This window comes from Oryza sativa, chromosome 2, assembly GCF_034140825.1.
Source record: "Oryza sativa Japonica Group chromosome 2, ASM3414082v1".
Lineage (NCBI taxonomy): Eukaryota > Viridiplantae > Streptophyta > Magnoliopsida > Poales > Poaceae > Oryza > Oryza sativa.
Window position 1 is genome coordinate 6,787,018 of NC_089036.1, and position 142,040 is coordinate 6,929,057.

At 43.6% G+C, this 142,040-nt stretch overlaps 8 protein-coding genes and 6 long non-coding RNA genes across 26 annotated transcripts; 9 read left to right on the plus strand and 5 right to left on the minus strand.

The window, feature by feature from the left end:
• Positions 1-7,763: 7,763 nt before the first annotated feature.
• Positions 7,764-16,112, minus strand: LOC9268998 (uncharacterized). The gene is made up of 2 exons (XR_001542751.3): positions 15,728-16,112; positions 7,764-8,299 (listed from the first exon to the last, which is right to left on the minus strand). It is a non-coding gene; the product is annotated as an uncharacterized lncRNA (long non-coding RNA).
• On the plus strand, positions 8,865-15,164 carry LOC4328756 (uncharacterized). 2 transcript variants are annotated; one of them, XM_015767062.3, is made up of 7 exons: positions 8,865-11,825; positions 11,969-12,079; positions 12,450-12,752; positions 12,984-13,038; positions 13,163-13,239; positions 13,724-14,145; positions 14,277-15,164. In XM_015767062.3, exons 1-7 carry the CDS (start codon positions 10,775-10,777, stop codon positions 14,904-14,906), a joined length of 2,649 nt encoding a protein of 882 aa, XP_015622548.2. In that variant the 5' UTR covers positions 8,865-10,774; the 3' UTR covers positions 14,907-15,164. The 2 variants fall into 2 exon arrangements, with proteins under 2 accessions (XP_015622548.2, XP_015622546.1); XM_015767060.3 differs by having other exon boundaries at positions 11,972-12,079.
• Positions 16,113-21,029: 4,917 nt separating the features above from the next.
• LOC4328758 (uncharacterized) lies at positions 21,030-25,064 on the minus strand. The gene is made up of 7 exons (XM_015771092.2): positions 24,908-25,064; positions 24,565-24,820; positions 24,413-24,453; positions 22,923-23,086; positions 22,694-22,796; positions 22,447-22,616; positions 21,030-21,971 (listed from the first exon to the last, which is right to left on the minus strand). Exons 2-7 carry the CDS (start codon positions 24,759-24,761, stop codon positions 21,453-21,455), a joined length of 1,194 nt encoding a protein of 397 aa, XP_015626578.1. The 5' UTR covers positions 24,762-24,820; positions 24,908-25,064; the 3' UTR covers positions 21,030-21,452.
• A 2,700-nt stretch (positions 25,065-27,764) lies between these two features.
• Positions 27,765-31,783, plus strand: LOC4328759 (uncharacterized). Of its 3 annotated transcripts, none has more exons than XM_066307837.1 (10): positions 27,765-27,998; positions 28,125-28,224; positions 29,426-29,510; positions 29,895-30,016; positions 30,123-30,147; positions 30,222-30,305; positions 30,427-30,456; positions 30,550-30,655; positions 30,755-30,819; positions 31,448-31,783. In XM_066307837.1, exons 3-9 carry the CDS (start codon positions 29,435-29,437, stop codon positions 30,816-30,818), a joined length of 507 nt encoding a protein of 168 aa, XP_066163934.1. In that variant the 5' UTR covers positions 27,765-27,998; positions 28,125-28,224; positions 29,426-29,434; the 3' UTR covers position 30,819; positions 31,448-31,783. The 3 variants fall into 3 exon arrangements, with proteins under 3 accessions (XP_066163934.1, XP_015622972.1, XP_015622971.1); XM_015767486.3 differs by having other exon boundaries at positions 28,125-28,220; XM_015767485.3 differs by having other exon boundaries at positions 27,765-28,220.
• Positions 31,784-33,158: 1,375 nt separating this feature from the next.
• On the plus strand, positions 33,159-34,489 carry LOC136355117 (uncharacterized). Its single transcript, XR_010739199.1, has 2 exons — positions 33,159-33,430; positions 34,096-34,489. It is a non-coding gene; the product is annotated as an uncharacterized lncRNA (long non-coding RNA).
• Positions 34,490-35,437: 948 nt separating this feature from the next.
• Positions 35,438-39,203, plus strand: LOC4328760 (uncharacterized). 2 transcript variants are annotated; one of them, XM_015770595.3, is made up of 8 exons: positions 35,438-36,065; positions 37,044-37,146; positions 37,231-37,296; positions 37,938-38,102; positions 38,193-38,289; positions 38,547-38,673; positions 38,765-38,876; positions 38,972-39,203. In XM_015770595.3, the coding sequence occupies exons 1-6, from the start codon at positions 35,462-35,464 to the stop codon at positions 38,661-38,663; spliced, it is 1,152 nt and encodes a 383-aa protein (XP_015626081.1). In that variant the 5' UTR covers positions 35,438-35,461; the 3' UTR covers positions 38,664-38,673; positions 38,765-38,876; positions 38,972-39,203. The 2 variants fall into 2 exon arrangements, with proteins under 2 accessions (XP_015626081.1, XP_015626080.1); XM_015770594.3 differs by having other exon boundaries at positions 38,768-38,876.
• A 209-nt stretch (positions 39,204-39,412) lies between these two features.
• LOC4328761 (cytochrome P450 711A1) lies at positions 39,413-47,620 on the minus strand. 4 transcript variants are annotated; one of them, XM_015770592.3, is made up of 7 exons: positions 47,378-47,620; positions 46,530-46,706; positions 43,533-43,602; positions 41,731-42,207; positions 41,471-41,620; positions 40,388-41,282; positions 39,413-39,984 (listed from the first exon to the last, which is right to left on the minus strand). In XM_015770592.3, the coding sequence occupies exons 4-7, from the start codon at positions 41,994-41,996 to the stop codon at positions 39,649-39,651; spliced, it is 1,647 nt and encodes a 548-aa protein (XP_015626078.1). In that variant the 5' UTR covers positions 41,997-42,207; positions 43,533-43,602; positions 46,530-46,706; positions 47,378-47,620; the 3' UTR covers positions 39,413-39,648. The 4 variants fall into 4 exon arrangements, with proteins under 4 accessions (XP_015626078.1, XP_015626075.1, XP_015626077.1 ...); XM_015770589.3 differs by having other exon boundaries at positions 43,533-43,682; XM_015770591.3 differs by having other exon boundaries at positions 43,533-43,907.
• Positions 47,621-47,653: 33 nt separating this feature from the next.
• On the plus strand, positions 47,654-50,839 carry LOC9266140 (cysteine synthase-like). 6 transcript variants are annotated; one of them, XM_066307325.1, is made up of 8 exons: positions 47,654-47,855; positions 48,459-48,545; positions 48,637-48,764; positions 49,194-49,396; positions 49,461-49,589; positions 49,980-50,138; positions 50,242-50,435; positions 50,540-50,839. In XM_066307325.1, the coding sequence occupies exons 2-8, from the start codon at positions 48,471-48,473 to the stop codon at positions 50,672-50,674; spliced, it is 1,023 nt and encodes a 340-aa protein (XP_066163422.1). In that variant the 5' UTR covers positions 47,654-47,855; positions 48,459-48,470; the 3' UTR covers positions 50,675-50,839. The 6 variants fall into 6 exon arrangements, with proteins under 6 accessions (XP_066163422.1, XP_015626083.1, XP_015626084.1 ...); XM_015770597.3 differs by having other exon boundaries at positions 47,683-47,848; positions 48,464-48,545; XM_015770598.3 differs by having other exon boundaries at positions 47,704-47,855; positions 48,464-48,545.
• Positions 50,840-52,022: 1,183 nt separating this feature from the next.
• On the plus strand, positions 52,023-55,305 carry LOC107280158 (receptor-like protein kinase HSL1). The gene is made up of 2 exons (XM_015770989.3): positions 52,023-54,639; positions 54,718-55,305. Exons 1-2 carry the CDS (start codon positions 52,023-52,025, stop codon positions 55,092-55,094), a joined length of 2,994 nt encoding a protein of 997 aa, XP_015626475.1. The 3' UTR covers positions 55,095-55,305.
• Positions 55,306-59,207: 3,902 nt separating this feature from the next.
• Positions 59,208-61,870, plus strand: LOC107280160 (uncharacterized). The gene is made up of 4 exons (XR_003240529.2): positions 59,208-59,506; positions 59,613-59,703; positions 59,800-60,033; positions 61,570-61,870. It is a non-coding gene; the product is annotated as an uncharacterized lncRNA (long non-coding RNA).
• Positions 61,871-62,383: 513 nt separating this feature from the next.
• Positions 62,384-64,109, plus strand: LOC136355045 (uncharacterized). The gene is made up of 2 exons (XR_010739096.1): positions 62,384-63,535; positions 63,682-64,109. It is a non-coding gene; the product is annotated as an uncharacterized lncRNA (long non-coding RNA).
• A 3,714-nt stretch (positions 64,110-67,823) lies between these two features.
• Positions 67,824-69,519, minus strand: LOC136355119 (uncharacterized). Its single transcript, XR_010739200.1, has 2 exons — positions 69,384-69,519; positions 67,824-69,252 (listed from the first exon to the last, which is right to left on the minus strand). It is a non-coding gene; the product is annotated as an uncharacterized lncRNA (long non-coding RNA).
• Positions 68,434-71,845, plus strand: LOC136355118 (receptor-like protein kinase 5). Its single transcript, XM_066307326.1, has 2 exons — positions 68,434-71,044; positions 71,123-71,845. Exons 1-2 carry the CDS (start codon positions 68,434-68,436, stop codon positions 71,491-71,493), a joined length of 2,982 nt encoding a protein of 993 aa, XP_066163423.1. The 3' UTR covers positions 71,494-71,845.
• On the minus strand, positions 71,051-72,418 carry LOC112937949 (uncharacterized). The gene is made up of 2 exons (XR_003240898.2): positions 72,223-72,418; positions 71,051-71,462 (listed from the first exon to the last, which is right to left on the minus strand). It is a non-coding gene; the product is annotated as an uncharacterized lncRNA (long non-coding RNA).
• Positions 72,419-142,040: the final 69,622 nt, after the last annotated feature.

The following is a 142,040-nucleotide window of genomic DNA, read 5'->3' on the forward strand; positions in this document are numbered from 1 at the left end:
CCGGCAGATAATATGACACCAAGAATCTATCAGGCCAAAAAAAAATAAATAAATGGAGCTCATCACAACAAGCAACACATGACAAATTAAGTGTACTTTTCACTAATTTTACTAATCGATTACTGAATCCAACATACTAGTAAAAAATCACATAGCTCAGCTAGGAATTGTGAGGATAGTGCATACATACAAATTTGAAATGACACCAAAGATGGAACATATAATGGTCTATAAGAAAAGGGGATGCTAAAATAACTATATTATCTGGACTTGGCCAGATTTATAGATTGTATACATCTTGTTGCTGGCAAATATCCTGAAAAGCATCGAATTGGAAGGTACAAGCTCACTTCATCCATATCAAAAGTTCACATGTATATTTTGATATATTGATGCACCTGTAATGCAAAAGTGTATTGCTCAGATATAAGGTATAACCAAGATAAGAAATCCAATAAGAAAATTTTGTCCGGAATCCTTTATTATAAAGGATTAATACCTTTGAAATTGGGGCAATCCGTGAGACTTTTGGAGGAAAAATAATCATAGGGTTGTACCGCATGTTTCTTTCTTCCTATGTCTCATAGTTGTTCCTATGTTTTCTTATGTGTTATTCAAATGATTTTAAAACTTTGCCTATAATTTTATATTTTTCTTTCATGTAATGTGCATGGCATCCTATCCATGTGTTTTCACAATTTTGCATTCTGAAGGGGCTTTAGATTTTTGTATCCACATTGATACTAAGCTCCTCTTAAGTATCTTACATTTTCTTCTAAATTTTATCTCTCAATATCTTCTTTTACCTCAATCCCAGAATATAATGATTTGTAGGGTTGAACATAAGTATTAAGTAAGTAGGTGGAATTAAATGTGGAAAGATTTTGATTGGTAGAGAGGAGAAAGTAGGTGAGGAAGTTGTTATATTTGGAACAAATTTTAAATACTATGTTATTATATTTTGAGATAGAGGAAGTAACTCACAGTGAAAAATATAAAAATACATGAGAAAGAAGATATTTATAAATGTACGTAAAATAATATATCATAAGTTAAAATTTACTATGTGGCGCTCTAACTTTGTGGCATTGGACATATGGGACACTAAAAAAATTATGTCACTACCATTGGACACTTCTATTTATCGAAGCACACTATTTTCACTATATAAATATATTTGGCTCAAATAAAGACTCTTTTACAAATAACGCTTTGTGCCCCTTAGCCAAATCATTGCACCAATTGAATTGCCGATTCGAGACCTCAAATCCCTTGCCACTCCCCTCCCCAAATTGAATAGCCACGGCTTCACCCTGATCCGTCAACAATGTTACGTGCCTCCAAATGGATCCAACTGTCAAACACAATGCTATGCACCTCTGCCACAGAATAAGCATATGAAACCATACAATTTTTTTCAGCAAGGCACAATATAAAATTGTTTTTCACAAAATTAACATTTTCAATACAAATAATACTTTGTGCATTTGTGACCAAAGTGCAAAAGAGTAGCACTATACATACGACTCCTCCATCCGACTGGTGTCCGACTGAAACGGCTGAGCACCACACTAAGTGAAGGCGTGAGGCTTCGTATGATGTTCTGCATGTTACTGACGCCGTGTACTTCACAGTCGTCCGAAAGTCGGATCTAGTGTGTTTTTTTTAACTCCTCCCAATTCCCCACTGCACTTCATAGGTTCAATCTGCTAGTTCTCATCTCTGCGCTGCCGTGTCCTCAGACAAAATGCGTTTTCTTGTGTTGTTGGCACGGTGCTGAACGGGCGGCGAACGGCTGTAAGGGTGGTGCGGCTAGGTGCTGTTGTTGTCAAGCAAAGTAAAGGTCTGCTCCTGTTTTCTTCTCATGAATCCTTTGCTCCTGTAGATATGTAAAAGTATATTAGAATCAAAGCGAAAAATCATCTGGATATATATGAATAAGAAATGAAGGTTGATTTATGGGGGCCATCTAGTCTCTGATGTTCTTCTGTTCCAGATTGATTTTGTTCGGTTGGTTGGAATGTGGAGAAACAAACATCACCTTTATCAGTAAAACTTGAATTATATATGTATGACCTTATGTGGACCATAAGACCATCTGGTCTGAGGTTTCTCTGCCCATGTCCTTGTTTATTTGGCTGAAGTGGGTTTGGGGTTGGAGTTAGGATGGTTGTGATTGCTACAGCATAAACCATGCTCACATGACAATTTTAGCCTCCCCGACGTTGGGATCGAACAGCAAAGGGATGGTCTGGTTGTCAATCGCCGTCAAGCTCTCCATTAGTCCGGCAAGGAAAGCTCTGCTCCTTTTTTTCTACTCATGAATCCTTTGCTCCTGTAGATATGTAGCAGCAGATTAGAAGCAAAGCAAAAAATCATCTGCATATGAATCTGAAATGGAGGCTGGTTTTGGGGGCCATCTGGTCTCTGATGCTTTCCTGATTGATTTTGTTTGGTTGGTTGGAGAGTGGAGAGAAGAAAGCATCATTTGTACCAACAGAACTTGAATTTTGTTTATGCATGACCTTCTTGGGGGACTATGAGACCCATCTGGTCTGATGTTTCTCTGCCCATGTCCTTGTTTATTTGACTGGAGGAAGTGGAGTGGGGTTGGGGTTAGGATGGTGGTGATTGCTGCAGCCAATACAATCCAATATGGACCATGGCCGATAAATTTAGTCTTCTGATCGTTGGGATCATCTTGTGCGGATTGAACAGATTGGACGATCAGGATTATGATTTAAGTCCTCATGTGATGATGATCTCCCAAAAAAGATTTGTGGGGTTTCATTTATGGTTTTTAATAGATTTTGTGAGGTTTAGTTAAGGCTGGTTACCCTCCCAACTGCTGGCATTGAACGATGCAGATTGGCCTGACTGGACTTTTAGTGATGAAGTCCTCATAGTCTCTGCAGATATATCCGTTGAATTTTGTTTAAGGTTTTTCAATAGATTTGTAAGGTGTTATTTAAGATTTTTCTGTACCTTCTTGGCTTGGTATGTCTTCACTATTTTGTTTGATGTTGCCAATTTTTGCTTAAGCTGTCCATCATCAATGATGGATGTTTGCTACCTACTGTATTATTACTGACTCTGTGACATTTCTAGATGTATTCATAATATCATTGAGTTCTGGTTTGGGAATATCACAAAAATTGTGCACTTCAATTATTGAATACCTCATGTCTAACATGGTACTAGCCATTCCACCTTCATATAATTTCACCTAGTTTCTATGACAGACCATAAAGTACTCTAAAATGTTTTTCTTGCATTGCAAAGGAAAAGTGGGGTGCATATCCATTTAAATTGCACATAATAGCACTTTATATCGATTTCTTTTGTCAAGATTTCACAAAATCATGCAATGCTGTTGTTCTGTAATTGTGTCATTTTCATATATATATATATATATATATATATATATATATATATATATATATATATATATATATATATATATATATATATATATATATATATATATATATATATATATATATATATATATATATATATATAGTAAATTTGTTTGGTGCTCCATGGTGCCCGGGCACCATTGTTGAAATTGAGTATATACCTAATTCAAATGAGTATGAAACTTTTTCAATTACTTAGATATTAACATTAGCTACTTTACTAACTAGTTCAAAGCAAGTTTGAACTGAATTTGAACTTGTTTTTGTTAGATTTTGATTCTAGGTATATAGCATCCATACATATAATTAGTTAGGTATGTAATCATGGATTGTGAAATAAAGTTAAATTTGAGTTGTTTTGTTGATAGGTATAGGTATGAATCGAGTTATTATAACTAGGTATATACTCACAATTTGAAAATTTTGAAAAATTTGAGTGATTTTGTGTATTTGATACCATGGTGCCCGGGCACCATGGTGCCCCATATGAGTGTCCTATATATATATATATATATATATATATATATATATATATATATATATATATATATATATATATATATATATATATATATATATATATATATATATATATATATATATATATATATATATATATATATATATATATATATATATATATATATATATATATATATATATATATATATATATATATATATATATATATATATATATATATATATATATATATATATATATATATTATAATTTACCATGAACAAAATGCATTTAAAAGCTTGGGCTTGCTTGCATTCATGGGCGCACCTTTTACTCGTAAGCCATGAATGGTGGATGCCAGTGTTAGACATAGACATGTGTTGGAATCTGACTCGGATTGAGTTGTCCGATTTGGCTCCCAAAAAATGTGAAGTACATAAATGCACACACATTGAGCAATATCACCCTTTTAGGATAGTGCAAATACTAAAATAGTTGTGTGCACTAGTTTTTCTTCTTTGAAGGATGTGGTATTAATTTCCCCCTTTCTTCTATCATCAGGTGCTTACAAAGTTTCAGAAAGTGTACATGGCACAACAAGGGCACAACATGGTTTCAGAATGTGTTGAGAAAGAACAGGTTTCGGCACAAGCCATAGGAAGTAAGAGTAGCAAAAATAAGGTTTATCCAACAAAGGAAAGTGCTTTGCATGTAAGGAAACATCACACACTCTGGATCAATGCAGCATAAAAGAAAGGCTGGTTTACCAGAATAGAAACATCTATAAATGATAAGGAGGTGAACTTCACTGTAGCAAGGTGGAAGGAAGACAATGAAGATAACATTGAATTGATTATAGAATGGTTTTTAGTTTATGGGGTCCCAAGGATATACAGAAACTGGAAAGAGCTATACCAAATTGTGTCAGCAATCGGTGTATTGATTGATGTGGATGAGGAAAGTTTGCTAGGCGACCGTAAGGAGCCTTTTTCATGTCACTTTATGTTTGGGTGGTATTCAAGATGTGTTACATTTATGATAGAAGACGAAGCACAAACCACGAAGTGTAAAAGGAAGGTATTAGAAGATTGCAATGGCCAAGATCATCTTGATGAATTTGGCAAGGAATATAGAGTCAAGTCAGACAAAGCTATTGAAATACCTCCAGAAATACTGAATAAAGAGATGATTTCAGAGAGCAGTAGTAATGACACTAGTATTGTTGTTTCAACACACAACCATACATTGGATGTCAAAGGCTGGTCAGACAAGGAATTTGAGAAGAGAATCATATGTTTTAGCGGAAGAGGCTAGCTTTATTGAGGATAACAGATCCTTCTAAACACAGCCAAATTAGCGAGTATACGTTGTTGGTCTATGAGTTATGTGGGCTTTTATCTATCTCACAATCTGTTTAGAAATAAGTTCATTTTAGGTCTCTCATATTAACGTTCAGTTCAAATTACATCCTCAAATCATAACACCAAATATAATGTGTCCTACAACTTGTCAACTTGCAATACCAGGGTATACCGTATATCGATGTCCCATGGAAGTATTGTACCCGGTTTCGGCTGATGTAGTGAGTTGACTGTGGTTAACCAGGCTAAGTCAGCATGAGGCCCACGTGGTCCCCACATGTCAACGGGCTAGTGTTCTTCCTCCTCCCTCCCTCTCTTCCCCATCTTCTCCAGGGCGGTATGCAACGAGAAGGGTGTTGGCCAGCGATGGAGAGGAGCGACAGCGATGGTGGTGGAGGAGTATAGTAGAGCAGTGTGATTCGGTCACGTTGAACACGACAACAAGCGCGAGACGGTGCTCGGGGCCTTTCGCTCCACTCGCAGCGGTGGTAGAGGGGAGGAGACATGGAAGGTGCACAGATGACACGGATGAAAGACGATGTGGCCAGGGATGACGGTGGTGAGAGCGAGAGGCTCCACGAGGACGGCGGTGCTCCCCCTCCCACCTTTCGCCCTTTGCTCAACGACGGTTGCACAGGAGCAGCGATAGTGCTTCCTCTTTCTTTTACACAGAGGGTATACTTTCTTTTACAAATGACAATGTGTCATTTAACCAAATCACAAAGATTTGACTGAGAACCTTTCTATCTGATGACCCAAAATCCCTTCGCACCCCTTCCCCCCAAATTGAGCAGCCACAGCTTCACCTCCTGTCAACAGCAGCTATGTCCTCTGGTGACAGAACCTAGTTTCAACAAAAAGAACATATTTGTTTGGCCAATCTTGATGGGTGTACCATCGGTTGCATCGCCTAATCCCATATGATTCTATCGTTAAATCTTCTATAATTGATTAGAATCCCTCTTTCCTTTAATTCCAAACCCTAGCATGCATGTGAATTGCAGGGTAAGCCAAATCTATTTATAGCCAACTATAGCCAAGTTGTCTAGTGCATTTATGTTGCACCTTTTTCTCCAAACATGGTATCTAATCATGAACTGACACATGTCTTTAACGTTCTTGTGCCATTACACATGTCTATAATAACCTATAAAACCTATTGCGCGGGAAACGAAAACCCTAGTAGGAACATAAAGTTGGACTTGTGCCATTACAAATCCTAGGACACATCTCATTAGTAAGTCATAATGATGCGGAAAATTGAGAAACTATAATTGCGCGGGAAAATAAAGTTGACTTATGACAGCACGAACCCCAAGACATCACTCATCAATAGTAACCTATAATTACACGGGAAATTAAGAAACTATCGTTGCACTGAAAATAAAGTTGGAGTCCTTAAAATACAGATCTCATTAGAGCAAGTTTAATAGTATAGCCAAGCGTTAGCTCAAAATCATCTATAGCTAATCTAATAGCTCATTCGTACAATAGTTACCTATAAAAATATACTACACCATTAATACCCGGTCCCACCTCTCATACACACACAACATCTTGGAGTCTGTGTTACAGCTGGCTATAAATCTGTAGCCCGCTTTTTTCTCTCTTTTTCCTTTTCTTCTCGATATATAGTTATAGCTGGTTTATAGCCTGCTATTGTACTTGCTCTTAGCGAGTGCTCAAGAGTCTCGCATGTTCCAACTTACTCCCTCCATTCATTTTTATCATCAAATTTGGTTTGTACAATAATACCAAGATAATATAGCATAATAATTAATCAAAATCAATCAGCACTATTAGCCTTTCATCTCCTTGTATGCCGCATGGACTCCCCAATTAGTTGTGATTGCATTAAATACTTGACCAAGATTTCTGCCAATGAAGCCACAAGGCATGCATGCAACGCAGCATACAATGTTGTGTTCGTTTGCTTGTGTTGTAACAAATTCCCTTCACACGGAAGAGATACCTATTAGCATATGATTAATTAAGTATTAACTTTAAAAAACTTAAAAATGGATCAATAAAATTTTTAAAATAACTTTTCTACATAAACTTTTTTAAAAAAACACATCATTTAATTATAGCGTGTATCTGGAAAACGAGTGAGTGAATGAAGTTGGAAAATTTGTCAAAAGAACACAAAAACGGAGTGAAATTGGGAAAATTGTCAAAAGAACACATGGCGTTTAACAGCTTGCCCGAGATTTCTGCCACAACCCCACCAAATACGACAATCAAACGGAAACTTTCGTGTTTTTTTTAAATACGATGATCAAAAGAGAACAGAGAGAATATGATAAATTAAATAGCTTACCATTATCTAAAAAAAACAGCTTATAAAACCCAATAAGTACTCAAGACTCAAGAGGCAGTCTCAGCCTATTTTTCCTTTCCTTTCATTCAAGGATGCATTCGTAGGTACTCTCGGTTTTTCAGTTTACTAGTTGCCATCCAAATGCATTGTACTATTGTAGTACTAAAATTCGTAACGAAAATATAGAGGAACCTGTTCACATGTCAAAACTGGTAGCAATTAAATGCTACGTGCCTAAACAGGAAGCAAACGTCACCTCCAAAATGGATCCAACTTTCCAACAAACTGCTATACAACTGTTGCCACCGAATAAGCATATGAACACATACATAATTCTTTGCAGCAACGCACAGTACAAAATTGCTTATTTCACAAAACTAAATTTCCATTACAAATAATACTTTGTGCATTTGTGACCAAAGTGCAAAAAAACACACCCGGATCTAGGTTTTATAATCCCTCCCAATTCCCAAATCCCCACTGCACTTCACAGGTTTCACCAACTCGTTCTCATCTCTTTGCGCTGTCCTCCGGCAAAAAAGGCATTTCTTCCTCCTGTTGTCGGCGCAGCGCCGCCACACGGGTGCTGTGACGGGACGCCGGCGGCGAGGGGCTTGCGGGGTGGTGCGGCGGCCGGCAGCGGCGAGGTGCTCTGGTTGTCAAGCGCCGGGAAGATCCATCAGTCAGGCAAAGGAAAGGTATATGCTCCTGTTTTCATCTCATGAATCCTTTTGCTCCTGTAGATATGTAGAAATAGATTAGAAGTAAAGCAAAATGGAAAAAATCATATGCATATGAATCTGGAATGGAGGTTGATTTTGGGGGGGCATCTGGTCTTTGATGTTTCCTGATTGATTTTGTTTGTTTGTTAGGAGAGTGGAGACAAACATCAGTTGTATCTTAGAACTTGAATTATATATATATGACCTTATGGGGGCCATCTGGTCTCCGATGTTTCCCTGGTCCTGAATCCTGATTGATTGGGGAGTGCATAGACAAGCATCACACTGATAGAACAAGAATTATATATGTATGACCTTGTGGGGTACCATAAGATCCATCTGGTATTCTGGTCTGAGATTTTTCTGCCCATGTCCTTGTTTATCTGGCTGGGGGAAGTGGAGTAGGGGTTGGGGTTAGGATGGTGATGATTGCTACATCCAATATAGTCCCTATGGACCATGCCCACATGACAAGTTAAGCCTCTTGACCGTTGGGATCGAGTGGCGCGGATTGACCTGATTGGACAACTAGGGTTAAGTCCTCACTTAACAATGGTTTCTGCAAATAGATTTGTGGGGTTTCATTTATGGTTTTTGATAGATTTTGTGAGGTTTAGTTAGAGCTGTTTACCCTCCCAACTTCTGGAATTGAATAGCCAGAGATTGATCCAACTGGACTACTAGGGGTGAGGTCCTCAGTCTCCACAGATAGATCTGTCGGATTTTGTTTTAGGTTTTTCAATATATTTGTAATGTTTTATTTATGGTTTTTCTAGGCTATGGTACAAAAGATGTTGTGCTTTGGTTGGCTTGGTATGTCTTCACTGTTTTGTTTGATGTTGCCAATTTTTGCTGAAGCTATCTATCATCAATGATGGATGTTTACTACGTACTGTATTATTACCGACACTGTAACATACTGACATTTGTAGATGTATTCATCATTAGCTTATTCATTGAGTTCTGGTTTAGGAATATCACAAAAAACTGTGCATTTTATTATCTCCTGTCTAACATGGTGCTTGCCATTCAACTTTAATATAATTGCACTTAGTTGTTTTGACAGCTTAGAAAAACTAGTCTAAAATGTTTTCTTGAATTGCAAAGGAAAAATGGGGTGCATATCCATTTTAAAAGAGCATAATGACCACTTTATATTGATGTCTTTGTCAAGATTTCACAAAATCAGATAATCCTATTGTTCTGTAGTTGTGCCAATATTTTAAAACATATATTGAAATTTACAAACAGAAACAATGCATTCTAAAGCTTTGGCTTGCTTGCATGCGGGGCACAGCTTTTACTTGTTTACCATTAACGGTGGATGCTAGTGTTACGGTGTTACCTAGACATGGACATGTATCCGAATCCGACTCGGGTTTAGTTGTCCGACTTGGCTGGAGCAAGTGGAGTGGGGGTGGGGTTAGGATACTGGTGATTGCTACAGTCCTAATATACTCCCTATGGACCATGCTAACATGACAAATATAACCTCTCGACTGTTGGGATCAAATGGCGTGAATTGACCAAATTGGATGATTGGGTTTAAGTCCTCATGTGAGGGTGGTCTCCACAAATAGATTTGTGGGGTTTTGTTTATGGTCTTTTAATAAATTTTGGGAGGACTTGTTTAAGGCTATTTGCCCACCCTTTCAAATTGAACAGCGCAGATTAACCCGACTGGGCTATTATTAGTGAGAATGTGAGATCCTCACATCACGACAGTCTCCGCAGATAGATCTGTGAGATTTTGTAGATATTTTTATTATAGATTTGTATGGTTTTATTTAAGCTTTTTCGGGCTATGGTACCAAAGATGTACCTTGGATGGTTTGGCATGTTAACTGTTTTGTTTGAGGTTGCCAATTTTTGTTGAAGCTAGCCTATCATCAATGAGGGATACTACCTACTGTATTACTGAGGCTGTGATATTTCTAGATATTCATCATTGAGTTATTCAGTGACAACTTAGAGAAACTACTATAAAATTTATTTCTTGTATAAATTTTAAATGGTCGCTTTTTATTGATTTCTTTTGTAAAGATTTTGCAGAATCAGTTAGTCCTATTTTTCTGTAATTGATCCAATAGAGTGAAATTTGCAATCAACACAATGTTTGCCACATAAATTCAGTACTACGGTTGCAAGCTATATCATTGCATCTAATATGCATTTAAAAGCTTGGGCTCTGTTGCATGCAGGAGCGCAGCTTTTACTCATATACCATTAATGGTGGATGCTAGTGCTACCTAGACATGGACATGTACGGTATCCGACTTGGATTTAGTTGTCCGATTTGCACCCCCAAAAAATGTGAAATACATTTTGAATTAGACACAATTGACAGAATCAAACACAGATGCACACTTAGAGAAAAATTACCCTTTACGGTAGTACATTTGTTTTCTTCTTTTTAAGTGTGTGGTATTGATTTCCCCCTTTCTTTTGTCATCAGGTGCTTACATAGGTGATATAAACAGAAAAGTGTACATGGCACAACAAGAGCACAACATGGTCACAAAAGGCACTGAAAGACTGGTTGCTGGCGCACAACTATTTGGCCATTCTACAAGGCAACCATTCTACATGATTCAACCTTCGGAAGAAGTTGTTCAGAAGGAGAAATTCTATTATCACTGCCTACTGATCACATCTGATGTCAGTAACCTGGACCTGAGAAAAGTGAAAGTTGAAGTAAGCAAGTTTTGGAAGCTGACTGACTGGGAGATAAGGACAGAAGGCAGACATAATTTCCTAGTGTCCTTGAACTCAGAGGATGACCTAGTAAGCTGTTTAAAGATTCCAAGAATAGAAACATCAATAGATGATAAGGAGGTGAACTTTACTGTAGCAAGATGGAAGGAAGATGATGATGAAAACATTGAATTGATTAGAGAATGGATTTTAGTTTATGGGGTCCCAAGGATATACAGAAACTGGAAGGAGCTATATCAAATTGCATCAGCAGTCGGGGTATTGATTGATGTGGATGAGGAAAGTTTGGAAGGTGACCATAAGGAGCCTATTAAGTTAAAGGTTGCATTGAGAGGTGTCGATGCTTCTCCTTTCTCATGTCACTTTGTGTTCGGGTGGTATTCAAGATGTGTTACATTCACAATAGAAGACAAAGCACAAACCACAGAATGTGAAAGGGAGGTCTTGGAAGATTGCAATGGTGAAGATCATCCTGATGAATTTGGCAAGGAATACAACAACAAGACAGACAAACTTATTGAAATGCCTCCAGAAATACTGAATAAAGGGATGAATTTGGAGAGCAGTAGTCATGACACTAGTATTGTTGTTTCAACTCACAACCATACATTGGATGTCAAAGGCTGCTCAGACAAGGAATTAGAGGCAATAGAATCAGCTGTATTAGTGGAAGAGCCAAGCTCCATTGAGGATAACAACATAAGTGCTCCAGTACCCACTACAACCATCATCTCTGAAAAGACAGCAGAAGACAGTCCCCGGGCTGGAAGGGAGCAGTCCATAAGTGGAAGTTCAACTAGCATGATTGGAGACACGCTCTTCAAAGGTGAGTCAAAGTTTACACAAATCATGCATGGTATATTAAATATGTTTGAGATAATAGGATAATCCATTTCTAGTTTCTCCAAGAAAACATTAATAGGCCTCATTTTTTTTATAGTTGACATCATCTTCTTTATGCTTCACCAGCAGCCACTGTGATCCACTCCAAGAAAACAACTGAAGACATACCAAAAGCTGAAGGGGGGCAATCCACAAGTGGAAATTCAACAAGCATAATTGGAGAAGAACCCTTCAGAGGTCAGTGAGAATTCTGTATTCAAAAAGTTTGTATTTTTTTTCTCAAATACAGAGAAATTTGAGCATCATTATATTAGGAAGAAGAAAGAGGGGGTAGAACCCTGAGTACAAAACCAAACATGCACACACTGAGATCTGCATAAAGTTTCTTTTGTTATAAGGATTTGCTTTATAAGGATAATACTTCTAAGTAAAAAGGAAAAACTAACTAATTCTCGATTTTTTGAAAAATGTAGTTTTAGCATGTATGTAGGTGAATGTGTCGGCTACACTAATTTTAGCATATATGTAGGTGAATGTGTCAGGTACACTAGGATAAATAGTTACCCTTTTGTTGATTGGCATTATGTTCATAACAATTCCCTTGAAGGTATACAAAAACCACCTGTCAAGATTGTGTATGCAAGAAGAAATAAAAGATCCATGGAGAAGCAGGATTACAAAAGCTTCCTAGAAAAACAACATCAGAAGGAAATGGAAGCAGCTATAGTGGGCCAAAGGCAGAAGTCGGATGATGAGTCTGGAGGAGATGGAAACAATAAAGACAGCAATTCGATTGCTCCATCTGCCATTGCAATCAACTCTAAGAAGAAGCAAACAACAAAAGACATTGTGACAACTCAAGGAGCACAATTTATCAGTGAGAGTTTAATTGGAGAAACTCAGACAAAAGGTGAGCGAGTATCCTGTTTATGCAAAGTTTATTGTCGCGTATTCCTTATACCTGTTCTAAACAAATTGTTCTATTAGAACTTAAAAGGAAAATGCAGAAACAACATTTTATTAGAAATTTCTGATAGAACAGGGTAAACCATATCGAATTATAAAGTGTAGGATTAGAAGTATCTTGTTATTACTTAGTTGTGTTGAACTGTCCCTGATTGTGTTGGCATGGCTGGAACAGGAACCGGAGGAGCTCAGTTTAATGCAAATCAACACATTTCTAAAATGAGCAAACAGTATGTGATCTACATTTTCCTTTTTATATTATTGGATTTTGTATTTATATTTTTTCATCATATATGAATATTCAATTATGTCCAACATGGGAATGGCATGATACGGACTAACTCGAAATTCCAGGGAACACAATGAAATCTTTAAGAGTTTCAATGAGATGGGTCTCCAAGAAAGCCTACTGAAGGGAATATATGCATACGGTAATTCTTATTTATCTTCTTTGTGTGTGTGTGTGTGTGAATTGCTGAGACAGTGTACCCCTTGCCTCTAATCTTTTTCTTTCAATGACTTGGCCTGACGCCGAGTGTTGACAAAAATGATGCTCCGTGTGATTTCCATGGTATCGAAAAGACCACACAATTTGTCCAGCTTACAGTCTTCCTTCTCAACGTGTGATTTCCATGTGTGTGTGTGTGTCTCAGCAGTTCTATGTTAACGTTGAGAAGGAAGACTGTAAGCTGGACAAATTGTGTGGTCTTTTCGACACCATGGAAATCACACGGAGCATCATTTTTGCCAACACTCGGTGTCAGGCCAAGTCATTGACAGAAAAGATTAGAGGCAAGGGGTACACTGTCTCAGCAATTCATGGAGGCACACACACATTCTAGGCAGCAATTTTTATTTGGCAGAGCTTTTACAAGAAACCCCCATTGTTCTTATCCCTTGATGTTATGTTTACAGATCTGGATAAGCCTTCTGCAGTCCATCAAAGAGGAATTGTCCCACTATGCAATGGTCTGGACATTATCCAGCAGTCACTGTTTGGAACAACTGTGACCTTGTGCTGTGGTATTCTGCAACGACTAGATTATGCATCTACAGAATGCCAGGCTTTGGTTCTTGTACCAACACATGACTTAGCACATGAGACTCAAAATGTTATTGGAGTACTTGGTCAATTCCTAAGTGCTAAAGCTCATGCTTTTTGTGGAGGGACTAGTGCCCATGAGGACCAGCAAATTCTGTCTACTGGAGTTCAGGTTGCTGTTGGCACCCCTTGTCACGTTCTTGGCATGCTGCAAGGTAGAGCACTCTGTCCAGATCACATTAGAATGTTTGTCTTGGATGAAGCGGATGAAGTACTGAGAGGTTTCAAGGACCAGGTTAGTTCTACACTCATTTGTAGCAATAACAAAGAATTACTGCACTGGGCAACCTAGTTACAAAGCATGCACTATTTGGGACTCCATTTCCACATGTAATTCTTACTAATGGTCATCTATCATCTTTGCAGATCCATGGTATTATCCAGTTTCTTCCAACCAAAACCCAGTTTGGGTTCTTCTCTGCTAGTATGTCCCATGAAGCTCTTGAGATGTGCCGCAAGTACATGAATAAGCCTGTGGAAATCATTGTGCCAAGAGATGAAGAACTTGAGGGTATCAATGTCAAGCAGTTCTATGTTAACGTTGAGAAGGAAGACTGTAAGCTGGACAAATTGTGTGGTCTTTTCGACACAATGGAAATCACACGGAGCATCATTTTTGTCAACACTCGGCATCATGCCAAGTCATTGACAGAAAAGATTAGAGGCAAGGGGTACACTGTCTCAGCAATTCATGGAGGCATACACCAAAGAGCCAGAGACAAAGCTGTTCAGGAGTTCCAGTCTGGATCATCCCGTATCCTCATCACCACTGATCTCCGTGGCATCGATGTTCTGCGTGCCCCTGCTGCCATCTTCTACGATCTGCCGACGCAACCAGTCTGCTACCTCCGTCATGTTCAAAGTGGGCAGCATGGACGGAAGGGTGTGGCCATCAGCTTCATAACTAGCACCGATGAGCGTGTGTTCTCTACCATCCAGAAGTTCTGCAACACCCAAATAGAGGAGCTACCCTCCAACGTTGCAGATCTCCTTTGAGAAGCGTTTACCCAATAGTCTTATCTCTATTGTCTGCATATGTTCCTAGTTGTGTTGATCAATTAGATTTGCAATTTTGCCTTAGGGACACTTTTCATGAATAGAAATCTTGGTTGGAATTGTATGGAATTTGAACTTCGATTTACCAGCTGTTTATCATCGCTCTATTATATATTGGCTGGACGTGCGGATTCAGTTGTTGCTCGAAATGTTTATATGTATTTATTCATTATTCTTAATGTTTTGATTTCTTCACTATGACCATACTATGTATGATGGCAGAACATGTGGTACAGACACAAATGTGCAAATGTGTTTGCTGATCAGCAAAATGTGGTGCGCACACATATTGGCATGTCAAACTATTTTGGTCTTCTTTTTAAGACTAAATATTTGTGGGCTTGGCTAGATCTTTACAAGATCAGCCGAAGGAAATGGCCGATTAAATTTCATTAAGATTGAGGATATATATACAAATGGCTTGGCTAAATTCAAAACAAGGCTGATGGGAATACCAAATTAGCATGTCATTGCAACACAAGAGAGGGACGCATTAATTAACCACACTGCTCCAACTCAAGACAAAAACACTTTCCATCCAAATCTTAGGGCGCCATCTAGAGTTGTAGGCACAGCACGAACGTGTACCACATCCACATCCATGATTAAATTCGAAACTAAATTATTACGAAGAGATCAATGATTTCGTTCTTTTTTTGGCAAAATTTTTTTAATAGAAGTTAAAAATCGCAGCAGAGCACACGCGATGCACAAGCAATTTAACCATCTATACAGAGTAAGATAGACAGATCTGAACTCACCTGATCGAGGAGCATGGTCGCTGCACCTGCACCAGATCCCAGCACGCGGCGACGACGGGCCAGCTTACTCCTCGGGCTGCTCCTCACGCGCGTGCAGAATAAGAAGGATCGCCGGCGCCGCCGACGGCGACCGCAGCTCAGCGACCATGCCGCCGGCGGCGACCCATCCGCGAGCGCCTGGCAGGTTGCCGAAGCAAAGCAAACCCTAGCGCGTGTGCTCGGACGAAACCCTAGTGGAGCAAGGGATCCATCCACCCACCATGGATCCGATCCGAGGCTGCTGCTTTTGCTCCCGCGATTCTCTCGACCCCGAGCTGAGCTCGCATCGCAGTCGCAGCGCACGCTGAGCTGAGCTGGGCTTTGTGGTCCTAAAAATTTGGAAACTATACTTCTCATGTATTTCTATGCTTTTTATTGGGAACTTTGGAATATAAGTGGGCCAAACGATTTGGAGTATTTGTGAACAAAATTTCAATTAAAACTTATTAAATATATGTCAGGGTTATAGATATCATATACCTAATAGTAGTTGACTAAATCTCGACAGGACCCACCACATACCATGTCCTATACGGAAACAACCTACGGATATATGAGGAGTTCCGGATAAGGAAAGGCAACCAAAGTTTTACATGGAAATGCCAAGGACTACTCGGATTGTATCCATATTGGTTTCCCTAGTTCTACTTGGACAAGGGGACACCTATGGGTATAAATACAAGACCCCTAAGAGGAGAGGGGACACACCCGCAAATCAACACCCACCACAATATACAGAACAACAGAAGCCACAACATACAAGCCAACATACGCCAAGACAAGACGTCAGATATCGACTTCAGGGATAAGCACGACTAGTCCCCTACGGTGTCACCGGATCCTGTCAGGAGAGACGAAAGCGTTATCTCTGATCTCGCCGGGCACGAACTCGAGGAGGAAGACTACCCTGTTGTCGACTACGAGTCAATACTACAGACCGCCAAGTCGACAACAGTTAGATAGGTTACCCCAAATATTGTACTAGTGTGATTATGATAAATAAGAGCAATGACCGGCTTCGGCCAACAGGATGTAGGGTTATTACCTAACAATTCAGGGGCCCGAACCTGTATAAAAATCCTCGTCTCTGTCTCTTTTACCTCAGTCTCGCGTATATCCTAGTACCGATGATCCCTATACCATGCAAATACCGGAATCGCGACATCAAACGTCGACAATATAAATACAATATAATTGTAGTATAATTTTATTGTAACTCGTATGTAACTTTTATATAGTTTTGAATCATTAGAGGTCCTCATTGGATGGCCAAATGCTTTGACTAATCAGCCATTTAAGCAAAATAAGCTAACCAATATGCATTGAATTTTGGCTGAATTGGAGGCAGCGGCTGATCAGTCAAAGCTTCTGGCCATCCGATGAGGCCGAGATTTAATTCAAATTCATGTATAGCGTGCGTACTCTGTCTCGAGACATGTGCTTCGCAGAAATAATATGTTACCACGGGATTTTTAAAAATTACATTTATACTATTTTTATATATGTTAAAGTTTTAGAAGAAAATTTGCTGATAAATGTTTAGATAGCCCTATGACCACATATTTACCCCCCTTCTGTTTTAAATAACTGTCGGTTTTACCACATAATTTGCTGGTTTGGTTGGTACAAAAATTTGAACTAAAAATCTCGGATGTTTTGCCACTCTATTAAATTGGTTTTTATTATTTGCAGTGGTGGGCATGGGATTTTGACGATGGGGGGCATAAAGTTAATCAAGCATTGTCCTGTGGGGAAAAAAATCTGAAGCTTCGTGACAGCGAAATTGAAGTGCAGGCTTTTGTTACTTGTGCAAATAAAAATTATTTGTATAGGAAATATATAATAGCTAAGAAAAATTTCAATACTCTTGGAAAGGCTGATTTGAGGTTGAAGAATGGTTATTTTGGCACAACAAATGGTATATTCCAACGTATAATAATAATAATAATAATAATAATAATAATAATAATAATAATAATAATAATAATAATAATAATAATAATAATAATAATAATAATAATAAATAAATAAATAAATAATAATCTAGTGTACACACCATGCACAATAACTAAAAAAATATCATAATTCTAGAAAATTTATATATATATACTTTTAGTAGTATTATATCTATGTGTAATGGGACCATTTTTAAGTTCATTATATATAGGAGCAAAAGAAAAAAACAAATCTAATAGGTTTATACTTTTAAAACTTTTAGATTTTTTATTTTTTTCAGAAAATATAATTAATGAGGTTAAGATTAAAGTGTAATACTATTGGAACTACATGTACAATTTTTTCTATAATTGTTGTAAAATTTATTAGTACGTGTACAGTGTGTATACGAGTTCGTGTACACATATATTCCCATTTATACATATTATATCTATTCAATTTCATGTTCTTTGGCAAAAATATTTAGAGTACAAATGGGGCTATACCATAAGCCCGCCACCAATTATTTGACACTAGCTCACATGGCATTGCCACATTGTGACAACATAATCAATGTAGCAAACGGATAGAGTAATAAAATCATTAATATTTTTCGGTCTATGTATGAAGCCTTACAAACGAGGTTTAATTTTGCTAGTTTAAATGCAACATTTCATTTTTTGCGCGGTTGAAAGGATTGCCTACTCATGAATCATGATCGCCACGATAAGGTCCATGTAACCAGATGGTTAAATGTCCACGATAAGTTTCACATAGTTTAAATGTGTATCTTACATTCTTCTTATTTAATCTAAATATGTGTCTTACATTTTAGAAAATTGAGTAGTTTTGCCTTTTATTCATTGCGTTGTCATCACCATTGTTGGTGTACTCGAGGTGAGTTTTGGGCATCCAACCTCCTCTCAGCACTCTACCTACTTACTTTCACCAACAATGATGTCCAGATAGCCAAATGGTAAGTGTAGTTTTATATCTAGTATCCCGCCATCTAAATATATACCTTCCTCCCTCTGTCCCTTTAAACTTGATGTTCTAACTTCTGGTTAGAGTACGAAGATAGTGCAAAAATAACATGTACTGCCCCTATACTTCTATCATTACTAGTACTAGACCTTAATGTCTGCTGGTTTGAGGTGAGAGAGCGGTGAGTGGTGTGGCAGAACGTCAGACTAATTGAGTTGTGGCAGAGTAGGTCTGAACTACGAAGACAGGCTCCCAGCGACACTCTTTGTGGGACATTGCTTCAGCGCTAAAACGACCTCCTTTTCGGGACGGAGGGAGTACTTTTTTATAGAAAAATGTGTATGTTACATTCTTAATAAAAATGATGGTTTTGCCTTTTTATCATTGTGCTACGATTTTGGTTTATTAATTTACATGGGCAGAATTTTGGTCATCCAACCTCCACTATTTCTTATGATCACCAGCGGTGAGATACAAATCAATAGATGGATTTGCTCACCATGGGCAAGGAGAATGGCTACTATCAAAATATTAATCCATATGTTAGAGATTGTAAGATGTCTTGTGTTTGAAAATTCAAACTAAGCGAGCTGTTGAATTTCCCTTTCCACCCCTCCTCCATCCAAACTAAGGACTCCTTTGTTATTGGACAACTAGTGTTGTCGCTCACCATCTGGAATCTTCGATGCCACCTCCAGTTGTTGACGGCTCGATGCAACTCATATGTGGTCCTATCTTTCTTGCTTCTACCGACCCTTGGTGGCACATCTCGCTGCTCACGGTGTTCTGACTTGACATTCACCCCTGACCCTGGCAGCGCAATGCTACTTGTTGCTATCCGCCACCTTCATTCTCACCATCACTCATGCAGCTAGGCAGCACGCAAGCAGGTTTAGAGCAGGCAACTAGAGTACCATACTTTGTTAACACTGTGCCACACACTGTCAGCACTACACCCCGGGAGACTGTCAGCACTACACCCCGGGAGACAGTTCGCGCTCACCACCCGCTCATGTATGCCCTTCGGTCTTGCCTCAACGAGCTTCGGGCGAGATTCTTGAGGAGAAGGTTAGTTTAGGAATATGTAGCTAGGGAATAGGATATTCTACAATCTAGTAGTAGTGTAGGATGGTCATAACGTCTTGCAATCTGTAATAGAGAGAGTACCTCAACTTGGATGTCTTCCATGTAGGGGTCGTAATGGGTCTAGGCTCATGGATCCTTTCATAACCTACCTAAGCATCGTATATTTTCATGTTAAAAATGACTAAAGTTCTAGCCCAACCTAATATAGATCCAACCCATCCCTACTTCTGTATTTACAACCAGACTTTTTTCGCAGAGATATGTATAGGAGAGCGCTACAAATCGGGCGTTTGTTATTTGCAAAACATTGCACGGTGTTGCAATATAGTGTTGCAAAATGTTTCATATATTGCACTACTCGATGAGAAATATTTTAGATGTTCCATCGATCGAGGGAAAATGTTTCATTGCTTGAACGTAAGTGCTTCAACCAAAACACAACATTCGAAACATATTGATTGCAACGTATGCAACATTGACTCAAAACAAAATGAAACGTCTTAATACAATACAATATAGTGTAAAAAAGTAAAACTCCAACAAAATAGACCCACCTTCATCTTCTTCCACTCCAGCCACTACAACCGCCAATGCATCCGGGGAGAGGGAGGATGATCACCACCGTCGTCCTATCTCACCCTACCCCGTCGTCGGCAATGACGAGGTCCTTCACCACCATGTAACCACCGAGACCCTACCCCATCGTCGGCAATGACGAGGTCCTTCAACACCACGTAGCCACTGAGAGAATGGCTTCGCATTGTTAGTCTTTCGGAGAGAGGGCGGGGGGTTGATTGTCACATCATCCTGTCTGTCGTCGGCAATGACAAGGTCCTTCACCACCATAGCCACCGAGACAATGGCTTTGCAGTGTTAGTCTTTAAGGAAAATAAGAAATGAAGGAAACGTGTGGTGGATTACGTAGTTGCGGTAGTGAGAAGGACGATTACATCCAATATTTTGGAGTCATCAAGACGTCCGTCCCTAAGCGTTTTCAAGATGCCTCTTAAGCGTATCTAGACACAATTGAGGTGGAAGAAACGGCCATCCAGCCATCCCGGCAGTCTATCTCAAGGGCAAACAATCAGCACTCAATCACACTCTCCCATGATCCCATCAACTCATCACATTTTCACATCAGCCTCGTACACAGGTTACTGACAACTGAGTATAATCAGACGGACATATGTATTGCAGTGGACCATGCATTCTTCACTGCCGTAAGAAATACAGAGCGCAGAACAATGATATACAGAGATTATAGCAGCAAGGTCAATAAAAACAGTCAAATTAGAAGATTTAAGCAAATCCGTTAACGGTTCCCTTACATATAAGGGCAGATGGCAACAGTTAGCTGCTTGCGAAGGCAATGTCACTACCGCACAAAATATAATAGGTCAATCATACCAATACTGTTCCTAACACAAAAGGCTTTGTTTGAGGGTTCTAATTCTCTCAGCATATGAAAACTAACGGAATACAACATAGCTTTCATGTGTAGCTTCTACAGCAGACTACGGATGGGTTCAGCGACTAAAATTACACAGTTGGTCCAGTTACGAGATAATTTGATGAAACTAAATAAATGTTCTGGTGCCGCTGATTGAGTAACCCAAGATAAAACGCTGATTTTCCAGGAGGTGCACTTATTGTATCCTAGAAAAAACTCTCATGAGTTCACTCATTTCCCATATGGATGGTACCTGCTGGAACCCCGCCCACCAGCACCTCCTGCTCCAGCTCCACCATAACTGCCATATCCTCCAGCACCACCATAGGCACCCGGAGCGCCACCATAGGCACCACCACCATAAGCACCTCCGCCATAGGCACCCCCTCCATAGGCACCACCACCATATGCCCCATAAGCACCATAGGCACCTCCATACAAGGAGCCACCATAACCACCACCATATCCTGATCCAAATCCAGCATTACCTCCATAGCCATACCCTCCTCTGCCATAACCATATGCAGTACTATCATAATAACCTCCTCCAGCTGATCGGTAACCAGCACCATACCCATAGCCACCACTGCTGCCACTGCCGCCACCACCACCTCCGCCTCCACCACCAGAAGCAGCAGCTCCACCACTACGGTATGAACTGCGGTAACCACCCCCGCTCCCATGACTAGATCTCCCATTACTACTGTGATCACCACCATGTTTCTTTGGCTCAGCCTTCTTTATTTCAACCTGAAAATTAGAAGAGTACAAAATAGAGAAGATTATCAAGCTACCGTTCAAGGGTACAACAAAAGTCATGTTGACCAACGCTACCACTTATGAGATTAATTTCCAGATCATTTGACCCAGCAAACAATTGAGTAGCAAAGCACATGTTACAGACAATGGAACATAAATTGATTAGTATCGAGAAAAGATGAAAAGGAAATCCACAGAAACACCAACTGCTGCTAGATGCTCAGGCACTCCATTCATAATTGAAAGCAACCTTGACAACTTAGATTTACAATGTGACCTGTCTATTTCTTTCAGCATATGAGCGTCTCTAAGTTTATTACCATTTTCCCTTTGTTTCCATGTTTCCTACTAAATGTTCATACAGAACCAGAAGGCGTGCACATGATGATTGTAAACGTGTTTAACACAAGTCGCCAAGTTGGTAACTACCCAAGAAAGTCTGCAAACAATTAAAGAAGTTTCTAACCTGCTTTCCACCAAGGTCACGCATTCTTCCCTCTGATATAACCCTTTCCACAGAATCCTCACTTTCAAAAGTGACAAAACCAAATCCTCTAGAACGCCCAGTGCTATGATCAAGCATTATTTGATGTTCAACAATCTTACCATATGGGGAGAAGTGCTCCCTCAACTCATCTAAAATTTAATATCTTGTCAGTTTTCATTGTAACTACAAATCGTTGAAGATTTTTATCTGTAAGTCTAATAAGTACCTTCAGTTAGTGATGAAGGTAATCCACCAACAAAGATTTTCCTTGTCTTTGGACCATCTTTTGATGACATTTCTTCCCTTGGGACTGTCCTTTTAACTTCAACCTGAACAAATAAAAGTTAAGCAAGATAAAGAGAAGCCAAGATAAACCCAAAGTGCGACTTTGCAAAAGAGTGTCAACTGTAGACTGAAGTCCCACGTAACGGCTGATCTAAATCAAGATGTCCTACCGTTCTTCCATCTATAACGTGCTCATCCTCCAAAACCTTGTCTATAACAGATGGATCGGAAAATGTAACAAATCCAAATCCACGAGGCATCTTAGTATGCTTGTCCTTCATAATTACAGAATCAGTTATAGCCCCATACTTCTCAAAATGCTTGGAGAATGATTCTACATACAAACAAATAAACCATACAGCTTTGTCAAATGGGAAAAAGGAATTATCAGCAAAAGAAAGAAAATTGGGTAGGCAAACAACAGAGTATTGAAGAAATAGCATGGTGAGTCGGGATTAGGTCATGATAGAAAAGCAAATCACAAGGGCAGAAAGCATAGAGATCTCCATTCAGAAATCATGGATAATATTAGATGCACTAATGCAAGTCTACATGCCCCGAAAGCTCGCACTATCACTTGTTACAAATCATTTTAATCTGGTCACAGAAAGCAAATGCAGTGTAAATATGCTAGCAATCACAGGATTAAATGATCATGTGCTAGTTATTAGTACCATTTTCTACCTTGTTAATTTGATATAAATAAGCGAATATTGGCACAATATCTCATAGTACAATTAGTCCCATATCGATCAACAAAAAAAGGAGTGCAATTTGAGAACCCACAGCACAATTTAACAACAAAAATCCATATACACAAGAACTAGAAGACATGAGAGATTAAACAAGTTCCTTCTTGTTAGTATACCTTTCATACAAATATATGGACTTAAGTGAGTGAACAGAATACAGATGGTGCAATAGAATGCAGAAAACAAATCAACACAGGATGCAGAACAACACAGCTATACAGGTAAACTGATAAGCATATACATCCATATAATGGTCCCCAAGGCCCAAACTCTTGTGGTTCAGTATGGGTCTAATAGTATTTTGACTAAATATCAAAAATTAAAAACTACATTCAAGAGTTATGCAAAGAGAAGTCTGGTTTTGGCAGCGATAAACACATAAGTTATTTGGAAGACACAGCAACCGTATTGTGCACACAAATTTGTATGACCCTTGTGTCACACAGATCATACTGTCCCTGCTAAAACGTACAAAATGCAGAAACGTATGAAACCTAACAGGCTCACAAACATCACAGCACCAACACAAAGAAACCATAAAAACAAATTGATTAACCTAAGCCCAAATCACAAAACAACACAACATAAAAGGGCAGTTTTGGATCCACTAAATTTATATCCAATTTTGGGCAGAGTAACACAAGTCATATCTTACAACAGCACAGTAACAAAGAACGATAAATTTCAGTAAGAATGCCAGATAATATCATCCTTATCTTGAGCCTACTATTACTGCGTGTTTTTCTACCAATGTTACTTTCACAATTTTCCACAAAGATGCTGTAGAACTTCCTCCACACCACAGCTTGAAGCTGGAACTAACGTAAACAGCGTCCTAGAAAAAAAGTTAATCCTATGGTGCGCTACGAGTACTAAATTATAATAAAGCAAAGCCATCGACCGTTCACCTTCGGTTGTCTCCCAAGCAACGCCTCCGACGAAAATCTTCCTGCAAAAAAAGAACAAAACAGTTACATCAGCTCTCAAACCCCCTCTCCCAAATCCGAAAAATCCGAAACAAACCCCCAAAATCCCTAGCCCAAGCCACGAAGCCACCCACCCCGACGAGTCCCCGCCGGGCGCCCTCCCGTCGTCCCCGCTGGCGTCGCCATACGCGCCGCCATCGCCCCCATCCCGACCGCCGCCGCCCCGTCTACCGGGTCGACCCTCCTCGTCGAACCCCTCCACCTCCTCCACCTCCTCCTCCTCCTCGTACCCGTTCATCCCGTGCTGGTTCTCCTCCGGGTACCCCGCCATCCCACACAACAACAACAGCAAGCTCGCCTCCGCCGCCGCCGCCGCCGACGCCGATGCCCCTGCAACCGGGCACAGAAGAAATCTGAGCAAAAGTGACGAAACCCTAGCTCGCGGAGGAGGAGGAGGAGAGGGGCGCGGCGGATTACCTCGGAGGCGGATCGATCGGAGGAAGGGAGGGTGGTGGGGGGGTTTGGAGGTGGAGGAAACCCTAGGCTTCGCGTGCGGGTTTAGAGGGGGGTGGGAGATTGGATGGATGGAGGAGGCGGCGGCGAGGTGAGAGGGGGGGAGTCCAACGCGTAAACCGCTCGAGGGCTCGGGGTTCGGGGCTTATAAAGCCAGCCGTGCACGCCTCCTCGGCTCCTCGCCCGCCCAAGCCCAGCGAAGTGGAAAAACAAGGCCTGAAGGAGGCACGAATGCACAGGATAGGATACAGTCGAATGAGGATCCCCTGCAAACTGCACCACGCGAGGGGATCTGTTTCCGATACAGTCATTCGCCGTATTAACTTCTAAAGTTTTTTTCCGAACTTCTAACTTTTTTATCACATAAAAACTTTTTTACACATATAAACTTTTAACTTTTCCGTCATATCGTTCCAATTTCAACCAAACTTTTAATTTTGTTGTGAACTTAACACAGCCTACCTATTGTGATTAAAATTTCTCGTGGCAGATTTTATTGGGCACATTTGACTATTCAAACCGGAGTTGTTTTGGCTGAGCAAAGTAGTATACACTCGTAATATGCATATATTCATATCTATGAACACATGTACGCATACTTTGCCTTTTTTTTATACGACTGACGTATTTTTTATTAAGATTGTGAAAATTTTACATCACGCGTTACAAGCAGAGAGGAAAAACGGCAAGAAAGAAAGAAAGAGTGCTAGATGGTTATCGCTCGTAACTAAAAGAAAAGAACGACCGGCAGAAGGGGGTAGCTAGGACAGAAGCCCAGTCACTCGCTATAAGGTTGCCTCTTCCGTAGCGGTTGCAGCCACCTTGCTCTAGGTCTGAGCTTCGCTATTAAGCACTCTATTGTTGTGCTCCTTTCACATTGACTAGGTTGCAAGAGTGACCACTTTGCCAAATGCCCTCTCCTGAGGTTGTTTACAATCTTCGGACGACTCTCATCCCTCCAGCTCATGAATGAGGTATGCGCCACGGGGAAGCAGTTCGGGCGGGCCAATGGTAGTAAGCACCTTTCACTAGAATTGTAGGGATTCTGAGCACGCAATGAGGATATGATCAATTATCTCCTCCTATTGATCATAGAAGACACAATAATAAAAATTGGTGGGGCCCATTTGGCTCCACATGTCATCCCTATTCTCTCTATCCTCTCTCTCGCCTGGGTGGAGCAAGGTGGGTGGTGGCCGGAGCAGGTCAGCTAAGCAGAGCAGCGTGGCCGGAGCAAGCCGGCACAGGCGAGGGGCAAGGCGGTGGAGGACGACGACAACAACGCCAGCGCCATGGACGATGTCGAGTTGGGGTTCGTTGACCCAGACATAGTGGAAAGGTGATCCCACCACCGCCGTTGCTGCCATCGAGGCCGTGCCGAATGAGGACGTCACCCGTTGTACTCCTCCTGTGTGCCGCCGCCCTGGGAGATGTTCGTGGCCATGTGGCCCTTCTCACCGCACTTGGAGCACGCACAACCGCTTCCTCCGCTATTGTTCTTGCTGATGCCTCCATAGCCGTGGTCGCCCTCGCCGTAACCTCCGTCCCCGCCGCCGCTGGGATGTGATCTGCCGGTGAGCGTGCCGCCACCTGGCGTGGTGACGTCCACGACCTTGGTGTGGCCGTCATTGCCGGATCCGATGGATAACTCATTGCTGTAGTTGAGCTCTAGTAGCCGTTGAACTTGAGGGGGGGCTTGTGGGTGAACAGGTCCTCCGCCGCCCTACTCACCCTTCCCACTCCCATTCACCTAGGGCGACCTCGACTCCTACATCTCCTCGAGGCGGCCCGCCCAGTGCTTTGCAGGTCTTGTCACGGCCGCCACAAGCGACGTCGGGAAGGGCTGGCCGCCGCCCCCTGCCCTTCGCCCCGCTGGTCGCCGCCCTTCTCCCTCTCTGTGTGCGCTTATCGGCTGACAAGGAATGTCGAGGAGGGAGCAAGGATGGCCGGAGGGAGAGAGGAGGAGGCGCTCGCCGTGTAGGTAGAGAGTGTGTGGGACTCAATGACATGTGGGTCCCATTGTTTTTTGTCTGACTGGTATGTGGGCCCCACATTTTGTTTTAATATTTAACTTTTATATTTTGCTTTCAGTGCCACATCACTGTCACGTAGGATGAGCACTAAGTCAAACCAGCCACGTAGACGTCATGTCAGCCAAAACTACTGTCTAAACCACCGAGAGATCTCGTCTGCACCGATTTTAATAATGGAGGGACTTGTTGTATATGGTATCGAGGTTCAGGGACGAAAATCGAACTCGTTACAAAGGAAAGGGACCTCAAATGAACTTATTCCAAGGTAAAAAGTCCTCTTCCTCCCTCCACAGCTAACCATGCCTCTCGATTGGAGGAGAGAGGGTGGGCCTACTGGGCGACAGCCCGCGGCCCAGTTATCCCCCTCTCCACACCTAATCCAACCTTTCTCTCTCTCTACCTAATCTGATTATCACGCTGTTTCTGTCCACCTACCCATCCGTCAACCGTGTGCGCGAGCGACGACTCCCTCCGGCGACTCGCTCCAGTTTCCTCTGGCTTCAGCGACAGGGGAGCGGGGACGACGGCCTCTCTCCGGCGACCTCCCTCCGCCGCCAAATCCACATCCAGGCCAGCTTCCATTCTTCTCCCTGCATTGTGCAGTCCACTCTGAGAACGAACGAGTCAAACTCGACTACTCGTGTTGTTTGGAGTAGTTTATTGCTAGTACTGGTTAGTACTGTCCATCTACTGCGATTATAATGGATAGATGATGAATTATTGCGTGGGCCCCCACAACTAATGGACGTGGCCATAAAACGCGCTCGATTTCTGTGCCCGCACGTTTCGTCCTCCTCCAATTTTCACAACCAGTTCGAACGGTTTCAATTTCCTCGTGTTTTCCTGCCTCCTCCTCCTCCTCCTCGTCCTCTTCTCCCCCCATTTCCCTTGAGGGCGCAGCAGATCTGCGGCGAGGAACGACGAGGATGGTGAAGGTGAACTGGGAGCTGCAGGGATGCTGCGACCGCGACCAGAAGATCTTCATAGCCGCCGTCGGCGTCTCCACCGTCGTCATCCTCCTCGTGAGCACACCCTCCCTAGCTCCGTCCTTCTCCCTGCTTTGCTTGGTTTGGTTGTGTTGTGTTGCTTCTGAATCGGGTTCGTTGTGTGTGGGGGGTTTGGGTTTTTGCTCTGCCTTTGGATTGCAGCTGTGGAGGACGTTCCTGCTCACGCCCTTCAAACTCATCACCGTCTTCCTCCACGAGACCAGCCACGCCCTCGCCTGCAAGCTCACCTGCGGAGATGTAAGTAAGCACACGCCCTTCCCCACTTACTACTTGTTACTGCGCTTTTATTGCGGCCGATGATGGATCGTGCTGTTTTTCTTTTTCTTTTTTGGGTTTTGGGATGGTATGGTGCGGATTGTGCTGTGATATGGTGATATTGTCGTGCCATTGCAATTCATCGAATTGATGGTAGTAATTCAAGGTCTGATTGGACTTGATCGTGTAAGGGTGGGAAGCGAGGGGGGTTTTGCCCATCATTTTGTGTTGGTATTTGGTAGGTGATTAGGTACCTTTCAGCAAAAGTAGGTATAGTGATGGTTGATTCCATATCGCATAATGTGGAGGGCCTTCTTACTTTTATTTATTTTTAGATGGGGAATGTTTGTTTAGAGTATATACTATGCATCTTTGCATTCGTCTAGAAAGAAGGATTTCAATTATAATCTGGACATTAGGAAGTAGCCTTTTTTCCCCCTCCTCCTTTTGTCCACAATTATCGTTTGCCACAACTGCACATTTCATCATCATTCAATTGTGGAGTTCTGTTGAAAGATTGTGAATTTTCTATAGCATAGTCATGTTTGGCCACTTAGGAATTTTCCTATGCTCCAGAGGTTTGTCGCTAGGTGACTTCAAATTGAATCTTGCCTTACATTGTTTGTTGCATGATGTGAACAATGCATGCATCCACAATCCCTCGGTTTGCAACTAGGGAGATAACTGCAGGAGATTAGGTGTAAATTAGGCTATGGACATGTCTGTTATAGCCAATCATGATGAACACTCATTCTAGTTCAATCGTCACTGTGTTAATGAACTGGAGTTTTAGAATTTATATGGTTATTATGTGTACTGTAGCACATACCTAGGCTTTGCTTTTGTTTCTCCCTTATTTTCCATGTAAACTTCCTTGGATTTATTGCAATTTATTGTTGAAGAGCGCCAATTTTATCTGTGAACCCTGTTATAAATACTTAGTTCCTTGAACTAGTAGGATATTATTACTTCGGACATTTAGTATCTTCTTTTGTTTGTTTAGGGCTGTCCATTTGTTTTCCAAAACTTAGGTCCCCGTTTATGGAAATTCCTAGTGCTTTGCTGGTTTGAAAAGGTCTTTTTGTTCACTAGTCACCCACAATATTTGCTAGCTTCATGTGTTTTACTGTATCTGGACTTTGACAGTCCCTGATAAAATTTGCTTCAAATGTGATTGCCTTTTTCAGGTTGAGGGCATGCAGGTCCATCCTAATGAGGGCGGTGTTACTCAAACTCGGGGCGGCATATATTGGATAATCTTGCCTGCTGGATGTATATCACTTATGTATTCCTTTCAGTGTACTTCATTTGGTTGTGTTCATCTTTTGTAAAAAAAAAAGGTTTTGCTATTTTCCAAATTGATTAGTACACAATATTTAAGAGATTGGTTCTGGATAAACACCAATCAAGATGATAATGTCTGAACGATCTCTCACTATATTGTCTAGGCTGTCCTAGGTTCCTGTGGACACCTCAATAACTTTATTAATACCTTTCAACCAAAAAGTGAAATTATTACTTTGAAATTTTTATATAAATACACAATCCTATTATCCTGTTTACCCCCTTGTTGATTTTATGCTGTACATGTTTCCTTTAGGTGATACTTCTTTGGTGTTTCATTGTTGTGAAGTCATTGTTTTGTTCCATGTGCAGATCTGGGTTCATCATTTTGGGGAATGGTCTTCATACTGGCTTCCACAAATCTCCTCACTACTAGAATTGCAGCGGGTTGCTTCATTCTTGCATTAATCGTTGTTCTTTTTGTTGCTAAAAATGTATGTCCACTACTTTGTTGTTTCAACTTTGATTTCTTTAAGTGTCTTTTGCTGCTTGTTTTCACACAATAATCATGTGTTGTTATCTCTTGCTCGGATCATGCAGTGGTTTCTTCGCTGGCTCTGCATTGGTACGTACAAAGATGACCTCATCTTCGTTTAGAAGTTTGCTACGACACATACTATTTACATTGAAACTTTTCAGGTTTCATCGTATTCCTTGCTGTTGTTTGGGTCATTCAAGAATTCACAAAATTCCATAGTCTCAAGTATGTAATTTTATTCATAGGTGAGACTGAAGACGCCCCCCCCTCCCCCCATAGGCCAATATCTTTTTGGGGGTTCGGTTATCATTGCAAACACTAATTGTATGTTAGAAAGTAGTTCTTATGTTTGTTTTCATCTTACAGGTGTGATGAATAGCTTGTTTTCAGTCTACGGTAAGAACAAAAATCATACTGATGTTATTTGATGATAGAATAAGTAATGGATTAACAACTGCACTTGTTAGTAATCTTGTTGTGTTTATCTAGATATCTATGATGACTTGATATCACGAAGAGTTCATTCAAGTGATGCTGAGAAATTTGCTGAAATCTGCCCATGTCCTTGCAATGGTTGTGCATGGGGTGTCATATGGTGTGCTCTTTATTCAGTCATGTCCTTGTATTTCGTGATATTGTATGATGATTATCCTGGCACTAAAAACTTAATTGGAATTGCTATTCTCTGTTTCAGGGGCTTCATCTCGTTTATCTTTCTTTGCGCATCAATATACCTTGGACTGGTTATATTGTCTTGAGGTAATTATGTCATTATATTATTACAATCTGCTATGCTATTGTTGTATTAACATGCTTGTTGTCAGAGCAAAAGCAGTGTGGCACCCAATTACAGGAGGCTTAGCTTTATCGTAGGATTAAACTATTACAATATGCGGTGTTACAATATTTTTATAACAAAATAGGCATGCGGTCTGCTGTGTGAATCATGACATAACATGAAATTACCTTCACCTGACAATTTAAAGAAAATGTTTTGGTAAAAGAAGATTGTATTGATAGCTAAAATTGGCAATGAGTTCCATTCCCTTTCAGGCACTAGCTAGATAAATTGAATTTCCTTGTTCATATGCCTTCCAATTCATCAAAGAATTTAAGCTGTTGAGAACTGTAATATATAGCTCAGCCTTGACTCTTGAAGGATAATCCCTGTTTTTCTCTTTGGCCTTCAAGGCTTCAATATGAAGGCTGACGTTTCAGCCTTGTATGTTTTGAAACAATATGTTGGTAGTTTAACTCTTTAGCCTTCTTTTTTTTTTTTAGAGAAAGGCAGTACTGCCCAGCTTTTTATATAAATATAATATGTCTCAGGTACTGCTCTTTAGTCTTCTTTGCCATGTGCTAACTTGGTGTACTTTTTTTTGTTCAGGATTCCAATCTTCCATATACCATTTTGATATGAGAACCAAGTCAAGCTGTGCTCTCCTGTATTTGCATTGCTCTGGATGTTGGCTCCAGCTTGTATTGATCTCATGTGTCATGAGTTGTAGAAAGTTCATACAAACGGCAATCGATTTATGCCAATTGGAGTTGATGGGATAGGGATTAGTCATTCGATTCTTCCATTTAGTGCTTCTGTAGATAGCATTCTGCTTATAGTTCATCTTCATAGCTGATTAGCTGTCATTTTAGTACTATCTCATCTCTTGAATTGTTACTATTCATCAACATATAGAAATTTACTCGACAGTACAATTCCTTTTGAGTTTGGACCAATTGTAGTAACTTTTTATCTTGTCGGATCTAAGCTCCAGGTGGCCTGCTTTGCTATTTGGAGTTTGCTCACTGTTGCAGAAAATGCTAAAATGTCTCGTTGCACAGTGAAGCAAGTGGCTTGCATAGTTGCATTGCCTCGAGGGAATGGTGTCTGCCCCCACTTGTGCGCCCTCGAGGCCCCCAGTCTAGCTTCGATGGATGATACTACAGTATGCAGTTATGATTTGTGAAGTGTTCACCTGTCGGGGTCCACTAGCCCAGGGTCCCAGGCTGAACTAGTGTCAGTGCATATGGTAAAAGCAGAATTTGCAGCACCTGCTGGACACCATTTTTGCCGGCAGTGTTGCTGTCCTAGAAGTTGGCTAATCACCGATTTCCTTCTGTTGCTATGATTAAGGTACGTCACATTGAATGTTTGGACACATGAATAAAGTATTAAATATAGATAAAAAACAACTAATTAAATAGATTGCGTGTAAATTGCGAGACGAATCTTTTAAGCCCAATTACACCATGTTTTGATGATGTGGTGCTACAGTAAATATTTACTAATGATGGATTAATTAGGCTTAATATATTCGTCTCGCGGTTTACAGGCGGATTCTGTAATTTGTTTTTTTATTAGACTACGTTTAATACTTCAAATGTGTATCCGTATATCCGATGTGACACGCCAAAACTTTACACCCCTGGATCTAAACACAGCCTAAGAGCAAATCCAGCGATCCGATTGTTGCAATCCCACTGGTGAAGCTGAGTGAAATGGATGTTACTCCTGTTTGGGGAGCTTTTAGCTACTGTAGCTTCTATCAGAATTAGAAGCTTCCTCAAACAGTCCAGCTTTTGGTCCAGATTCTGAGAAGCTGCAGCTGTAGAATGCAAAAAATAAACTAGAAGCCAGAAACTAGGAAACCCAACTTTTCTATATTCTCAGAAGCTGGCTACCAACCAGCTGTTTTTCATAATCTTAAGCTCCTCAAACATGCCTTAATAAATGGTACTTGTTACTCCCTCCGTCCCATAATATAGCAACCTAGTACCGGATTTGACATTTCATAGTACACCGAATCTGGACATGCGTCCCATAATATAGCAACCTAGTACCGGTGTACTATGAAATGTCCAATCCGATACTAGGTTGCTATATTATGGGACGGAAGGAGTACCAGGTAGTCTGGCTGGCTATGGCTGTAGTCCAGACGTCCACTACTCCCGGGGGTAGCTGATCAAGGCATGTGCTGATGCGTATGTTACCAACGGTCTTGCACCTATAATACTCATTTATCAAATCCAACTATATATATTCATCTGCATTGAATCGAATGACCCATATCTCCTCCACTCCGTGTACAGATCACTCCACCCCCTTCCCCCTCCCCTCATCCCCACGTTCATTCCCCTCTTGCACATGCCATAGGCCTAATCCCCTCTTGGGCACTCTTCCCTCTGATATGACGCCCCCGATGCTAGGTCGCTGTCGTGATCGCCTTCGCGAGCCACTGATCCTCCGCTGCCAGGTCACCGTCGCACCTTCCTCAGGTTGTTTTTGGTGTGGATCACCCACCGTTGTTGTTCCTGCTGCCTGGATCTTTGCTCAGTTGCCCTCCACTTCACTACGACTCGGACCCTGGCGGCGGTGAGGCGATCTTGAATGTGTTCTTCTATCGATTTCCTGTTTGATCTGGCAATTTGTTTTTGAGGTCATCATAATTATATATTTTTGTTTGCCTAGGGGACGAGGGTATTACTCGTAGAAAATCATATTCAAGAAAGTCAATTTTTCAGCAAATGCTTGTTCATAAGAAACTTAAATTGCTCGAAAGAAAGTTTTAGTAATAAATAAAGAAGATCGCTTCATGATTGTTTTTTTTACAAAAGCTAGGGGGACTAAGGCCCCCATCGGTTGGCTTTTTTTTTCTAATAAGGCAAAACGGTTTATCAGGGAATAAAAAAAATTATAGGTAAAACTTATATATATATATATATATATATATATATATATATATATATACATACATACATATATATATATATACATACATACATATATATATATATACATACATACATATATATATATATATACATACATACATATATATATATATACATACATACATATATATATATATATACATACATACATATATATATATATATACATACATACATATATATACATATATATATGTGTGTGTGTGTTTTAACTTAAAAGCCAATGCTGAAAAAAATACGTTGAAAATATATCAAAATTAATCTCAAAATTAAGTTTGAAAATTCAAAATTTGGCTTATTCTTTAGCTTATTGGGCCATCTGATGGGAGCCTAAGGTGTTGCCGTGTTGGGACCGATGGAAGGGGAGCCAACACAAGCGGTTGGTTGATTGTGGAAGCTGTCGGATGTCTTCATAGGGGGAGGAATATATTTATTTGCCAATTTGCGAAACAAATAATAGTGTTGCTACTCCCAACAGTTATCGGGTCATGTGAATGGGATAAATTTGAAGGAAAATTATGTTTGATGGCTGGTGTATAGGAATAGCTACTTTTTTATGGTTTGTAAGAGAAAATGGTAAAGTTCTACAGATATTGAGTTCTACTGTAAACGAGATATAGGTCAAACATTAGATGGTGATGGCGATGTATGGTTTGGATTTTGTCTACTTTCTGATTTGTGATACATGTGGAGTTGTATAGTTCAGAAAGACTCACGTAAGTTATATAATTAAAAGTATTATAACTCACTCAATTATTATCTTTTCAATATTAAACATATCTTATTTTTTCTTGATTGCCAAGACATATAGACTCTCTTGATTATTTGATTTGCATTACTGACTACTATCGTTAGCACGGATAGATAAATTACTCCATCCGTCCTGATATGTTACAACCTATGATAGGATTAGACCCATTCCATACGTCCACATTCGTAGTTGTAGTATAGGTCTAATCTCATCTTAAGTTGTCATCCTATGTTGCCAGTACATATTGAGACCGAGAGAGTACTAGTGTCAATAATCAGACTTGCTAAAAAAATGTGGCTGATCTCAATCGGCTTTACTGTGCGTCTGATTACTGTGCGCGAGACTACGTTTCAGTTGTGCTTGTTCGGACCTTTCGATTTCTTTTCAAAATCATCTCCTATAAAGTAAGGATTGCACATGCTTTTGCTTTTTAACTTTTCCAATGTAAGATTTAAATTTACACCCACTTATACTCCACTTACATTCCACTTAGGCACTTACACACCACTTACAAATATAATTACTATGTAATTTTAGAATTTATATTATAAATACACTAAATTTATATATGTAATTTAGAAAATTACAAAGTAAATACACGCTGACTAATTTTTTAAAAAATATGACACTATAGTTATTTCTGTCAATAATTTTCTTATGGTCAAACTATACTGGTGCCTGGGTGCCTTCCTGCTCGGTGGCATCGCCGACCAAAAACCTAGCGATTGACATCTCGGCCCCACCAAACTATGGGCCCACATGTCATTCCCTCCAATAACATCCGAGTGGACTAGCGCTCCCAACTCCCAAGTCCCAACTGCCAGCTCTGCCCACTTCTCGAAGCAAAAGCCCCACACAAAACTAAACAAAAAAAAAAAAAACGAAAGAAAAAAAAAAGAGAGAGGAGCAGCCGAGTCGGCCATGGCGCGGTCGCCGGCGGCGAGGAAGCCCTCGGCGGCGCAGACCGTCGCGGTGACGCTGGCGCTGGCGCTCGCCTCCGCGGGGCTCCTCTTCCTCCTGTTCCACCTCTCCCCGTCCAGCCCCACCCCGCACCCGCACCCGCACCGCCGCCTCCGCCTCCGCGGCGCGCGCGCCTCCCCCTCCCCGCGCGGCCAGATCCCGTTCGACCCCGTCATCGCGGGCCTCGAGCGCCGCCGCGACGACCGCGAGTGGGAGCGCCTCGCCGCCGCGGGGCTGCACGCGCCGGGGTTCGAGGCGGCGCCCGTCCCCGAGGACTACATCGACGGCGGCGGCGGCTTCGGCGCCGACCCCGACGAGGACTACATCAACGACGCCGCGCGGTTCAACCTGACGCGGCGGGTGGAGGCGCTGTTCCCCAAGATCGACGTCGACCCCGCCGACGGCGCCGTGACGCCCGCCGAGCTGACCGCCTGGAACCTCGCTTCCGCGCGCCGCGAGGTGATGCACCGCACCGCCAGGGAGCTCGACCTGCACGACCGCGACCACGACGGTCGCATCGCCTTCTCCGAGTACGAGCGCCCCAGCTGGGCATGGCGGTTCGATGGTACGTATGCGTATTCACATCTCTCGAGCTGACACCAGCCATCCAATTTTTGGTTCATTGAAGCGCAGCATTTGCCTCCTTAGAGACGCTAGTTGACTAGCTGCCTATCTTGGGTGAGCTCTCGCGATCTTGGTGTGTTGAATTTGGTGATCCATCAGTAGATTTTTGGTTCACTAGGTTTTTGGACTACCATTAACACGTTGTGATTTCAATTCATTTACAGAAAGAGGATGACTTCACACCTCAATGTAGGCATCATCGATTCAACCATAGCGCAGAAATAGAACTTTCAAAATTTCCCCAATTTTATTTGACTAGAAATGCTGTTTTACAAAGACATTCTGTCATCTTCTTTCATGAATTTCCTGCGGGGAGCTGATTTGGAGTGCTGTTTAATGAACTCTTAGGTCTTAACTTTTAATAAAATAGACCTAGACTATTTTCGGCTGTTCTTAGAAAATCTAATTAATTTACATACATTCTCCATGCCTGAACTTTACACATATCTGGTCTTCGGAGTTAGGTGCTCATGGGGAACTTTTTATTTTTCCTGCGATGGAATATAGTCTCCAATCGACATAATTTCAATCCTTATGTTGGAATTAAACTCTTATTGGTATTGTCCTACATTGGCCTTCTCAGCCCCATATATTCTAATGCTTGTGATTGGTACCAAACAATTGTTCATAAGCATATTTAAAAGTGCATTTTTGACATGTTTCATCCCTTGGTCGACTAGTAAACTTAGAATTAGAATTTTCATGTTATGTACATATTTAACAACAATTGGCATGTACAATCATCCTGGATAGTTCTGTGGATTGACCAAGTTCTATATATTACATGAAAAAGCTGTGTCTAACTACTCAAAATACACACAATAGGAATCATTAAATAAACTATGATCAGTTTCATCCAAATCCAAATGTTCTCATTTATGCGTTATCAATGTGAGCACTAAGTGTCATCTTTGTGCAGATCATAACTCATCCAATGATGGGGTGGGATGGTGGAAGGAGGAGCACTTTAATGCTTCGGATATGGACGGTGATGGCTTCCTAAATCTGATAGAGTTTAACGAGTATAACCTTTCCTCTGACTATCTATTAATCTTCTGGAGTTCCTTTCTTGTTTTACAGTATTTTCTTTGGTTTACTTTGTGCAGCTTCTTACATCCAGCCGATACTACGAACCCAAAGCTAATAAATTGGTTGTGCAAAGAAGAAGTCAGGTGCATCTTTCCCTCCAAACATTATTTCCTTACACATCTGCAAGTTCATATTCCATTTGTATCCTCCTCTTATTATAATTCAGTTCCGCACAAACAAAATGGAGATGAAAGATATTTTTTTTCTTGCTGAACTTAGAGAGTTAGAAACTACAAAAAAGAACAATTATGAAACTCTAGAACATATTCTTAGGTTATTACTTGCTGAAACAATGCCCTTGATGGAGTGATGCTACATTCTGGCTTGTGCATCACTATGTTGTGCAATGGTTATAATTGGAGCATTTCTTACTTTTCTTACTTCAGGTTGGTGATAGTACTGGGTATTCTTTAGAGTCTAGGTACTCTGTTAGTTGACTGTGTGAAACGGCTGCATGCATAAATGCTATTCATTGCTTGTAAGTTTTCAATAGTCAAAACAAGCAGGTTTAGGAATTGAATCTTGGGCTTCAATGAAATGTATGCTTTGAAGTTTGAGCAAAAAACCTTAAAAGGTGGTGGATTTTAAAATAAAAATCCTCGACAATATTCATTCCTTGGTTGAGGCCCTGCAACAATCACATCCCTTTTAGCTTACTTTATGGGGTCAGCTGGAAATTTCAACAATTTCAATATTTTAAGACCAATTTTTGTTCACTATTCAGGGAAAGAGATAAAGATAATGATGGAAAACTCAATTTTCAAGAGTTCTATAATGGATTATTTTACTCAATTCGGCATTTTGATGAGGAGGCTTCAACAGATGACTCCAATGCTTCTGATGCACCCGCAAGAAAATCATTTACACATCTTGATCTGGATAATGATGGGTATATTACAGCTCTAATGTTCTCTTGTTATCCTATATAAAGAATTCATAATTTCTGAGGATTGAGTTAGGAGGCTTACCCATTTTGCAGGCTTTTGTCAGCAGATGAGCTAAAACCTATTATTGGAAATCTCCACCCACCAGAACACTTCTATGCCAAGCAACAAGCTGACTATGTGATAACACAGGTAATACTGGCAGACTGTATCTCATTTTACTTTCAGGGTATCTTGGACTACCTTTCAGTCTAAAGCAGTCAGATTTTTTTATCTAGATTCTGGAGTCATAAAGTGTCACCAGTGTTTGTACAGCAACTTGCACTTTTTTATCGAAACATACAACTTCAATCAAGTCGAATGAGTGACTTAACAACATGTTTCACTTTGCTGGAAGGGTCTGATGATGTGCTAATCTAATAACCCATCTGCTGGTTTCTCCAATGTAGGCTGACACAAACAAAGATGGGCAACTGAGTTTGCAAGAGATGATTGAGAACCCATATGTATTCTACAGTGCTTTATTCACAGAAGATGATTATGGGTTTCATGATGAGCTTCGGTAGTTCCTGGATGGTATGTAAGAGACACAATAATGCACATTGTTTGCTTTATTAAAATCACTTAAATTTCACTAGCCCATGAATTTGCTATGTTTGCTTATCAGCAGGAGGTACTCAGGAATCACCCACCTATGGAACACTTCATTAGACATCGATGTGAATAGATAACTCCCATCATCTGTAGGTTTCACCTATGGGCTGCAAGAACATTCGAGGGTATATAATTTGAGCTGTTCTATCTGTTATTCATTTTTTCCTTTGCACTTTAGTCTAGAACACATTTGTCTCACCAATCTCGCTTTTTCTGGCAGGTGATTCCATGTATAACACGAGCGTGTTTCATGTACACAGTTCTATAAGTAGGGCGTTCTTTTGTAACCTTAACCTTTCTTGATTTATTTTCTTCATATGTATGATGAGGTAGCATTGGTTCTTTTATTTTTTTTTATTATTGCAAAGTAGAACTATATTTTTGGATCACACACTTGTAAAACTACACAACAAGAGAAGTGCAACCATAGGCTGCATATCAGCTTTCTTGAACTCATGATTGCGGAAACCTCGATCTTTTGGAAGTGTTCTTTTTTCCTCTCTTCTGCATGTGTGACAAATGCTGTCTATTTTCCAAGAAAAAAAAGACGCTGTTTTTTTTCTTTTTGCATTTGATGGCAGGTGCAATCAAATGATATGCAGGATGTTCCTTTTCTCTTTTTTTTTTGAAAGACTATTCAGTTCATTTCAAGGGACACATGTTTAACACTTTTCACACACTCAATTAGTTAACTCTCCAAACTTCTACTGTACATAATATAACTTGCTTTATACTTGAGAAATATCTGCAAGATTTCTAAATTACAAATTTAACTTGAAAATACAAACTAGCCAGATTTGCAATTTGCTCTCTTAGCAAACACACCACTAGCAGATTAGCAACACACATATACTGTACACATACTTCACACAGTGCTAGGCTCAGGCTGAGGTGAGCTCAGGTGTTGGTCCTCTTGATGGCCCTGAGCTTGACGCCATGGCGGAAGGCGAGGACGAGGTCGAAGTCGAACTGGAGGGGCGACTCCATCGCCGGCGAGTGGCGGAACACGTAGCGGCGGTAGAGGCCGACGGCGGCGAGCTTCACCTGCTGCAGCGCGAACCTGTGCCCCACGCACGCCCGTGGCCCGATCCCGAACGGGATGTGCGCGTACGGGTGCCTCGCCCTCTCCTCCGCCGCCCCCGCCGCGAACCTCTCCGGCCTGAACTCCTCCGGCTCCGGGAACTGCGCCGCGTCCCTCGCCAACACCCCCGGCGCCAGCCACACGTACGTCCCCTGCACCCACAACAACATCACAATCAAGAAACCACGAGCTAGAGTACGGTTCTTCTCTCTCACCCTATCCCTCAATCCCAAAGACATGGATAGAGTATGGTTCTGTGTCGATTGTAAGAGTTAGGTTTTGAACAATCCCGGCTGTACGTCCTTTGTTGGCTAGCGGTGGCCGGTCACATTTAGCGGCGGCCTGTCCGATGCTAGCCTTCTCCAAGATTTGTATGTTGGTGCTGTCGGTGCGCGGGTGGTGGTATAATTTTTTTTTCTTGGTTATGATCTCCTAGGGCTTGTAATTTTTTCATGCTCTATCAAGATGAATTTCGCGTTGTCTGGTGCGAGTTGTTAAAAAAAAAAAAGAAGCCACGAGCTCGCCGCCGGCGAGGTGGTGGTGACGTGGGTGTACCTTTGGGAGGAGGTGGCCGGCGATCTCGACGGGCTCGGAGGTCTCCCGGGCGATGAGCGGCGAGACGAGGTGGAAGCGCATGGCCTCCTTGATGACCTGGTTGAGGTAGGGGAGGCCGGCGTGGAGCTCGTCGGCGCCGGGGACGCGGCCGCGCGGCGCGAACCCGTCGATCTCCCGGAGGAGCCTCTCCTCCACGCGCGGGTGGCACGACACCAGGTACACCACCGACGACACCGTGAACGCCGTCGTCTTCGTCCCGGCGATCAGGTGCTCGTACGCCAGCGCCCGGACGTGCCGGTCCTCCAGCGCGAAGCCGCCGTGCCCGCCGCCGCCGCTCTCTCTCGCGTCAAGCAGCGCCGCGATGAAGTCCAGCGCCGCCCCGTCGCCGGCGTCGCGGTCACGCCGCCGGCCGGCGATGATGGCGTCGATGCGGCGGCACAGGCGGCGCTCGTTCTGGTCCATCTTGTAGTCCGCCGTGCCGGGGACACGGCGGAGCAGCCGCTTGCACGGCGTCTGGACGCACGGCAGGAAGAGGCCCAGGATGGTGGACAGCGAGCTGGACAGGTCCATCTTGATGAACTCCATGGACTTCTTGTACTCCCTCAAGAACTCCTTCACGTCGTCGTCGTCGTCGCCGTCTCCGTCGTCGCCGGCGGCGGTGTCGGCCGCCTTCCTGGACAGGCCGAACTCGATGCCGAACGCCGTCTTGCCGATGATGTCGATGGCCATGCACAGCGAGAGCTGGCAGAAGGGGATGCAGTCCTGGTCCGGGCACCCGGCGATGTTGTCCACCAGAGCGTCCACGTACGACTGCATCGTCGGGATGAGTCCGGCGAGCCTCGCCGGCTGGTACAGCGGGATCACCATGTTCCTCATCGACGACCACGTCGAGTCCCTGACACCACCAAAAATACCAGCATTGCAATACACACACATCAACACATTTGTTTTTCAGATTTCCGACAAAGAAACCAGCCTTTGCCTTCTCAGATTCTACTGGCATCTTGGGCACAGATAAGCATAGTTTTTTTTTTCTTTTTTCTTTTTTTTGAAACGATTAGCACCAAACAGTGCGAAGTTTACCTGGTGAGGAAGAGGGCATCCTGGTGAAGCGTGCCGACGTTGGGAGGCGGGGTGCTGCGGTTGCGGATGTCCTTGAACTTCTTGATGCCGACCTCCTTGCAGAGCTCAGCATTGGCCACAATCACCAGTGGCTGCCTCCCCATGTGAAACCTGCAAGCACAGTACAGCCTCCTCCATGAGCAACCAACTCTCAAGATTGGCATTCAGACATAACATGAAATTCTGTTCTGCTCCCATTATTAGCAGTTTAGCATCATTACCTGAAGATCGGACCGTACTCCTTCGTGATGGCGCGAAAGACGTCCGGCCCGTTCTTGGCGAGAAGATGAAGGTGGCCTATGGGGAACCTGGTTGGAGGCCCTGGAACTGTCCTCAAGCTCCAGAAAGGTGCATAGAAGTATACCAGAAACACAGCAAGCAGAGCCAGTGAAGATCCAAGCAGCAGGACAGGTAAACCTGGGGTTGCAACATGGCTGATTTCAAGTGCAATGGAGCAATTGCTTGCCTCCATGGAAGATGCTTGCATGCTCACAAGTTTGCAATGGAGAGTTTGCTAGCTCGCTGGCTGCTTCTGGTGCCTGGATTGGTGCTGCTCATGCCAATTTAAACGTGAGGCACGAGTGATTGTCCTCTTCATGCTGCTATTCCCAGGACTTGCTGTAGCAGCGGGGAGCCGTTCCAGAGAGGGGCGATAGAGAACGTGTGGTGACACGCGTCACACACCAGCAGTTCTTGACCTGTGTAAGACCAGTGAAAAATCGAGTAATTTCATTGTAAGCAAAGCGTTTTTGAATTCTAAAAAAGTGCTGAACTTTCATTTACAACCAATCGTTAGCAATAGCATTTCAACAGACTGTCTACAGCCAAAAGTTTACATACAATAGCAGATTTCTTATCCCTGATTTACCACCTTATCTTTGACTATACCAATATTTGCTTGATCAATTGGCCTAACTACTATATACACACACAAACGCACACACACTACTTGCATTACCTACAAGTTTTTTAATTGCAACTATAGTTTTGTTAACAGGAGAAAATCAATTTCATCACCAGCTGTTATTTTATACCTTTTATAACCGAAAAACAGGGAGAAATTGTGCGGACAAATAGCAATAATATAAAACGAGTGCAGTAGTCAAATTGTGATTTTTTTCTACAAAGTGCCCACTCATCTATCTGAACCCGCATATTGAATTCCACTTAAACCTGCAGCCATCATAAATACGACAGCACAAACTGAAGGAAGCAGAAACGTAGGGATCGTTCTTCGCATATCCTTTTCGGATGGAATTGGGTTCTATGGTTCAGCCATTGGTTTCTTTCTCATAATTAAAGCACATGTGCAGTGACAACAAGGATATCTCTGATGGCAACCATGAAGGCATTGGAATGGGGAATCAAATGGATACCAGTACACCCATTTTAGCACTGTAATTTGGTCAAAAAATTTTACACTGGCTAGTATCACTGCTTTGCAATCTTGGCCAGTGTGACAGTCAAAATGGCTGTCAATATTGCCGTGTGAAAAGAATAAACTTTGAAAGTATCTCTCAAGATTCCCAGTGGGATGGAATTGACACCAGGATTCTGACAAGGATGGTATTAGCACCACGATACTTGGGGGGCTAGGATCTTCCACACTTTTTGTGGTGCTATGCTTTATGCATTATAAGCTCAACAATGTGCATGTGTCACTCGTAGGTCAGATCATTTTCTTTTCTGCTAGTTTGCATGTTAACTCACTAATCCACCATGCCACATGTTGTACACAAGTAAGTGGAAAATTATTCGTGAATCATGAAAGTTTTGAATATCCAACCTTAACCGTACCTCGTGGGATTCGATTAGACATACTGACGTCAGTTGAAAATTATGCCAAAAACAGCAATTTTTTCAATAAGAGTCGTCGAAAGCACCAGGTCACATATTTTATCGTCAAGTTCTCATTTGTTGCGAAATATATCACGCGTTTTAAAATATCACTTCAAAATTGATAATAATTGGTCGAACAAATTGCAAATCAGTTCAATTCTATGGGATCACATAAAGTCCATACCTTTATAAGAAAACCAGGTATTGGCAGTTACCATCTGGTTACTAGCATTCCTCCCTTCCCCAGTTGATTCCTGATGATGTAGTACAGCAGCAGCATCAGTATTAGTAGGTGTTTGGGAGATTCCACGATCCCAGTTCCCTTCAGCATGGCCTACAAAATGAAAAACAATGGTCCACATTCTCTGGATATTGGTTGCAGGGTTAACACTGATTCTCCTGTTGCCATCTCCCAGAGGAAATATTCTCTCCTCGATGTACTCTTTTCTTCAAGGCTGACAGAGCCCTGTTCTTTTCCAGCCATCATGGGGCCCAGCTCTGTTCTTTTCCAAACTAAGACGTTGTGCTTGTAGTATACAAACATGTTCCATTTCCAGCTCTGTTCCATTTTAGATTTATAAGGTTATTACAACAGTGTAATGTTTTCTTCTCATCTATTCAGTCCACTTAGCAAGTTGTTGATAAATGCTATCTAACTAAAACTTTGGTTTAAGTTTCTCTCTCGATATTTTCTGTTTCCATCTATTAAAAAGATGAAGGCTCCTCTTTAGTTCTACAAAAATACATGTAGTGGTACGGTAATATACATGTTTAATTACTATGAGCTAATTTGCGCTGCAACTCCTCCACTTGATTCATGGTAATGCCCCAGAATTTTGACATTACAGGGCTAAGCACATTTCGGACCACGCAGAAATATCTAGTCCAGAAGTGTAAAAGAAGACATATGACAAAGCACAGAGAGATAAATATATTTCAGAGTTCACTTGCTCTGGTCTCCTTTACCAAAGGTAAAAGTCATTAAATACCTGAATCATGAGAACTCATAAGGTACCCATGCATGGATCAAATGGGAGAATGCTTAACCTATTCAGATTCTAATCTTATTTTGAATTGATTTTACCTATCACAACTAGCACTCATCAAATAGCCCTCTAATCAACAAGAAATCAGGGAAAAAAAAGAGAGGAAAAGATGACTGAAGATATTTCGTAGGCTGATAGGCTCTATCAAGAACCTAAGATATTCGTGGACACCCACCAAAAAGGAAGAAAAATACTCCAGCTGCACAATAGTTTCCATTAAAAATGAGTGAATGATACACGGGCCAACAAAGGTGACCGACAACCTGTCACTTTTTGACCCTACGTGCAAATGCACGAGACTGAGAACAACCATAGTTAAACCATAGATCCAATGCATAGTGTACCATGAACAATCTCTCGGTTGTGTATCAGTTGTCATGACAAGAAACTGGGTCCCAAAACTGAATCGAATGAGTAATTTATGGATTAAAGTGACTCCACGGAGCTATATTACCATGCCATTGAAGTAAAAAGTAAGTCAAGTGAAGTGACTAGATGTACTGCAGCAAGCCCTATGGCATGAAGCTTTACTATTTTTAACATAATTTGGCATCGATGCTGTGGCATTCAATCTCCAGTATCAGTTTTTGCATTGCATGAAGCAATTGAAAGAGGATAAAGGCACACAACTTTTGTTCACCAGTTTAGAGCCCTTCAGTACAATATTAGGGTTGATGGTAACAGGAAAAGGTCAATAGTAAAAGAACCCAACTTGGACAATTATTGTACCAAGTCACCAGGGAGATGGGGGAATCTCCAGCTGTTGACGTTTTGCACAGCTTGTAATATGTGCGCAAATTTTTAATTTGTGCCCCTGAATTTCACAACTCTCTTTTTCTGACAATGATGTGCATAAACCCCTCATTCCTGGACATGCAACCTGATGGCTCAGTGTTTGGCGATGAATGTTGGGGAGGCTCTTCCTCTGTAGGCTAAGGTAGTGGGCCAGCGGCCGTATCTCAGTAGGCAGATAGCTAGGTAAGTATGTATGACTTGATGTGGAATTTTGGATACCAAGGATTGAGGTGATAATAGCTGAAAGTGAAATGTTCTCACCATATCATGTGATGACAATCATCTACTTCAATTCCTTTTTCACAATCAATTACTCCAGCCTATGCATTTGGAAGGCAAAGGAGAAGGGCAGAAGGCCAAAAATCATGCATCATGGTGCGATTGAAGGTTTCAAAACTGTTTAGGGTATGCTTCAAACATAGCTGCCGCATAGGAACTTTCCAGAAAGCAGTATACATCTATAAATAATCCAAAATCGCCATAAATACTTCATTCATGAGGCCAGAGGATATCATATCAGAAGTTAGGCAACTCAGGTGGAGATGAGGAACTGTGGTATACAGTTACATATCAATGATTTGTTGTCTACTTCATCTTTGCTGGTGACTTCTAATCGAACCTAGGCCTCGTGGGTGAATAGTACTTCTTTGGAGCGTAAAGTATAAAGAAAAGGAGAGAGGTCACGAATCCAATCTAGATACTGAAGAATATACGAGCACTGAATAGGCAACAGGTTCATAACCAATGACAGCAACCGAAAGCTGTGCCACCATTGGTGTATGTAGAAGAGTATTCTCTTGGATAGTTGGAAGTTGTCCCACCATTGGCTATTCCATACCTTTACATGGAAGGTGAACATAAAGTCTCATATGCCATGATAAAGTTCTTCTGTAGTCTTTGAATTTGCCTTGGCCTAATTATTCCTTGCTCCTTGTGTGTGACAGGCACTAATAGACAAGGGTCACAGGGTACTTCTCTAAGGTCAAAATGCTATCGAGCTAGTCCAGCAAAAAGTTATGTTATGCTAGTTTGATACTCCTATGTGGATTCAAATAATTGATTTGGCTACAGTGCTGATATAATTTTTCCAGATTTGGTTTGTGAAATGAATTGAAAAAAATATGTGTGGTACGTAAGTTCAAGCATCAACCTCTTTGTAGAAGGAAGATTAGATTAAATAAAGACAGTCAACTCTCCAGTCTCAACGATGTTTTCTTAAGAAATCTAATACAACTGGGAGGTGACAAGGAAGCATATTGTCGTAATACATAAGCAATATGATACTAAAGCAGCTGCAGTCTGATCAGAAAAAATAAAGATGATTGCTACGTAGCACATACCTCAGTTCTCCTTTTAGCGAGTAGGGAAGCTAGCCAAATCACAAATCTTTTGACAACTCTGCTTTGGAATCTACCATCTCTTATTGATGAATAGACAACTTGCTACCAAAGTACCAAGTCATTTTTCCAACCAGGTTCTGGCATTAATAGTGCTCGCCATTCCTTCTTCCCAATTGGCTAAACTAAAATAAAATACATCAGTCGCTGAATCGTGTTTCATAGCATTATTGGAGTAACTGATAGCGTGATGATCAACAATTCAACATGGATAATTCTCATTTTCTTCTGGCAGCACATAATGAGTCGTAATATTTCGATTTTCAGTAGAGAAAAAGCTACGTTCGGAAAGAATCATTTTTCTCGGAGACTATGTGCGATTACAGATATCGTTGTCTGCATATACTGTAGGTGATTTGTACTATTACCAACTGATTTGATTTAAGGACACACGAATGATATGCATATTGGCCTATGTAATAACACCGTTTCTTGGGGGCCACTGTCTGCTACACTAGCTCTCCTCTAGGAATGCTCATATTATGCATATTCATGTCTCCGATATAGGCTAGTCCAAGCAAAATAATTGGCGAAGCTTCCATAAATTAAGGGATTCTCAATGTAATTGTGCATTTTTCTTGCTTACATATCTCATAAATCAATTACTTCTCACGATAATTTTGGCATTTCGCAGACAACAAATCTCACAAGTTTTATTACCACTAATAACAAAACCGCACAGATTTTTAGTCTGAATGGAGCCTCCAATCTCACACATGATGCGCAAGAACATCTATAATCAGATCCTGCGAAACCCAAAGAAAACCATGCGATAATTAGAAGTAAACCACCTGATGATTTCGCGTGGAAGTGGAAGGATCGGAGGCGGGCGCGCGAGCGAGCGAGGCAGAGGGGACGGCGAGCCGCAGCTACCGCACGGGCCTCGAGGGATCGATCCGCGCCACCGCCGCGGCCGCCTCTGGCGAATGCGCCCGCGCGAATGCCGCCGCCGTCGCCGGAGGTGGCGGCGGCGGGCGGCGGCGGAGGGGGAGAGAGAGAGAAGAAAGGGGGAGGGGTAAAACCGTAAAAACCGTAGGAAAGCGAGGGTGAAAGTGAAAAGCGAGAGGAAGGTGGGGGTGGGGCACTGACAAGTGGGCCCCGTTTGCAGTGACACGCCATCTCCTTCCGGTAGAGGGAGCCCGTCTCGCCTCCGCTCCGATTCCGGCGGCGGCGACTCCACCGGCGGCGAATCGCCGCCGCCGGCCACCGCCACGCGCCGCTCTTGGATCATTCAATCACCCCCAAGACACCATTCCAATCCAGTTCAGTGTTAGTTCGGAATAGACATGAACAGTTCTTGGCTTCTTGATGATTTGCTCTTAGCTGCTGTTCTATGCAATTGTTCAATATTTTTTTGTGTGTATGTGTTTTTTTTAATTTTTAATTTGCTGAGGCACAGAATTTGGAATTGCTCCATAAATGATTGGAGGATTTGTTGTGACTTTTCCACAATGTTTCTTCTCATCTTGATTGGTTGCCGTGCACCCCAAGCAGCAAATTCCAACCCTTGCTTAGAATTGATGTGGTCAATCCAGGCTTCCAGCCGATTGGTGGATTATGGTGTTCTTTATATATCATGTTTTGGATACACTCCACGTTGATCTAGTCTCATATGTCAGTGAACTAACATTTTTTTTGCAAGTTGGTCTGAAGGGAAAGTTCATGGCTACTGCTCTTTTGCTGTATGGTTTACATCCACATATTTGATGGACTCTCTTCCACACTCAAATTTAATTTACTAATTTAGTGATGTATATATAGGCAGTAGGCACATAGCATACTTGAGCATGTTCTACTTCTTCTAGCCATTGATTTGTTCCAGAGATTTGGAGATTGTTCAGTTTTTGTTTGGTTTCTTGTAAATTTAAGTAGCACAGAGTGGAGATGCAGGAAGGAAGGAAAGGGGTGCCATCTCTGCTCTCATCTCAGGGAGAATGCATTGCATCCAACATCACACAGGTTATATATATGCTTAAGTTTCTCAGTTGCAAATTTTGCTCTTTTTGCAATTAGATTTGGTTTAAGTAAATTCTGTATTCCTGTCTAGCAGCTGATTGGTTGGACACCACTGATAGAATTGAAGAATATTGCTAAGAAAGATGGCATAGCTGCTCGGCTGGTTGGGAAGATTGAGCCATACCAACCCCTTTCCTCTGTGAAGGATCGGAGTGCTCTCAGGTGATTGGTCTAACCTCTCTAGATCATCTTGATGTACCAAGTTTATTCAAGATTATTCAAGGATAATGTGAGGTTAGAATTTAAATAGCACCAGGCCAACATGTTGAGTTATGCAGTTTTTAGTGCAAACATATTATTCAAGGAATGGTTATGCAGTTTTTAGTGCATAACATATTATTCAAGGATTGGTTATGCAGTTTTTCCCCCAAAAAAAGAGTTTTGCAGTTTTTAGTTCAAACAAGAGTCATTTCAATAGAAATTACTTACTACGAAGAATTTATCATAGAAACGATAGATTGGCAAATGTTTCTTGTTACTACCACATGGTAGGGATAAAGTTATTCCCCTCAAATTTACCAACTTTTGACAGCAATATGAATGAAAATCCATCAAATTGCTATCATGACAAGTATGAATGCTGACTTGCAGATTGATCGAAGATGCAGAGGAGAGAGGCTTAATCTCACCTGGCATCACAACACTAGCAGGGGTCACAAGCGGCAATCTTGGTATCGGAGTGGCGTTTGTTGCTGCTCAGAAAGGTTACAAATTCATTGCTGTCATGCCTGCTAAACTCTCGATAGATAAACAAATCCTGTTGAGATACCTGGGAGTTGAAGTGATTTTGGTTGGTAAGAAGCTTAGCTCCATGGCCCTCGTATTACAGGTCAGATGTAACATGCTAGTCTCCTGCAGACCCTGCACTGAATGGATTCAAGGGGCTACTTGATAGAGTTGAACAGCTGAAGAAGGATATGGAGAATGTGTTTGTTATAGATCAATTCACCAATCCTGCTAATCCTGATGCGCACTTCAGATGGACAGGTAACATAGATTTATTATTTCTTTCAAAGTAAAATTGATGTAGCAGCGCTAGAAATCTTAGTAGTACTATAGTAGCAGTGTTGAGTAGCATTATAATATTCTTGTAACTAGACAATTAGACTTACTCCCATTATCTAAAAAAAAGACAATTAGACATACTGTAATCCTGCAAATTATGAATTACAATATGGAAACCACGCATGAAGCTTAGATTGTTGAAGTTAGTTAAACAGTGTCACTCATACAGTAAATGCTTTGATATGATTAAATTTTGTTGCCTTTTGTACGGTCATGCTTCCATGCAATCAGCCAACTCTTTGAGTCTTGACTACTACTTGCAGGTAACATATTTGACCTGAAATATTTACTGAACTAAAATTTTGTTCTCAGGACCTGAAATATGGAAAGATACAGCAGGCAAAGTGGATATATTTGTAGCTGCATCTGGTTCAGGAGGCACAGTGACAGGCGTAGGGAGGTATCTCAAGATGAAGAATCCATCCATAAAGCTGATATGTGTTGAACCAGCTGAAAGTGCAGTAATTTCAGGTAACATAAATGACCACTATATTGATATTTGCTCTCCTCTCAGCAATGCCACACAAACTGAATGTAAAACTGAGCAAGTGAGCTTGTGTATTATCACTTGTAGGAGGTGAACCAGCATTCCATAACATCCAAGGCATAGGTCCAGGATTTATCCCAGAAATATTGGACAGATCACAAATAGATGAGATAGTAACAGTGACCACTCAAGAAGCTATGGACATGGCAAGAAGGTTGGCAAGGGAAGAAGGATTGCTCGTTGGAATATCTTCAGGAGCCAACGCAGCTGCCATCTTGAAGGCAAGCTCTTTCATTTTTTTTCAGCAAACACTACAGTAATGATTTATTATAGAAACATGATTGTCAATTACATTGCTCCTCTCAATTTGTGTACTGATTGATAGGTTGCAGCAAGGGAGGAGAACAAGGGAAAGATGATCGTGACGATGTTCTCCAGTGGTGGGGAGAGATACCTGAATTCGGAGCTATTTGCGCAGGTGAAGGAGGAATGCATCAACATCAACAAGGCATTCTGCTGACATGTGTAGGGGTGATCATGCAGTGTAATCTTCAAGGCTTCATTCTTGGTGGTTGTTCTACTCTAATATTGTAAGAAGCTTCTGTACATTGGTGTTATTACTCTTAGATTAGAATCAATTGTATGGATGTTCAGATATGCAAAATGTTACCTGTTCCTTGCTGAATGCTGAGCCTGTCCGTGGCCTGGTCTGGCTATAAGCGAAATGTATAATTCACAATCGTTAGTCACGCTCGTTTGGAAGGTAAGGGAAGATAAAATCAATAGTAACTTCTTCCTCTATGAAATGCCAGAATTCTCACCGAACTTCTGTGCATACATATAGAAATATTCTATACAGGGACAACAAAACTCACATTTGTTCTTTCCATCTTCCAATATGCTGTTACCCATCATTTTGGGCAGCTGCTACACTGGTTCTTGTAGCCTCGTTCTTTTCTGATTAAAGATACTACCTCCGTTTTTTAATAGATGACGCCGTTGACTTTTTCTCACATGTTTAACTATTCGTCTTATTCAAAAATTTTATGCAAATGTATAAGATATAAATCACACTTAAAGTACTATGAGTGATAAAACAACTCATAACAAAATAAATTATAATTACATAATTTTTTTTAAGACGAATGGTCAAACATATGAGAAAAAGTCAACGTTGTCATCTATTATAAAACGGAGGTAGTAGATTTTATCTTGGTTTCCATTAGTACGTGTTTCAAACTTCTAAATGACGCATTTCGTATGGAAACTTGATATATAGAAGTTGCCTTAAAATATCAAATAAATACACTCTTTTAAGTTTGTAATAATTAAAACTCAATTAATTATGCACTAATAGCTTTCTTATTTTTCCGTGCCCTAACTTCATTTTCATCTTTAGTAGAAACGAACATCACGTGCAACTTGACGTACAGTAAAGATTCAGTTATCATTTAGTAAACTGTCTCACTACAGAGTTAAATTCTGACCAAAGACACACGTTCCAGTCATATAAAATTTTCCGAAGTAGTTGGCACAGAGATAGAACTATAACTTTATAAGCAGAAATAAGAAGGTTCCAAGTCAGTGAGAAAGGCATCACCGAAAGTGCAGGGCAGCCCTATTCATACATGGCCTCCTATGAATACAGAATTCCCGGGACCAACTGCAGAAAAACAACTATTTGTGCAAAAAAATAAGAACTGGACTCTTCAGCTGGAAGGCTCACCTGTCAATTAACTATGACAAAAGGAATTCTCAGTTCTCACTGCCTAACAACACTATAGAGTATAGCTAAACACCCTGTATTCAATCATGCATTCCTCATCTCTTGGCAAGAGATTTCCAGCAAATAAAAGGATTCATCGAAGATGGCCAACAAACGGTACGCAAGCTTCTTCCTGTTCTTTATGATGCCATTTTCTCTCCTGCACAAATCGTACCCGCAGTTGGTGAATCAATCTAGTGATGAACACCAAATCCTCCTTGAGATCAAGAGACACTGGGGGAGCTCACCTGTTTTAGGTAGATGGAGCTCCAATTCTGCTGCTCACTGCAATTGGGGAGGAATCACATGCACAGATGGTGTGGTGACTGGCATCTCTCTACCAAATCAAACCTTCATCAAACCAATTCCTCCCTCCATTTGCCTCCTCAAGAACCTCACCCACTTGGATGTCTCCTACAACAACATATCCTCTCCATTCCCTACAATGCTCTACAATTGCTCCAATCTCAAGTACCTTGACCTTTCGAACAACGCCTTTGCTGGGAAGCTCCCAAATGATATAAATAGTCTACCAGCGCTGCTCGAGCATCTCAACCTTTCATCTAATCACTTCACTGGCAGAATTCCACCATCAATTGGACTGTTCCCAAGGCTGAAGTCGCTGCTCCTTGACACCAATCAGTTTGATGGGAGGTACCCAGCTGAGGATATCAGCAATCTTGCTGACCTTGAGAGGCTGACACTAGCAGTCAATCCATTTGTCCCGGCTCCCTTTCCAATGGAGTTTGGTAGGTTGACACGTCTGACTTACTTGTGGCTGTCAAATATGAATATTACCGGTGAAATCCCTGAAAGCCTATCCAGCCTCAGAGAGCTCAACGTCTTGGACTTATCATCGAACAAGATCCAAGGAAAAATTCCAAGGTGGATCTGGCAACATAAGAAACTTCAGATTCTGTACCTGTATGCAAACAGATTCACCGGTGAGATTGAATCCAACATCACAGCCTTGAACTTGGTGGAGATTGATGTTTCTGCAAATGAGTTAACAGGAACAATACCAGATGGATTTGGTAAGATGACCAACCTTACCTTATTGTTTCTCTACTTTAACAAGCTGAGTGGATCAATACCACCAAGCGTTGGGCTGCTGCCAAAGCTTACTGACATTCGGTTATTCAATAACATGCTCTCTGGATCGCTCCCATCAGAGCTTGGTAAGCACTCACCACTGGCCAATCTTGAGGTCTCCAATAATAACCTCTCTGGGGAGCTACCAGAAGGCCTCTGCTTCAACAGGAAGCTATATAGCATTGTTGTGTTCAATAACAGCTTTTCTGGAAAACTTCCATCTTCATTGGATGGTTGCTATCCGTTGCAAAATTTGATGTTGTACAATAATAATTTTTCTGGAGAGTTCCCCAGGAGCCTTTGGTCAGTGGTGACAGATCAGCTAAGTGTAGTTATGATACAGAACAACAATTTCTCTGGCACATTCCCCAAACAGCTCCCATGGAACTTCACACGTCTTGACATCAGCAACAACAGATTCTCAGGTCCCATTCCAACATTGGCAGGCAAAATGAAAGTATTCAGAGCAGCAAACAACTTGCTCTCTGGTGAAATTCCCTGGGATCTGACAGGCATTTCACAAGTCAGATTGGTTGATCTTTCTGGGAATCAAATTAGTGGCTCACTACCCACGACAATTGGAGTGCTGATGAGGCTAAACACACTTTACCTAAGTGGAAATCAGATATCTGGTAATATCCCAGCAGGGTTTGGGTTTATTACAGGGCTGAACGACCTAGACCTCTCATCGAATAAGCTATCTGGTGAGATCCCGAAGGATTCTAATAAGCTGCTGCTCAGTTTTCTGAATCTCTCTATGAACCAACTCACTGGGGAAATTCCGACATCATTGCAAAACAAAGCATATGAGCAGAGCTTCCTATTCAACCTAGGCCTCTGTGTCTCATCGAGCAATTCACTCCAAAATTTCCCTATCTGCAGGGCAAGAGCAAACATCAACAAGGATCTGTTCGGAAAGCATATAGCCCTCATTTCTGCTGTTGCCAGCATTATACTCTTGGTTTCGGCAGTGGCTGGTTTCATGCTCTTAAGAAGGAAAAAGCATCTACAAGATCACTTGTCATGGAAGTTAACACCCTTCCACGTATTGCATTTCACCGCAAATGACATTCTTTCTGGGCTCTGCGAGCAGAATTGGATTGGAAGTGGCAGGTCTGGCAAGGTGTACCGGGTTTATGCTGGAGATAGAACAAGTGGTGGCAGGATGATGGCTGTCAAAAAGATATGGAACATGCAAAATATTGATAACAAGCTGGAGAAGGACTTCCTTGCAGAGGTTCAGATATTGGGAGAGATCAGGCACACAAACATTGTCAAGCTTCTATGCTGCATCTCAAGTTCAGAGGCAAAGCTTCTGATCTACGAGTACATGGAAAACGGCAGCCTACATCAATGGCTTCACCAGAGGGAAAGAATTGGTGTGCCAGGACCTCTGGATTGGCCAACAAGATTGCAAATTGCCATCGACTCAGCGAGAGGCCTTTGCTACATGCATCACCATTGCTCGCCTCCCATAGTGCATCGAGATGTCAAGTGTGCCAACATCCTTCTGGATCACAACTTCAGAGCAAAGATGGCAGATTTTGGGCTTGCAAAGATTCTTCTCAAAGCTGGAGACGACGAGTCATTTTCTGCTATAGCTGGAACTTTTGGCTACATGGCACCAGGTGATAGCTGAAAAGAACAACTTTGATGAGTATATACTTGCATATTACCTGAAACACTAAATTGTTTACACTTTGCAGAATATGGACATCGGCTCAAGGTAAACGAGAAGATCGATGTCTACAGCTTTGGTGTGGTCCTTCTGGAAATCATAACTGGTCGAGTGGCAAATGATGGTGGAGAGTACTATTGCTTGGCACAATGGGCATGGAGGCAGTACCAAGAATATGGTTTGTCAGTTGATCTTCTCGATGAGGGAATCAGAGACCCAACCCATGTTGAGGACGCATTGGAGGTGTTTACACTTGCTGTGATTTGTACTGGGGAGCATCCTTCAATGCGGCCATCAATGAAAGACGTACTGAATATTCTTATCCAATTTGACCGTAAATCTACAAGGATTCAGGGTAGCTTGAAACATGCTGTCTCTGATGAAACAACACTTCTTGAATCCTAGCTAAGCAGCACTTAATGAGAATATATGGTTCCTGGTGTAGGTGATTATTCTTTTCATTTGCAACAACTAGATGATGCTTATTACAGGCCAGTGATTACTACTGTTTAACTTTTATGTTGACATGATAAAGAATATGAAGTGTGCAATCACTAAATTTTGTTTAACTTGCGAACTAAATGCCATTACATAAAGTTATCTTCAGATTATTACAAACACTCCATTTTCCAAAGCAGAGGTGCACAGATCGCTAAAAAAGGACGGTGCACTGCGACTGGGAGATAGTAATATGGAACTGTATATGAATGTTTGCGCATGTTTGACGACGAAATTTCTTGAATTCATTTGGTCAGCATGCACACGATGTTAATTATATATGACAATTTGGATTAACAAAAAAAGGTAATGCAGAAACTCCCTTATTATGTGGAGACAAATTGGACCTTATCATCTCTAGAAAAAAAACGAAAATGTAATGGCCATAGGTTACTCCAAGCAAGTTACAATTATTGAGAACTTCTTGTTTTTCTTAGAGGAGACGAAACTAACAGTTTTTATAGGAAAAAAAAGGGTATCTGAATTGATTCCAACAATTTACATGCATGAAGGGAGTAAAGCATTTGCTCTTGGTACCTTCAAAAGGCAGATTTTATTTTTAACCCAGGAAAAGGGTGTATTATTCAGGCTAATCGAAATCAAAAACCCCAAACAATTTGGCATACCTACTAACGGATTTGATCCAACATGGAAACACAAACGCGCGGAGATTACATGTATAAGGGCCAGCGGCGGCGGGCTTACTCGGTGGTTCCGCACGGAGGCGCGAAGACGGCGGCTGCGCCGCCGCCACCGCCGCCGCCGACGCCGGCGGCCGCCGCGATGGGGGCGGCTCGCGGTGGATGCAGGAAGGTTTGCGGTTGGCATGAGCGGATGACATGTGGACCCACCTGTCAGCAGCTCGTCTTTCTGCTCCTCGTCCATGAGGCGCTCGTTTCATCACGGTAAAAAAGAGAGAAGAAATTATGGGTTGGATGTAAAAAAAATAAATCGCATCGATGATAAAAAAAACTTACTAGTTGTGTGATCTAGTACACGGACTTAAGAATAGAACGTTTGAGTGTAATTAAATAGCTTGACGAGCGGGTATATCTTTATCTATTATAAAAGTTTTAGATGTTTTTACCGAAATTTTCCTACGTCACTCCTAATTGTTTCGGTTTAGTATATCATACGTACTCACGCGAGCAAACATCCATCCATCGTTGTGCGGTTCAGATCGATCACGCCGGCGCGAAGAAGTCCAGAAATTGTTTTGGAGTACGATGGCGGGTGAGGCAGCCACCGTGCTTCTCGGAGAGATTGTGTCCAATTCAGAACACAAATCCAACAAATATGGAATAATATATCTTCTCTGCTATTATAAAAATTGATGGTGTTTTTTTCGGTACTTTGGTACGTTATCCGTGTATGAGTCGGATTTTGAGTTCATTCGCTTTTGGAAATACATATCCGTATTTGATTCGGTTTTTAAGTTTCTTCGCTTTTGGAAATACGGAGAAGGAGTCGTATAAGAAATCTCTTTAAGAAGCTCGCATGCTAACTTGAGACGAACAGACTCCTAACTATAACTCATGATTTTTTATATATCCAAGTAAATTTCCACTATGAATTTCACCTTAACTAAACCATATCTCTATCTCTACTACTTAAAAAGAAGTGTTTCCATCGTCCGTCCGCGAAAAAAAATCGAGTGAAAAAAAAAATCAAATCCGATTATATGTGCCGCGGTAAAAAAAACAAATCGAATCCGATTCCGTCCGTGAAAAAGGGTGAAAAGTCGGGCGAAAAAAAAAGTCTGATTCAATTTGCTTCCGTCGTCCATTAAAATTTTCGACCGTAACATCAATTTTTTATCCGTAAATCCGATTGAAATCCAATAGGACAATCCAAAGAAAGAGAAAAGGAACGGGAAAAATAATAAAAAAACACAAATTTTATCTCAACCCGCGGGAAGCTGCCGCCGTCGCTCGCCGCTGCTTGCAGCTGCCAACGCCATCAGATCCTCCCGGGAAAACCGATGCCGTCACTGGCAGTTTATGTCTAGAACTATCTCATATAACTCTCATGAAACTATAAAATAACTATAATCATTATCATTAGTTTTTTTCCCGTTGCAACGCACATGCATCTTTCTAAAAGCTTGATAATTTAGTATTTTGGTGCAACAAATTTGTTAAGTGTTGTTTTTTTTTATTAATGAGTGTTAGGTGAGCTTTTTTTTTCACGATATCAATATTGCATCATATAGCACCACCGGTTAATCTTAATCTTTAAGAATTACGTTACATCCAATTTGCACCGCCGGTTAGGATTTTGTTTTCTTCACCATCTCAAATCTCAACCAAAATATAATATATTTTTTGACATAGTAAAGTTAATTGACGTTAAGTAGATACTTTAAATATGCTTACATAGATTTGCACCAGTATATTGACAAAATGAGTACTTAAAAATTGAATAAAATGCTTGAAATAATTAAGTTGTCACATCACTTTTTTTAAGTTATTGTACTAAAACTGTACCCACAAGTTTTTACACTCATTCGTTCATTTCTCAAGTTTTTTAAAGCATGTCACGAATAATTTGTGTATAATGATCAACAATAATCTAAAAATAACGGGCCTTAAATATCTTCCGAAGAATATAAATTTAACATATTCCATTATGGATTTGATATAAACTAGTGTTGCACTAGTTAGTACAGTTGTTATGTTTCCTTCCTGCAAAAGAAATAGCATTTGGTAAAAATATCATGACTAGACAAAAGAAATAGCATTTGGTAAAAACATCATAACTAGACACAGCATGACTAAAGGCAAAAACTTAATGAGCGGGAAACCCTGATGTTTGTATAAGGTTGTTTCAATATAAATACTGAAAGATTGAGGCAAGTCTTATCATTGGAATAGTTCACATTTTCACATTAGGGCTATATACATATTTTGTTTGTTTTCAAATGGTTATCCATGACTAGCCCGAATCATGAGATCTTGGAGGAAAACAGTAATATTGGGTCAAGAAGCTGAAGAGCCTCTATCATTCTGTCCTTTTAAGTCAACAATATTTACGATAATAGTAGATTTTATAGGAGTCCTGAGAATAGTGTGACGCTTGCATTCAACCTGATGTTCGCGGTAGTGAACGGACGTCGCGCTCGGGGTGGTATGCAAGTGTTCTCTTCTTCGGTTGTGGTTTGGAAACGAGAGGTTGTGTGGGCGTTGTTATGATCCGGAGGGTGTGATTACCATGGCTTGCCCGCCTACCGCCGCCAAGGGAACGGCAATTCAGTCCACGCGTGAAAGCAACGCAACGAGCTGTTTAAATAACTCGGTGGCCTCCACTCGAATAACTCGATCGCTTCCTGGTCCACTGTATAAGCGCAGACCTCTTATTGAGGGAGGAGGGAGTGACGTCACGTGGTGCACGTAGACGTCGACTCAGATAATGGACATCCGGAAAATTACAACAAACTGATGGTTGGGATTGAAATGATGTATCGTAAAGGAATACAACAAGAAATTGATGGTTTCGTATGTGGTTTAGATTAAAACCTGCTAGCCACCAAAGCTTCTTCTCCTCCTCGTGATATGGTTATTCTCTTGCACTATAACTCTGCTCCTAAAAAATTTTAAAATATGAAAAGGCACAATCTCAATCTCCTTAAAACTCATCTCAGTGAAACTCAAACTCAACGAGAATGTTACTCGCAGCTACTCGAAACTAGTGACTACTAATCCTAAAGCCCTTAAATGAGTGATTAATGAACTAATGATCATTTGCCAGCGGCATAGTGAACTAATTATCATTCGACATAATAAGACTTTGTTTCTTTATTGAAGGAGATGAAACTGAAAAATAATAAAAAAAAAGTACATATCTTAATTGATTCCAACAGTTTACAATATATAGGAGGGAACTTAAAAAGTCCTGGATATACATCTACCCTATAATTCACCAACTCGTTTTACTCATCTTTCATCCTTACACTCTTACATTCATCACTTAATGGTTCAGATCATCCCTGGAATATCTTGCTCAGATCCAACGTTTGAGGTCGCTCCCACCTCCCACCTCGCATTGCACCGGCAGGCAATCCCGTCTCCCGTCTTCCGCGCGATCCTCTTCTCCCTTCCTTCCGAAACCTCTCCCGTCTCCCGCACCCCTCTCCAATCCGTCCTACCTCCCCCTCACATTTCCTCCCCGCCCAGGTCGCCGACGCGCCGCCCTCAGAAGCCGCCTCCAGATCGCCGTCCAGCCTCCTCGCCCTCGTGCCGCAAGCATCAACCGTCTCGCCACAAACAGCCTCCTCCAGGATAAGCACGACGACTACCATATACCCCCCATATAATGCTAAGGTCTGCCAAAAAAAATGCATCTTTTTGCCCCCCATCAGTTGGATCCTTGTCACCGCTGATTATAACCCCGCCTTGTCTGCTCCCATTGCGATGCATGTTTCTCAAGGCAAGGAAGTATGATCATGATAAAGCAATGCAAATGGGGCATAGATGCTGAGATGGAAAGGAAAGAGTTTGGAGCTGACACTGTCTTGGAGGTGATTAGAGATTCAGAGAGCATTTTAGTTGTTAAGTTACAGCGTCTAATTAATTTTTGGTTTTTCCTGGATTCACTATTGGGTTCTTGTGGTCAGGAGTTTGAGTTCGATGGTGATGACTGGGAAGGCTGGACGGTGTACATCGAGAAGGCTGGCAAGGTCGATCCGAACAAGCTGATGCATATCACCTCAGTATAGCGGTGCATCAAGTACCATGTGCAGAGTTTGAAAGAAATTTCAGGGACAAGGTCCCTGCTTGCACATTGGCAGCCAAGAGGCATATTGATTTCAGTATTTCACAACATACTGAAATTCTCAGATACTGCAAAGGTGATCACCATATATACATATGTGAAAAGAAACTTTTGAAAAAAGAAAAAATAAATCCTTTATTAATATATTATGATGCACATTTTGATCAATTTATACTTCTAACTTTGTTATATTTAGGATATTTTTAAAAAATATTTAAGTTAGACCACCCAAATTGAAATCCTAAATACACCACTTGCTGTGTATAGTGTTGTATGGTGACTGCAAGTGCCATGATTTGTCATCGAAGAAGATTAGCTCTGCTCGGATAAGCTGATAGCCACTACAACGATAATACTCAGCAATATATGCTTGGGATTGTTGTAGCTGCAGCCGTAGCCATCATAGTCGAGCAGGGCAGCCAATCACATCTTAATTCTGAGTTCAAATTAGAACTAATTAAAACAGTTAATTTGTTTAGGTTCTTGATTGCCAGAGTACACTTCTTGAAGTAATTAACAAAATGTTAGCATCAACTAGCTGTGCCTATCAACCTTTGTCAAACTATTAGCTGTCTGTATTTATACAGCTATATCTGTTCAGCTTACCAATTTTTAGAAATGTTCTTACCTTCATAGCACCTATTGAGTCCAGATGAAGGCCATGTATAGGTACTTTTAGTATCCTGATTTCAATTTGTAGTCCCTTTGAAATAGTTCAATTCAGATCTTCTGAAATAGGACATTGTGTCCAACCTAACTTAAAGCTGATTGTTGCTTAGTTTCCTTAGATAGTTCTAAATGTCCATTATGAAGGTTCAAAAGCAACACACCTAGCTACTTTAATTTTGTGACTATTTTTAGAGTTTGGTGATTTTCAGAACTGAAGGGCACCATAGAATATGCTCAATAAATAAATGTTTAAGAGGCAATGGCTATCGCCTAAGGGAGTGTTTGAGGAGAAGGGGATTGAGGAGATTGGGAAGATACGCAAAACGAGGTGAGCCATTAGCTCATAATTAATTGAGTATTAACTATTTTAAATTCCAAAAATGGATTAGTATGATTTTTTAAAGCAACTTTCCTATTGAATTTTTTTGCAAAAAACGCACCGTTTAGTAGTTTGAAAAGCGTGCGCGCGGAAAACGAGAGCCAATCTCCCCTATCACCCCTAAACGAACGATGCCTAACACAAGTTCTTCTTTCACATATTTATATAACATACTCCCTCCGTCCCAAAATAAGTGCAGTTTTGCACTATTCACATTCAACGTTTGACCGTCCGTCTTATTTAAAAATTTTTTATGATTAGTATTTTTATTGCTATTAGATGATAAAACATGAATAGTACTTTATGTGTGACTAAATGTTTTTAATTTTTTCACAAATTTTTCAAATAAGACGGACGGTCAAACGTTGAACGTGAATAGTGCAAAACTGCACTTATTTTGGGATGGAGGTAGTATTCTATAATGCCCTTGTTTGGGGCAACCTGGAGCTAAGTCCCTTTTTTTAAAAAAAGGAACCTGGAGCTTTGGTTGATGAATAATGAGTTTTGCAGGTTCTGTTCTGTGCAGCACAATAGCAGATAACGATTTAATTTCAACCTTTTCAGTTGTAGCTGCCCGAATGAAAAATGCCTGAACATGCCTGAAGATGAGTAGATCTTTTGCAAGTCTTGATTTGTGCACCTCATCAGATGGCTGCCAGAGCATGAAAAATTCCTGAGTATGATTAGGCTGTTTGCAAATCTTGGATTTGTGCCCCTCATACTGTATGTGCACATCTTTAGACTTTAGACCTGAAGACATTATCCTCTTGTTGTAAACTTTGTTATATATACCAACATGTAGTAAACATCCATTAATTGATTTTATAAGATTAAGACTAACAAAATGAAACACATTTTTGAAAAATGCCCGACCATGAATAAGAACTTTAAAAATACAAACTTTCAATTAAAATGGAGTGTGTTAACATTTAAAATATTTTTTTAGGAGCTACATGTCCTAAGGCATGACGTAAATTATGTTGGATCATGGCAATTTTCAAGAGTTGCATGTCTTTTCAGACCGGAATAATAAACTTGAACATATTCTGGAGCCTACATCTATTATATGCGTAATTGTTGAAACACATGTTTTTCAGTCTGATTTGTATTACCAAAAAGGAGTAACATTAAATATAGTCGTAGCGTAGCACGTGCATATTACTAGTAATACACAGTTAGTTAGTTAGGTTAATTATCTAATTAAGTAAATGATTATGTGTGAAAAATACTACCTCCGTTTTTTAATAGATGACGCCGTTGACTTTTTCTCACATATTTGACCACTCGTCTTATTCAAAAATTTTATGCAAATATATAAGATATAAATCACACTTAAAGTACTATAAATGATAAAACAACTCATAACAAAATAAATTATAATTACGTAAATTTTTTGAATAAGACGAATGGTCAAACATGTGAGAAAAAGTCAACGGCGTCATCTATTAAAAAACGGAGGTAGTAATTGTTACCCGTGTTGGCGGTTTGGTTTGGTTTGGTCCTGCGGGTTGAACGGGTTTGAACCAAACCGTGAACACCCTGAGACCGTACCACCCGGACCGCCGGCAGCGGCGCTCGCCCCCGCCCTCTCCACCGGGATGGACGCCATCCGCCGCCAGACGCTGAGCCCTATCCGATGATGCTTGCCCCCTGTCTGCTCTGCTCTCTCTCTCTCTCTCTGCTCACGTGTGGATAGAACATGAAAGACTACTGGACTGTGTTTCGCTGGATGGTGCTGGTGGTTCGACTGAGGGACGATGGGTTATTGTGTGCTGCTGCTATGTATCTTTTTTTCTTTTCTTGATTAGAGATCGGGTTTGCATCGCCCACCGATTTGTCAACATCTGCATTTCTCCCGATATCGGCATCGCATCCAGCTTCCTCTTTGTCGTTCTGCCCCTTGCATTTTTGGCCTGATCACCCGTTCAAGCTCTCGGCTACAACGACTTTTTCGACCGATGATCTTCAAGCACGTCTACTACGCCATCGAGCTTTGGGCTGCTACTACGTCGCACCCTACTACTATTGTAGTGCCGCTGCCTGTAGTCCACATCTACTGGTTGTTGTAGCGCTGAGAGGGGCGCCCTCCTCAGCATGGCCTCATTACCGGTGGACTTCTGGCCGTTGCATCGATATGAGGCTGCAGCTATGTCGTCTCTTCGGACCATAGCCTCGTTGCTTTCATCATCTTCATCGCCGCTCGCACATCGACACCCTTGTCATCCGCACTGATCATCTTCAGCCATCGGGTAATTCTTCGTCTACTTCAAGCATCGCCACCGCGTCTCCAAGTTGCCATCATCGCTGCTCTAGGCCGGTGGTCCAATTACCCCTACATGGCTATCGGCGTCGTCGTCCAGGCCGTTGGTTCAGCTACTTCGTCTTCGTCTTCGTGCAACATGCCTCATCGCCAACGTCGCCGTATCTTCCTCGACTACACTTCGTTCTTCTCTGGCAAATGCATGCTGCTCCGGCAATTCTATCCCTCTACGCTCTTCTCGTGCCGGAGGCTTTCTCTGCTAGTCTCCAGGTACATAATCATCAAGTATTAATCGTAGTTTAATTTATGCATCAATTTTACTGTGTCTTGCGCTACAACTTCAGCACCCTCCGGGTCTTTTGTTGTCTTGGATTTCTAATTAATGATTTGGAGTGTACGTTTCTTGATCCATGCAGTGAACTCATGAGCATTGCACAGGATGGCCGACCAGAACTTCCTCTATTGGAAGAAGCCTCTGTTGCCGAAATTGCATATTGTAAACAAAAATGTGTTTTCATTGCACAGATCGCTGCACTGTTTGGTTTTTTACTACTCACAGTGCTCTTCTGCTGCTGTAATAGCAAGAGATTGTGGAATAGCACCTACTAGCCACCAGATCAGAAGTCCCAAATCTTTTGAGTACATATAATCTTTTGAGTCCCAAACCCAAATCAGGAGGAGGTTTGGCTTGAACAGAGTACGTATTTGAACATTCGGTTGGAAAAATAATAGGTTTATGTGGATCTACAGTTTAACTAATTGTTTATCAGCTCTTGTAATCTTTGAGACTGTACATTCAAAAGTAGAATGTATATTGATAAAGTGTGTCACTTAATTATTATCATATATATAATGGTAATTGATGGTAATGCTCTTTTTCAAAATTCTGTTGTAACATATGGGCAATATGTTTGTTTTTTTTCTGAAAAAAAACATATTCTTCCCGCATAAATTCTAATTGAAATTTCAAAAATATTCTTGGACAAATATTGTAGTGTATAAATGCTTATATTCCTGGATAAAATTTAAAATTTTCAAATCCTTATATTATTAGATGGAGGAAGTAATGTTGGTAGTCGGCTCAGTTTGAACCTACTGAAGATTAAGATTAAGTACAAACACGTGAAACAAGGAAGCCATTAACATATGATTAATTGAGTTTTAATTATTTTAAACATAAAAATAGATTTATTATATATTTTAAAGTAAATTTTGTATAGAAAATTATCACACGAAACGTACCGTTTAGCGGGTTGAAAACATGCTAATGAAAATCAAGATAAAATATATACGTTAATCAGGTCCAAACAGGGATCAGTGCTGAACTGATGAAGAAGTACATATTAATGCTCTGCTTCCTTCCTGCTACCAAGGTTGGCAGAGGAGGGGATCATGTCCTAGATGTGAAAATCCAGTATATATGCATGACTACATAAAAAACTGGATGAGCCACATAATCGATTGAATGTTAAAGTCCAGTATATATGTATGACTACATCACAAAAACTGGATGAGTCACATTATCGATCGAATGTTAAGACAAATCAATAATGTTTCGATATAAATATCAAAGCTAGTGCTATGGGAGAAACTTCATACGATTCTTTTGAAATTTCTAATGTATTTTTTAAGGTGAATCAATTATGAGATGTTGGAGCAAAACAAGATAGAACTGTAGCATATAAAAGGTGAATCAATTATGAGATGTTGGAGCAAGACAAGATAAAACTGTAGCATATAGAAAAGAGGGTTAGAAACGAAGATAGAGACCAGGGATTATATGGTATGTTAATAAATAAGTAGAAAATATATGAGGAAATTTATAATATGATAGAGAAAATGACCATGCGTTGCAACGGTTAAAAATGGTTTTGGTGGAAAGGTCATTCCTTACTTCCTTTTTCGCCCCAACCTAGTCCGATATTTCCCTATGCTCGGAGTGTCTCTTCTTGGCTCAACGTACCATTGAAGCTGCAGACTCTGCTCAACCTATCGAAAACATTCCCGTGGCCAAGTCAGAGCCGATCCTCCCCATCCATTCCATCTATACTCGGAGTGTCTCTTCTTGGCTCAACGTACCAGTGAAGCTGCAGACTCGGCTCAACCTATCGAAAACATTCCCGTGGCCAAGTCGGAGCCGATCCTCCCCATCCATTCCAGTTCAATATTTGTTGATCTCCCAAAATTGGTTGAGGGATTGTGATTACTCCATATTCCTCTTTATGTTTTTTATCAAAATCATATCGAATATGCAAAACTCATGATAAAAACAAATACTATTAAATGGAAATTAAATCCGATGAATTAAAGTTGAATTGAAACTGGCAACAGATGGGATGATTGCACAAGAGCTTAATCTGGCCCTGGATGGCGGCTAGCATTCTTCTTTCGTAATCATTTTATTTGATGTGATCTAACGGGAATGATCCCAGCCGTGCTCCCAAAAGACTGTTACCTTAGTAATACACAAAAAATACTATGGATACTTTTTTATTGTAAAAAGAAAATTGAGATTTGCAACAGATTTGCAACAGGATAGTGTGTACGATCGTGCGAAATTTCATCTCAAAACACGTAATGATAACCAAAAAAAAATCTATCTAAAAATACACCTACATATTTTTAGGTGAAAATATATTAAATGTCATTATAGTATAAATTTGGTGTAATTACATAGAGTGAAGTACATGGGCGGCCTCTAAATTTGTGCGGGTGTATCGTCTAGATTCCTAAACTCCCAAAATACATTTTTGGGTCCCTGAACTTGTCATGAGTGTCATATAGGTCTAAATAGGTTCTAACCCGCTCCATGCGCTGACGTGGCATTGCCACGGTGACGTCTGCGTGTGAGTGGAATCCACATGTCAAGCATATATAAAAAAAATAAAAAACTACATTTTCTCCTCTTAGGTAGTCATGAAAAAAATGATAAAAATTCTAAGGTAGAGAGGAGAAAATATGTTATTTTTAATTTTATTTTTTCTATGTGACTGAAACATGGATCCGGCTAACACGTAGGTACTACCATGGCATGCTACATCAGCGCATGAAGCAGGTTGGAGCTCATTTGCACCTATATGACACGCAAGACAAGTTCAGGACCCGAAAATGTATTTCGAAAGTTTAGAGACCTAAGTGATACACCCGCGCGAGTTAAGGAATCGCTCGTGCACTTCACTTATGTGTAAGTTGGATGTTAGTTAATAATAAAAATAGGTACTCCTTCCATCTATTTTTGATAGTCATATTTCATCTTGGCACACAGATCAAGGATATTTAAACATGCTACTAGTTATTCTTCGTAAACAAGCGATACATTAATATTTACATTTCTCGATGCCTATGTAGCCAATCTTGTGTGGAGGAATGAAGAGTCACGCATTAAATCCGAGAAAGTCATTAAAATGATATGTTGTTGAATTGAAATATGCCTATCAAAAATAAAATTTTCAGATTTGGAAATATGCATATAAGTATATGAGGGAATAGTTGCTTAGTTGGTATGTGCGAATTGCGATGGCTTGTACGGCATAGTTCACGGGTTCGATTCCCCTGTCTCCCCGCTGCTACTTGTGTTTTTTTTTTCCTCGTATAGCACGGATCTTGAGGCTAATTGATGTTCCAAAAATCATCATATTTTTTTTCCAAACAATCTATCACCAATTATTTAGCAACTCCGGAAAAGAAACAAAAATCATGCATGAACAATGTTGAAAAGAACTACTCCCTCCAACCCATCCAACAATATAAGCATTTCAATTTTGTCGAAGAATATAAAGCATTCCTACACTACTATTTGTCGCATCAATCACCTCTCATTTAAAATCCTGTCATCTTATCCCCGATTAGCTCCCCACCCCCATTGATCCCTAATTAAATAAGGGGCCCTAAAGTTTTTTTTTTACCTTAGCCTTAATTCTTGCTAAACAACATAACAATGTTTATATTGTTGAATGGACGCAGTAAAGTACCAATGCAAACAAAATTCTGCCTCTTCTTTTTTTTTTTTATCTTTTTTACAATGTATATTTAAGTTAACACATCTCTCTCTCTCTCTCTCCCCCCTAAACAGAAAGCAATCATTTGATAACACTGTTGTGCATTGGAGCACGATAGCACTAGAATTGTTCTCATAATATAATAAAAACAAGCAGGTTATATAATTTATCAACAATGCAAAATGGGGTCTTAGCAAACACCCCATAAAATTTAGAAGAAAGAAAAAGTAAATGGACTTGATTCCCTGAATGATGCCTCGAATGGTGTTACAGGAATGACCTGATTTAATAAAGGAACCATGTTTTCCTTTTACTTCAGCCTTGTAATTCTCTTTATTTTCTTAATAAATTTAGCCTTGACCGGTCCGGTGGAAAAAAAAAAGAGGAATAGATTGCTAACTGAGGTTGACAGATAGATGCAAACACGACTAATCCACAAGCGACAATATAGCAAGGTCACCTTTGGTAATATATCTCCATGGTAGAAGTTAGCAGACAAATAAGTTTTAATAATTCAAGATGCAAAAAGTAGCAACAGCCAATTGAACATTATCTCAGCAGGATGCCAAAGCGGTTACCATATGAACTTCATATAAGTGGACTGACAGTTAGGACATAGGTTACTCCAAGCAACTAATGTCGGTTCAATTTTACCCCACCCCACAATCTTTAATCAAACAGAGAAGATTTACACCACGACCCATAATATTCAACAAGACAGTAACTTGAACTAGGTAGCACTTTGTTTTGTATGAAGCAGTATAAATTACCTGAAATTTTCTCAAAGACGTGTAGTTTACACAGGCAAGTGTAAAAATCCCTGTTCATGTCTAAACTGTTCCAAAGCAGAAGTGGTAAATTCTCCCTCGCCCAAAGGTCATAATGGTTCCATTGTTCCAAGTCATCCATGTCATCAGACACTAACGATGCGTTGGAGCTGGGAGGACCACATAAACAAAGGCATTAACAGCAAGGCTTCCATGTTAGCTCAAAATCAAATAGTCGAATGGATGACTTGCCAGTATATGCCCAATTCTAAAAGGAATTCACAGTGACTGGTGACAATACAATAGCATCCACTTGCATTGGAGATTATAGCTAAACACCCAAAACACCCATGCATTCCTCCTCTCCTGGCAAGAGATTTCCAGCCAAAAGGATTCAGCAGAGATGGCCAACAAACGGTATGTGAACTTCTTCCTGTTCTTTGTGATATCATTTTCTCTGCTGCACAAATCCTACCCAAAGTCCACAAATCAATCTAATGAAGAACACCAAATCCTCCTTGAGCTCAAGAACCATTGGGGGAGCTCACCTGCGCTAGGTAGATGGAACTCCACTACTACTGCTCACTGCAACTGGGAAGGAATTACATGCACAAATGGTGCGGTGATTGGCATCTCTCTACCAAATCAAACCTTCATCAAACCAATTCCTCCCTCCATTTGTCTCCTAAAGAACCTCACCCGCTTGGACCTTTCCTACAACAATTTCTCCACTTCATTCCCTACCATGCTCTACAATTGCTCCAATCTCAAGTTCCTAGATCTTTCCAACAACGCATTTGATGGACAACTCCCAAGTGACTTAAATCATCTATCAGCACTGCTCGAGCATCTCAACCTATCATCTAATCACTTCACAGGCAGAATTCCACCATCAATTGGACTGTTCCCAAGGCTGAAGTCACTGCTCCTTGACACCAATCAGTTTGATGGGAGGTACCCAGCTGAGGATATCAGCAATCTTGCTGACCTTGAGAGGCTGACACTAGCAGTCAATCCATTTGTACCGGCTCCCTTTCCAGTGGAGTTTGGTAGGTTGACACGTCTGACTTACTTGTGGCTGTCAAATATGAATATTACCGGTGAAATCCCTGAAAACTTGTCCAGCCTCAGAGAGCTCAACCTCTTGGATTTTTCATCAAACAAGCTGCAAGGAAAAATTCCAACGTGGATCTGGCAACATAAGAAACTTCAGAATTTGTACCTGTATGCAAACGGATTCACCGGTGAGATTGAACCCAATGTCAGTGCCTTGAACTTGGTGGAGATTGATGTTTCTTCAAACGAATTAATAGGAACCATACCAAATGGATTTGGTAAGCTTACCAACCTTACCTTACTGTTTCTCTACTTTAACAAGCTGAGTGGATCAATACCACCAAGCGTTGGGCTGCTGCCAAAGCTTACTGACATTCGGTTATTCGGTAACATGCTCTCTGGATCACTCCCACCAGAGCTTGGTAAGCACTCACCACTGGCCAATCTTGAGGTCTCCAATAATAACCTCTCTGGGAAGCTACCAGAAGGCCTCTGCTTCAACAGGAAGCTATATGACATTGTTGTGTTCAATAACAGCTTTTCTGGAAAACTTCCATCGTCATTGGACGGCTGCTATCTGTTGAACAATTTGATGATGTACAACAACAATTTTTCTGGAGAGTTCCCCAAGAGTCTTTGGTCAGTGGTGACAAATCAGCTAAGTACAGTTATGATACAAAACAACAGGTTCTCTGGCACATTCCCCAAACAGCTCCCATGGAACTTTACACGTCTTGACATCAGCAACAACAAATTCTCAGGTCCTATTCCAACATTGGCAGGAAAAATGAAAGTATTCATAGCAGCAAACAACTTGCTGTCTGGTGAAATTCCCTGGGATCTGACAGGCATTTCTCAGGTCACAGAAGTTGACCTCTCTAGGAATCAAATTAGTGGCTCACTACCCATGACAATTGGAGTGCTGGCGAGGCTAAACACACTTAACCTAAGTGGAAATCAGATATCTGGTAATATCCCAGCGGCGTTTGGGTTTATGACAGTACTAACCATCCTTGATCTCTCGTCGAATAAATTATCAGGTGAAATCCCAAAGGATTTTAATAAGCTGAGGCTCAATTTTCTGAATCTCTCTATGAACCAACTCATCGGGGAAATTCCGATATCACTGCAAAACGAAGCATATGAACAAAGCTTTCTATTCAACCCAGGCCTCTGTGTATCATCAAACAATTCAGTTCATAATTTCCCTATCTGCAGGGCAAGAACAAACGGCAATGATCTATTTAGGAGGCTTATAGCCCTCTTTTCTGCTGTTGCCAGCATCATGCTTTTGGGTTCAGCAGTGCTTGGTATCATGCTCTTAAGGAGAAAAAAGCTTCAAGACCACTTGTCATGGAAGCTAACACCATTCCACATATTGCATTTCACCACAACTAACATTCTTTCTGGGCTCTACGAGCAGAATTGGATTGGAAGTGGCAGGTCTGGCAAGGTGTACCGGGTTTATGCTGGGGATAGAGCAAGTGGTGGAAGGATGGTGGCCGTCAAAAAGATATGGAACACACCGAATCTTGATGACAAACTGGAGAAGGACTTCCTTGCAGAGGCTCAGATATTGGGAGAGATCAGGCACACAAACATTGTCAAGCTGCTCTGCTGCATCTCAAGTTCAGATGCAAAGCTTCTTGTCTATGAGTACATGGAAAACGGCAGCCTACATCAATGGCTTCACCAGAGGGAAAGAATTGGTGCGCCAGGACCTCTGGATTGGCCAACAAGATTGCAAATTGCCATCGACTCAGCGAGAGGTCTTTGCTACATGCATCACCATTGCTCGCCTCCCATAGTGCATCGAGATGTCAAGTGTGCCAACATCCTTCTGGATCACAACTTCAGAGCAAAGATGGCAGATTTTGGGCTTGCAAAGATTCTTCTCAAAGCTGGAGACGACGAGTCATTTTCTGCTATAGCTGGAACTTTTGGCTACATGGCACCAGGTCAGAGAGAAAAAGAGTAACTTTGATGAGTATATACTTGCATATTACCTGAAACACTAAATTGTTTACACTTTGCAGAATACGGACATCGGCTCAAGGTAAACGAGAAGATCGATGTCTACAGCTTTGGTGTGGTCCTTCTGGAAATCATAACTGGTCGAGTGGCAAATGATGGTGGAGAGTACTATTGCTTGGCACAATGGGCATGGAGGCAGTACCAAGAATATGGTTTGTCAGTTGATCTTCTCGATGAGGGGATCAGAGACCCAACCCATGTTGAGGACGCATTGGAGGTGTTTACACTTGCTGTGATTTGTACTGGGGAGCATCCTTCAATGCGGCCATCAATGAAAGATGTGCTGCATGTGCTTCTCCGATTTGACCGTAAATCCAATGGGGGAATCTTGCAAGATGATATCTGTGACGAAACAGCTCTTCTTGAATCATAGATAAAGAGATGAAATAACAGTTTTTTGGTTGAAGAAGTGCGATGATCATGACAATGCATGTTTCAAATGCTGTAGGTGATTCGTCTGCTTCATCCAGCAATCTAATGATGCTGTTGCAAAAGGATAGTAACTGCAGCTGTTTTATGTTGACATAAAGCATGTGAAATGTTGATGCAGTCACTAACTACTGTTTAACTTGCAAACTAAATGGCAGCACCTGAAGTTATCTTCAGATCATAACAAAGACTACATTTTTTTCCCAGAATAAGCACACAGATAGCATGGATGTTGGCATGTTGCCATAGTTGACTATGAAATTTCTTGAATTCTTTTGGCCAGCATGTTTAAATTAGCTTCATATTACAACGTGTGTTAATTGAAAAAATAGGTACTGCAGAAATTCCCTTAATTTCTGGAGACAAACAGGGCCCCATTACATCGACAGAAACGAAAATATAATGTGCATAGGTTACTCCAAGCATCTAACTAGTGAGCCTTCAATAAGTAGATGCCCTTCTTTTTCAGAGGAGACGAAACTCCCGGTTATTTAGGAAAAAGAGAGGGTATCTGAATTGATTCTAACAATTTACAGTCACAAAGAACAAAAAAATGTACTACTACACTGGAGCCCGAAATCTAAACCAAAATATTTTGGCATACCTACCGGTCGTACTCGTGATTTCATCCAACATGGAAACAAAAGCGTGGAGGAGTTCACAGGTAGCTTACCGGCCCGATGGTTCCGCGCGGATTACAGAACGGAGGAGCGAGGGGGGCGACGAGAACTCGCCGATGGAGGAGACCCCGGTGCGGTGCCGGCGACTGAGTGCGCCATGCGAATGCCGCCGCCGCCGCCGCAGAAAAAGGCGGAAATCGCCGCCACCGGCGACCGCTTGAAGGAAGGGGGGATCGGGGGTTTTGGGGCGGAAGGAGCAGAAGCGCAAAACAGCTGACATGTGGGCCCACCTGTCAGCCGCTCGTCATGCCGCTGGCTCTGGCTGCAGCAACGGCTGTATCACATGTCAGCGCAAATGGATGGGATAATATCTGATCCAATCTGTTCTAAATTTGTCCGAAACAAGGGTACGAGGTTTATAGAAAAAATTAATCTATATCTATATATAATATAACTAATATAAATATTCGTATTTTTTCGGTCGTCACATCTAATTTCGTCCGAGTTTTCGTCCATAAGCAATCCGATTAGGTTAGCAATAGCGATGGAAAAAATTTGCAAAAAAAAAAAAAGAAAAAAAACGGAGGCCACCACCGCCCGCCTCCACGCCGTCCGGGCCGCCGCCCCTCCCGCCGGCCGCAGCCGCCTTCATGCCGCCGGATCTGGTGGAGGCGAGGTCCGGCCGGCCGCCTCCACGCCGTCCGACTCGCCGCCTCCATGTCGTCCGCCACCACCGCCGCCGCACCTCCCCTCCCCCGATCTAGCGGAGGGGAGGGCGTCGCCGGGGGGAGAAGTGGGGGAGGGCGCGCCGCCGCCGCCGCTTGCGGGGGAAGGCCGCCGCTCGCGGGGGGGGGGGGGGGGGGGGGGGGGGGGGGGTGGGAAATGTATTCTAGGGTTAGGTTTTGGGTATTTATTTAGGTTAGGATCAATATAGACCGTCCATTCGATCGGACGGCTCCAGCTGCTCCCGCATCGGGCCGTCGGTCTATTGGGCCACCGCATTACTGGGCCGCCGAATGGACCGCGTCATTGCATGAGGACGTAAAATGAACTTCAACGGAGAAAAGAAACAGTCCTGATACATAAGATAGGCGAAAGGGAGGAAATATAAACTTTTCCATATACGGCCCAAACCTAAAATGGACGATTTTTATTCTTTTTCTAATTAAATAATTGTTAAATGATTTTTGTATTATTAAAATTAACAATTAAGCTCTCAAAATTTAAATAAAATTCTAAAGAGCGTAACTAATCATGGAGAATTTAATAAAATTAAATTTAACCATGTTATTTTATTTCTCACACTTACTTTACTTGTAAATTAATTTAGTTTTACACCTACCTACTTAAAATATTAAATATTTCAAAAAATTTGTATTTTAATTAATTACATAGTATAGATTTTTCTTAACTTTTCCTCAATTTTCTGGTCTATACACTTCCCGTTGCAAACGCACGGGCACTTTGCTATAATTTCAAAGAGTATAATTAATATTGCAGAAAATTTATATTTCATTAAATTAGAATTTAATATGTTTTAATTCAATTTTCTCGTTTTTTTTCTTTCGCGATGCGAGCTAAGCAGGTATATTTTTATCCATCTTAATTATCATTAGCGCAATGAATAATTTACTTATCTTGAAACATTATTATATACATGTTAACGGTGTACTTTATAGAATTTAACTGTTACTCGTAGCGAAGCACGGGCATTTTGCTAGTAAATATAAAGGACGCGACTACACAGCTAGTGATAGGTGTATTGTCTAAATCAGCCACCACTCATATGAGAGACTCTATCCACCTATGCTTCAAATAAAAAATTCTCTTAACCTACTCATCCGATTTACGATCCAATTACATTGTTGTGTTCGTAACAATTAAATCTTTATAACAAGATCTCACGTGATTATATTTTGATGAAAAAAATAAATTACTTTTATAATATATATATATATATATATATATATATATATATATATATATATATATATATATATATATATATATATATATATATATATATATATATATATATATATATATATATATATATATATATATATATATATATATATATATATATATATATATATATATATATATATATATATATATATATATATATAGAATTAACTTATAACGAAAAGAAAGTAATTTTAATGCATGCATTTTTTTCATTGGACATGACTACACAGCTATTGGTAGCTGGTTTGTACTCCACCTAGTGTTTCCTTTCAACTTGAAAAATGCAATAGTATATATCTTTTTTTTAATCTCTTTAATAATGTATACTCCCTCCGTTTCACAATATAAGTCATTCTAGCATTTCCTACATTCATAATGATGTTGATGAATCTAGACATATATATCTATATAAATTCATTAATATCAATATGAATGTGGAAAATGCTAGAATGACCTACATTATGTCTAGATTCATCAACATCATTATGAATGTGGAAAATGCTAGAATGACCTACATTATGTCTAGATTCATCAACATCATTATGAATGTGGAAAATGCTAGAATGACTTACATTGTGAAACGGAGGAAGTATCTTTTAAAAAAGGTAGACTGCTGGGCAAATGCCCGGTAGTATTCATTTAAAAAAACTTATATATTTTAAATCACATATTACTTCTAATGTCGTGACAAAGTTACTTCCATTTTGTTTTAAGTTACTTTTATAATATATGTAAATTACTTTTAGACTTTATTGAATTTACTCTTTTATATGTCTAAAAAGTAATTTAATCATAGCTAAAAGTAACATATATATATATGATAAAAGTAACTTACGTATATAATAAAAGTAATTTATAAATATAAATATTTTTTCATCGTAATATAATCATATAAGATCTTGTTGTGAAAATTTGATTGTAACGAACACAATGGTGTAATCGGATTATACATCGGATAAGTAATTTGAGAGAAAACTTTATTTAAAGAGGAAAAAGACATACATGTCTATTGAGAAATAAGGCACGCAATATGTCGATCCTTCTCGTTGCACCATTAGAGTGTGGCCACACGGATGGACGACAGGCATGATCGGACAGCTGTGAGGCGCGATACGATAAGGCGAGAAGCCTCTCAGTTTAGATTTTACGAAATATAAATGCAGATGTGGATAGTGTGGTACGGATTCAAATGCGAACGTGATATTTTTAGAATCCGGTGAATTTGGATTATCCGATCGGTCGTTTGTAGGAAACCACTCTATCTATCTGTTGTATACAACATGACTAGGACCATTGCATGGCCTAATTCATTAATTAGCCCGAGTCTTGAGTCTCACTATTTCATCTAACACTTGCGTAACCGTGTTATTATATTATGGGCATCATTATATTATGGGCATCATGTATTCATGTTGTTTAGCACTAGTTCATTGATTATTGTATTGGTTCTATTACTAACATTAGACAATTTTAATCTGCTTTTAGACTGAGTCCACACTGACTCCGGGCTATTTTTGACATCTGAAACAGTCTACTCCACATATGCATCCGCACCCTCTCTGGATCTGCTTAAAAGTATGGTTTAGGATATGGCATGATCAATATCCATCGAATCCGCTCAATTTTCATCCCTAGTATCAACCACGAGAAAAATGGCATTATGCCACTCTCAAAAACGGGTTTCGCAAAAACGCCACTCCACAAAAGGGTTTTATTAAATTGCCAGTCTCAAACCTTGCATGTTTGCTAGAATACTTTCTCAAATGAAAATACCCTTGGCTTTGCTCTTCCACAGCTTCTCTTTCCACACCAGTCTCTGCTCACCGACGATGATAGGGGAGCCTACCTTGTTGGTGACAAAGTGATGGCGTAGGATGGAGGTACCGAGCAGCCCACCACCCACGTTCCATGGCACAACCGCTGGCCTCGTTGTCATTGAGCTCCCAACGAGGGGGAAGGAGGTGCAGCCTCTCACCTCTGGGTCTACTACGGCCTCCTCGAACCCCGATGCAGCGCCGTGGCCTCCTTGAGGCCTCGGCGGAGTGGCTGAAGTAGGAAGCGGGGATGGTAGCACAAAGAAGGAAGGGCCCGACCGGAGGTGGAGCACAGCGAGTCGCACGACTACAGCAAGGCACGGCGAGTTGCACGGCTACGGCAAAGGTGCGGGGAGAGAGACGAGTGTGCCATGGCTCTGTCATTCCTCCGTCGTCGCTGGAGAGGTAGACGATGATGGGGAGAGGCGAGCGCGCGGGAGCTAGATGGGGGAGAGGCAAGTGCGGCAAGACTTTGCCATCCCTCCGTCTTCACTGGCAACTTGGCTAGCGCACTGGTGTTGGGAGATAAGATAGGGAAGAAGGCGTTTTTCTTCCAAAAAGTATTCTAACGAGCGCGTATGGTTGGAGAGTGACAATTTAATAAAACGCATTTGCAAAATGATATTTTTTTCAAAACCTACCTTTGACAGTGGCGTAATGTTAATTTTCTCATCAACCAGTCCATGACTGATCATGAATAACAGACTCATCCTAGATGGCTACATTACAGAAAAAGATTACAAAGAAATTGTGAATTCGATGTAAAGAAAATCACAAGCAATTCACGAACTACATGTCTGCAGGTGCAGGTGAAGAATAAACAAAAGAGCGACAAATTAATTTCATGGAGTACAGGAGTAGATGTTGTTGTCATGGAAAAGTGCATCAATATATGCAGTAGTTATGCATGACTGCAGGAGGGCTCAGTAGGTTGTTTCTGTGGTTCACACAAATTCAGCTTACCGTTCGTCTATATAAGCGGTGAAACTATCATGTTCAAATTCAGCTACACCATGCTTTTATACATACACAGATACACTTGCCAATTCAACACTCCGAATTCATTGTCTAATTTGTTCCGCTCAGTTATGGTTTGGTATACCTAAAAAATGTAATTAGTACTTAGTTTGAGTATGAGATACTGGGGCGAAACAAGTAGTCGTAGCAGCTATGTATGGCATCTCTTGATAAGCAATTACATGGCATCTCCTGATAAGCAATTACTAATAAATCTTGGAGAAGTTTTATTATTGCTTTTCTTTCCGTCGGCACAAATCAATTGTATTCTCATACCTTACACCGGTTGAGAGCTAGTTTATGAATAGCCATAACCGTTCAACTTTTTCTATAGTGAAATTCATTTCAGCCGTTGCTTCAAATAAGCCATATCCAATTACTTTTTCTATAGTGAAATTCATTTCAACCGTTGCTTCAAATAAGCCATATCCAATTATTATAGAGGTTCTAGGATAAACAACTGCGAATTACAAATTCTAACTTGATTAAAAACAAGAAACTATTTGGAGTATCACCTCAAATACAAAGATTTTCTATCTAGGGTTAATTGGATCATACCATTTCAAAATCATCCTACTAAAAAATTGGAACCACACACCACCATTACAATTTTATAGTTATTTAAAATAATCTTTGGACTAAATTGCCCATGACTTCATCCCCTCCCTTGTCTCTCCCGTTCATCTTCTCTACCCTCAGTTGCTGGCTTGAATTCCTCCTATGCTGCCTTTTCCACCGTAGCGACCTCCTCCTCCCTACCCCAATTCCTTCCCCTCCCATCACAGGCGAAATCCTTGGTTTCTTCTGTTGCGGTGGTAGCTTGGCGTAGACCATCCATCCCGCTATAAACCAACCCAAGATTTGGTAGACTTCTATACTACTCGAATCCCCGTCCAAGTTTAAATCTACAAGGGTTATGGACAAGACATATCTTCTATCATTGGGGTTATGTAACACCCTGAAAATTCGACCAACAAAATCAAAACTCTAAAATTATGGGCCTTCAAAAACTTTTAAAATAAATTGCATCATGCCGATTTTATTCGCCTATTTCATTGGATTTTGATTTCGGAGTTCATAGATTGCGAATAAGGAATAATTAATTAGGAATAAACCCTAAAATTAAACTGGCAAAATAAATAATTAAAATATAATTTAAAATAAAGATTAGGTGAGGATAGAAATAAATAAAATATTGCTGCGACCATATTTGTATCAATTAAATTTAAGTGCGATGGAATAAGAATTAACTCTAATTAAATTCAAGTAAATTATATAAAATAAATATGGGTAATGTTAATCTAGGGTGAATCTTTTGGCTAGAGCAACACAAATATTGAGTAAACTTGATTTGTGCAAAAGTTAGAATTTATAGGGCAAGATTTAAATGGAAAATAGACTAAATTAGGGTTAATAAGGATCTAGCACTATTCATTGCCTACAAGGTGCTTGATGTGGTCCTAGCCTAGCCGGCCCCGAGCCCCGCGCCGCCGACGCCGTCGCGTCGCCGTCGCCGCGCGCTGTCGCCATCGCTGCCTGCCGCCGCGCGCCGTCGCCATCGCCGCTGCCGCGCCGCGTGCCGTCCCGTCGCATCGTCGCGTCGCCACGCCGCCGTCTCATCACGCTGCCGCGCCGCGCCGCCGTCCCGTCGCCTCGCGCCGCGCGCTCGCCGCCTCGCGCCTCGTGCCCCGCGCCGCGTCGCCGTCGCGTCGCCTGTCGCCGTCACGCCGAGCCCCGTGCCAAGCCGTGTTGAGCCCCGCGCCGCGCCGCCCGCCCATCGCGACGCCGCTCCGAGCCCCGCGCCGCCACGTTGCCGCGTGTCCCCGTCGCCTGCACCTTGTCGCGCGTCCGCTCGTGGCCATCGCGCTCGCACCGCCCGTCCCATCGCTCCGAGCCCTGTGCCGCCGCGCGCGTCGCATCGCCGCTGCCGCCTGCCGCGCCGTGCGCCGCTCGCCCGTCGTCGTCGCCGTCGCCGTCGCGTCGCCATTAGGGCCGGCCACCCCTCCCCGCGCCCTATAAATCCCCTCCCCGGTCGCCATTCCACCCCACACCACCCCACCTCCTCTTCCCCCATTTTTCCCTCTTTCTTCTCCACCGCGCCGCCGCCTTCGTGCCGTCGCGCCGCCGCCCTCGGTGCCGCTGCGCCGCGTCGAGTGCCGCGCCGTGCGTCGCCCGCCTTGCGCCGCCGCCGTCGGTAAGCCGCCGGCCCCCCTCGTCCCGTCGCCGTCGCCGCCCCGGGTAGGCAGTGAGCCGAGAGAGAGAGAGAGGGAGCAGAAGAAGCTGGGAGGGAGAGAGGAAAAAGAAAAAAAAGGAAAGAAAGAAGGGAGAGAGGAAAAAGAAAAAAAGAAAGAAAGAAGGGAGAGAAAGAGAAAGAAGGAAGAGAGAAAAAAAGATAGAAAAAGAAAAGGAAAAAAATAAATAGAAAATTAGAGAAAGATTGAGGAGGTTTAGAAAATTTAAAATAATTAGAATTTAATTATAGATTAATTATAGTCGTAGAATTGCAACATTTAATATAATTATAGATTATTTTTGGTAATCTCTATAAGTAATCAATTCGCGGTAGGAATTTAGATTTATTAAGAGCTAAATAATTATGTGGAATTCTTAGGAATGTACTTATAAAACACAAAATATCTTAGGTTGAGGGATAGTCCTATTTCGCGAATAATGTAGTTGATATAGAATTCGCCTCTCGCGCTCGCTTTTCGATTTGGTCTTTATTGGATTTTATTTGAATTCTAATGGAATTCAAATCAATTCTTCGCACGTAATTTTAGAGCCCGAGGGAGTTGCGGATCCGAGCGAGGATCAAGACCCGCAGGACTACGAGCAAGGCAAGTCATCACTATTCTTTGAACATGTTGATCCCAATTGCGAAATTATTTTGTTTACAAATAAGATTGCATGCAATGATGAACATCCTACTTGTGATTATGCCATGCCTTGATTATTGTTTACCCTTAAATCCTTGTAACCATGATTACGTATGAATCCCTAGTCTATTAGGACAAATGCTTAGAAATGCTACTCTAGATTCATGCATACTCATATTTATCGAATACTATATGCTTGGGTAATTACCTTTGGGAAGGTAATTGAGATGCGGCATGTGGAGACATGAGCGCCACATTGCCATGATATTGATGACATGATTTGTGAAAGGAGAAATAAACTAAATAACTGTTTTAGACTGGGGCGGATGGAGGATTTGGGTGGTATCTAGAAAAGGCTAGTACCGTCCCCGGTCAATTAAGGACCGAGCCATGAAGTTAAGCATGAAACGACCCCCGTACAACCACACTTCTCGTATAGGTAGAGACCTAGTGGATTAGATAGCCGAGCGGAGGCAGTATCCCTGCATAGATGGTTCACCCCTGAGTGAGGCAGGTGCGCTACGGTGGGACAGCCGTTGAGGTAGGGCCGAGAGGCGTGCCCTACATTGGTGTCGCCATTGGTAGGACTGCCATGAGTGTGTGAGAGAGAGAACTTAACTTGAACCATAATTTAATATGTGTGTGAGACTTTTCTTTCCTGGGAGCGCCAGAACTCCTCTCACTGCTAGAAACATGGACGCCTAGAGTGCATGAGGATTTAAGTTCATGGAGCGGGTACTGCCAATGCGAGGTTATCGAAAAGCTTTGCCGTGACGCGTCTCATGTGTTGGGGCGAGGCTCATGTGTTGGGCAGTCGCGGAGTGCGGGTAAAGTGTACATCCACTACAGTGTGAGTAAACCAAATCTATTCGAATAGCCGTGCTCGCGGTTATTGAGCACCGGGACATGTATTACACTTGGCTAGACTCTAAATTCTTAACTTGTATGGGATGGGATATTGCATGATGATTTTTATGCTGTTGGAGCCACTTCCTGAGAGGCGGGAAGGTGGACGTCCTCAGAAAACCATGACGACTCAATGGCGGGAAGCTATCCTTGGGATCACAATGAATGGTGGACAGAACCGTTGTTGTTTAATGTGAACACTGGTACTAAAAATTTGATCAGTCTATGCTAGGTCTTAGGCTTGTGAAAAGAATTACAAAACTTGCTTTGCGCAAAAGAACCATAGCCATTCCTTGAATACCCTCTATCATGTGCATTGTTGTTGTGGTGGCTTGCTGAGTACGATTGGTACTCACCCTTGCAATATACAAACTTAATCAGAGGCTGGAGATGAAGCTTCGGAGGATCCCTATGCTTACTACCAGGAGGGTGATGAAGGCGATGGCGCTCAGTAGGTCTTAGTTACGGTCGTTGCCTGTGGCAATGGCGTGCCGCTGCCTTAACTCCGCTGCCTTATCTACTTCTGTTTTTTGAATGTATTTCGGACCGCTCGGTCCTATGATCTAAGACTATGCCTGTGGGCTTATGATGTAATAATTCGCACTAGACTCTCGTGTATGTGTACTTGGTATTTCAGCTATGAATTCGTGTGTACCAGACTACTTGATCCAGGGAAATGGTACTGTTTACACGATTGATTCCTGTTATAAAACGGGGGTCCACAGGTTACGAAATATATAAATACGGTATATTCACAAATACACGGGAAGGTTACTTTAGTCTTAAGGAATTAGGCCAATGCGTAAAGAAACCGACTCCCAATACGGTATATTCTCAAATACACGGGAAGGTTACCTTAGTCTTAAGGAATTAGGCCAATGCATAAAGAAACCGACTCCCCAAATAGAAGGTGTTAGAGTCATATTTGGAGGTGATGTGGATTCTGTGATCTTGTATGCACCAAGACAGTTTGAGATATAAATATAAGGTCCCCTAGGAGTATAGGATCATGGAATCATAGCATTGCTACCAGCCATAGCAGAAGCAATCTGGAAGACTCGAAGCCAACTCACTGATTGGTCTTGTCGGATTGTTCTCGACAAAGGTCAACTCGATAACTCGATGGTTATGTTGTTTTCTTTTGTAATCTATGTGGTTTTCTTCATAATCCCATATAAACTGGATTAGGGCTATTACCTTACGAGGGGTCTGAACTAGTATAATCCTTGTCTTCTGTATGCTTGATGTTATTTCGTGTAGATCCTCGTACTAACGTACCCCAATATCCTCAGAATACTCTACGGGTATCCCCCGTCGACGAAAACCTAAATTTGGTGGCAGTGGAGTGCGGACAATGCGGTGGCGGCGGTGGCAGCAGAGGGTGCTTCACGTGCTGCTCCAGCGGGGCGCCGTGACGGCGATGGGGATGGGGAAGGGGAAGGGGAGGATTTGGGGCAGGGTTATGAGGTAAAGCACTATGCGAATCTGGCTGGGTTATTGGGTGAAGGGAAGAATATAAAGAAGAGGCCGGCTCATAAAGGAATGTGAGGGGATAAGTGAATTTATTGCTATAGGTAATGTTAACCTAACTCGTCCGTTATACCTTTTTCATTTAATCTACCACCGTACCACGAGGATTGAGGGGATTAATTTCACACTTATTATGATATGGAATTAGAGAAAATTCGATTGGTAGCACATATTTCATCTCAGCACCAAAAAAATAGCAAATAGAACTTGCTTCTCCGCCTACAAGCACAACTTCATTAGAGATTTCTGGAATTTACCACTCCTGGCTCCCATCACTTTAGCTCGTTACAAACAAGAATCTGAACACTATAGACCAAAACGCCCTCAAGTCAACTCCAACATCTTCTTTCTCATTCAGGTCACCACCTGCCTTTTGCTTCTTCTTAGCCAGGTCAGGTAAAAATAGGTAGTGATTTTCAGCTTTAGTGGATTAAAATCAAGTAGATAGGGATGCTGACCACCCGCACAGAAAAGATGAAGGGTTAATTTGATTCATGCCATTGCAAATATATCTATTCAAATAAATACCATTACAATTCGTCTATTCGTATCCGTGCCACTCAAATTTTTATAAAATTGGAACCATGCCATCGCCGTCACATTTTCTATCTTCTTCCCCATCTACACGTGGGACCCACACGTCAAATTTATCTTCTTCCTTTCATCCTACCATTTTCTTCCTTTCCCATCTCTCCGTCACGGCAAGAAGAGTGGGCAGGACAGGATGCCAGTCGGCGGCAGCGTACGGCGTGGCCCTGCAAGGTCACTCAGTTAAGCATCACGAATAATGAGTTAATACTTTAACGATTTTGCTATATCTCACTCGAAAGATTTTTTCTTATCTCTCACTCGATTTTCTTACTCAAATTTACAGTGCATTTTCTTGTAAGTTACAGTGTAATTTATGAAACTTACACTGTAACTTTTGTAAGTTACACTGTAATTTTTGAATCTTCGCATGTAAATTTTAAATTTTATATTGGATTTGGTCTTTTTATTGAGGATATGGTAATTTAGTGTCCATTATGGTGTTTCTTAATTGCTTTTTGCTTTTTATTTTATCTATCGGATTTTAATCTAAAGATTAAAAATCTGTGTGATACGATTATAAAAATCTTTCGAAAGATGTATAGGTACTCCCATACTTTAATTACAAGTATCACTCGTTCTTCTAGCTGAAAACTCATTTTTGAGATGATGGACAGTGTCACTGCGGAGGTCACGAAGAGGTACACATTAGTGTTCTGTTTCATTCTTCCTGCAAACAAAAAGGTTGTATTAAAGGGGATCATGAATTAGATGTGAAAGTCCTTCAACACATATGCATGACTGAATGAATTGGCTGTTGCCCGAATGCAGGAGCAACCAATATAAATATAAGATCATTTCTTTCATAAGTAGTTCAGAGTTTTACAGTTTTGCATACACTCTACACAACCCTTAAAACACATTTCAACTTTCTGATATGTTTATTGAATCTAGTTTATACGTGCCATTTGACTGTACTGCATACGAGATGTTGGAGTAAACCAACCATACCCATGCAATAGGAGGGTGAGCAAATAATGTTGCGAATAGAAATAGGAGATACTTGTAGTAAATAAGTTCAAATGTTTATGTTCTAATTAATTCTAGTTCGTAAAATAGACGGTGGGGTATATAGTTGTATAAAAGTGCACCATGTACTTCAGCAGCACAATGGTTGCAAAGAACATCAAATTGTGCACACTCTTTCGTAGAATAGGAACCATCAACTGTTTGATAAATCCGGTTTGGATGAGGTATTATGTACTGTTTAAATAAACTTGTCTTAGTTCAAAAATTGAATATCTCTTTCTATTACTATGTATTACAACATGTCCAATGTATCCTGCTCTAGTCGGCATTAGTACTCAATTTTTTGTTGTGAGGCCATACAACATAATGCGGTAGTAAGATAGGGGCATCAGTACTCAATTTGGTGTGGAGCCATGCAATATAATGAGGTAGTAAGATAGTAAGATAGGGGCATCAGTACTCAATTTGGTAGTAAGATAGGTGCATCAGTACCGGAAATGCTGTTCGGTGATCGATCACTCTGGCCCCTCCCCCTCCCTCCCTCCACCTGGTTTCCTTTTTTGACACCGCATTACTTTCCTATTTTAGTAAATTTATACACCTAAAGTTTATACACCTCAAGTTTACACATCTAAAGTTTAGAGACCAAAAGTTTATAAGTCAAAAGTTTATATATCCGATTCAAATTTGAATTTGAATTTAAATATTTTTTTATATATAGTATTTCTATACATGTAAAGTTTATACACCTAAAGTTTATAGACCTAAAGTTTATAAGTCAAAAGTTTATATACCCGTTTCAAATTTGAATTTGAATAATATCTGATTCAAATTTGAATTTGAATTCAAATATTTTCTATATATAATATTTCTATACATCTAAAGTTTATACACCTAAAGTTTATAGATCCAAAGTTTATTAGTCAAAAGTTGACATACCCGATTCAAATTTGAATTTAAATTATATCTGATTCAAATTTGAATTTGAATTCAAATATTTTATATATATAGTATTTCTATACATCTAAAGTTTATAGACCCAAAGTTTATAATTAAGTCAAAAGTTTACATACCCGATTCAAATTTAAATTTGAATTCAAATTTTTTATATATATAGTATTTCTATACATAATTTTTTCTAACTTTTGTTTTTTTAAAAAATTTGTGTAGTGTACTGTAGTAGAAAGAGAAGAAGGAGAGGAGGAAGGGGGAAGAGGGAGGAGTATCCATCAGTACTCAATTTGGTATGGAGCCATGCAACATAATGAGGTAGTAAGATAGGGAGTCCACAATGTATTTTGTCTGCCACGTTGAGTAAGGTGGATGCTCATTGAAAAAACTATTTTGTTACTATACAACGCAATCCCTAATCCCATAAGGCTATTATACATCTATTATTCTTTATTTGCTTGCTACCAGTAGTATCAGTAAAACATGTAGTTTTTCCCTAACCCTTTTAGATTTATTGCATATTGTTGTGGTTGCCCTTTTAGGTTTATTGATTTGTGTATCTTTACTCCCGAGCTACCTACCTATGCTTGTACATGCTAGGCACCCGTAGCCGAGATGATGAATCCATGAATTCACATAGATGTTCGCCAGCACCATCAACTACCACTATGGCAACCACATCCATGCCGTCGCTAGTGCATATATGATGATCATTTCTATAAGCAAAAAGTCCAAATTATCCTCCTAAAATTATTGCGACGGTACGAAATACCCTCCCGATTCAAATACAAGTCATTTTACACCCTGAACTCTTAAAACTGAACGAATTACTCCCCTAACTTTAACGTGAAGTGGTTTTGATCTCACATGGCTTACACGTGGCAGCCAAGTTAACCAAGAATTGTTTTAAAATCGATGAGACCCACCTTGTGAAGCTAAACACAACGGAGACATCCATGTCTCGGTCTTCCTATGGCGGCGATGAGCCCATGTAGGAGACCTAGCCCATAGATGGCCCCGGTTTTAGCTTCATGACACTGTCGTTGCCGCCTGTGACAGGCCCGAAGAGCCTTGCCTTTAACCGCAACAGTGACGAGGCCTACACCCACTGCTCCGATGGCTGCATCCTCCGGTGGCACAGCGCGGCTACCTCGGCTGGACCTAATTCACCTACAACTCCTGCACGAGTAGGTGTTCTTTTCTCCTAAGATGAAGATTAAGTTTTTACGCAAAACGAGATGGTATTAACGTATGATTGATTGAATTTTAATTATTACAAACTTGAAAAATGGATTAATATGATATTTTTAGAGCAACTTTCATATAGAAAGTTTTTGCACGAAATGCACCGTTTAGCAGTTTGAAAAGCGTGCCACGAAAATCTTAATCTTCATCCAACTCTTGTTGGAGAAAAAAACGGTAGCAAGCTAGCTGCACCGTACTCTTGATCTCTACACGAGCAAACACTGACCTGCAAACTGCAATTTAATTAATTACTAGGAGCATCAGGGTTTCCGCGGTGAAGAAGAAGCTGGTTGTGTCGGAGAGCGTGTAGCGGACGATCGATGCCGCTGTAGTTCCACAACGCGTACGGTGACCTGTAACGTTGTACCATTACTGGAGAACTGGTATTTCGTTGTGGTATCTAAAATTACAAATATCTCAGCTAGATTAAGAACAGGTACTAAAGATGCTGTAGTATCGGTTTTAAAAGTCCAAGTCTCTGGAAAAATTTTTAGTTCCGATTAGTGTTACCAACCGGTACAAATATCTCGACTAGATTAAGAACTAGTTCTAAAAGTCACAATCCCAGAAAACATTTTTAGTCATGATTGGTATTACCAACTGGTACTAAAAATACATCTTTTGTACTGGTTGGTAACACCAACTGATACTAATGTTGGAGGATCTTTAGTCCTGGTTGGTAATACCAACCCTGACTAAAAATTCATTTTTAGTACCAGTTGGTAACACTAATCCGAACTAAAGATATTTTTAGTACCGATTGGTTAGCCGATACTAAAGATGCCTCCAGGGTTAGTTTAAAAAGAAAGCATCTCTATCCAAGTCAAATATGTGTGGGAGGTAACATGCACGAGGGCTGAGGTGAGAGATCATGAGTTTGAATCCCACATCCCACACAATTTTTTTATGTGGTATGCATCTTTAGTACTGGTTATTTCAACCAGGCGATTTTTAGTACCGATTTACTTGTCATGGTTTCTACAACCAGAACTAAAGGGGGTTTCCAACCGGTATTAAAAATCGTTTCTTCACTAGTGTACGCTGATGATCCCTGAGTATGCTCGAGCTCCACGCTGGCAGCCGCCGCCTCCAACTTACATCCCCCTTCACTACCGTCGCACGCCTCATCTCCTTACCGCTGTCTGCACAAGCTCTGGTGGAGGGTAGCAGCCGGCGAGGTTGTGGACGACACCGGCGGGGCAAGCTCTGCATCTACAGCCACCTCGGCCCTGCCTCCATGCTGAAGCAGCTGCAACCGCCTCCGCCGTTGCTGCAGCCATAGTGGAGAGTGGGAGGTCAAGGTAAGGCCATGCGGGGCATTGTCCAGATTCAAACATGAGTAACAATTTTATTGGGAGAATTATTTTTACCCGTTTGAATTTTTCTATAAAATTATGAAGTAAACGTTGTGGACATTTTTTTTCCATTAGTATGGTTCTGTGGGTGCATGAGATGCATGGAATGAAAAAACAACATTAGGTACGGTAGGAAAACAACATTACACTATCAGAGTGCTCGAAGTTGTAACACTAGATATACAGTAACATTGTTATCTGCATCTTGCCATCTTGGTCATAAGCTTCGATATATCACCCAGCATTACAAAACGTTTTTCTTTTTAAGGAGAAAGAAGAGGCGATCAAAACCACTGAGTTGAATATCATGTGAACTTACCCACCTGTCAGCGGTTTCTCATGCTTGTGGCCTGGCTTCAGCACCGCTGCGTCAACTACCATGACCAAATTCATCACTCATGCATAAGGCAAAATACTCCTACAGATTAAGAGTTGATTATATGCATACGGCCCTTTCAGCTGGAAAAGTAGTTATACAGTGTCATGCCCCGATGAGCTCATAGGGATTAGGGAGGCACAACTGTTCTGCTTCTTTCCTGAAAAATAAAAAAAGATAGGTAAAAAAAAAAGATGATCATGAATTGGAAGTGAGAATCCTTCACTATATGCATGAGCATTACTGCAAAGGCAAAAACTAGATGAACTGGAATGCTTGTGTTTGAGTGATCCCATTATAAATATTGAAGGTAGGGGTATGCATTGTTAATTAGGAGGTTAATTCACATTTTTCACACACTCCATTAAACTCAATTGGCTCAAAATGCAAACTTGTTTCAGAATGGGAATGTACCGAAGCAATCAACTATATTGAAATGGGTATCAATATATAGACTGTATTGGAATGGGATACTGAAACAATCAGCTATATATATACCTGGCCAGTATTTATGGCCATAGTTACTCTAACTAAATGTGAGATATGGGAGTCAAACAATAACACTGAATAAGGAAAGTGAGGATGCAAAACAGTTAGCCAGAGAGGAGAAAGTTTATATCCACATTTGTAGTTGCGTACTGAATAGACATATACCCATGATACATTATAGAGATAATTCCTTATATGCCACTGAAAATTGGTCTGATCCCTTATATGCCACTGAAAATTGGCTCTTTCCTTATATGCCATTGGTCCAAATTTGCATACCCTCTCATGCCACTACCGTCATTTGACCGTGTGTTGACCGTTAACTCTCAAGTAAAAAAGACATATTTGCCCTCTCTGAGTTGTTAGGCATGCCCTATACTCAGAAGGGTAAATACGTCTTTTTTCCTTGAGAATTAACGGTCAACACACGGTCAACTGACGGGAGTGGCATGAGAGGGTGTGCAAATTTGGATCAATGGCATATAAGGGAAGAGCCAATTTTCAATGGCATATAAGGGATCAGACCAATTTTCAGTGGCATATAAGGGATTCTCTCTACATTATAAATTTCTATGCTTGATAAGCATGTATTATTGATAGAACACCATTCCATCCTGTATATATATACCCAATATTTATTGATATGCTATAGATTTCTACTCTTGATAAAGGCATGTATCATGGATAGAACACCATCCTATATATACACCATGTTTTTATTGCATTAGATATGGGAGTCAAACAAAACAAAGTAAGGAAAGTGATGATGTAAATATGTTGGCGGAGGTGGAGCTACAGTGACTTAGGGGTGCACAGGAACCCGGTTCAAAAATCTTTGTTAGATATAGTTACCATGTGTTTCAGTTGTGCACCCCTAGGCCAACTATGTGTACCCCAGCCAACTACGAGACCGAGCAACGACCAGAAAGAATATATGCTTCCATGCATGGCTGCAGCTAGTATGCTTTTAGGTATTTGCAAGTCAGAAACTCAGTATATGACCCATGCGTGGTTCACCATATCCCTCCAAGTCTCCAACTTCTACTGATTTCAATTTGTAATCACGATCAAGCAAACTGAATGCCCTTGCGCATCTGTGCAGTGCACTGCCAGTGCCACCTACGGTTCGTCCTCTAATCATGCCATCAGCCATTAATCATATAACAGGCATTCAAGCAAGTCCGGTAAGGTTTGAAATGCAATTTCAAGCAAGTTAATTGTTTGATTTTGCAATTCCAAGTTAGTTTTTAAAAATATAATATATTTGTATTAGACAATTTCATAGTTAGCAAGTCCTGTAAGGTTTGAAATGCAATTTCAAGCAAGTTAATTGTTTGATTTTGCAATTCCAAGTTAGTTTTTAAAAATATAATATATTTATATTAGACAATTTCATAGTTTAAAATTAGAAATTAGGCCATTTTGTCTCATGATTTCAATTTGTAATCACGATCAAGCAAACCGAATGCCCTTGCGCGTCTGCGCAGTGCACTGCCAGTGCCACCTACGGTTCGTCCTCTAATCATGCCATCAGCCATTAATCATACAACAAGCAGTCAAGCAAGTCCTGTAAGGGTTGAAATGCAATTTCAAGCAAGTTCATTGTTTGATTTTGTAATTCCAAGTTAGTTTTTAAAAATATAATATATTTGTATTAGACAATTTCATAGTTTAAAATTAGAAATTAGGCCATTTTGTCTCATATTAAGATGACACAAATATTAGGGAAGTTAGTTTTTAAAAATATAGTATATTTGTATTAGACAATTTCATAGTTTAAAATTAGAAATTAGGCCAAATTAGGCCATTTTCTCTCATATTAAGATGACTAATATCAAATAATTAGAAGGGGTGAGGCTTCGAACCCAGGTCGTCTAGCCCATCACCTTGTGGAGCTAGCCGGAAGGCGCCTTGGTGTTATTCCTTTTTTGGATGGAATAGATAATTTCATTAATTAAATGAAGTAGCATTATGTAGTTCTACAATTTGAGAAAACCTTTTTTTTGTGATATTAAGTCATACCATCTTTCACTATTATACTATACTAAGTTACTGAGCAATATTTTCACTCGGACTCTCCATTTCGGTAAGAATCTTCTTTTCCTTACACTTTTGCTTATGTTGATTATTGATGCCAAATATTAGTAGTGTCCTATTTGCTATCAATAAAATGTCATACAGTATATAGTGGTGCACCCCTTAATGTTGCTCTAGCTCCACCCCTGGATGTTGGAGGCCACTGGATGTTGGAGGAGGTTTATATCGACATCTGCAGTTGCGTAGTGAATAGGCATACACACCCGTGATACATTATAGATTTCTAGACTTCATAAAGTCCTGTATCATCGATAGAGATCTATCCCATCCTAGTTAAAAACCAAGTGAGGATTTGATAGGCGGGAAATATGTGTAAATTCATAAACAATATTTACGCAGTCTCTGATCGAATTTCAGTTTAACCAATGTTATACCTAACTAAATTACGTATTAAACAAACTTCCATTTCCACAAGGTGATATTTGTTTGTTGTTGTTTAATGTAATGGCTCGTTGCAGTGTGCCGGTCAGGCCAACTCTGTCATATCAGCACGCCGGTGATCGTCACCGGCAATTTACTGCGAGCATGATTAGCTAATTGGACAAGTGGAGCAACAAAATTATAAGAAAGTTTAGAGGGGAGAGACCAATGGTTACATGCGACTATGCAAGCTTCCTCTAGACCGTGCCAAATAAGCAATCATATCCTTATCCTTATGAATTAAAAGTCTTTAATACACCGCCACAATATAGGAAACTACTTATACTAGTTATAAAGAGGATTCCAATCTGAAATTTTTTGCCTTCGCTATTGAGCACATTCTTTAAATATATGATAGATCAAGCCCCACACATGAAAGTAGAGTTGATTTTGTCTCCAGGTAAAACTCATACCGATCAGCTGAAAACACACTTAGTGTTTGGTTGCAGATCGTCTCGACCATGAGCTCATGAAGAGGTACACGCTCTGCTTAATTTTGCTTCCTATTTTACTGATAACTAGTACTATGCTCGTGCATCACAAAGAGACCTAGAGTAGTACTGAGTCGATCGGTTCGGTTTTTTATGGGCGTTGCGTGCGATAGGAGAGGGAGGAGGACGACTATGACCTGATGTGCTGGTGGCAGGTGGGCCTCCCACCTGCAAAAAAAATAGGTTTATTTTTACATGTGGGCCTATTATTAGCCTGTGAATTTTGATTTTCACATGCGGTCCTTGAACTGCCTTAAGGGGAGCGATTTTTGCATATAGGGGCAGTTATGGTTCATCTGTGATCTAGAGGGGTTCTCGGCTGGTAGTGTGATTATGATTAATTTGATGTTATAATAATAACTGCATAGGATCCTGATCCGCTAAAACACTGATCTAGTTTATGGATGGATAGTGTGAAACTGTCAATCCCCGAGCTGGAAAAAGGATCGTGAGATGTGAGAACTAGAGGTAGAAGAAGTCCTTAAACACCTATGCATATATGCATGACCAATGGCAAAAACTGGATGAGCTAGTTATTGCCTGGATGCAAGAGCAATCAGACTTTCAGCATAAATGTGGGAGGCATGTGCTGCCAAGAAGTATGCTTAGTTTCCAAAGTTCCTATCATGTTGTGGATATGGGATGTTAAAGGGAAGGGAACAAGAATATGGGATGTTAAAAGGTAAGGGAATAATTGGACTCATTTATCATCCCTGACAAACTCGTCATTGTGAATAGGAGATGTTGGAGAGAAACAACTGTAACTATCAAACAATTGTGCCCAGATTAATTTACCGTAATTAAACTACGATCGTCAACGCCAATGTTCATTTCCTACATGTAGCACCTTGAGCACGCCCACCTGTCGTCGCCGCCATGGCGATCATCCGTCGATCTACAATCTGTTCTAGAACAAATGTGAACTGGCTCGCTATTGAGCCGAGGAAAGAAATTACATGAAGAGATATTTTATAAATAGAAAATACGAATGTGAAACTGGCTCGCTATTGGACCGAGGAAAGAAATTACACGAGATATATTTTATAAAGAGAGAATCCTTCGTATGGAAACCTATAGATACCTCAAGCCGAGGAAAGAAATTACATGAGGAGATATTTTATAAACAGAGAAACCTATAGATACCTCAAGCCGAGGAAAGAAATTACATGAGGAGATATTTTATAAACAGAGAATACGAATGTAAAACTCCGAGGAAAGAAATTACACGAGGAGATATTTTATAAGGAGAAAATCAAACCTATGATACCTCAAGCTATTATAAGATGCCTACAAAATGTATTGGAGTTATGAGATGCCAGGATTGTGTTTGACTGTTGGGATTCCTCGTACCCTTAGGGTGTGTTCAGCACCCTTGGTCCCAACAATAACATTGCGCACAAAAAACAGAGCGGTTCATTAGCGCCTGATTAATTAAATATTAGCTATTTTTTTTCAAAATGGATTAGTTGTTTTTTAAGCAACTTTCGTATAGATACTTTTTGCAAAAAAAAATGCACCGTTTAGCAGTTTGAAAAGCGTGCGCGTGAAAGACGAAGGAGATGGGTTGGTAAACAGGGTGCCGAATACAGCCAGTTCCTTTAAAAAATTGCATGACGTTGGCTTATTTCTACATCACGTAGCTCATCATTTTTACTGCATGTATATATATGCGATCTTTGCTATTTTTATCATTTTTAGTTCATTACATTCAGCCTAGTTTATATATTAAAAATCTATATTGTTATTAGAAAAAAAAAAGCATGATGGAGAGAAATGATGAATCAACCAACATCCTTACCGCCTACTCCTACTTTTGAAAAAGAAAAAAAAACAGTCTAGGGTCAAAAAGCCCACTTGTCTGCTGAAAGGAACATGTGCGGAAATTAGAAAAGCTGCGTCCGCCACTGGTTGGACCCAACCCCAACCCCAGGTTCCCAACTGCCGCTGTCGAACGGAGCCAATTTGCCTTGCTGCTACTGCTGCCTGCTGCGCATTGTCCCGGAGAGGAGCCGTTTCTGCTCCCCAGTCAACCTGACGGATCGCGATTCATCTCCTCTCGTCCACTTTATCTGTGTCATCGGCCGGGAGGTGGTTGTTAATTTTTTTTTTATTTTTCCAGCTTTCTAGTTGCCTTTTTACACAACGATATTTGTTTTTTGCTTTTACTATCCATCTGATCCGACGGCTGCTATATTCTCTCCTTGTGTTGTCGTTTTTCTGAATCTGATGGTCACTTGTTTGTTGCTTTCGTGGATCGTTCTCGATAAGTTTTTAGTTTTACCTTTCACTAATGTAGATACGGAGGGAGTAATGATACGTAAAACGAGATAGCTATTTGTATATGATTAATTGAATTTTAATTATTTTAAATTTAGGAAATGAATTTATTTGATATTTTAAATCAACTTCTCTATAAATTCTTTTTAATGAAATATACTATTTAGCAGTATAAAAAATACTATTGAAAAAATGTGTTAACGAAAATCGAGGTAAAATATGTATCTGATTCAAATGGGGCTGAACACATAAAAGGTCATATTAATACTCTGCTTCCTTCCTGCTACCCGGGTTGGTAGAGGGAATAGGACATCATGTCCTAGATGTGAAAGTCCAGTATATATGCGTTGGTAGACAGGATAGGACATGGTGTAGCTAGCGCACGCGCGCGCGAGAACTTTTAAGCCGCGCGCGCGGGCCTCCGCCTCAAGCGCTTAGCGCTTTTCTGGAAAAACAACGAAACGTTGCTAATTCAAATAATTAGCACTAATCACGAAATGCTACAATAATTTCTCAATAAAAATAGAAAAAATTGATTTTGAATTTTTGAGTAAAAAGTTTACAAATATTGACTTGAAAATTTTCAAAATATGATTTGAAAGTTTTCTAAATATTGACTTGAAATTTGAATTTTTTTAAGTCAAATTTTGAAAACTTTCAACTTTTAATCTCAAATTTGAAAACTTTCAACTCGAATTTGAAAACTTTCAACTTGGATTTAAAAACTTTCAACTCGAGATTTGAAAACTTTCAACTCGGATTTGAAAACTTTCAGCCCGAGATTTGAAAACTTTCAACCCGAGATTTGAAAACTTTCAACTCGGATTTGAAAACTTTCAGCCCGAGATTTGAAAACTTTCAACCCGAGATTTGAAAACTTTCAAATATATCCAGATTTGAAAAAGTTGAAAATTTTCAAATCGAGATTTAAAAATTTTCAAGTTTAGATTTGAAAATTTTCAACTCAAAATTTTAAAACTTTCAAACTCAATACATGCTAAAGATAAAAAAAAATCAGAAAAAAGTGGGAAAAAAGGTTAAAAGGTAAAAAAACGAGAAAAAAGAAGTGTGGCGGTCGCTCGCACGCCAGCGCAGCGGCGATGGGCCTTCTGGGCCTGAAACGCGCACCGCCGGCGCGCGCGCTAACTAGCTTTTCCGGGGACATCATGTCCTAGATGAGTCCAGTATATATCCATGACTACGGCCATGCTTAGATCCACTTGTAAAATTTTACACCCTGTCACATTGAACCCTGTCACATTGAATGTTTGGACACATGCATAGAGTATTAAATATAGATGAAAAAAATAACTAATTACACAGATTGCGTGTAAATTGCGAGATGAATCTTTTAAGCCTAATTGCGCCATGATTTGACAATGTGGTGCTACAGTAAACATTTGCTAATGAGGGATTAATTAGGCTTAATAAATCCGTCTCGCAGTTTACAGACGGATTCTATAATTTGTTTTATTAGACTACGTTTAATACTTCAAATGTGTGTCCGTGTATTCGATGTGACATGCAAAAACTTTACACCCACGAAACAAATATACTATAAAAAAAACTCAATGGTGAATTTAAAGAAACTAAATTGATATGTTACTATATTTTCTTACAGACTTAATTTAACTTAAAAAGAGTTGACTTAGGTCAAACTAAAACAAGTAATCCGTTTCAATGACAATATGAAAAGAACAGGAGCTACGGCCGGCCGCAACACAATGAGATCAAACTGATATTTATGTTGAAAGATTATTGATTAGTCTTAACATTCGATCAATAATCTGGCTCATCCAGTTTTTATGATGTAGGTTGTGTTTAGTAGCCAAACGAAAAAAAAACTTAATATACCTTAAACAACCTATAATGTGGAACGGATGAATTAGTACGTATTAACAAGTCCACTCTCACACAAATCAAATTAAAATAATCAAAGGGTGGTTCTTTTTTCCTGAGAACCATCAGTATATGAACTAATCGGAGTTAAATTTTGGTTCCAAGATAGATTTCATACTCATACTGCCTAGCTGGAAACCGATTGAGATGAAGTGCAACTGCATATGCTACGCTATTGTCACTTCACAGTAACAACTAAACTCAATCTCTCGGCCATCTGTTTTGTCATCCAAAGATTCAAGAAGAGTACTGCTATACTACCACTACACTAATTTTGCGACAGTGCGTACAACTGTGAATCCCCACTTTCCATACAGATCCTGTGATGCACATACTGATTAAGATTAAGTTGACGTTAGCTAAAACACCCATCTGGTTTATGGATGGATACTGTGAAACTGTCAATCCCCGAGCTCAGAGAAAGATAAGATTGGGGGTGGAAAAAGGAGGTAGAAAAAGTCCTTAAACACCTATGCATGCATATATGCATGACCAATGGCAAAAACTGAATGAGCTAGTTATTGCCTAGATGCAAGGGCAATCAGACTTTCAGCATAAATGAGGGAGCGATGTGCTGTCCAGAAGTATTCTTACTTTCCAAAGTTCCAATGTGCTTGTTCAATCTAACCTTATATATATATATATATATATATATATATATATATATATATATATATATATATATATATATATATATTACAGTGAATATGAGATATCAAATGGAACAATTGGACTCATTTCTCATCCCTGACAAACTCATAAAGTTACAGTGAATATGAGATGTTGGAGAAAAACAATTGATCCTATAGTCGTTGATTCAAATATTTTTGCCACTCACAGTATCACCTACAGCACATTTATTGATGTAGACAACACTTCAATCTCCTGGGTCAAATGATGGGTCGTCGATTTTTTATCTATCCTGCAACGAATGTGAAGGTAGCGAGCTATTGCAGAGAGGTCAGAAACAATAAGAGAACAGACTAAAGCGTTATTATAAATCCATGGTGGCCCCTATAAAGTACTCATACCCACAAACACACTCAGCGATGTTAGCAGCCACCTCGGTCTCCTTAGTCGGCCTCGATCACGAACATGAAGCTGGCGAACTATTGCACTGAGACGTGAAGCTGGCAAACTATTGCACCAAGGAAGGAACAACAAACGAACAAGAAACAAGCAAACTATTGCGTGAAGGAAGGAACAATAAGAGAACAACTAATAACCTATTATACAGAGATATTTCATAAAGAGATAATGTATTATACAAATATTTGGAGCTATGAAATGACTAGAAAATGAATTATATATGTTTGTTTTTTGAGATTAATTGTATCGTTAATTCCATTAAAAAATCACACCACTTCTATTTATTTCAGTCTCATGTAGCTCATCATTCTTCTTGTATGTATGTGATATTCATTATTTTTCTCATTGTTAGTTCATTGCATTCAGCCTAGTTTATACATTGTAAATCTATATTGTTCTTATAAAAAAAAAGCATGATGCAGGTCAGTGGTCAATAAGCCATCGTCCTTACCGCTTGCTCTTACTTTTTAAAAAAGGAAAGAAAAAAATAGAGTATGGGGCCAAAGAGCCCACTTGTCAGCTGTAAGGAACATGTGCGGAAATTAGAAAAGGAATATTTATAGAAAATGGTGGCAAAGACTTAGACTAATTGATGGTAATGCTCTTTTTCAAAATTCTGTTGTAACACATGGGCAATATGTTAGTTTTTTTTTTAAAAAAACATATTCTTCCCGCATAGACTCTAATTAAAATTTCAAAAATATTCTTGGACAAATATAGTAGTGCATATATGCTTATATTCTTAGATAAATTTAAATTTTTTCAAATCTTATATTATTAGATAGAGGAAGTAATGTTGGTAGTCGGTTCGGTTTGAACCTACTGAAGATTAATCAAGTACAGAAACGCGAAACAAGGAAGCCATTAGCGTATGATTAATTGAGTTTTAATTATTTTAAGCATAAAAATGGATTTATTAGATATTTTAAAGTAAATTCTTTATAGAAAATTATCACACGAAACATACTGTTTAGCGGTTTGAAAAACATGCTAATGAAATTCAAGATAAAATATGTGCGTTAATCAGGTCCAAACAGGGATCAGTGCTGAATTCATGAAGGAGTATATATTAATGCTCTGCATCCTTCCTGCTACCAAGGTTGGCAGAGGAGGGGATTATGTCCTAAATGTGAAAGTCCAGTATATATGCATGACTGCATCACAAAAACTGGATGAGCCACATCATCGATCGAATGTTAAGACTAATCAATAACGTTTCAATATAAATATCAGAGCTAGTGCTATGGGAGAAACTTCATACGATTCTCAAAACATTTGAAATTTCTAATGTGTTTCCTAAACATGACAAAGTGAATCAATTATGAAATGTTGGAGCAAGACAAGATTGTTAGACTTTGCACTAGGATCACCTAGGTTAGATCTAGTCGGGTGGTTCTATTTGGGTTTGATGAACGACATTGTAGATGAAAGGGAGAGGGTTTAGATACCGACCGGTTGAGGAGTTCGTGGAAGAAGAGGCGCCGGACATCGTCGTTGTCGTCGCGGCTTGACGTGGATGCGGCGCCGGCGAGGTCGACGGCGATGACGGCTGCGGCAGTGGTGGTCGTAGACGTCCCGGCGATGAGGCGTGGCGCGGCGGTGGCGTTTCCCGTCACTGGCTGCGCCCCCTCTCGATCGGATTAGGGTTTTGTGGGGTGGAGTTGGCGGCGGCGGTGAACTTCGTACCGTGTGCCGTGCCGGCCTCCACCCCTCTTTTATATGGCGCAGTGTGACGGGGGCCCACCAGCCATTGGGCTGGGCGCCCCCGATCAGGGCGCGGTCAAGGCCCCCTTGAGCCGTTGGGCTCAAGGGGAGGGAGATCTATCTAACATTCTCCCCCTTGATCTCACTTTTTCTTTTAGCTTTTTCTATTCCATCACAGATTTGTAAATAGAGCATGTTTCATCGTCACGGTCAATCACCGATGGATTCGACAGCCACTATACACATCTCTATTCAGAAACAGATACTTTACTTTTGGGCCCTGTAGTCCAGGATTCATAAGGCTTCCCTTAAACCCATGCCGGCTACATGTTCCTTGAACACGTTGGGTGGTAGGCCTTTCGTGAGCGGATCCGCGAGCATCCTTTCTGTTTTAATGTGCTCGAGACTGATTGTTTGATCCCGGACTTTGTCCTTCACAACATAGTACTTTATGTCAATGTGTTTGGCAGCACCACTTGACTGATTGTTGTGAGCGTACATTACTGCGGGTTCGTTGTCGCAGTATAACTTTAGTGGTTTCTCAATACTGTCAACCACCTTTAAACCGGGTATGAACTTCTTTAGCCAGTTCACCTGCCCCGTTGCCTCATAGCATGCCATAAACTCGGCATACATAGTAGACCCTGCAGTGATAGTCTGTTTTGAGCTTTTCCATGAAATAGCTCCTCCTGCCAGGGTAAACACGTATCCCGATGTTGACTTTGTATTATCTTTTGCAAAGTCAGAATCTGAGTACCCCACTATTTGGAGTGATTCTGATCTTCTGTAAGATAGCATGAGGCCTTTTGTTCCTTGCAAATAACGCAAGACTTTCTTTACCAATTTCCAGTGCTCTAGGCCTGGATTACTCTGAAATCTGCCAAGTAACCCGGTAACGAATGCCAAGTCAGGTCGTGTGCACACTTGCGCGTACTGTAGGCTTCCTACAGCTGATGCATATGGCTTTGTTTTCATTTCATTGAGCTCATACTGATTTCTGGGACATTGCGATGCCCCATACTTTTCGCCTTTCATTATAGGAGCAGGTGTAGCACTGCATCTGTACATGTTGAATTTCTTCAACACCTTTTCTATATATGTCTTTTGAGAAAGTCCCAATGCATACTTTGTTCTATCTCGGTGAATCTCTATGCCCAAAACATATGAAGCCTCACCGAGGTCTTTCATGTCAAAGTTTGAGGACAAGAATTTCTTTGTTTCCTGCAGTAGACTGACATCACTACTAGCCAGTAGAATGTCATCCACATACAGAATTAGGAAAATAAATCTCCCATTTTTAAACTTTGAATAAATACAGTTGTCCTCGACATTCTCTTGAAACCCAAATTTCTTTATTGTCCCATCAAACTTCAAGTACCACTGTCTCGAAGCTTGCTTTAATCCATAAATGGATCTCTTTAGACGACATCCCATATTTTCGTTTCCTTTCATGACAAAACCTTTCGGTTGCGCCATGTATACTTTTTCCTCCAAATCTCCATTTAGAAATGCCGTTTTTACATCCATCTGATGTAATTCCAAATCATAATGTGCCACCAGTGCCATTATAATCCTGAAGGAATCTTTACAAGAGACTGGAGAAAATGTCTCATTGTAATCAATCCCTTCTCGTTGCGTGAAGCCTTTTGCCACAAGTCACGCTTTAAACTTTTCTATATTCCCTCTGGAGTCATATTTGGTTTTGTAGACCCATTTACAGCCTACTGTTTTGGCTCCTTTAGGAATTTCTTCTAAATCCCAAACATCGTTTAGTTTCATTGATTTCATTTCATCTTTCATGGCTTCCAACCATTCAGATGAGCGAGCGCTTCTCATGGCCTCTTCATATGAGGTGGGATCATCCTCCATATGCGACTCTTCTATATTATAAACTTTATAGTCATCACGGATAGCCGATCTTCTGACTCTTTCAGACCTTCTAGGGGCCTGCACATTTGGCACATCTTGTACTTGAGGCTCTTGATGAGTCTCCTGTACTGGCACATTATCTATTTGAGGCTGTTGTAGCTCCTCCTCTGGTGTGGCAACCATTTCTGTTGAATCCTGTATAACAGGTTCCTTACTCTCATTCATTGTTGCCACAGGAGGGGTAACAACAGGTGCTGGTACCTCAATGACAGGCATTGCAGGCACAACATCAGCAGGTAGAGAGAAGAAAGGTTCCTGAGTCGACGGAGCGGGTACAGACACCCGCCTCTCCTCAAGATCAATTTCTCGAACTACCGAGCTCCCCCTAATCATTTCGTCTTCCAAGAAGACGGCGTGTCTCGTTTCTACAAACTTTGTATAACTGTTTGGACAGTAGAAACGATAGCCTTTTGATCTTTCAGGATAGCCAATAAAATGGCAACTGACTGTTTTGGGGTCCAACTTCCCAATATTTGGGTTAAATACTTTGGCCTCTGCAGGACTCCCCCACACACGGAGGTGAGTTAGCGAGGGTACTCTCCCTGTCCATAGCTCATACGGTGTTTTGGGCACCGATTTGCTTGGAACTCTGTTGAGAATATGAATGGCGGTTTTTAACGCCTCCATCCATAAACCGAGTGGTAGTGTGGAGTAGCTCATCATGCTGCGCACCATATCCATAAGGGTACGGTTGCGCCTTTCAGCTACCCCATTCTGTTGAGGTTCGCCCGGTGTTGAATACTGGGCTACTATTCCATTCTCTAGCAAGAACCTTGCAAAAGGTCCAGGGACTTGCCCATAAGGCGTATGTCGACCATAGTACTCCCCCCCACGGTCAGATCTTACTACTTTAATCTTTATATCTTTATCCAGTGCTTCTGATCGCTCTTTAATTGGATAAATATAACCATAGCGGGAGTAATCATCTGTGAATGTTATGAACGAGTCATAGCCATCCACACTTTTCACAGGAAATGGACCACAAATATCTGTATGAATGATCTCTAAAATTCCTGCGCTTCGTTTTGCACCCTTTTTGATGTTCTTTACAAATTTTCCTTTAATGCATTCTATGCATTGTTCTAAGTCTGAGAACTCCAATGGAGGAAGAATTTCATTCTTAACTAGTCTCTCAATTCTCCCCCTCGAAATATGGCCCAAACGACAGTGCCATAATTTCGATGAGACATCGGGAGTTCGCTTTCTTTTCTTGTTTTCTTTTGTCAACGAGGACACAACATTCACATTCTCAGAAAGAGATAACAAATAAAGCTCGTCTCGCAACACAGCAAGACCAATACATGCATTATTATGCCATAGTTCACATTTGCCACTTCCAAAACGGCAATCATATCCATCAAAATCCAACTTTGATACACTTATTAAGTTTCTTTGCAAAGAAGGAACATAAAAGACATCTCGAAGTAAAAGTATGAAGCCATTCGCGAGCTCTAGAGGAAGATCTCCAACAGCTTCAACTTTTTCTTCAACTCCATTGGCAACTCTAATGGTGCTTTCTCTTCTTTGCGTAGTCCTCGTCGAACGGAATGCCTTTAAACAATTACAAGCATGAATAGTTGCTCCAGAATCAATCCACCATGTGGATCTAGAGTAACCAACATAATGAGATTCATTTACAAATGTAATAATGTTCTCACCTTTCTTTGCCATGATCATTTTCAAAAAGTCAGGACAATCTTTCTTGTAGTGTCCTGTCTTCTTGCAGTGGAGACATTGATCTTTCTCAACAGCGAACTGTTGTTGCTGAGGCAGATGCTGAGACTGTTTGCCTTTTGAGGTGGGAGACTTGTGGTTCTTTTTCTTATCTTTAACATAGTTTATTGAACCACCATTTGATTCTTTGATTCTCTCCTCCTCTTGCACACAATTAGCAATGAGCTTCTCAAAGTTCCATTTCTCTGGACTTATGTTGTAGTTGACAATAAAATTGTCAAACTGCTTTGGCAATGAGGCCATAACCAGATGGACCAGAAAGTCATCTGTTATGCCCAAATCCATTGGCTTCAACTTGGAAGCCATGTTGCTCATTCTAAGTATGTGGTCTCTAACACCACCTCCATGGTACCTTTCTGTCACAAGCTGCTTGATCAGCTGTGTAGCATAAGTCTTTGAAGAGCCAGTAAACTGACTCTTTATTCTTTCAAGGTACTCTGAGACAGCGTCACACTCTGGGATCGAGCCCAATATGGTAGGCTCAATCGTATTCTTTACCACAGCCAAACATTTCTTGTTGGCTAAGGACCATTTCTTTTGTTCAATGTCATACGACATGACGAGAGGAGCATTGTCCCTCTGTCTCTTTTGCCAGTCAGCATCTGACTCATTTTCACCTCTGACAAGTTCAGCAGGTTCTATAGGACATGGGGTAGTCAACACCCAGTCCACCTCTCCCAAGATAAAAGCAAGGTCGAGTTTTCTTTTCCATTCTGCGTAGTTATCTCCTTTTAGGGTCGGAATATCTTTAATGCAACCCATCAAGGAGTAGCCACCTGAAATAATCATGTGCGGTGAGAACAAAATTAACATTAAAATATTATGCATTAAGCCTACATCACCGTTGGGCAGAATTAGACATAACACATATAACCATAACTATAATATTGCAATTAACAACGTTGGTCAGAAAATTACAACATCATAGCACATAATTAATGTTCCTAAAATTAAATTCTCCCGTTGGTTCGAAATTTAATTTTAGAAACACTAATTTTCATCAATTTCATCTATTTGCAGCGGAAAACTATATAAAATCATATGAACAGTAGCAAAATCTCTGTAATTCTCTCTCTGTGAAAATTCTCCCGTTGGTTCAAATTTAAACAGAGGTAAAACATGCAAAAATCTATTCAAAATTCTATTGAAATTTGCATGAAAAATCGACAAAATAAATTGGAAAAAATGCTACTGTTCTCTTTTCTTTGTTTTCGGCCCCGAGGGACCTCAAACAGACTTTTTCCGGTCGGCCCGTGGCCTTTTGGCACGGGCGGGCGCCCCCTTCCCCAAGCCGCAACCTGGGCCTGGGCCAGGAAAGCCGCCCCCCGCGCGCGCCCTCTTGGGCCGATTTCGGCCCGGCCGGCGTCGACCGTCCGATCAGCTAGGGTTTCGATCGGACGGCCGGGCGCCGAGATCGGAGGATCAAAACCCCCCTCTCCCGGCCGGCCGCCGAAAACCCTAGCTTCTCTTCTCTTTCTCTCTCTCGGGCGAGCGCGGTCGCGCCGAGCGGCGTCGCCGACGCCGGCGGCCCTCGCGCCGTCGCGCCATGGCCGGCGCTCCTTTCTTTTCTCTTCTTCTCCGCTCCCCCAACCGTCTCTAACCCCCACCGTGTGAGAGAGAGATGGCGACGACGGAGATGGCGGCGCCGCTGCGGGCCCCCTCGCCGGCACGCGCGTGCAGGTGCGCGCGCGGCCGTCGAGTGGCTCCTAGGCGGCGCCTCTTTGCCCCTCCCCCCCCCCCCCCCGTTGCCGGCGTCGACGACGGCCGGCGACGAGGTAAGATTAGGGTTAGGGTTTTTGGTTCTTTTGATCCGTGTGGATCTTGTGCTTTTCTTTCTTTGGATTTCTTTCCCCGAAACGATCTAAACACTAGGGTTGCTCTGATACCATTGTTAGACTTTGCACTAGGATCACCTAGGTTAGATCTAGTCGGGTGGTTCTATTTGGGTTTGATGAACGACATTGTAGATGAAAGGGAGAGGGTTTAGATACCGACCGGTTGAGGAGTTCGTGGAAGAAGAGGCGCCGGACATCGTCGTTGTCGTCGCGGCTTGACGTGGATGCGGCGCCGGCGAGGTCGACGGCGATGACGGCTGCGGCAGTGGTGGTCGTAGACGTCCCGGCGATGAGGCGTGGCGCGGCGGTGGCGTTTCCCGTCACTGGCTGCGCCCCCTCTCGATCGGATTAGGGTTTTGTGGGGTGGAGTTGGCGGCGGCGGTGAACTTCGTACCGTGTGCCGTGCCGGCCTCCACCCCTCTTTTATATGGCGCAGTGTGACGGGGGCCCACCAGCCATTGGGCTGGGCGCCCCCGATCAGGGCGCGGTCAAGGCCCCCTTGAGCCGTTGGGCTCAAGGGGAGGGAGATCTATCTAACAAAGATAGAACTGTAGAATACAGAAAAGAGGGTTAGAAACGAGGATAGTGAATATGGATTATATGGTATGTTAATAAATAATTAGGAAATTTATAAGAAAATTTATAATATACTAAAGAAAATAACCATGCGTTGAAACGGCTAAAAATTTTTTGGGTCGAAAGTTTATTCATTTCTTCTTTTCAGTTCCAACCTAGTCCTATATTTCCCTCCACTTGGCGTGTCTTTTTTTCTCAACCATAAGTGAAGCTATATACCCAGCTTAACCTACAGAGACATACCCGTGCCTTCTTAATCTCCCAGAATTTGTTGAGGGATAGTGATTTACTCAATCTCCTCTTTCCGTTTTTTATCAAAATAGAATCTATAAAACTCGGGATAAAAATAAAGACTACTAAATAGAAATTAAATCCAATTAATTAAAGTTGAAGGAAAAGATGGAGTATCTAAAAACAGTTTTTGGGTGAAAAAGTTTCAGATGTAACTATAGTATAATTAAAGTGTAATTACATTATAACTACGTTGTAACTATAGTTTTAGATGTAACTATAGTATAATTGGAGTGTAATTACGTTGTAACTACATTGTAACTGCACTGTAACAACGATATAACTTATTAAAACTTGCATTCAACAATCCTTTGGTTAGATAGCACTGAGATCTTACGCATGACACGTGTGAAAATTTTTTTGTAGCAACTTTTTCCTCTTCATGTACAAATGCGATCCGATAGTCACGAATTGAAAGTTTTAGAGGCAAAAAAAACTTATGAAATTTTTCTAGCAAATCTGATTGAAAGGGGAAATCACACTGGTGGAGAAACCATCTTTGGGCGGTCGACCAGATTTTACAATAGCCCCGGTTGTATTAAAAACCGGGACTAAAAATATCTTTAGTCCCGGTTTAAAAGCTACAGGGTACTTTTCAATCTTTAGTACCGGTTAGTGTTACCAACCGGGACTAATCCGGGAAAAAAGATCGCCATACGCACTAAAGATCTATTTATAGTCCTGGTTGGTAAAACCAACCGGGAAAAAAGTTCGACGCGGAGATCGAAGAGGTGTGCGCGATCGAATCGAGGTATCTCCTCCTCTCCTTTAACTCCTCCCTCCTCCTCTCATTTTTAACTCCTCTCCTCAACCTTATTTATTCTTCTTCTTATCTCTATTCCTCTCCTTCTCCTCTCCTTCTCCTCTCTACTGCTAGGCCGGCGCGAGGGCGGCGGGTCGCGGAGGGCCGGCCAGCGAGGCAGCGGCTTTCTCTTCTTTTTTTTTTTGAGAATATGAGATTGTTGTGTGATGTATTTGATTGGATCTGAGATTGTTGTGTGATGTGTTTGATTTGTGTGTGATGTGAATATGTGATGAATTTTGTAGAAGTTGTGATGTAAATTTTTAAGATTTTGTGATGTATTTGAGTATTTGAGATGATCGATTTGTGGATTTGAGGCAATTTGAGGATGATTGATTTGGGATTTTTGGGATGGGATGGGGTGAAATCAATATATTTAAAAATAATGAAGAAAAGAAAAGAATAAAGAGGAACCGGAAAGAGCAACCGGATTAGCCTCTTTAGTCCTGGTTGGTAACACCAACCAGGACTAAAGATGCTTTATCTTTAGGACTAAAAATGGATTTTTACTCCCGGTTTTTTCACCCGGGACTAAAGATAGCGATCTTTAGTAGGGAAAATGATGGGGGAGTAGTGGGAAATTACAATAAATTGGAGGAGCAGTCACATGAAAGTCAAATTAACATGGTGGCGACGCTAGGTTTGGCCCGACTCAAAAAAAATAGGACGAAAAAAGCGGATGAAAAAAAAAAGGAAAAATAACAGCGAAAAAATATGCAGAAAAAACGGTGAAAAAAAAGACAGACCAAAAAACCACCTGGAAGCCTTAGGTATATTTTTAGAGTAAATTTCACAAAACTACATATACTATGTTCAAATTATCACAAAACTACACATTTAACACCAAATTTATCATAAAACTACACATTTAAGATGAAGTGTCACAAAATACATGTTTACTAACTAAACTATCAAAAAACTACAGGTTTAAATCAATTTAGTCACAAAATAATAATGTTTATAGCTTGGGATTTAAACTCTAAAAGCTATAGTTTGGTGATAACTTCAATATTAAATATACAGTTTTGTGATACTTAATCTTAAATCTATTGTTTTGTGATAAATATGGTGCTAAATATATAGTTTTATGATACAATGCCTTAAATCAGTAGTTTGCGATAATTTGATCAAAATACATGTAGTTTTGTGAAATTTTTATTCATATTTTTGATGTGGGACCAAAATCATCTTAAAGTGGATTCCATCTGAAAGATGAGCGAGGTGGCCGGTGGCACGAAGAGGAATGAGTGGCTGGTGGCGCGAGGAGGAGCAAGCGGCCGGTGACGCGAGGAGGAGTAGGAGGGAGAGGCTGGCAGCATGAGGAGGAGCAGATATTAGCGGCGCGAGGAGGATCAGGTGACCAGCGGCGCAAGGAGGAAGAGGTTGGCGGCGCAAGGAAGGAGGATCAGGTGACTGGCGGCGTGAGGAGGAAGAGGTTGGCAGCGCAAGGAGGAGCAGGAGGCCGACGACGCGAGGAGGAGAAGGCATCCGACGCCGCTGTCGAGAGAAGTAACCTCCGCGTGTTGACGACATGGTTGGGGACCGGGGAGAGCTAGGGTTTTCTTTGCTTTTATATCATCCCCTATGTGGACTTGATGGGCTTTTCTGTTGGGCCTTTGTCAAATGATCATATATATCAATTATTTTCTGGGATTTAAGGTAATGGGCCTCTATTATATTTCTATCTTTCTTAATTTCGGGGACCCATGGTGGAACCCTTCACCCAGACCCGGCCCCACATATATGCGGGCCCCGTACCCGCCCAACCTGCGGTGGAAAACCAGCCCTGTCCCCGTCCCCGTCCCCGTCCCTGTCTCCGTAGGGGTGGGTATCCGGCGGGTCCCCACCCCCTATGGGGAAATTGCCATCCCTACCCATCCGTGCGCTGCCCCTCCTCACTCGCCCCTGGAGAGATGATAGAGGAGAGGGGAGAGAGAGATGAATAGAGGGGAGTTGGGGAGAAAAGAGGAAGAAGAGGAGGGGTGAGGCTGACATGTGGGGCCCATGTGGGCCCCACCATTTTAAATTATTTTTTTTGTGTGTAACTGATATGTGGGGTCATGGTTTTTATTATTTTTCTGATTTCGAATTGCCACATAAGCGCCACGTCAAATGCCACATGGGACGAAGACCAAGTCAAACTAGCCACGTTAGCGTCACGTCAGCCAAAACCACCTTCCAAACCACCAAGGGACCTCGTTTGCAGCGGTTTTGATAGTTGAGGGACCCGGTGTATCTGGTTTTTGGTTGAAGGACGAAAATCGGATTCGTTGACAAGTTAAGGGGTCTCGGATGAACTTATTGCTATTTAACTGGATTAGTTATTGGGTCACATGAAAAAGAGACGGTCTATTGGGCCACATGAAGAAGAAGAGCCGAGCGGCCCAGCCCATGGAGGGCGAGAGAGCCAGCAAAATCTCAGGGACAATTTGATGGGCTAGATGTCTGTGCCAGCAAAGTCGCATGTGGATAATTTGATGGGCGAGATGGCTAGAAAAGAATTGTGTTTAACCCCTTTTCCTTTTTCAATTATAGTTTTTTAGCCGGAAGGATCTGTTAAAATTGACAAAATCACAACGGATATATTGCTATTGAATTTTCAATTATAGTATTTTCTTTGAGTCGGAAGACTGGACCAATATATCTTGAGATGAACAAAGTCACTACGAGCACCTCACTATCGACGGGTGTATCGTCCCACTAAAAGAATAATCGACAATTATGTTGACTGCCACTGAAAAATAATTAATCATAAATTTGAGCGCGCGTGTTAAGTTTAAAACATGAACATGAGTTTTATGATTTCACTAAAAAAACCTAACCAGTTAGCTACACTTACTTCGTTTTCAATTATGATATTGGTCCATCCTAAAAGAATCACTGTTCATTTCAGTTCCAGTTATCTCGTTCCCTTTTTTATTACATGTGTGTAAATCTTCAACAATTCTATCATTTTTTATTTTATTATATTTAAGTTTCCATTTATATACGCTTAAAAAACTTCGACAACAGAATCATATTATTTGTACATCAGCATTAATTAACGAAGATTTCGTAACGATTTTGCTATATATTTGTCGACAAATTTTCTCCCAAAAATTTGACAGATGTAATTACAGTACAATCGTAGTATAATTACACTGCAACTTACATGTAATTATACTGTAACTGTAACTTGTATATAACTTTCAAAAATCTCTCTGTAATATGTTATTTCCTTACACATATGTGTGTGCTGTGATTTTTTTTCTTCCTCACCAAAATAAATCTTGTAATAGATTTAACGATTCAAAATTACGTGAAACTTATATACAAGTTACACTGTAGTTACATGCAAGTTACAGTGTAACTGCATATAAGTTACAGTGTAATTACACTACTATTGCACTATAATTACATCTGTCAAATTTTTAGGAGAAAATTTATCGACAAATGTATCGGTGGTCCCTTTCGTAAACCTTGGCTGAGTTAGTTTTAAGTTGGCATCGGCAATTCCGCGGCATGTAAAACGAGGCAATCGCATGCCTAATTAAGTATTAATTATTTAAAAAGTTAAAAATAATATTATTTGATTTTTTTAAATAAACTTATATGTATAATTTTAAAAAAATATTAATTATTTAAAAAGTTAAAAATAGTATTATTTGATTTTTTTTAATAAAATTATATATATAATTTAAAAAAACATCGTATGATAGTTTGGAAAGTGTAACGAAAAACGAGGAAATTGTCTCCACTAATTAAACGCCCCAACGACGGGGCTAAGAGCTTATTATTAAACTTTAGGAGGGCAACAAACCAAACCAACTCTTTCAATCACAAAATAAATCACCAATTTATCCCTACTAAAATTTAATAATTTGACACCTTTCCTCTATAAAACATACTACACCATAAGGTCTCAAACCAAAATACACATCCATGTTTTTGACCCTACCAAAATCCCAGTGACGCCAAATTAAGTTTGGCATCAACAAATTAGTCTAAGTTTGGGGTGAACAGACTAATTTTTTGGTAGGGTTTGTTCTTGGCAACAAAACCAAATAGGACATAAATGTCCATGTAGCAATTATTCCAAAACAGTGAACCGGTGCTCTCTCTACAGATGGTTGTGGCTAATTAAATACCCAATCTCTTTTTCTTCCTTGTCGCACACACATGTTTGCACAGAGCTTAGCTCTAGCTTTCTTGTGCCAGCAGATGATCATCAAGTGTCGGAAAATAATATCGTTGAAATTAAACCAAGGACCATATATATGGTGCCCACAAGAGAGTTAGAGTCTTTGGAGAGTACTTGCAAAGATAATACCAGCTTAGCTTCCCATAATTAAGCAGAGATAGTGACTTGACAGAGAACAGTCTCGCACCGGCCCCCGTGCATTAAACCCGGCCAACTGCCCAATAATCGATTACATATATGAACAATAAAGATTATACTATATACATATTTCAGATATTTTCATGCATGCAGAGATCGATCTACCTCAGCTCCAAAGAAGGTATTAGTATTACATTATTATTAGGAAAATGAAACTAAAATTGATGTCTCTGATTAAACATTTATAGATTGTTTAGTAAATACTGTGGTTGAAGAAAGTTTCCCTTTTAGTCATATCAGTGGTCAGATTTTGAGTTTTAAATTATTTAAATTCTCCTCCCAAGCACCTGATACAGAGAAAATTCATGAATTTCCATGCACTGAAAATGTATGGACTTCTCAAAAATACTTATATTATGGTAAAAATTTTAAATCCAAAAAATTATTATACTTTAAATTAGAATGGAGCACATATTGTAGATATTTTTCATGCAAATTAAGATCTGCCTCCGAGAAGGTACTAATATTACATTATTATTCGAGAAAATGAAACTAAAATTGATGTGTCGATTAACTAGCTAGGCACTAATTGAGATCCTCTTCAATACTGCATGGGCAGTACTGCTCAACATGTGGGCCTGCATCCGCTAGGCACCGATCCTAGGACCATTTCACTACATATGGATCTCGCCATTGGTACGGACCGGGGCGTACGGTACGGCGAGAGCTGGACGCCCCAACGAACGCTAGATCAGCTCACTACTGACGGGTACTACTCCTCCATTAATTTTAAGCTCTCGCTTTCGGCTAGAGATCGAGAGCCGAGCTACTGCCGGTTCTTGGAATTTCGATCACTGGTCATCACACATTCAGTTGTGTAGTGACCACTGTGCTATAGCGCTGCTAGCTAGCTGCTGGCATGTCGCGGCATGGCTAGCTGGAGGTAGACAAGACCAGGGTTCACGAAACCAATGGAATTTCACGAAAATCGGTCGGTTTTCGTGAAACCACTGGGTCCTGGTTTATGAAAACCGGTCGATACTAGCCGATTTTCGTACGGCGTTGACCAAAAGTTCATTATCAGTTTTTATTGGTTTTCGGTCGGATTTCGGTAAACCGGTGAGGAGCAGATTTTACTACGAAATCGATAAGCTAAACCATGTATGAGATGTACTCTTTCTCTGTTCTAAAATAAACAAACATATAATATATGATATGATCTAATAGTATTAGAATATATCATATTAGATACTATTTTTATCTATTTTAGGATTGAAGAAGTAGAGCTGAGGAAGGAGGAGGACAGCTAGCTTGCTGCCAAAGAGATCACTCCGCATTTTTAGGTCGTACGCCTGATGATCTGGGATCGATCTAGCATGCATTCAATATGGCCACAGATACCACAGATAATGATTCGATCGTGTGGCTATGGCCGAGTTTAGTTCCCAACTTTTTATTCAAACTTCCAACTTTTTCATCATATCAAAACTTTCCTACATACATAAGCTTTCAACTTTTTACTTCAAACTTTCAATTTTAATCAAACTTCTAATTTTAGCGTGGAACTAAACACATCCTATATTTGTTATTGTACTTGCCGATTCTATGGCCTCTTTGGTGAGGTTTTATGCAGCAAGGTTTCACAAAACCATTGGTTGATCGAAAACCATTTTAGAAAGTTATTGGCGGTTTTTGCTAAAACCATTGAATTTTTTTTGAAAATTCTATCGAATTTTATCAAGACATTGAAAATCAATTAAAAAAATTATTTCAAATTTCAACGGTTTACCGAGCGGTTCGTCAACTTGAACGGACTCATAACCTCAAAATTGCGGGAAATGAAATGATCTTGTCGATTTACTGAACAGTACAGCTACTCTGAAAAATCCAGAACTAGTGATTGTTGAATCGAGAAACTTTCCTAGTTTATCATCAGCTAGCCAGCTGTTTCTTAGAGAAAATTGAATAGTAGAGCCAACTACTATAATATCATATTAAAGCTAATGTGTACAAGATAACCTATAATGTTGTCTATTTTCTTTTTATTCTTTTTTCTCTCACATATATATGTAATGCATTTATCATGAAGCATGTAAAGAGTTAGCTCTTACATGAGAGCCAATAATTCATTTTTTTTCTTTGACTCTCTTCTACATATAAATTTATAGGATGAGTCTCCTCTAAACGTACTATCCTCTAACGTGGGTTACTAATATATGGTCCCACTAGTTGTGAAGCCCATAATATCAACCACTCAAAGTTGGAAGGCAATACATTATAAGGATCTATTTGCAATGTTTATGGTGGGCTTATAACTTACTATTGTAGTTTTTAGCTCATCGAGTAACTCTTCTAGCAGACAAGACCTATATAAGTAGATTGTTAACAAGCCGAGCTTCCCTGCCTAGACTCGAGTTTGACACAAGCTTGAGCCATGCTTGAATTGAGCCTAATCCTCCTTTGAGCTTATAAGCAGGCTCGACTCAAGCTCGATTAGGCTCATGTGCTCGATCGAGTATATGATTATGTATATTTTAATGATAAAATTTTGTAAAAAGCAATAATTTTACTCTATCCGTCCAAAAATATTGCAACCTTAGAATGTGTCACATCCGCTCAAAGGTTGCTATATTTTGGGACGGAGGGAGTAATTAACAATATTGAAGAAAAATATTTGAGAACTTAAGATTAATATATGATGCCAAAATACACTAATTTTTCAGATGAATCTATACTAATTTATCCTTGAGCTACTAACTTATCATATAAAAGATAAAAGTTACACACAAAGTTATGCTCATGAGAAGCTCGAGCTCAGCTCGATAAAGCTCGCGAGCTTGCAACTAGGCTTGGGTTTGGATCGTTAAGAGTTTGAGACGAACTCGAATCGAGTGTGAGGTGAGCTGAGCTCGACCAGCTCGCGAGTCTCCAGCTTTTCTGAAAACCCTATACATAAGACTGGATCTATAAATTAATTTTACTCGCGAGAAGACGATGCGGCTTCTTTATCCTTGACGTTGTATTACAACACCTCTAGGTGGTAGCTAGGCAGGCCAGAGGCATACCTGGTCCTAGTGTGACACTGTAGAGTGAGCTCAACTCCACTTTAACTCTCTCTCTCAGTTGATGGACACACTTACACCGGCGCCCACCGAATACACATCATATGGTACTCCCTCCGTTTCAAAATATTTGACACCGTTGATATTAGAGCACATGTTTGACCGTTCGTCTTATTAAAAAAAAATTGTGAAATATGTACAACTATATGTGTACATGAAAGTATATTTAACAATGAATCAAATGATATGAAAAGAATAAATAATTACTTAATTTTTTTAATAAGACGAATGGTCAAACACGCACTAAAAAGTCAACAGTGTCAAACATTTTGAAACGGAGGGAGTACATAGTTTTGACACTTAAATAGACAGCTTGATTATGTTCTTAGAAATTTTTCGGTTTGTACCTTGAGTGCAACAAAATTTAGGTCGCCATTGATTTACATTTCCGGACAGGCTTGTGTGGGCAAAATCTTAATCAGATACCATAGCTCAGGTTACTATCGTTGCGTGTTGAGGCCTCTAGGGACATGGACCCATATATGGTCCCATGTGTGCACATCTTGGTAGGTGCCTACATTGTACTTAAAAAAAATATCTGAGATATTAAAGCTGGTTATGTTTCCCTAAAAAAAAGAGCTGGTTATGTGTAGTCAATTTACAGTAGTTCGATGTAGAGGGAATTCATTGAAATTTTTTTTGTCTCTTAACCCAATCCTATTACTCCCTGTCGGTGACATGGGACCGGGAGTATCATGACTAGAGGCTTGGGCAGGAGCAATCACCCACGTGGCCTGACCCCCTCGGGGGGGGGGGGGGGGGCGGGCCCGAGGGTGATGTGGCCGCCCCCCTCTTTGTCTCCCCGAGGGGTCGGACCGCTCCCGTTTCGGCCCCGAGGGCTGAGGCGCCCCGACCCCTTGTGGATTTTGCACCGCGTGTATGGGTTAGGTGAGCACAGCGGGGCTCACCTAACCGCATTTATTGCGGTTTGGACGAGCGCGTCACGCCGCATGTAACGCAGTGCAGCGCGCTCGTTTATCCGGTCTGTGACTGGTCACAGACCGATCAGATCGTGGGTTAGGTGGCGACAGGCGGTCTGACGCACGCCTCGCCCCATCCCGTCAGGATGAGAGCCTCCAAGCACTCGTCCCTAGCCGGAGCTGGCGTGTTAGCTCCTGGAGATGGCACGTAGGTCCCGGTCAGATATATGCCAGGCTTCATCCCAACCATTACAAGCAAGATATTGTATGAAGAAGGGCGAACATGCAGATTGCTAGACTGACACGTGGTGGACAAGAATGACCGATTTGTGACCGGTCTGACACTGGTCATGTCGTCGGCAGACAACCATGTACCCACGTTGCACCTGCTTCCGGCGGAGTGGAGGTAGGTATGGGCCATCCCATCAGAAGGTCATTCGGACAGCAGCCATTGCAAGTCTCCGCCCATTTATGAAGAGATGACAGGGTGATCCCCGAGGTCAGACGAGTGAGGACGCGTGGCCACACTCAAAAACAAGCAGTGTTTTTAGCTTTCTAGAAAAGGCAAGCCAAGTTTGAGTAAAGATAGGATAAAGTCCCCACACAAAAGAAAGATAAGTAGAGGTGGTGCATGTGGTATCCCCTTGAGATATAAAAGGAGGACCTTGCCCACTGGGGGACGAGGAGAGAAAAAGGAGGGGAGAAAAAAGAGGGGAGGACTGAAAGAAAGAGAAAGGGGAGAAGATCTGGAGAGTAGATCCCACGAGAGGAAAAAAGGGAGAAGAGGGTTTCTAGAGTAAGAGCTCTCGGGTTCTCCAGCTCTTTGTAGCTTCTTCATACACAGATCCACCAGAACACAGGAGTAGGGTATTACGCTTTTCAGCGGCCCGAACCTGTATACATCGCCCGTGTCTTGTGCTTTTTCCATTCTCGCGAACTTTCCACAGACTAGGAGCTTAGAACCTCACCCAGAGCCCCCGGCCGAACCGGCAAAGGGGGACCTGCGCGGTCTCCCGGTGAGGAGCCCCACGCTCCGTCATCTGGCGCGCCAGGTAGGGGGCTCTGCGTGTGTTTTTCTAAGCTCTCGCATTCTTTCGTGTGCGCCAAGCTTTTCCTGTTCAGCCCAATGGCCGAACAAGCAAAGGCGCACAACCTCTCTCCGAGTGTTAGCGGTGACGACGGGGAGCCGAACCCACGCCGTCGAGCTCGTACTCCACCGCCCCCTCCACGCCAAAGTCCTAGGCGGGAGGAGGCGCTCGAGAGGGTCGAAGGATCCGCGACTTCGACATCCACGGGTGATGGAGAAGGGCGCCGAGATGGGGAGCGTCGTCTCCTCGTCTACGGCGACGGCAGCACGCCCCAGGGCGCGCTCCAAGCTGCGGGCGCGCTCCTACGTCACCCGCCCGTCGTCCCTGACCCGGAGTCTCCAGCCCAACGTTGGCTGGACGACGTGGCCAACTTGGTCATGACGGCGCGGCGGCGCCTAGATGCTGGTGGGCGGTCCTCCGCCACCAAGACCTCTGGTACTGCTACCACCGGCTCCGCGTCGTCAAGACGGAGGGCGCGGCGAGCGGCGGCCGCTGTTCGCCATTCGGCCGCCACTCCTTCGTCAGCGCCTCCGACCCGGGAAGATCAGCGTGGGGGGCCAGATGCCCGCATCGGTATCGAGCGCCGGCGTAATGGTCGACGTGCTGCCCACGCAACGGAGGGCGCCTCCTCGTCCGGAGTGTCACCTCAACACGGACGCGGGGATCAGCCCTCCGTGCCCCCGGTTGGTGGTGTCGGCTGTAGAGCCTTTGTGGCGAGCCTTCGGAACGTCCGTTGGCCCCCAAGGTTCCGGCCCACCATCGCCGAAAAATATGACGGGAGCGTCAACCCCGCCGAGTTTCTCCAGGTCTACATGACCGGGATCGAGGCCGCCGGGGGTGACGACAGGGTCATGGCGAATTTCTTTCCCATGGCCCTGAAGGGACAGGCGCGGGGTTGGCTAATGAACTTGCCACCCGCGTCCGACCACTCTTGGGAGGATTTGTGCCAACAGTTCACCATGGACTTTCAAGGCACATATCCGCGCCCAGGTGAGGAAGCGGACTTGCACGCAGTACAGCGAAGGGATGATGAGTCACTTCGCTCATACATTCAACGGTTCTGTCAAGTCCGCAACACCATACCATGCATCCCTGCACACGCGGTGATCTACGCGTTCAGGGGGGGTGTGCGGCACAACCGCATGCTCGAAAAGATCGCCTCGAAGGAGCCCCAGACTACCGCGGAGCTTTTTCAGCTCGCGGACCGAGTGGCTCGTAAGGAGGAGTCCTGGACCTGGAACCCCTCCGGTTCCGGTGTGGCAGCTTCGGCCGCCCCCGGATCCGCTGCTCGGACAGGGCGGCGTGACAGGAGGAGGAAGAAAAGGTCAGCCCATTCCGACGACGAGGGTCATGTCCTCGCCGTCGAGGGTGCTTCGCGGGCCACCCGAAAGGGGAGGCCTGCGAGCGACAAAAAGAAGGAGGCCAGCGCTCCCAGCAGGGAGCGCCATACCGGCAAGTGGTGCACCGTCCACAACACCTCCCTTCACGACCTCGCGGACTGCTGCGCAGTCAAAAGTTTGGCTGAGCGGACGAGGAAGTGGGAGGAGGAGAGGAGGCAGGAGCGCCGAGAGGGCAAGTCCCCGGCGGTTCCTTCCGGCAATCGGCGAAGTGAGGCCAAGCAGAAGGCCCCCGCCGAGGACATCGATGACGGCGATGATGACCTAGGTTTCCAAGAGCCTGGAGCCACCATTGCCACTGTCGATGGGGGAGCGTGTGCTCACGTTTCTCGCCGGAGCCTCAAGGCCATGAAGCGAGAGCTTCTGGCCGCGGCCCCTACTCATGAGGCGACGCGCCGGGCGCGGTGGTCGGAGGTTGCCCTCACCTTCGACCAGACCGACCACCCACCGTGCGTTGCCCGAGGAGGACAGATCGCAATGGTGGTTTCCCCCACTGTTTGCAACGTGAAGCTGGGGCGTGTCCTCATTGATGGGGGAGCAGCCCTCAACATCCTTTCCCCCGCAGCCTTTGACGCCATCAAGGCCCCGGGGATGGTGCTCCGGCCGTCCCAGCCGATTATCGGTGTGACGCCGGGGCACACTTGGCCGCTAGGTCATATCGACCTCCCGGTCGCCTTCGGTGGATCCGCCAACTTCCGCACGGAGCGGGTGAACTTTGATGTGGCGGACCTCAGTCTGCCCTACAACGCGGTCCTAGGGAGGCCCGCGTTGGTGAAGTTCATGGCGGCGGTCCATTACGCCTACCTCCAGATGAAGATGCCGGGCCCCGGTGGCCCCATCTCTATCCATGGCGACCTCAAAGTCGCGCTTGCTTGTATGGAGCAGCGCGCGGACCACCTCGCCGCTGCGTCCAAGCCCGAGGGTGGCGACGAGAGGCTTGGCACCTCTGTCCCCGCCGCCCCGAGGCAGCGGATAGTCACATGCGACGAGGTCCCAGTCAAGGAGGTTGCCCTGGGCGACGGCCCGTCCAAGACCACACGAATCGGTGGTCTTCTGGATGGCAAATAGGAAGACGCGCTCGTCTCCTTCCTGCGGGCAAACGCTGACGTCTTCGCATGGAGACCGGCGGATATGCCCGGGGTCCCCAGGGAGGTGATTGAGCACCGTCTCGCCGTGCGGCCGGGCGCAAAGCCGGTCCGGCAGAAAGTGCGGCGGCAGGCCCCGGAACGTCAAGCTTTCATCCGCGAGGAGGTGGCGCGACTTCTGGAGGCCGGATTCATCCGCGAGGTCATCCATCCGGAGTGGCTGGCGAACCCGGTGGTCGTTCCCAAGGCGAACGGCAAGCTTCGGATGTGCATCGACTACACCGACCTTAACAAGGCATGTCCTAAGGACCCTTACCCCCTGCCTCGCATAGATCAGATTGTCGACTCCACCGCGGGGTGCGACCTTTTGTGTTTTCTAGATGCATACTCTGGTTACCATCAGATTCGCATGGCTAGGGAGGATGAGGAAAAAACTGCATTCATTACCCCCATAGGAACCTATTGTTATACGACAATGCCCTTCGGGTTAAAGAATGCAGGTCCTACTTTTCAACGTACTACTCGAATTTCTTTGGGTAACCAAATAGGACGTAATGTTGAGGCTTATGTCGATGACTTGGTTGTAAAGACGCGCAACCAAGAGACCTTACTCTCGGATCTAGCGGAAACTTTTGAAAGTCTCCGCTCCGCCCGCATAAAGTTGAACCCCGATAAGTGCGTGTTTGGCGTACCTGCGGGCAAGCTTCTCGGGTTCTTGGTCTCTGCCCGAGGCATCGAGGCCAACCCCGAGAAGATACGAGCTATAGAGCGGATGCGCCCCCCCAGCAAACTTAGGGATGTGCAATGCGTCACCGGTTGCATGGCCGCCCTAAGTCGGTTCATATCGAGGCTGGGAGAGAAGGCGCTACCCTTATTTAAGCTCCTCAAACGCTCCGGGCCGTTTACCTGGACGGAGGAAGCTGAACGTGCCCTCACTCAGTTGAAGGCGTATCTCAGCTCTCCCCCAGTTCTGGTCGCCCCGGAGCCAGGTGAACCCTTGCGACTCTACTTAGCGGCGACCCCGCAGGTAGTTAGTGCGGCGTTGGTTGTGGAGCGCGATGAGGACAACCCTCATTCCGCGCATCCCCACCCTGTGCTGGCTTGGCCCGGGAGAGAGCAGGGAGGAGAGGCCCCCGAGCCGAACGGTGGCCCAAGGCCCCCGACGACCGGAGCTGGCCCTCTGCCCGCTTGTCAGACGGTTCCAGGTGCCCCCGACCCCCAGGATGGCCCGGGGGCCACTGCGGGAAGGCCGCACCTATCGCCCTCTGACCCCGAGGTTAACCCTGTGCCGACTCGACCCGGGAGAGAGCAGGGAGAAGAGGCCCCCGAGCCGAACGGTGGCCTAAGGCTCCCGACGACCGGAGTTGGCCCTTTGCCCGCTTGTCCGACGACGCCAGGAGCCCCCGACCCCCAGGACGGCCCTGAGGCCACTGTGGGAAGGCCGCACCTGTCGTCCTCCGACCCCGAGGTCGTCGGCACAGAAGACAAGTGCGCCCCGCGAGGCCGCTTGGACGAAGAGCGCCCCAGGGATGCGGCCCCTGGCGAAGAGGATCGGCCCCACCGAAAGGTGCAGCGGCCCGTCTACTTTGTTAGTGAGGCCCTCCGGGACGCCAAGACCCGATACCCTCAGGCCCAGAAGATGCTTTACGCTATTCTGATGGCTTCGAGGAAACTGCGCCATTATTTTCAGGCGCATCGGGTCACGGTGGTTACGTCTTACCCCCTCGCCCAAATCTTGCATAATCGAGAGGGTACAGGATGGGTGGTGAAATGGGCAATCGAACTTTCTGAGTTCGATTTGCACTTTGAACCACGCCACGCTATCAAGAGCCAGGCCCTCGCCGATTTTGTGGCAGAGTGGACCCCAGCTCCCGAGCCCGTCTTAGTCCCCGAGGCCAGCTCGGACCCTTCGCAACCGCCTCACACCGCCCACTGGGTGATGCAGTTCGACGGCTCCCTGTCTCTTCAGGGCGCCGGTGCGGGGGTCACGTTGACCTCGCCGAGCGGAGACGTCCTCAGATACCTGGTTCGCCTTGACTTTCGGGCGACCAATAATATGGCAGAGTACGAGGGACTCCTTGCTGGACTCAGGTTGGCAGCTGGACTGGGGATCCGCCGCCTCCTGGTGTTAGGCGACTCCCAGCTGGTCGTTAACCAGGTCTGTAAGGAGTACCGGTGCTCTGACCCGCAGATGGATGCTTATGTACGCCAAGTGCGGCGTATGGAGCGCCATTTCGACGGGATAGAGCTTCGGCACGTGCCCAGACGGGATAACACGATTGCTGACGAACTCTCACGGCTCGCTTCCTCGCGAACCCAGACCCCACCAGGCGCCTTTGAAGAAAGGCTTGCCCAGCCGTCGGCGCGACCTGACCCCTTAGGGGAGACGGACGCGCCTGACCGGCCCCCGAGGCCCATCGGAGTCCAGGCCTCGGGACCCGAGGGGAGCGCTCCCAGCTCCCTTAGATTGATTGCTTGGATCGCTGAGATCCAAGCATACCTCACAGATAAGACTCTACCCGAGGACCGCGAAGGGAGTGAACGCGTCCAGCGCATCTCCAAACGCTACGTGCTGATAGAAGGGACCCTCTATCGGCGCGCGGCTAACGGAATGTCACGTCCTGATAAATTCATCCCGAAATAAAAATCATTCTCTAAAAGGAATAATAGAATTAATTAAAATTCGAAAAGAAATTGGCAAACACTAAAATACGTACAAGAAAAATTCAAATGTGACCCGGAGAATTTTTGTTAAATTCTCCTTGGTCTAAAAGGAGCCCTCAAATTTTAGTGGAATTTTCAGAGCACAAATAATAATTGAGAAGAAATAAACAAAGTTGAAAAGGTTTATAAAAAGAAAAACCCTAAAAGAAGTCTTCTTTCCCCCCCTTCCCTTCTTGGGCCGGCTCGGCCCACTTCTCCCTCCCTCTCTCTCTCTCCTCCCCCGCGGCCCATCGGCCTCCCCGCGCGCGCGCGCCGCTGACAGGCGGGCCCGCCCGCCGCTCTCGCTGACGGGTGGGGCCCACCTGTCATCTCCCTCCTCGCGCCGCGCCCGCCGCCGCCCGTGCCCTAGCGCCGCCGCCGCCGCGGATTGCGCCGCATCCCGCCGTCCCCGCGCGCATTAAAGAGAGGGGAATCACTCCCCGTGATTCCCTCTCCCGATTCCCCCTCTTTTCCCTCTCTCTCTCCCTCGGATTCGTTCGAAATCGCGCCCGCAATCTTCGCCGGCGTTATCAATGGCGGCCGAGATCTCCGCGGCCGGTTTCCTTCCTCCCCGGCCGCCTTCTCTCCCTTCCGACGCTATAAAATCGTCCCTCGTGCTTCGCTCTTCCGTTTCCGCCGCTCGCCGCTCGCTCTCGCCGTCGGTTTCGTGCCCGCGCCGTGCTCCTCTCTCTCCGCCGTCGCCGCCGAGCTCCGTTTCGCCGCCGTCGTCGCTCCGGTCCTCCTCCCGGCTCGGCGCCACCTCCCTCGGCATCGCCGCATCGCCGTCGACCTCGTCCGCGCCTCCGTTTCGCTCGCCGACCGTCGGAGCGCCGCCGTCATCGTCATCCCGAGCCGCGCCGCCGTCTCCCTCCGCTCCGGCCGCCGTTCTCGTCGTCGTCGTTGTCCCGGGGTGAGCCGAGGACCGCCGTTCGCCTTCCCCCTTCCCTCCTCTCTCTCGGGCGCCGCTCCGCCGCGCCGGTGGTCGCCGGTGGTGACCATCGGGGCGCGGGCGCGCCGCTCCCGTCGGCCGTGCCGGCGAGGCCGCCTTCGGGCGCGCCCTCGCGGCTGCCAAGTGGGCCCGGCCGTCAGCCGCCCGCGCCCGCGGGTGCGGCTGACGCGCGGGACCCACGGCGCCGACCGCCGCCAGCCGCGTGCGCCCGGTCCACCGTGGACCGAGAGGCTGACGCGTGGGCCCCACTTCCCGTGGACCCGGTCCGCGCGCCCCTCTCCCGGCTGACGCAATAATGAGTTTTTTTTAATTAAAATTTAAATGAAGAAATTCGTAAATATCCATTTAAAGAGCATATAAACTTCAAAGGGCCATATCTTGGCCATTTGAACTCGGAATTGGACCGTTCAAGTCTCTAATTTTTCCTTAAGAAGTCAAGAACCCATTTTTGTGCTTTGTTTCTGCTGTTATGTGGAGTTTATTAGAGTAAAAGCCTTTTCTTTTCCGTTGGTCGTGTAGACGCTGCAGCTTCGGAAGATCCGCTTTTCGTGGAAGTCGAAGCCGGTGTTTGGGAAAGCGAGCAAGGCAAGTCACATCATCCTTGAGCATATTGAATCCCAGTTTACAAAATTATTTTTAATTTAAATTAATGCATTATCGCTTTATTTAAATTCCCGCGTTATCACTGTTTTATTTAGCCCTACCTATTTACCTTTGTTATGACCTTATTATTATTGTTATTGTTATTATTACTTTGTTCACCCTAGGTTAAACAAAACCCCAACTAGTGAGTACTCTATTTATGGTTCCACTAGTATGAACTTAGGTAGATGCTTCGCTGGTTAATTAGGCAACATTAGGTGGTTTTATAACTTTAGACTTTGGGAAGTCTCATATCTTTTGGACACTATGGAATGGTTGGCTTATGTTGGAATTGGACACACACCTCTCTTCCTCTTTCAAAACCCCTAAAACCTGTTTTCGGTGGGGTTTGGGTGCATGCCAGTTGTGGGAAGTAGCACCCCGGCCACTATAAGGATGAAGCTCGGGCCTCTGTTGCAAAGCACTACCGTACTTCCACATGTCTAATGGGTAAGGCTTAGTTTGTGGCTCAGTCTAGTCATAAACAAAAGTACACGGATTGGAGATGGATGAAGTCGGGCGTCGATGGACATTCTCCAGGGCAAATGAAGGCTACACGGGCTGCGGCCCGGTAGTCGAGATGTCATACGGCAGAGGGTTGGTGCCCTGCTGCTAGGGGCTCAGTTCTGCCTGCCTGTCCCGGGTATCCCGGCCGTAGGTGGGATTGGGTCGGTACTCTTGTCTAAGGCTAGGATGGGTTGGAAACTATGTCACGTCTTCCGTCCGTATACCGTGGTGGTATGTGGCACGTGGTAACACGTGAGGAAGATGTGTCTTGTGGGTAAAGATGTACACCTCTGATCAGAGTAAATCTATTCGAATAGCCGAGCCCTCGGATATGGGCAAGCCGAGCAATGTACCCAAGTCAGTGTTATAATTCTTAAAATTTGCTCAACAACTAAAATGTGGAATGGTTGGCCTGGGTTGGCTTGGGACGAGCTGGGACCCAGGGTCGGGTTGCCAGTTCGGTCTGAATCATCGTAGGCCTTGGGTTAAGGCAGGTTCGTGAGGGTTCACGGCCTTGTTTAATAATACTGTGTAGCTCTAGAATCGTCTTTACAAAATGGCTTTGGGCAACTAAGTGACTTTTAAATGCTGTTTACTGCAAAACTTAATCCCTATATTATTATTCCCTTGTACCTCCCTTGCATTAATTATGCATCCGCCGGTGTGGCTTGCTGAGTACTGTGGTTGTACTCATTCTTGCTCTATCTTTCTCCCCCCTTCAGTAAGAGAAGCTTTGGAGAAGAAGTCTTAGGTGGAGTCCTGGCTTATACCCCAGTTGAGCGCCTGTGAAGATGGAGCCGTAGGCCCGCTAGTCCGCTGCTGTTTATTTTTGATTGTCAGGCCTTAAGTGCCTTTGTAATAATGTAAATATTATCGATATAATAAAGATGCGTCTTTTATATCATGTTTGTGTGGTGTACCCCGGCTTTTCCTGGGACGGGGATTAATACACTAGCGTTCGGGAAAAGGCAATTTTCCCGGTCGCGACAAGCTGGTATCAGAGCCATCTCGACTGTAGGATAAGCCAAGTGGATAAAACCTAAGGACATATTTTATAAATGAAACTATTTGCGAAAGTTCCTTTTTCCTCCTTTCCCCTATGCTATTTGCAAAGGGTTTACTCCCTTCTTCCTTCTTCGGATTTCAACTAGTACTAGATGGTCAGGTCAGTGAAGAAGAAGACATCGTCAGTTGTTTGCCGAAGCTCCGGAAGACTGCAGGATCCGCTAGCGAAGCGGAGGAAGCAGTGAAGCCAGCTGTGAAGCAGGAGTGAAGATCTTGGAGAACCCGTCGCAGAACCTAAGCCACCCTCTAGTGTTTCGTTAGTCGTGTGCTCCTTTGCTTGTGTGTGTAGCGCGTGGTTTGCATCGGTGGGTTGTGATGTAACCATGCTAGGTTGTTTGCTTAATCAACTTGCAGAATAAGCCTAACATACATCATAACAGCAAAAGACTTAGATTTGTTAAGGTCCTATCCTTAGTTTCTAATCTGTCTCTCCCCTTTGTTTTCCCTCTCTCCCTCTCCAAACCTTTGCAACAGATGGCTGACAATGAGAAAGGCAATAAGGTCAGAAGTCAGGACATTGGTACCTCAAGCTCCCGAGTGAATGAAGCACCAGACACCAGTTGTGTGGCAGTGGTCCAACACCTGATTAACCAGAACAAATTGCTTATAGAGATACTACAGCAGCATCGGATGCCAATTTTGAACCCAAGTCAGATGCAACCTCAAGTGCAGTTGGAGGCAGTCCAGGCACTCACACCACAAGTCAGCGCACCGCCAACATCCCAGAAGGCCCCTCATGCCATGCCACATGTTGACCCAAAAGAAGCAAGTATCATCTGTTTTATGTGTGATGAGCAAGGGCACTATGCAAGGAACTGTCCTCAGCAGAAAAGAAAAGCACCAATGCGAACCGAAGATGAAGTCCGTAAGATGATCATTACCAGCACAGAATGGCCTCCACCAGGAATGACAAAATGTCAGAGAAGAAATTCCTCCCGAGGTGCACAACAGTTGACAGAGCATCTTTTAGCTAATGGAGGTAGAGTGTCTGGTAGTGAAGATTCAGATCAAGTCTCCTCAGATGATGAAGATGCGAAGTCTCCCCAAAGTTTTAACCCGAATAAAATAGAACTTAAGGCATGCTCTCGTTGTGGAGAAATCGGTCATGTTGCCAGCTCGTGTGCCTCTACATGCGTTCATTGTGAGGAAGACCATCCACCCGGTGAATGCCCCATGAGCAGGATCACTTGTTTCTTTTGTGAAGGAACTGATCATGTACCAAAAGATTGTCAATTCAGTTTTCTGCTGACGAAGAAGATGGCCAACCAACCCGCCAGTTCCAACGGAGAGAAGCATCAAGGCAACACAAATCCCCGCCAAGATCACCGTTTCAGCCTAACTCCAGTGCCAGGACAGAGGAATCGAAATGAGAAAAGAAAATGCCGAGTCCGGGAAGACATCTGTTGCTTCAATTGTCAAGGAATGGGTCATTTCGCCGACAAGTGCCCAAAACCGAGAAACATAGCTGCCGGCACGTCAGTCCACGCAACTCCCTGCAATCAGAAGCTTGCTCCTCAACGAATTGTCATCCATGCATCCCGAAGCAGTCCTATAGCCCGCGTTGCAACAGCTCCAATTCCAATGAGTGCACTACCACAAGGTGTCAATGCTCAATTTCAGCCCCAGCCACCAGCTGACAAGACAGAGGCCAGTATCTGCGTTGTACCTTTGGAAGTTCCAATACAGCAGCTGAGAAATCAAGTACAAGATGAAGAACCCGAGTGTAAGAAAGTTATTGTTTGTTACAACTGCAGTGAAGAAGGGCATTACTCCAAAAACTGTCCCCAACCAAGGCAAAATCGACCTCCACATTACCGCCAATTTACACGAAGCAGACATTCCAATCGTGTTGTGGTCACTGGAGCAAACGCCGTACCCGTAAGGCCTCGTGTTAATCAGAACCCATAGCAGAAACAATGCACCAATGCTCCTCCTGCCGCACCTGACTCGGCAATAAATCATAGCAACCATTCTCTGCACCGACAGCCTCAGCAAAGAATTGTCGTAGATGGAAGAAGTTGTGTCTCTCCCCGACCTACTCCAGGCCGAGCCAAGGGCAATCAACCTCCGGAGGGCGATACCAAGCAGAAGACCGTCATCCGCTTCAACCAGCAATCAGAAGGAAGCTTCTCCTGTGAATGATAGCATTATGCAGTCCTATCACATCATCACAGAACCAATCAAGGATGCAGTCACTGGAACAATGCCAGCTATATCTCTCCAGAATCAAAATGAGCAGCCATGTTTGTGGTTTTCAGTCCGCTACTTATCATGGTGTAATCGAAAGTTTGCAGCAATCATGTAATACATAAATATATTCATGTCTATAAACAGTGAGCTTGCTATGCTTATGGATGATTCATGTTGAGGAAACAATGTACCGATGTTAAGCACCTTCCCTTTTTGTTTAAGACAGTGCCTGGTATTCATGTAATATGGGAGAAATTTGTAATAAAAACAAGTTCTAAGAGGATTCTTTTGAAAGATGCGGATATGTGATCATGTGTATAATTGTTTACTGACAAAGGAGACCTAGGGTCTCGTGTCAGAGGAACTATATTCTAACCTCGAGTTAATAACCAACCTGAGGATGGAAAAGAAAATCAAGTGATTAACCAAAGAGACATTTGTTTGGACTAAGAGTTTCAGATGTGTCTTTTTCGGATCAAAGGCAATGACAGTCAGTATAGCTTTTGGCGAAACACTTCAAGGTTTCACTGAAAGGTAGCAGACCAAAGGACCTCATCGCCACCAGAAGCATCCACAACTCTCGGAGTGAAGAGTACTTAGTGACAAAGGTCAAAAGATGATTGATAGAAGATATCGAAAAAGATGTTTATTACCAGGCAAATAAGTAGGTCGAAAGGTGATTGATAAGAGAAATCAGGAAAGAACACATCAAGGTCAAAGGTGTAAAGGAATACGTTGAATGCTAACTGAGGACAACATGAAGAGAATAGTGGGAAGTGAACCAAATGTAAAGAAAGTGAATCCGAGTTGCTTGTTCGTGGGAGCTACTCCCAGTTATGAATCAAGTGATATGTTCGAAGATAATCTACAGAGGTCAGATTAAAAGCACATCTAACAACGAAGCCTCAGATTTGACAGGGTAATGATTAGACAATAACAAATCCAGCAATAAAGCCATTGGAGAAGACGTCAAAGTATGTCAAGTGGGATAAATTGGTTCTCTTGGGAAGCATAACTTATAGTTAGAATGGTCGACCCTTGCATCGAATAGCCGAAGTACCTAGCACCGGAGACCAGGAAAGCTAATATGAGACAGTTGATGGCAAGTTAGAAGTGAATGACAAGCATGATATTCTTATGATGACAAACATAGTATCCTAGTAATGACAAGCTAGTGTTGACGCATGACGTAAAGTGGTAACTTGTCTGAGGTTGACTCCGAAGATATGAATCATGAGAAGTTCTGGAACGGAAGCATCATTAAACTACCGCAACCTAGTCTGAGTCAGCCAAAAGGTGCACCCTGCTTCGAGTCAGGTGAAAAGAAGTTTTGCTAGGCAAGTTTGTTATAAAAGACGCAGCGGAAGAAGTCAGACAAGAAGAGAAGACCGCCCAACCTATCTTCTTGCTAGCCTCCTCGAATCTCGGGGACGAGATTCTTGTAAGGGGGGTGGATTTGTCACGTCCTGATAAATTCATCCCGAAATAAAAATCATTCTCTAAAAGGAATAATAGAATTAATTAAAATTCGAAAAGAAATTGGCAAACACTAAAATACGTACAAGAAAAATTCAAATGTGACCCGGAGAATTTTTGTTAAATTCTCCTTGGTCTAAAAGGAGCCCTCAAATTTTAGTGGAATTTTCAGAGCACAAATAATAATTGAGAAGAAATAAACAAAGTTGAAAAGATTTATAAAAAGAAAAACCCTAAAAGAAGTCTTCTTTCCCCCCCTTCCCTTCTTGGGCCGGCTCGGCCCACTTCTCCCTCCCTCTCTCTCTCTCCTCCCCCGCGGCCCATCGGCCTCCCCGCGCGCGCGCGCCGCTGACAGGCGGGCCCGCCCGCCGCTCTCGCTGACGGGTGGGGCCCACCTGTCATCTCCCTCCTCGCGCCGCGCCCGCCGCCGCCCGTGCCCTAGCGCCGCCGCCGCCGCGGATTGCGCCGCATCCCGCCGTCCCCGCGCGCATTAAAGAGAGGGGAATCACTCCCCGTGATTCCCTCTCCCGATTCCCCCTCTTTTCCCTCTCTCTCTCCCTCGGATTCGTTCGAAATCGCGCCCGCAATCTTCGCCGGCGTTATCAATGGCGGCCGAGATCTCCGCGGCCGGTTTCCTTCCTCCCCGGCCGCCTTCTCTCCCTTCCGACGCTATAAAATCGTCCCTCGTGCTTCGCTCTTCCGTTTCCGCCGCTCGCCGCTCGCTCTCGCCGTCGGTTTCGTGCCCGCGCCGTGCTCCTCTCTCTCCGCCGTCGCCGCCGAGCTCCGTTTCGCCGCCGTCGTCGCTCCGGTCCTCCTCCCGGCTCGGCGCCACCTCCCTCGGCATCGCCGCATCGCCGTCGACCTCGTCCGCGCCTCCGTTTCGCTCGCCGACCGTCGGAGCGCCGCCGTCATCGTCATCCCGAGCCGCGCCGCCGTCTCCCTCCGCTCCGGCCGCCGTTCTCGTCGTCGTCGTTGTCCCGGGGTGAGCCGAGGACCGCCGTTCGCCTTCCCCCTTCCCTCCTCTCTCTCGGGCGCCGCTCCGCCGCGCCGGTGGTCGCCGGTGGTGACCATCGGGGCGCGGGCGCGCCGCTCCCGTCGGCCGTGCCGGCGAGGCCGCCTTCGGGCGCGCCCTCGCGGCTGCCAAGTGGGCCCGGCCGTCAGCCGCCCGCGCCCGCGGGTGCGGCTGACGCGCGGGACCCACGGCGCCGACCGCCGCCAGCCGCGTGCGCCCGGTCCACCGTGGACCGAGAGGCTGACGCGTGGGCCCCACTTCCCGTGGACCCGGTCCGCGCGCCCCTCTCCCGGCTGACGCAATAATGAGTTTTTTTTAATTAAAATTTAAATGAAGAAATTCGTAAATATCCATTTAAAGAGCATATAAACTTCAAAGGGCCATATCTTGGCCATTTGAACTCGGAATTGGACCGTTCAAGTCTCTAATTTTTCCTTAAGAAGTCAAGAACCCATTTTTGTGCTTTGTTTCTGCTGTTATGTGGAGTTTATTAGAGTAAAAGCCTTTTCTTTTCCGTTGGTCGTGTAGACGCTGCAGCTTCGGAAGATCCGCTTTTCGTGGAAGTCGAAGCCGGTGTTTGGGAAAGCGAGCAAGGCAAGTCACATCATCCTTGAGCATATTGAATCCCAGTTTACAAAATTATTTTTAATTTAAATTAATGCATTATCGCTTTATTTAAATTCCCGCGTTATCACTGTTTTATTTAGCCCTACCTATTTACCTTTGTTATGACCTTATTATTATTGTTATTGTTATTATTACTTTGTTCACCCTAGGTTAAACAAAACCCCAACTAGTGAGTACTCTATTTATGGTTCCACTAGTATGAACTTAGGTAGATGCTTCGCTGGTTAATTAGGCAACATTAGGTGGTTTTATAACTTTAGACTTTGGGAAGTCTCATATCTTTTGGACACTATGGAATGGTTGGCTTATGTTGGAATTGGACACACACCTCTCTTCCTCTTTCAAAACCCCTAAAACCTGTTTTCGGTGGGGTTTGGGTGCATGCCAGTTGTGGGAAGTAGCACCCCGGCCACTATAAGGATGAAGCTCGGGCCTCTGTTGCAAAGCACTACCGTACTTCCACATGTCTAATGGGTAAGGCTTAGTTTGTGGCTCAGTCTAGTCATAAACAAAAGTACACGGATTGGAGATGGATGAAGTCGGGCGTCGATGGACATTCTCCAGGGCAAATGAAGGCTACACGGGCTGCGGCCCGGTAGTCGAGATGTCATACGGCAGAGGGTTGGTGCCCTGCTGCTAGGGGCTCAGTTCTGCCTGCCTGTCCCGGGTATCCCGGCCGTAGGTGGGATTGGGTCGGTACTCTTGTCTAAGGCTAGGATGGGTTGGAAACTATGTCACGTCTTCCGTCCGTATACCGTGGTGGTATGTGGCACGTGGTAACACGTGAGGAAGATGTGTCTTGTGGGTAAAGATGTACACCTCTGATCAGAGTAAATCTATTCGAATAGCCGAGCCCTCGGATATGGGCAAGCCGAGCAATGTACCCAAGTCAGTGTTATAATTCTTAAAATTTGCTCAACAACTAAAATGTGGAATGGTTGGCCTGGGTTGGCTTGGGACGAGCTGGGACCCAGGGTCGGGTTGCCAGTTCGGTCTGAATCATCGTAGGCCTTGGGTTAAGGCAGGTTCGTGAGGGTTCACGGCCTTGTTTAATAATACTGTGTAGCTCTAGAATCGTCTTTACAAAATGGCTTTGGGCAACTAAGTGACTTTTAAATGCTGTTTACTGCAAAACTTAATCCCTATATTATTATTCCCTTGTACCTCCCTTGCATTAATTATGCATCCGCCGGTGTGGCTTGCTGAGTACTGTGGTTGTACTCATTCTTGCTCTATCTTTCTCCCCCCTTCAGTAAGAGAAGCTTTGGAGAAGAAGTCTTAGGTGGAGTCCTGGCTTATACCCCAGTTGAGCGCCTGTGAAGATGGAGCCGTAGGCCCGCTAGTCCGCTGCTGTTTATTTTTGATTGTCAGGCCTTAAGTGCCTTTGTAATAATGTAAATATTATCGATATAATAAAGATGCGTCTTTTATATCATGTTTGTGTGGTGTACCCCGGCTTTTCCTGGGACGGGGATTAATACACTAGCGTTCGGGAAAAGGCAATTTTCCCGGTCGCGACACGGAATCCTCCTAAAGTGCATTCCTCGGGAACAAGGCGTCGAGCTTCTCGCCAATATCCATGAAGGCGAATGCGGAGCCCACTCCGCCTCGCGCACCTTGGTTGGCAAGGCCTTTCGCCAGGGTTTCTATTGGCCGACGGCTCTCAATGATGCGGTCGACCTGGTTCGGCGGTGCAGAGCGTGTCAATTCCACGCCAAGCAAATCCATCAGCCGGCCCAGGCCCTGCAGATCATACCACTTTCATGGCCATTTGCTGTCTGGGGGCTCGATATCCTGGGACCGTTTAGGCGGGCCCCGGGCGGGTTTGAGTATCTGTATGTCGCGATCGACAAGTTCACTAAGTGGCCCGAGGCTTATCCGGTCGTCAAGATCGATAAGCACTCCGCACTTAAATTCATTAAGGGCATCACAGCCCGGTTTGGGGTGCCTAACCGTATTATTACGGATAACGGCAACCAATTCACTAGTGAGCTTTTCGGTGACTACTGCGAAGACATGGGCATCAAGCTCTGCTTCGCCTCACCCGCCCACCCCAGAAGCAATGGCCAAGTGGAGCGTGCCAATGCGGAAATCCTCAAAGGCCTTAAAACCAAGACCTTCAACATCCTCAAGAAGCACGGCGATTCGTGGATCGAGGAGTTGCCAGCGGTGCTCTGGGCGAACCGAACCACACCAAGCCGAGCAACCGGGGAAACGCCTTTCTTCCTCGTCTACGGCGCGGAAGCGGTTCTCCCATCCGAGCTCACCCTGAGGTCCCCTCGGGCCACCATGTACTGCGAGGCTGATCAAGATCAGCTTCGCAGAGATGACCTCGACTACTTGGAGGAGCGAAGGCGGCGCGCGGCCCTCCGAGCCGCGCGCTACCAGCAGAGCCTGCGGCGCTACCATCAGCGCCACGTCCGGGCCCGGTCACTCTGCGTCGACGACCTCGTCCTACGCCGCGTCCAAACGCGTGCTGGATTGAGCAAGCTCTCACCAATGTGGGAGGGTCCGTATCGAGTGATCGGCGTCCCCCGGCCGGGCTCCGTTCGGCTGGCCACGGGCGACGGCACAGAGCTGCCTAACCCGTGGAACATCGAACACCTTCGTCGCTTTTACCCCTAATGGAGTTCGGGTGTCAGGTTTTGGGCTCGGGCCAACCCCGCACCCCCCTCGGGCGTGTAGGGTTGGCCGGGGGCTACCACATATGCATATTTTTTCTTCTATCTGTATTTCAATAAAAGCATTTTCGATTTCCTAAAAGGCTGTGTCTGTGCTGTTGTTTTCTTTTGAAGAATCTTGACTTGAAATAGGTCACTCGTGCTCGATCCTGCCCTCGGGAGCTCGGGCCGGCTAAAATCGCCAAAAGGGGCCCAGAACCGAGCCGTGCCCCGGGGCGTGGTGAACTCCGAGGGGGAATCGGCAAAAACCCACAATCGGGTCACCCATAACCCTCGGTCACCACGCTCCCGGCCTGGCCAGTCTCGACACGTGGATCTCCCCAGGCACTAGCCCCGACCCGCGCCTTTTGAGGACTGGGACCTGGGCACGAGTCCTTAGTCAAGCTAAGACACAAAAGGACCACGGCACAGATCATCCTCATCTCATATACATAGCAAAATGAAATTGACACAGAAATTTCTTTATTTTGATTGCAGATTAAATTAATCTATACAAAAAGGAGGCCCGAAGGCCTTGGAAGAAAGAAAAGAAGAAAAAACTGAAGATTGGCGGGGGCCTGGGGGCTCACTCCGATGCACCCGGGTCGCCAGCCTCGTCGCCACTGTCGCCCACACCGCCGTCATCGCCCTCTTCGTCGGAGTTGAGGGCGAACGCGAGCCGAGGGGCCGAACCCTCGAAGCTGTGGACGATATGGTCGGCGGCATCCCGGACCTGCGCGCGCGCGCCGTCCTCGGTCCCGGGAGGGAACTCGTCCAGCGCTGTCCAGGGGGAGAAGACGGGGTCCCTGGCCTGGTAACTCGCCAGTACGAGCTCCACCGCTCCTCGGGCGAGGTCCCTCGAGGATGACTTAATCGTCCCCTCGAGCTCCTCGGGGAGCCGCTGGAGAGTCCCGGCCATCTCCGAGAGGCGCTGGGCGAGGCCCCCCTGGTTGGCGGCGTACTTCACAGTCCGCCCGCCCCAGAGACCCGCCTGCCGCCCGGCGCGGTCTAAACGGGACACGGCGTCGCGAAGCATGCTGGGCCCTATCTCGCCTGCCAGACGAAGGGCCTCGACCTCCCCGGTGGACGAATCCAGTGCGCCCTGCAGATCCGCGATGGTGTGTTCGGCAGCTGCGAGGCGGGCGGCTAAGTCGCTGTCGCCCGTGGCCGCCCCGCCGCTACGCGCCCTTGCATCCAGCTCCCTTGCCTGCGCCTCGAGTTCAGCGGCCCGCTGGTTCAGTGCGGCCCTCTCGGCGCGGGCACTTTCCAGATTACGACGCGCTTGTTCCTCTTGCGCAGCCTCGCGGAGGGACGCGCTCTCCACCAGCCTTTGCGCTGCGGCCTCGGCCTCCTCGAGGGCTCGCTCCCGCTCGGTGAGCGCATCCTCGCGAAGGCGGAGTGCGGACTCTTCTTCGGCACAGGCGGCTTCGTGCGCCGCCAGTGTGACCTCCCGAATGGCAACGGCGGCCTCGCGGTCCGCCAGGTCCCTCTCCACGACGCAGGCACGCTCTTCCAGCGCCATGGCACGGGCCTCAAGGGCTTCTTCGCGCCGCCGGGATGCCACCTCGGTCTCCGCCGCCCGCCGTTCTCAGGCAGCGGCAGCGTCAAGGACCCCCCGGGCGGCGTCGAGCTTCTTCCCTAGCTCCGCCTCCCAGCTCCCGTATTGAAGGCGGAGGTTGTCCTACGCCTCGTTCATCATGGTAGTGGCGATGAGGGCATCCCCCCGCTCCTCCTCCACCTCCCTGGCGATCTCCCCCAGCACCTTCCGACGGGCTTCGAGCTCTGAGGCGTGCCGGCGGTGTGCCTTGCGGCACACCTCCACCATGGCCTCCACTGAGCGTCGCCCCTCCTCGACACGCGCCCATGCGGCGTCGAGCTCCGCCCGTTCTGCTTGCAGGGCCTCCATCTGGGCACTTAACCCGTCCAACACCGTGGTGTTTGCGACGGCCAAGGCCTGCAGAAGGGGCTCTGCGCTCAGTGGGGCAGCGGAAGGCGTGGGGAAGAGTCGCCTCGGTGAGGATGCTGCGCGGCTCTGCCCGCCGATGGACGTGCCGGACTCGGGGATGTCCCCCGGACCTGGCTTGTCCTGAGCGTCGCCCGAGGGAGTGGGCCCAAGCGATGCGCCCGCGGCCTCGTCGCGAGCTGCCTCGGAAGTCGTCGTCGCCTCGGCCTGGCGAAGTCTGGCCTCCTCCCGAGCGGCTTCTTCAGCTTGGCGAGCTCGGACGGCCACCTGGGCAGCTTCCTCGGCTTCCCGAAGGCGATCCGCGGCTTCTTGCCGGTCAGTTTCGCGGGTTGCCTGGGAGGATGTTGTCACCTCGGCCTGGCGGAGTCTGGCCTCCTCCCGAGCGGCTTCCTCAGCCTGGCGAGGCCGGGCGGCCTCCTCGGCTTCCCGTAGGCGATCCGCGGCTTCTCGCCGGTCAGATTCCCGCCTCCGAGCCTCCGTGGTCGCCGCATTCTCGGCCTCAGATTGGGCGGACTTGGATTGGCAAGAAGGACGCGATGGGATCTCGCTGAAGCAGAAGAAAAGCCAGAAGACAAACAAGATGGGTGAATGAAAACTCGCGTTGGGAGAATGAATACAGCCACAATGGTCGTGGGACGAACCTGCGAGGGGGTCGGTTAAACGACCACCTTGGAGGGGAAATAAGGTTTCCCCGGGATGGTTCTGTCCCCCCCATCTTGCGGAGCCGTTTCTTCTTCCGCTCCCCCTCGGGCTGCGGCGTCGGCGCGGCCCCCTCCGGGCGCCTGCTGCTGACACGCGCCGCCCCGCCCCCTCGGGGAGGAGATGGGGAGGAGGTACCCTCTTGCTTCCTCTTCCCTCAGGCGTCGGCAGGGCGGCTGCCCCCCGAGCCCCCATCACGGGGCCCGGAAGCACGACCCCCTCCTGGGGTAGATTGATCTCCCTTGCGACTCCCGCTCGCACCATCATGGCCCTTAGGAGCTCGCTCCTCTGAGGCCCCGACCGCCGTCATGATGGTCAGGATGTTGGCGCGATCTGGATCGCTGCAGAGGGGAAGGACTCCTTGGGGGATGAGGGATGCCTCCATAGAGCTGAGATTCAGCACCCGTTGGATCATTACCTTGAAGTCTTCAGGGACCCAGTCCCATTTGACCTCCCGGTGGGTCCTCATACAGTCCTCGGACCCGGTGTACTAACAGGCGCCCCGGGCGCGCCGCTGGAGTGGCGCGATCCGGCGACGAAGGTAGTCGCCATACACCATGGCCCCTGTGAGCCCCTGGGATCGCAGGCCCGCCAGGCGGTCGAGGACGGCGTCGTAGCCATCTCCCAGATCTACCGGCGCCTGCCAGTTGGAGGCCTGCGCTGGGGGCTGGCTCGGAAGTCGGAGGCGCGCTTCGTCGGCGAGGGGGGTGTAGAACCAGTCGCTCTTCCAGTCATCCCACTTCTTGCGGAGGACGCAGGGAATGTAGCGGTTTAGCACCGGCCCCCGCGGCTGGAAGTAGCAGCCACCAACCACCGACGGCGGTGACACCGGCTGTACGGTGAAGAACCACCGGAACAGCCGAAGAGATGGGCGCACCCCGATGAACATCTCGCACAGGTGTGCGAAGATGGCCAATGTCATTACCGCGTTGGGGGTGAGGTGCGCCATCTGGAGATCGTAAAACTCCAGAACATCCATGAAGAAAGAAGAAAATGGCGGAACCAGCCCTGCCATTGCAAAAGGGAGGAAGAAGACGGACCGCCCCGGGTAGCGTGGCGCCGGGCATCCCTCGCCCAGCGTGACTATCTCCCGGCCGGTGGCAGATTCCGGCATGAAGCGGCGCGGCAGCCCGGCCTGCCTCTCGCTCACGATGCGGGAAGGTGGCAGCACGCTACCATCGAGCGGAGCGGAGCCCCGTGCCATGACGCCGGAAGAAGAGATGTTTGAGAGCGAGCGCGTGTGGCGAGGGTAGGGCACAGGAAACAAGGAGTTAGGGCGCAAGCGGCGAAGACAAGGGGAATAATGGCGAGAGGAAGGAAGCAAATCTCTTCCTCGGTGTCTTTATACCCTTGCCAACGCTGTGCCCGGCTCCTCGCTTCTCGCGCCCACTATCTCGCTCCCTCGTTTCTCGCGCCCACGCTTCCACTAATCCCATTCGCCCGCTTGCGGCGCATGAGGTGGATATGCGGCTGTGGCAGTCGAGATGGAACATATCGTGCGCGCGTTAATTACGCTCGCCGACCGAAGCGCCATCGCCATATCTCCAGGCAAAACGAACCGGCTCGTCCCGATTCGCGTGCTACTCGAGTAATGTGGCAGTCTTGAAGAGACCGCTCATTATTGACAGCCGAGTTACCATTGCCGATGTGTTTGATTTGCGACCGTTGGGTTTCTGCCCAACTGTAGAGACCAGCCCCACTTGTCACCAGGCCTAAGTAAGTGGCGTCACGCCCGACCGCTTCCCTCGAGGAGGGCGATCGCCCTGGCATAACGCCGGGGGCTACTGTCGGTGACATGGGACCGGGAGTATCATGACTAGAGGCTTGGGCAGGAGCAATCACCCACGTGGCCTGACCCCCTCGGGGGGGGGGGGGGTCGGGCCCGAGGGTGATGTGGCCGCCCCCCTCTTTGTCTCCCCGAGGGGTCGGACCGCTTCCGTTTCGGCCCCGAGGGCTGAGGCGCCCCGACCCCTTGTGGATTTTGCGCCGCGTGTATGGGTTAGGTGAGCACAGCGGGGCTCACCTAACCGCATTTATTGCGGTTTGGACGAGCGCGTCACGCCGCATGTAACGCAGTGCAGCGCGCTCGTTTATCCGGTCTGTGACTGGTCACAGACCGATCAGATCGTGGGTTAGGTGGCGACAGGCGGTCTGACGCACGCCTCGCCCCATCCCGTCAGGATGAGAACCTCCAAGCACTCGTCCCTAGCCGGAGCTGGCGTGTTAGCTCCTGGAGATGGCACGTAGGTCCCGGTCAGATATATGTCAGGCTTCATCCCAACCATTACAAGCAAGATATTGTATGAAGAAGGGCGAACATGCAGATTGCTAGACTGACACGTGGTGGACAAGAATGACCGATTTGTGACCGGTCTGACACTGGTCATGTCGTCGGCAGACAACCATGTACCCACGTTGCACCTGCTTCCGGCGGAGTGGAGGTAGGTATGGGCCATCCCATCAGAAGGTCATTCGGACAGCAGCCATTGCAAGTCTCCGCCCATTTATGAAGAGATGACAGGGTGATCCCCGAGGTCAGACGAGTGAGGACGCGTGGCCACACTAAAAAACAAGCAGTGTTTTTAGCTTTCTAGAAAAGGCAAGCCAAGTTTGAGTAAAGATAGAATAAAGTCCCCACACAAAAGAAAGATAAGTAGAGGTGGTGCATGTGGTATCCCCTTGAGATATAAAAGGAGGACCTTGCCCACTGGGGGACGAGGAGAGAAAAAGGAGGGGAGAAAAAAGAGGGGAGGACTAAAAGAAAGAGAAAGGGGAGAAGATCTGGAGAGTAGATCCCACGAGAGGAAAAAAGGGAGAAGAGGGTTTCTAGAGTAAGAGCTCTCGGGTTCTCCAGCTCTTTGTAGCTTCTTCATACACAGATCCACCAGAACACAGGAGTAGGGTATTACGCTTCTCAGCGGCCCGAACCTGTATACATCGCCCGTGTCTTGTGCTTTTTCCATTCTCGCGAACTTTCCACAGACTAGGAGCTTAGAACCTCACCCAGAGCCCCCGGCCGAACCGGCAAAGGGGGACCTGCGCGGTCTCCCGGTGAGGAGCCCCACGCTCCGTCACTCCCTAACTGTATTTTTAGACTGATGTCTCATTTTACTACTACTATTTTCAAATAGATCATATATGACGTTTTAAATTATGTGTAGTCAGCGAACTTAGCTGAGCTAATATTTAAAGTCCATTATGGTGGAATATATCTATCCAAATTTAAGTTTTAAACTTCACACAAGTGCTCGTATTATACGGCTAATTATTTTTCCAATGGCATATGATGTACTTGTCAACAGCAAGATATCTATGGTGACTTCGTCAATCTTGAGATATATTGCCTAGTCTTCCAAAGTTCTCATATAGATAAGGTGTGCGTGTATGAGTTTGAGCATCAAAGTCTGTAATGTGTTTCGAAAAAAGTATGTATATATAGTCCCTTCGTCACATCTCAAGATCATATATCACTGATATAGTTGGCCATAAGGCCCGAGGCCCGAAGGCCCGGCCCACGGCACGCCTTTTTGGCCCGGCCCAAGCACGGCACGGCCCGACTTGGGTCGGGCCCGTGCTGGCCCGGCCCGACCGTCGGGCCGTGCCTGGGCCTCCCCACCGGCACGCTGGGCTGGCCCGGCACGGTCGGGCCGGCCCGGCACGATGGGCCGGCAGGCCAGGCCCGGTACATAAAGTATGGGGACTAAAAATAGACATATAAATGTAACTGTCTAAAGAATAGGGACCTTAAATAGACTTATTTTAGCTATTTATATACCCCAGCCCAAAGAAGAGGGAGGTAAAATAGACTTTTTGTAGCTGTACATATGTCACAGCCCAATAGGAGGGAGGAAATTTAGACTTATTCTGAGGAAAAGCACGACGGCCCATCGTGCCTTCGGGCCGGCCCGGCACGGCCCGAGGCGTGTTGGGCCGTGCCTGGGCCGTGAGTGCGGCACGTGGGCTGGCACGGCACGGCCCGGTGCGTCGGTCGGGCCGTGCCGGCCCGACAAGCCTCGGCCCAGGCACGGCCGGGCCTGGGCCGTGCCGTGCCGGGCGGCCCACATGGCCAACTATAATCACTGATGTACTATTTGCGTGTTTGAGAGGAGGGGTAAAGAAGAGATTAAGAAGATACGTAAAACGATGTGAGCTATTAGCGTATGATTAATTGAGTATTAATTATTTTAAATTTAAAAATATATTAATATGATTTTTAAAAAACTTTCATATACATTTTTTTGCAAAAGAAAACTTACTTTTAGCAGTTCGGGAAATGTGCGCGAGGAGAAAAACATAAAGCTTAGGACACAGCCCGCTAGAACCTGACATATCTTGGTGCTAGAAAAGAAAATCAGAAAAAGCAGTGCACGTAGACAATGAACCCTATGCTTTCGTGCAAAATTCTTTAGAAACTTGAAGTTCATGCACGGTACTCATACTTAATTGAAATATGCAAGTAAGATTTTCAACCAGATTTCTGTATTTTGTAGTAAAAAAAGGCTAATATTGGCACAAATTGTACAAAAAAAAAACTGAATGGGTTTTCACTAAATCTGAATATCTTTTATAACTACAAACAAATTGAACAGGTTTTTTTGAAAAACAAATTGAAACCTTGTTTTCAGCTATATCCATTTGATGTGTCACACGACTAGCTCACACTAGCTATATCCTTAAAAGATAAATTTTATGTTTTTTTTTCATAAAGTACCTATAGATACTACAATTTTATGCTAAAAGTTATGGTACATATTCCAACGTATTTCGAGATATTTTAAGGTACTAAGTTTTATATTACAAAGTTTGATGCCTCTCCTAGTATCTTGAGCTCAAGGATAATTAAATTATCCTCCCTTAGAATCAATTCTCCTTCCTCACCCTTCTCTTATGTCACGACGCACGACAAGAACGCTATAAAATCTACTCGTAGTTATTTATGGTAAATGTGAAATGAATTTAAAATCATTGTGGTAAAACCTGTCCACCTAGACTCGAGATTGCGATGCTATATATGACCCACCTGTCCACCTGTCAAGTGTCAACTATATACGACCCACGCTGATGCTCGAGCTCGCAATAAATACAAAATCTGTAGGAGTAAATTAAAGATATATCCCCTCGCTCCCTCGTTTAATTACGTCATGATAAACACGCTCTATCCAGGCCTCCGTGAAACTAATTAAACTGTAACCACAGAAGAAATTAAGTACAGAACTAATACAACCGGGCCGGTTGGCTATAGCCTTGATGGATGATCCAGAACCCGATGGATCGATGGATGGACGGATGGCATCAATCATTGATGGTGTTGCCGCCGGCGTCGCCGTCAGCGAGGAGGAAATATGGAGAATTCGATCGCTCGCCTCCCGTCCCCGGGTAGCTTTCAGGCCACCACCACCAATCCATCAATCACCGCCACAGCCGGGGGGCATTTTATGCTGCTGCTGCTGGCAAACAAGTGGTGGAGGATGTGGGGTATACGTACGTACTCACCATTGGAGCCAAACGAAAGCTACCTGCACTAGGCTGCACTAGGTACGAATGTACGCATCTCTCACTCTGGCTACTACAATCTCCCCTTTTTTTTTTTTTTGACAAATTGATCCTTCTCAAAAACTTATTTTGAAACTAGTCCTTGCAAAAAACTTCAACCAAAAATAGACCGTCGACTCAGCGCCAAGGACATTGGCGCTGATCTATAACGTCTCAGCGCCAACATTATTGGCGCTAAGTCCTAATCCGAGGTGGAATGGATTTGCTGAGTCATCATAGCTCAGCGCCAAATAGGTTGGCGCTGAGGTCTTGACGATCTAAATCAATGTGAAGGCAACCTTTTTCAATGAGACACCTATAGCACAAGGGAAAAGTACACGCAAGGTCCCTCAACTTGTCATCGAGATACAAAATCGTCACTAAACCGCAAAACCGGACATCCGGCATCCCCCAACTTACAAAACCGGTCATAAAAGGTCCCTCGGCGGTTTTCACCCCGGTTTTGTCCCACGTGGTGGCTGACTCAGCGTGGGACCCACGTGGGCCCCACATGTCATGGAGACCACGTCAGCCTCCTCTCTCTCTTCTCTTTCCCTTCCTCTCCCTTCCTCATCTCTCTCTCTCACTTATCTGCAAAGCTAGCCGGGGCGAGCAGGAGAGGAGGAGGGCGGCACCACGACGGCGACAGCGGCGGCGGCGGCCGTAGTGGGGAAGCACGGCGGAGGCGCGGGGAGCCCGGAACCCTGCCGACGACGGCGAGCCTGTAGCCCTTGAGCCCGACGAACTTTGCTACCTGGGCGCCGATGCCGTACTCGCGGGAGTCGACAGCGAGGCCGAGCTCGACGTTGGCCTGGACGGTGTCATGGCCGTCGTCCAGGAGGTTGTAGGTGCGGTGGCCATGCGACCAGGGGAGCAAGGTGTCGGCGGCGACAACGCGGGAGCAGGGGAGCAAGGCGGCGGCGACGGGCGCGGCCTTGACCTCGCCACGGTGCGCAGCCTCAACGGCGTCCGCGTGGCCGACAAGATCCTGCGGCTTGTCCCTGACGCCGCCGCGTTCCACACCACGCTGCGGTGCGTGAAGGAATCGACAAGCTGCTCAGAGGATTCGACGGCGCCGCGCCGTCGCATCATCCGTCGTCGTCTTGCAGCCAGCAAGGAGCCGCGGCGGCAGCGGGAGCGGGAGGCCGTCTCCGCCGCGGCCGCCTCGACGCCGAGGATCTCCGGGCGGCGCGGCCGACGGGGAAGGAGCGGCGGAGAGGAGATCGACCGGCCGGCTCCCCACCCGGCGAACGCGAGCGCGAGTGTGAGGTTCATGCTGGGCGGTGACGCGACGGCGGAGACACGGGACAACAAGCTCGGCGGCGGCAGGTGAGCGCGGCTGCGGATGGGGAGCGGCGGCGCCGACGACTCCACGCCGCTCGGCCTCATCGTCGTCGGCGGCTCCGGGCGCGAGCGGAGGTCTCCTCTGATAGGCGATGGCGGCCACGGTCACCGCGCCACTGTACGCGGCGGGGGCGTCGCACCGCCTGCTTCTCGTCGCTCGTCCGCCATCACCGACCGCACGAGGGGGACGAGGAGGCCGGCGAGCTCGCGGCGCCCTGAGCCCGCGCGCCGCCACCGGGGAGTTGCCGTCGCCGGCCGCACCACCCTCCGGCCGCGCGCGCCGCCGCCTGTGCGAGAGCAGAGAGCGAGAGGAAGGAAGGAGAGAGAGAGAGGAGAAAAAGAGAGAGGGTGCTGACATGGTCTCCATGACCTGTGGGGCCCACGTGGGTCCCACGCTGAGTCAGCCGCCACGTGGGACAAAACCGGGGTCAAAACCGCCGAGGGACCTTCTGTGACCGGTTTTGTAAGTTGGGGGACGCTGGATGTCCGGTTTTGCGGTTCGGGGACGATTTTGTATCTCGCTGACAAGTTGAGGGACCTTGCGTGTACTTTTCCCATAGCACAATGGTAGCAAGCTGCAGCTATAGCCCCATGGGCCAGGGTTCGAATCCAATCTCTCCCAATTTTTTTTCCTTTTTCAGTTTCCCCTTTCTCTTTTATCTATCTTTATCTATATTTTTTCCCATTTCTCTTTTTTCTCTCTTTATTTATTTATATGTTATTTTTCTTTTCGGTTCTCTTGTTTTCTTTTCTCTCTCTTTATCTATATTTTTCCTTTTCTGTTTGTCTCGTAATATTATCTTCAAAAGATATGCTTTATTTGCAACTATTTTTTGAATTTGGAAAAAATATTAAAGTGGTATATTATATGGCAAATGGGAACTTAAACTGAAATTTCAAATCAAATTTAAAATAAAACAAATTATAGAAATTTGAAGGAGCATATACATCTTTCATATTGGCACTCAAAATCAAATTCAAAATAAAACAAATATACAAACGAAAATTGAAAGTTAAGCTTTCAAATTTGCGATGTAAATTAAAAATTAAAATAAATTTATAAGTAGAACATTTTAATTTGAAGAGAAAAATACTCTCCTAATAATCTAAATATTATATAATATAAGTTTTCAAATCTACGATGTAAATTGAAAATTAAAATAAATTTATAAGTAGAACATTTTAATTAGAAGAGAATGGTAGGAAAGTATGCTAGGAGGAAGAGAAAAGGGAAAAAAAAGAAGGGATAAGTAGGATTCGAGCCTAGCACCTCAGGGTTAACAGGTGAAGACTTCAACCACTAAGCTATCACAGTTTTGTTGCAATGTAATGCTTGCGCAACTA

Excerpts from the sequence above, each read along its gene's own strand:
- LOC4328756 (XM_015767062.3), top strand. The coding sequence starts at position 10,775 with ATGGCACAACAAGAGCACAACATGGTCACAAAAGGCACTGAAAGACTG. Across the intron at positions 12,753-12,983 it reads TGGAGAAACTCAGACAAAAG|GAACCGGAGGAGCTCAGTTT; the intron begins GTGAGCGAGTAT and ends TGGCTGGAACAG. Across the intron at positions 13,039-13,162 it reads ATTTCTAAAATGAGCAAACA|GGAACACAATGAAATCTTTA; the intron begins GTATGTGATCTA and ends TCGAAATTCCAG.
- LOC4328758 (XM_015771092.2), bottom strand. The coding sequence starts at position 24,761 with ATGGCGGGGTACCCGGAGGAGAACCAGCACGGGATGAACGGGTACGAG. Across the intron at positions 23,087-24,412 it reads TGCTTGGGAGACAACCGAAG|AATCATTCTCCAAGCATTTT; the intron begins GTGAACGGTCGA and ends GTTTGTATGTAG. Across the intron at positions 22,797-22,922 it reads ACGTTATAGATGGAAGAACG|GTTGAAGTTAAAAGGACAGT; the intron begins GTAGGACATCTT and ends TTATTTGTTCAG.
- LOC4328759 (XM_015767485.3), top strand. The coding sequence starts at position 27,903 with ATGGTGAAGGTGAACTGGGAGCTGCAGGGATGCTGCGACCGCGACCAG. Across the intron at positions 30,017-30,122 it reads TTCTTTTTGTTGCTAAAAAT|TGGTTTCTTCGCTGGCTCTG; the intron begins GTATGTCCACTA and ends CGGATCATGCAG. Across the intron at positions 30,457-30,549 it reads TAGCTTGTTTTCAGTCTACG|ATATCTATGATGACTTGATA; the intron begins GTAAGAACAAAA and ends GTGTTTATCTAG.
- LOC4328760 (XM_015770595.3), top strand. The coding sequence starts at position 35,462 with ATGGCGCGGTCGCCGGCGGCGAGGAAGCCCTCGGCGGCGCAGACCGTC. Across the intron at positions 36,066-37,043 it reads CTGGGCATGGCGGTTCGATG|ATCATAACTCATCCAATGAT; the intron begins GTACGTATGCGT and ends ATCTTTGTGCAG. Across the intron at positions 37,297-37,937 it reads TTGTGCAAAGAAGAAGTCAG|GGAAAGAGATAAAGATAATG; the intron begins GTGCATCTTTCC and ends TTCACTATTCAG.
- LOC4328761 (XM_015770592.3), bottom strand. The coding sequence starts at position 41,996 with ATGCAAGCATCTTCCATGGAGGCAAGCAATTGCTCCATTGCACTTGAA. Across the intron at positions 41,621-41,730 it reads GAGTACGGTCCGATCTTCAG|GTTTCACATGGGGAGGCAGC; the intron begins GTAATGATGCTA and ends CTGTGCTTGCAG. Across the intron at positions 41,283-41,470 it reads GATGCCCTCTTCCTCACCAG|GGACTCGACGTGGTCGTCGA; the intron begins GTAAACTTCGCA and ends TGGTGGTGTCAG.
- LOC9266140 (XM_066307325.1), top strand. The coding sequence starts at position 48,471 with ATGCAGGAAGGAAGGAAAGGGGTGCCATCTCTGCTCTCATCTCAGGGA. Across the intron at positions 48,765-49,193 it reads AAGGATCGGAGTGCTCTCAG|ATTGATCGAAGATGCAGAGG; the intron begins GTGATTGGTCTA and ends GCTGACTTGCAG. Across the intron at positions 49,397-49,460 it reads AGTTGAAGTGATTTTGGTTG|ACCCTGCACTGAATGGATTC; the intron begins GTAAGAAGCTTA and ends AGTCTCCTGCAG.
- LOC107280158 (XM_015770989.3), top strand. The coding sequence starts at position 52,023 with ATGGCCAACAAACGGTACGCAAGCTTCTTCCTGTTCTTTATGATGCCA. Across the intron at positions 54,640-54,717 it reads TTTTGGCTACATGGCACCAG|AATATGGACATCGGCTCAAG; the intron begins GTGATAGCTGAA and ends TACACTTTGCAG.
- LOC136355118 (XM_066307326.1), top strand. The coding sequence starts at position 68,434 with ATGGCCAACAAACGGTATGTGAACTTCTTCCTGTTCTTTGTGATATCA. Across the intron at positions 71,045-71,122 it reads TTTTGGCTACATGGCACCAG|AATACGGACATCGGCTCAAG; the intron begins GTCAGAGAGAAA and ends TACACTTTGCAG.